The sequence below is a fragment of the Rattus rattus genome, chromosome 11 (genome assembly GCF_011064425.1).
Source record: "Rattus rattus isolate New Zealand chromosome 11, Rrattus_CSIRO_v1, whole genome shotgun sequence".
NCBI classification, from domain to species: domain Eukaryota; kingdom Metazoa; phylum Chordata; class Mammalia; order Rodentia; family Muridae; genus Rattus; species Rattus rattus.
The window spans coordinates 80,598,731-80,742,909 of NC_046164.1; the positions used below are offsets into that span (position 1 = coordinate 80,598,731).

Here is a 144,179-nt window from a genome sequence, read left to right on the forward strand (position 1 = left end):
GGCTGACAGCCCACTTCAGTCTCCTGTTAATGCTATTGCCAGACTCTAATCTCTACCTTCAGTGACAGTCTTCAATATGTGGCAGTCATAACTCATAATTTTTCATCTTTTAACGTTTTCTTTGTATTCAGTACTGTATTATATTTCCTTTTAAATTGTGTTATTTCTTCAATTTTTGCAGTCTCTTTTTCATCAATTTTAAGACACTTCATATATTAGGAAATGTAGTATTCTTTCCCATTTATTGCAGATATTATCTCAAAATAATATTTGTGTTTAAGTAGTATTTTTCTTCTCCTTATTGCACAAAACTTCTAATTGATGCATAAAAGTAGAGATAATTATATAATAAAACCACACAGAAATATCCCATCATCAAAAATTGCAAAGATTTTAGCAACTTGGCTTTATCTGTGAAGTGTTCTTTACCGTTGTTGTAAGCAAAGCTCATTTTACCTACAATCTATCATCTATAAATATATACATATACATTATGTGCATGTATATATCCCATAATAGTTATATACCCATAACTATAAGGATAATCTGACAACTAAATTCACATCCTTTCCCAACTTATTCACCTTTAATACCAAGAAATTACCGCCCACTCTTCTAACGCCCTGTGTATGACATCTGTCCCTTCCTAATTCCTTGCTAAGTCTTTCTACTAGAGAATGTTACTTCATTTGTTTTTCTAGGTTCTGGGACACGTTTCTACAATACCCATTATCAAAATCTATTATCACAAAGTTTTTATTCCTTCATTTAGCTGTTTTCCACAAAGTCTAGTGGCGAAAGGTTTTTGAACCTGAAGTCAGTTTTGTCTCCAACCTTCACTGCTTTCCTAGGAGCTCTGTGTTTCCAATGTAAATGACAGAAGGTGCTGAAAGCACCCGCTCTTCCTGCTAATTTTCCACGCTGTGGGCATTTACATAGGCATTTGGGGAAGTTATGGGTTTTCCCCAAAGCATTTCCCACTTACCACAAAGACCCAACTCACAGCCAACTTCAGGATTTCCCCCAAATCAATACACTTATTTGAGTGCAGTATTAGCTCATCCTCATTAAATCTCCCTTTGCCTATGCAGCAAGCAGTTTTCCCAGAACGCTGCCTTCACCAACTGTCTGTCTTCTTTTATTCAGGAGGACTTTCCCAGGAAAACCATGCCTCACAAGAGACATGTCCAGTTGTCTGTGAGGACTCTGCACAGACAGAGGTCAGGGAGGTCTTCATGTGCTTTACACATGCTGCAGGGTAGGAGATCTGTCCTCCCCAGGATCACTCACACACTACTGAACGGAAGCCATGTTCTCGCAACACTATGATCGCACCATCTGACAGAAATAATACACGAAGGAAAAGATTTCTTTTCGCTCATGACCTCAGAGGGTTTTCGCCCACCCTAGCGAAGAAGGCAGAGTGGAACAGTTAGTTCACGTGGCCAGACCATGTAAAAGAGGCTATCCACATTACAGCAGCCAGGGAACGGGAGTAGATAGAGGCTGGAACCAAGGGCCCAGCTATAACCTTTAAAGGCTCATCCCTAGTGACTTACACTCACCATCTACATCCCACTTCTTAATGCTGGCATACCAACCCAGAATAGCACCATCATCTGGGAAAATAAGCATCCAATATATGAGCCTGGAGGGGGAGGGCATTTCACATTTAAACCAAAATAGTGTTTATTCACAATCAGTTCATAAATGACAGACTTACTGATAGTAACTATGTCTTTTTGAGAGTACAACATATTTTGACTGATTGGGCATAGCTACCTCTCAAAGCTTAGAGCCTTCTGGAGTGGCCTAACAAAAAAAAAAAAGCAGTGTGTGTGGGAGGTGGTGGTGGTCAGGGGTGCACTAAGAGATAACATGGCAAATACTAGCAAGCTTTTCCCAGAAGCTGTTTCCAGTTCCATACCATCTTCATGGAAATGGAATGCCTAGGTCAAACGAACCCATGCAGGATGAGTTGAAGGAACTAATCGTCAATATCCCAGAATTAATGGACAATATCCCTCACAGAGACGTGACAGCTGAGAGAGGTGAACGGAATGATTTGATCAAGGTTGAAAATAAAGTCATTACCATGAGCCTGTCTCCTAACTCTTCCATCTACCCAACCAAGCCAGAACATCTGTGGTTAGTAGCACGCTATAACACCAAACCTTTTGCCCAAGCACGACAGGCCAGTATTGCCTCTTGAAGGCATCTCGCCTCATGGCAAAACCTAGAATCAACTCAGAGGTGTTGACTACAATTGTTACACTCATTTCCAAAGACTTCAATTATAACTTATTCAACATGAGGTCACATATGCTACGATTCTACACCAGGGACGCCAACAAGGCATGGCCCTGTTGAAAGTTAACATCTACCGAAATAAAAGTCAAATGTGAGCATAAGGCTCAGGTGAACAATGGATTTTAGAGGAGAATCAGGACCTCTAGCCCTGATGTCCTCAGAAGATCCTCAAACAGAGTATTGGTCACATCCCACCCTTGACCTACCTCAACCCATAAGAACTTGATCTTTTGTCTGCGAAAAGACAACAGGATTGGGTCTTTAAGTGAAGAAATAAATAGTAAGTAGTTTTCCAGGTTTTCTGCAGCTATGTCTCATATTTGACAATCTTACGCTCCCCGACTTGACAGTCTGCTTTCACTAATCCATATGCATATAAGGTGTATATTACCCCCATGTCTACGAGATTCTCACTTAGCCAACGACATCTGTCTTTGAACTGTCACGAAATGCTAGAATGATTCTTTTTCTTTTGTGGTGTCAATTCCTCTTTCTGTCATTATTAACCTTGTTAAATACCCTCTCCCCTCCCCTTCTGAAAGGCATGAACTGAGTGCTGAGTTTCAAACATACCCCCTTAACACATCCAGATGGTGGGGGGGAAGCATATCGAGCTATCTACTTAATCAAACATCTACTTTCCCTCCATCAACGGGGAGTAGGCCCTTTTGTACGTTTAACAAATTCAAGCAATTTAGCAACTGGGTTAAAGTCTATGTAAAGTACTTCAACAACATGGGAAATGAAGACACTGGTCTTCTGTCTGAGAATTGGTTAATGGAAGGCATGAAGTCTCAGAACGCGCACAACAGTGGGTTCTTACAGTGCTGCCTAATGCACTGCTGGGAAAACCTTGAGAAGTTTCCCATCGCGGGGGGAGGGGGGCGGGTTGACAGTCTTTGCCTTTGCTGTCAGTTCTACTGCGGGAGGCTCCTAAATTTATTATACCTAGGAAAGGATTCCAGCACACTCCCAGCTCACAAGAAGCGAAGAAGCAAGGCGTGCGGCGTAGCCTTCTTCAATGAGAACCGTTGCCTCCTACTATGATTGTACAGAGCCCAATTTATGCAAGCACATGGGCAGTGACCGTCGAGCTCTTAGTGCACGTTGATCAAGGAGCAACTGAGCACGAACTCGATCTCATCTGCCTTTGCCCATCAGTCCGTTTAACTTAACAAAAATGTATGTGTACACCACACACACACACACACACACACACACACACACACACGTGCATATACATAAATATTTGGATTAAAAAGCAGCATTGTAACAGTGGAGTGATAGCATTTCCCACTGGCAGGAGTCTCCCTATCTAATGCAGTTGTGTTTTTTTTTCCGGAGCTGGGGACCGAACCCAGGGCCTTGCGCTTGCTAGGCAAGCGCTCTACCCCTGAGCTAAATCCCCAACCCCTCTAATGCAGTTAGATTAGTTAGGTAATGAGTAAGATCATGCTTACTCTACCTGTTAGACAATCATCTGTGAAGCATTAGTTTGGGGTCATAAAGAAGTAAGTGTATTCATATTTTTTTTTTAAATCGTCATCACTAGGGAGGTTGCTGAACCTCAGTTTCCTCATCCACAAAATAAGAAGAGCGATGCAGTCCAACTTCCTGGGGAGGAGACTCACAAGGGCTTTCTGCTGATTAGTTCAAAAGCCCTGCAAGTATCAATCTCCCAGTGCTATGTAGGCTGCTGTATTCTACGGTAGGCGCTGGGAGCTTTCACTGACAGCAACAGGAGCTCCAGGAATGGAGAAGAAATATGTAGCCGGAGAGATGGTCCAGAGCGTTTCCATGGTGATTATGAAGTACACTGCAGTGCTAGAGGGCGGCAGCTAAGTGTGTGATTATCGACCGCTACATTTGGATTTGCTGTGAGAACTGCTGCATCAAGTGGTCCACTCAGATGACATCAATCATTAGGTGCAGTGCCGTGTCTTATGGGCTTAATGGCATTGGGATCTAAGGGGCCAAAAAAGCTGCCCTCGGAGGTGAGCAATGGGCTCTCCCAAGGCTGGAGCACTGCTGAAAAGTTAGAACTGCTTTTTGCTTAGCCGACAGCAGTCTATTAGAAAACTAGTTGAAGAAGTTCTGAGCACCACATGGTCATCACCACATCTTTGCCCCTCGGCTTCACCAATGGAACCAAATTCCCAATTCTACGCTAAAGTTACTCACTTGGTTTGCCGTCTTTGCATAGCCACAGAAAATATCCCCAACTGTAGTCAACTCTCCTTTGAATATTTACGAGTCTCTTTCAAACTGTGGCAGAATATGGGATCTTCGTTCTGTAAATCTCTTTTCAATAGTAGCCCTTTGCTGTCCCCCCTATAAATTAGAACTATTCCTTCTCCTGGACTTCAGGGTCATTTGTTACAACTTGAAACACTGTGCCTGGCAGAAAAAAAATGTTTATAAGATATAATCATAGAAAATAAGGGATATTCAAATGAGAAGTCAACCCTTCAGCTTAATTGCAAAACAGTGTGTAAGCTCAAGAAAATTGTGAATTTGAGCTCTGAAGTGGAAATAAAGTTGCTACTATCTGAGGAGTATATCATAGAAAATGAGTTCTTTTTTCTTCATTAGAACAACATGTCTGCAAGTAATAGGAATATTATGAGTACGTATTAATGGTGCACATTACCATTGGGCTGTGTGTAGCCACAGAATACATGATATTTGTAAAATCTTTTAAATCATCAAACTCAAACAAAGAAGACTTTACTCTTGGCCCTACTGTAGTATAATCTACAGTCATTCCTACAGAAATGAGAACTTATCAGTCCTTTTATGATACATCCCTAACACAACCAGAACATAGGTAAGAAAAGTCATCATGTTTTGCTTCCTCTCTTAAAAACAGGTGGAAAGTTAACAAGATACTGCACAGGTAAGAACTGGATGAAAAATTTGACTGTTCTGTGGTTCCAAGATGGAAAGAAATATTCTTTACTGAAACCTTTCCCTCTAGGAGAATTAAATAAGTCAGGAAGAAACTATTCCATCCAAACCTGAACTCGGAGGCCAGAGGGGACAGGACGGTGGGAAGAGAAGATGACCCTACTAGCTGCAAGGTTAGGAAAACACAGCAACCATGCACAAATATACTGAAGAACCAATATGCCCAGTCTGCTGTGCAAGCAAAATGTGGTTCCTGACTTGGGAGAGTCTTGTAAATCCTTCAAAACACAGCACCATTAAATGCAAACTTGCTCAGTGTCTGCTCGATGTTTAAGGCATTTAGGACACAACACACAGTCAGTCTCTCTCTCTCTCTCTCTCTCTCTCTCTCTCTCTCTCTCTCTCTGTGTGTGTGTGTGTGTGTGTGTGTGTGTGTGTGTGTGTGTGTATTTCTCCCTCTGCATTAAAGAAATGTGGTTTCTTTAATGTAATGAAATTACAAAGTAAATGTTAATTAGGATATTGGGAAATACTATGTGCTATAAAGAACAGAGAAAAGGGAAGGAGCAGGTGTGCTGTGCTGTCAGCGAGAACTAGTGACATTCTCTGTGTGACAGTAGCAACTGAGGAAGACTTAAGGCAGGAAATGGGGCAGGCAGATATCCACGATAACAGGCTAAGAGACCGAACTGTAAGTGCACGCAGTAACCAGTGGGGAGTATTTGAGGAGGACTAACCTGGGCCAAGTGGCAGGAAGTGGAGATAAAGAGGGGAATAGCTAAACAGAAGAGGTCGGGGAGAGAAGCCAAGAAGAGGAAGTGTCCTGGGTCTCCTAGAACCAGGCTTTGAGCTGGGAGAGCTGGCGTAGACTTCTTTAGAGAAGCATTTCAACCTGACACATCTTCCCAGGCATTTCTGACCTCTGTGAGGGGAGCAGAGTGACCACGGGGAGGATAGGAAATAGGGCTGCAAGTCCACACTGTGGGCACAGCCAATTGGAGCTTCTGACAGGCTGGATACCAGAGAAAGGAGACTGGTTGAGGAATGACTAAGCCATGTCTGGGTGCTGTTCACTGAGATGAGGAAGGCAAGACTTAAAGGGAAGGATAGGAAGGCATCCATCTGTGACACAGGAAACATGAGATGCACATTAGACTTCGGGGGAAGGTGTTAAGGGACAGGTAAAACATGCCAAGCTAGACGTCTGAAGGAGTTCTGAAGCATAGGTGCAAATATTATAATTACAGAGAATATAATGAACTCTGACACTGGAGAGGCCTTCAAGTCACTGACCACTAGGAGGAACCTGGGCAAGGCCTCATCTGAGTAATGCCAGTGTTTTTTGGAAGGAGGCTAAGTTGCCAATGACATAGGAGAAGTCGCCGGCAGACAGGGTCCTGAAATATTTTACTCACTGAAATAATCTGAAAAGTGTGTATAAGATTTTAGGGGGAGGGACTTTAAAATACCTAAAGAAATAAGAATTCTCTTGCTACCCTCAAGACAAGTCACACTTGCCCCCCCCATGACAGAATTTTTCCCCACCTCTCCTCAGGAAAAGAAAAGAAAAACAATGCTATGCTATGCTTACAACTTAGTCTAGGTTAGCCCCAGTGGAGAACCTGGGAGCATCTTCCAGACCGTCTACTTTAATTACCTTCTGTCTGGTAGGCTGACATCTTAAAAATCTTCAGAGGCTCCTCCAAGCAGAGGAAGTGTGAGGGCCACAGAGAAAGAGACAGCTGGAAGGGCTTTGGATGGGGAGGGACAAACTGGAAGGAACCAGAGAAGGGGCATCCTGGATTAAAAGGTGAATGGAAAGAGAAAGAGAAGACAGACTTGTGGTTGAAAACATTGACAAGATTTATATTCCAACCCCTTAAAAACTACATTCTAAAAACCACTAAGCACTTGCACATGCTTAGAAGCCACTGCAGGAAACATAGACCCCAAAACATTTCTGAGCAAGGGATTGTTGCTATTGTTACCATGATGGAGATATGGACATATATCAATATGTCCCTTGATTGATTGATTGATTGATTGATTGATGTTTTATTTCATTTTGGTTTTCCAGACAGGGTTTCTCTGTATAGCCTTGGTTGTCCTGGAACTCACTCTATAGACCAGGCTGTCCTTGACCTCAGAGATCTGCTTACCTCTGCCTCATGAGTGCTGGGATTAAAGGCGAGTGCCACCATCACCTGGCTATATTTCCCATTTTAGAAAGCTGAAACTACGGTGTAGAGAAGCCAAGGACTCATAGATCGCCCAAAAAGCTTGCTCGAGCTTCTGTCCCTCAGCTGAAGGTCTCTGCTTTTTCTCAAACCCAGGTGAGTGACCCTTTCTGACCTTCGATGTTATGTAAAATGAGATGACACTGTTGCATCAGAGATGGGCGTCAGTCCTGGGAAATCCCATCAGAGAGCTGAGTCAGGCTCAGAGAGGGCTTCAAAACCTACTACAATTTGGGGGTAGGTTTTGTTGTTGTTTCTGGTTTGTTTTGGTTTGTTGTTTGAGAGGGGGTTTTTTAAGGGGCCCTGCCTGGCTATGGGAAGAAAGCACCTCCTCTGGATCTGTGTCCTCTCCCCTTTTCCCCCCTCCCTGTGCCCACGAAGCTTCCCAAGCCCTAGTAACTGCCGAGTTCACTCTCTGTGTTCTAAGAGGATTTTATTCGGACACATCTTTGAGCTGAAATGAAATTATCTAACTGTTCCTCTGCTGCAGTAGATTTTGAGCCCTGTAAGGAACAAGACCACACATCTCCTTATGCCTAATTATGATGTCTGGAGTACCGAACACCACCTAAAATAATAAATAAATAATTTCCGAACAACTGAGTTGTCACGTGCTACCTGAGTATTTATATTTTCAAAAACAGCATTCCAAATCTTTCTTGTCTAATAAAGTCAACGGAGTTTCCCACAAGCCTGCTGTCTGGCTTTCTCAGGTCAGAGCAATGTCCATTTATCTGTACTCACTTGAACCATTTTCAGAATTTTTCATCAGAAAGCTTTTTATATAAACCTCTTGCTCCCAAATCACTGTTTCCAAGTTTAATTTTCAGTCTAAGCATATAATGCCGTTTTTTTTTAAAAAATTGGTTATTTTTGAACATCTGAGGACCAACTTTTATATATCCAAAAGTAATAAGGTAAAGAAATTTCTGAGAAGAAATGGAAGAAGGGTAAGGTTGTGAACTGTGGCACACTTTGACGGGAGCCTGGAAAGTGAATCTCTGTGTTTCAGGAGCAGAGGACAGACCTTTGCCTGGTTGCCAAGGGAGCTCACAAGAGGGGCTTCTTCTGGGCTCCCAGGGGCCTCCCAGCCAACCACTGCCAATGGGACCCTCACCCAACCCCTTGGTCCACTGTTCCTTGGTCCACTGTTCCTTCACTTCAGCAGTAGGTGGGAGCCTGCGGTCTGTGAATAAAAGGAAGGAAACCAAGATGGGAACCCAAACCCAGGATCCAGGACAGACGTCACACAGCCCAGCAGCCACCACTGGCGTTCAGAGATGAAGAAGCAGAAGCTGGAAGTCATGAAAACCGGGAAAAAGAAACCAAAGGATTGGGCGTTGTTAGCAACAGTGCACACGACTCCTCAGTTCCCGCCTCCTGCTCCTGTCCTTTCTCGAAGAGACTGGCCAAGTTCTCTTGAGCTAACTTTATAGAAAAACTATGTACCAAAGAATTCTTTTCCCGTTATTTAAAAAAAAAAATGGTGGTGCCTGGAGGAAAACAAGCACCCATTAGACTGATGCTAGCAGGTTCTTTAAAACTGAAGAAAACTACAGTTAACTGAACAATGGCGCGGGGAACATGGTAGCACACCTGTGATCCTGGGGACAGGCGGAGGCAGGAGGATGAGGATTTCAATGTCATCTCCTGTTACATAATGAGTTTGAGAGTAGCCTGGATGCATGCAACTTGGAAGGAAGGAAGGAAGGAAGGAAGGAAGGAAGGAAGGAAGGAAGGAAGGAAGGAAGGCAAGCAGGCAGATGAAAGGGCTTGTCCCATTTCATCAAGTTTCACCTAAGTATTAGCACCCCTGTGGAGAAGATCCACTAAACACGGGAGCCTCAAGCTGGGAAAGATTAGGCCACTTCAGAAAACTGATGACTTGTTAGCTGACTCACAGTATCCCAGACACTGTAAAATTCCCTTTCCTCAAACTGTCTTCCAGCCCTTGTGAGAACAAAGTCCCCAGCTGAGTCCTTACAGGACTAAGCTCTGCACAAGGAACCTGGGGTTAATTCCACAGGTGGTGTTTATTCTTTCAACAAAAACCTTGCTAAAGAACTGGTTATTCGGTGATTATTCCCGAACACATTAAGTGCTAACACTCCTAACACTTTGAAAGTGGCAATACAAGTTATTAATTCATAAACAAAGCAACCAGCATAAAATTTATCATTTTTTTTTTTACCTCTAAGGGCATCAATGTTTTAAGTGACCTCTTGGTATCTGTCCAGAGACACCCCAAATTACAACTTTAGCTCCACCTGCATGTGGGGGAGCGAGAGAAGGGACCCTAGAGCCTAACTCTGCAGTGCACCCCACCACAGAGAGATGTTGGTGATTAATGGGATAAATAATAAATACATTCACTGATACTTCTGCTCCTCCAGCATTAATGGCAGCATCCTCCATAGACCCTTTTTAACTCTCAAACCATCCCTTGGGGGAGACTTTGTTATTACCCTAAGTTATGACGTGGAAACAGGCCTGGAGGTTGTAAGCTGGTATCAGAAAGCACAGGTATCTGAACTTGTACACTTAGAAGAACACACCTTGCCGGATAACCAGGTCTGAATCCATTCCGTAGGACTAGGCAAGCATTTAAAGAGACACGTCTGACGTCTTAAGGGTGCTTGAACGTCTAAGAACTAGAGATATCCAAGACCCCTTACCACCAATCTAGCCTCAATCCCCTTTGCACCTTGCACTTTCTGGTTCTAGCGTCAGCAAATTCTTCTAGAAGCAACTCCTAGACACAAGGAAGACAGTCAGAGTTTGGAACACTCACAAAATATCACGAAGGGAAAGGGAGCAGGAGGAGTAAGACCGAAGAGCAGTTTACAAGTCCGGTCTCCCTGGGCTTGACCCGTGAGTTGACTTGGCTCAGGATCTCTCCAGTGGCACATGTTCAAAAACAAACTGGTAGATGTTGTCTAAGCTGTCCAAGAAAACTTGTCTATGTGTTGAAAGGACTTCTCTCCGGAACAGTAGAGCTGCATGGGTCTGCTACGGAAGCCAGATCACAACTATCTAGACAGCTGTGTTCCCGACCACACTCAACTGTCCACATTGTCTGCCTGTCCCTGTGGCTCGCTCCTCTTGCCACCTGGGAAGCCTGTGTCTTCCTTTCCACCTGCACAACCTATCTATCTATCCCTTTGAGGCCCAGAGCCTTCCTCCCAGCCACTAGAGCTGCCTGCTCTCCTCTCAAGGGTACGCCGGAGTTTAATTTTGTGCCTTACTAAGTGGTTTTGAAAAATGGTGAGGCAAGCCCACCCCCACCCAGGCAGGGACACTGCTGTGTCTATGGAATTCAAGATTCTCCCTCTGCGCTCAGGGTTACCGCCTGTCTGGCCCCCTTCGGGTGTGGCCCAGCTAATCAGAAGGATGATGGGCTCTTTGTAGAGTGAGCTCCAGTCCTGACTCTACGCAGGCACTCAGTGCCTGACATGCCTGGGAGAGGTCTGCGGAGCCGTGGAGCGTGGTGCAGGATTGCCTTGCTCCCACCTCTGCCCACAGACCCCTTACACGCTGGCGCGTGCACACAGGCCGGGATGTAAGGCGCCATCCTAACTTCTGCCGTAAGCAGGTGGGAGGGAAGAGACGCGAGAGGTATTCCATTGGTTGTCTGGGAAAATGAACTGCACCTTCTCCTCACTCGCACTGGATCAACTTTTCCCACCCCCTAGGGTGGGCATCAGTACCTTCGGGTCTGAGCCCCAACGCGGGAGCCCAGGGGTCCCAGTTTCAGGGACTCGGCTGTGCACACGCAGCGGTTGCTCTTAGACACCAGGGAAAGTGCCGTACAGTGTCCCGTGTCCCCCCGACTGGGCGAGTGAGCCTGTGTCACGACCGCCCGGCTGTCCCGCGCGTGGCGCTGCCGCCCGAGGCCCCTCCCCCTCCCGCGGGCCCCGCACGTGCCGCACCCTGCGGGTCGAGCGGGGGGTCCCGCGGTGGCGCGGCTGAGCCGGACCAGCCCGCGGGCAAGCGCGGGCCGCCGCATCCCGCGCGGGGCAGCGGCGCGATGCTCCCGCTGGAATGAGGAAGCTTGGCGCCGAGGGGAGGGCCAGGGCGCGCTGCGCGCGGGGTGGCGGCGGCGCGCCCGAGCGGCCCGGCGCGGGCGAGCGGGCTGCAGCCGCCGGCGGCGCCAGCAGGTACGGCCGGTGCCCGCCGTCGCCCGGCGACCCTCGGCGGCCGGGCCCGAGCCCCGTGCGGCTGCAAACTTTGTGTGCGCGGCCCGGAGGGTCGCAGAGTTGCGGTCTGCAAGCGGGACCCGGCGGCGGGCGCGGGGACGGGACGGTGTCTCCCTGTGCCCGGCTCCGCGTCGCCGCCGGGGTCCCGAAGCCGCGTGGCGTGAGCGCGGGCCGGGTGGACTGTGGGACAAGCCGAGCGGGAGGCGGATCGCGTGCGCCTGCCCAAAAGTTTGCTCGGTGCGGGGCGAGGGGCGCGCGCTCCGGGCGGCCGCAGGTGGTGGCGCGGTGAGCCCGGCCAGGTGCGCTGGCAGCGGGCGGCGCTGTCGTGCCGGGACGGCCGGGCGGCCGGGGCTCGGAGCCGGGTCGGAGCCCGCGGGGGGCGGGGAGTGTGGCGAGAAATGGGGAACAATGCGAGTGAGCAACTTGAGGAAGTCATTGTGAAAGAAAGCTGGGAATTGCTCCGCGGCCAACTTAGCAGGGCACTCTAACAAGTGCCTGTGCGGCCGCGCCCGGGCCGGCGACAGCAGCAGCCCGGCGCGGTGCAGCCCATCCCGGGACGCTAGACCGCGGCAGGCGGAGACCCGGTAGGTCCCGCGGGGTGCAGGAGTCCCCAGATCCCCGGCTGCTCTTCGCGCCCCAGGATCATTCTTGGCCCCCAAAGCGCGGCGCACAAATCCACGTGAGTGTTTTCGAATTAAATTTCAATAGGAAAACTTGGGGTAACTGGTGGATTTTTGTTTTTTCAAGTAAGAGTAGGAAAGAAAGGAAAAGTCATTCGAAATCCATAGTGTCCGTGTCGCTCACTTCTGTCTTTTCCTTTCTGAGGACTGTGAGAGCTTTGACTTAGGTCAAAGCCTCTGTCTTTTTAGGTTGGGGTTGCAGGTGCGAGACCAGGCCAGTTGAGGCACTTCTGAGTAGCCCGGGGTCCCAGGAAGAGCACGTTCTGCTTTTCTGTTTAGGCTTATATCGACATATCTAGCGAGATTACAGAAGCCAGCGTTTTCAAAGTCATGGGTAAAGACTTTCCTTATTTTTGATGCGACAGCTATTTGCTCTACTGATAAGATCCTGTCTGAGTTTGCTTTGTGCAAAACAGAAATGACCTGAGTATTGAAACGCGTACTTTTTCTCATCGCCCTGTCTGATCCCAGGTCATGAAACTGTCGCAGGGAGACCCTGTTATCAAATAAGCATCAGGACGCTTGCAAATTATTGGAAACATGCATTTTAAAATTGCCAAGCATCACTGGTGATTCCCAAGGAATCTTATGAGCCTTTGATTTCCTTCTAATTTGGGAGTACAGGATATGGCATCTGGTGACCCAAAGGGGTATCAATTCAGAAGGTCTGAGCCAGAAGCCGTTTCCATTTTCTTTCGGGCTGGAGCCCACCTAGAGTGAATTTTAAGGTGCGATTTTGCTCAAGTAACCCACGCATAATTTCTCTCCCTGCTGCAGACAACCTATTTCATCTTTGAGCTACCTTGTTTTAAACTTAAAAAACGAAAGTGGTGTTAGGGAAATAGCCCTTTACTGATATAACCTACCTGTAGAAGAATTTTTAAAACGTTGAAAATGTATAAAATACATAATATTTTTTCATAGACATTGAAAGGCTTTTAACGATTGGTTCGTTTGGGTTATGAATCGAGAGGGGGGTGAAGTCAGTAAGAAAATCCCAGAGCCTGCTTCAGGCTCTTTGTTTGAAGATATTTGTTCTATGAGACTGAATTCATTCTTTTTTGTGAGATTTTTCAAAGTAACAGTTTAAACGTTATTCATATTATGTTAGTACATGTCCAAATTGTTTCAGTGACAAATCAGATTACTTGGTATAAGACACAAAATTTAAACGGGGACAAATATCCAGGACAAAAGATTCGTCTGCTTACTTGGATCAGCACCCTATAATTTACAGAACATATATTGAGGACATAATGTAGGCACATCCATGTAAATGACAGTGGGGCACTTCGCTGATGATACAATTCATTTGGTAAAACATGAATAATTTCAACTTTCCCCGCAAACACACATGGCTGTTCCTTTTGTCGTAGAATAAAATATTCGTCCCAGACATGTAAGGCACTAGAGCTGATGGCCAAAATGTTTCGAGTCTGATGCTTTCGTGTTTTGTTTTGTTTTGTTTTTTTCTCTCATGGTGACCACTGAAACCTAGAGTTAAGAAATTCCAAAGAACCTGTTTGTTTAATTCATTGGTGGTTTAATTTAAGGGCCAAACCCCAAATTTAGAAGCCATCACAGCAATAATAGCCCACCATGGTGGCCTCACAAGCAGACAGGAGCTGCTAATAGTGTGGATGCGTGTGACGTTTGACTCTTTCGAGAAGTTTGTGTACTGTCTCCTAGAGAGAAAGCAAATGGTGGTTGTTCTTGTAGCATTACCATTGTTGAGAAATTAAGATCATGGTTAGTTTATTGCCCAAAAGAGCTAGAGCCCAGCAGAGCCGTATGCCCCTGACATTCTCTTTACTAAACTGGAGGCTGAGTATAAGAATGATGTTTCTTTGCCCTGAGGAAGTCTTCTCCTTGATTTGAATTTGTGTGTTTCATATTTGGTTAATGTAACAGCACATTGTTCAGGACAATGTGAGAACTTCTGAAATCTGACAGGATGGTAGATAGATAGATAGATAGATAGATAGATAGATAGATAGATAGATAGATAGATAGATCAGGATTACATATATTAATATATAGGAAATAAATTACATGTGTACATATGTGCACACACCTGCTTGCACATGCACAGAGCACACACACTCTGCGTGTTTTGAGAGAGCTTTGAAAGCAGCGATGAGAGAAGTTTTAACATTCAATACACCTAAGATGGGGAACTAATTTCCTTCATCTTGTTTACTTTTGACTCTTTTTTAACATATGAAATAAAATGGTCTCTCTGTAATGGCAAACTGGGGCATAGTGTTAATTGTATACTATTAGGTAATTTTGAGGGGTTACCAAATTTTGCCCATTCATGTGCTGTCACTGCAGTTAGTCGGGATTCATCAACGCTAGCGAGACGAGTATTATGTCCCCTGAAATATTTGACGTTTCAAAGCAGTGTAGGTTAAAGTAAGTGGCGCTTGCCGTGTGCTAAGGAAAGTGGGATGTGATTTCAGCACACTAAGAGCCTTTGAGTTCCTTGGGAGCCATTAGCTGCCGATGCCTGTTTTTAAGACAGACATATTTTGGGACACCGTGGTTCCTCTTAACGGCAGCTCCTTCTCTGGCTAGAAACCTGTGAGGGGGACCGCTTCCTCTCCTGGAGCTCTCCCAGCTCACTTCATTGCCTAGGTTTGCTGTGCAGTCCTTACATTTCACAGGAAAACACACGACCTGTGACTGCAACAAGTGATCCCTCCTGGGGATACAGAGAGAGAAGCAGAAATCCATTACACATCTTGAAAGAGATCTTGGGGTTTTTTTTGTTTTTTTGTTTTTTTACAAATAAACAGGAGGGGGCACTTTTTAAAAAAAAAAATCTAGATTTTAGGACGGATAACTGTAGGGCTAAGGAAATGCTCACACCGGTGTGCTTCATATAAACCACTGTTTCCTCGCATTCCTGTTCATTTAGTACAGGGCTTTAAACCCCAGGGTACTTTGTCCCATTGCTGGAATATTCTTGCTTCTGTTCTTAGGATTCCAGTATCCTCTCTTCAGTCGTGTTTGTGTGGTACAGCCCTTAGCAGCTGGATGATAATATAACAATTATTTTAAGATGCTTGTAAGCATTTTTGCACACAGTACTACTACGTGTTATAAATGAACCGTACCAGCCAACAAAAGTATGATTTGCAAAATATTTCTAAAGGGAGAAATGGGTATCTGCCCTGGTTTCGGGGGGGGGGGTATCCTATGAGTTCTTCATGGCAAAATCTCAAAGGGGCACAGCTGGCTGAGACACAATCTAAGGACAAGACTATAATAAACAAGTGGATGCCAGGGTGTCTTCAGCCAAACAGCTGGTGATAAGTGTTTAAAAAAGAAAAAGGTGAAAAAGCCCAAGTTTCAGGCATGGAGGCCATTGGTTTTCTTTGCAGGCCTGGGAGGGCTGCTTTTCCTGTGACCATGTCTTGCCAGGGGCAAGTCGTAATTCCTGTTGACGAAAAGAACACCCCTTCCCACCCTATGTCTGACAAATCAGACATCCGAATGATTTCTGAACTCATGGGTTAAGACAGGAAGCATAGGCTCCCTTCCTGTGTGAGTGCTTCCCTGAGAGAAAACTAGCTTCCCTCCTCCTTTGCATACTTGGCGACTGGTTCTACCTTTCTCTGAACCCCAGTGGTGTGTGAAGGCCAGACTGGGACCTTGGAGGAAGAGGAACAGGGATCTGAGGCTCATCCAGGGACCAGGGTCCTTCCCAAGTGGCTACTCTGAGGGGACTCAGACCAACTCTGGATTTGTGTGGCAGAGAGAGCCAGCTCTCGTGTGGCCCCGGGGAGGCACAATCCTGTTGGTGAGTGTCACATGGTTTGGCTTCTTGTTGTACTTGCTTGGCTTGAGTTAGCCTGCATGCGTGTGTTCCTTCCATCTCCTGCCGGAGGTTTTGGTGAGCAGCCATCATCCAGAGTGCCTCCCTGCCACCCCTGCCCAGCTCCCTGTCTGGTGGTGATGGAAAACATCATTAGGCACCGTCTGTGTGTTCTGCTCTCAAGTTAGACCCATGCTCCACCTCCTGATGGCTTGTGGCGCGGGGCCATGGCTTAACGAATTGCTTAAAATGGGCCCTAATTAGAGCAAAAGAGCTTTCTTCATCTTCGCTCAATCGAGTGAGCATTGGTTGGTTTTTTTCTTTTTTTTTTTTTTTTTTTTTTTTTTTTTTTTTTTTTTTTTTTTTGAGAGCAGCTCACCTCAGCAGCAAAATCTGACACTTGCCGCCATTTTCAAAAGCAAAGTTTAAGGTGATGGCTGGAGGGTTAGGTATAACGGACTACAGAGTCTGTTAAGAAACCTGACCCTGTCTCTCAAGCTGTCCTCCTTGCTGTCTCACAGACTCTTCCCTTCCCTTTCTTTCTGCTGTATGTGGTATTTTGACTAAATTGTTGAGACAACCAATTAATGAAGAGTGTTCTTCAAACTGCTTGTGTGTGTGTGTGTGTGTGTGTGTGTGTGTGCATGTGTGCGCGCGCTACGTTTTTGAGATTCCGCGCTCACTTACACTTTATGATATTTTCTGTCGCGCTCAGACTGTTAGAAGATGAACAGTGTGCTTTGGAGTAATCTTGTGCCAAAGCTGGGCCTTGCATGAGGACCAACTTAGCAAGCTCAGATCATTTTCAGTTGTATCACATTTTCACTGGCAAATTTGGAGCAAATAGAATTCCACAAGACCGTTCCTTTGACCTAATGGGGGAAAAAAATGTTTAATTTATCATCTTTAAGAGACTTGGAAATGAGGAGTTGACCTTTTGTAAGCTGACGTGAGAGACACTCTTAAAAAGTGCCCCAGCGTTCTTAATGGAAGCTTAGAGAAAGCCATCGACCCCCTAGCGCGAGCCCCACTTTCAGCCTGAAAAAAAAAAAGTGACCTTTTCTCCCTCGTTAGTGCTGAGTTTTGGGGTAGAGCAGAAAACTAAAGTAAAGGTAAATGGTGTCTCCCGCTTCATCGAATGAAAGCCAGCGCCTAAGTATGTCAGGTCCTTAAAGCCAAGGTTGGCAGTTTACTTTTTAAAACCCGGTTTGGAAAGTTCTAGTTCTTCCCCACCAAGAATGTGTTGGTGCTTTATCACGAGGTAATAGAGGTCCGATCGGATTTAAAGGACTTTCTCTCGAATTAAGAGCACACGGGACTTTTGTCGAAGTAATGAACTTTCCTGAAAAAGACTTGGAGCATTGAAAGCTCATCGCTGCTGTCCGTTGGGAGACTGCAGAACGACAACAGTCCAGGCAGGCATGAGAACCAAGCTTCCCTGTATTTGGCTTTCTAAAGAGCAGTTTCTGCCCGTTTATAAATAGACACGCCGATTTTTGTAAGTGCGCAAATGAGGAAGTTGTGAGGTTCCGTGAGGTTCAGCTGATGACCCTTGTTTCCTGGGTTTGCATGAGGGAGGACCTTGTAGGTTGAAGGTGAAGGATTCTAAAGCCCATCCAGATAACCTGGGTTGGGTGGACACTTGTTACACATAGGTCTCCATCTTGTCCATGATGTGTGGTGTTGGCATGACCATCTTGAAGATGCTTCCGGGTCTGGGTCAGGGGACACAGCTACTGAGCCCATATCATAGAATTCTCTTTCTTTCTTTCTTTCTTTCTTTCTTTCTTTTTTTTTTTTTTTTTGAAAATTTTTTAGTTAAATCCTTAGGATCTAACTGGAAGGTCAATGCAGACAACCAAGTGGCTTTTTTTTTTTTCTGTCATTGTTAAGTTTATTGCCCACAGTTGGCATCATATAACTGATTTCCCCTCTGTTGACACTACAAGCATCTTGCTTATCCCAGTAGAGATCGGGGGAGCAAGATAACTTCCCAAAGTACTGAAGTCCTTAAAAGACCATGATGTGATTTAGGGGACTCAGTATTTGGATCTAAATTACAGTACTGTGAACATAGTTTTGAAGAGAGACTACATTACGAATTAATATTTTAATAGTTTTTATTTTTATTAAAAAGTTATTTCATTTTAAGTGACGATAGTTGATTTTTGTAGTTGATTTTTATAATAGCACCAACATCAGTTCTAGTACATTCGGAAAAATGGCCACAGAGTGCATGTGGTCTGCTCTAACTGAGTGACAACAAGCAGGCCATCAGCAATTCTTACTCCTCTCTGGAGCAAAGGCTAGACGCTCCTTAATACGGCTGGGGTGTGCTAAACTGAGCTTTTATATTTAAAAAAAAGTAATAAAAGGCCAGTGTATGTCACAAGTTCGGTGATGGTAATGACCTGGAGTGTGAACAGTGTCCCGTCTCCTGAGACGATAAGGAACGTGAAAAGCAAGGTATGCTGGGACCTAGGAAGTCCTTCTTAATAGCACAGTGAACAGTCAAGTCAGAGCACCTTCTCAGTTACACTGGGTCAGTCTGCACGTGAGGACTTCCAAACCTCTATGAAGCTCTGCACGGCTTGACTTCTTTAGGCCCAAACCAAATAAAAGCCTTTGGCAAACCAACTGACCCAAGCCCTTTTAGCTGAAGTAGAATGGCATTGTAGAAACACGTGCATCAGAGGCGCAGTGGTTTCCCCCCCACCACATACATCTTGACGGTTGTATTTTTCAAGTATCCACGTGATGGAATTTACTTGCATTGTCTACATAATTTCACCGCCAAAAGTCACAGTGAGATATTGTAATTTTTGTGACACCGAATTCTCTTACTAATTTTTAAAAAATAAAATGTTGTAAGTTTGTACTTATCTTTGAAACTAGAACTAATAGGAACTTGGGAGAACCGGGTTCTGCTTTCTCTTCACAACAATTACAAATTACCAGCACTTCCTTCGGGAATTATCTGTGTGGATCAGTCTTGTGGAAGCCGTTGCTGTATTTTAAAGATAGAAATCTCGTCCACACTGCTGTATCTCCCTTCCATCACACTACGTCATACAGACAGAGTAGTCTTCCACAGTAAGAGTTCAGAAGGCAATGTTTCCCAGCTTGGACTTTCTTCCCCTAAACAGTTCTTCCCTTAAATGATGGAGTGTGAAAAGCCAGTTCTTTTTGAGGAAGCTACTTAAGCAGCACCCAGTGTTGATGGTCCAAATCAGAAAGCATCTTAATTGCAACTGTGTGCTTCTCCTCAGTCGGCGGGAGTGGGCGGCCAGTGTAGAGGATAGAGAGGAAACACGGCTTTGCTGGGTGGACACGGTTTACCTGAGGGAGGAGAGAGCCAAGGCACCACAGAGTGTCACATCGGCACACGTGTGAACCTCTCGCCTCCAATTCCATTGTCTACATTTTTAAAATAGCCTTCCTTGTATAAGATCCAGCATCTTTCCTTTTGTTGACTGTAGCCTGGGGATTCATTCCGATGCCCAGGCTGACCTGAAACTCATAAACTCACATGTAGCCTAGGTTGCTCTCAAATGTGTGCCTGGGATTACAAGAGTGAGCTACAGTGCCTGGTTCCACCATTTTCTATTACATGTCACAGAACAGGTCCTCGGTCATGCCTTCTTATTAGGAAGCAGTCTTTACTTTGTGCGCTCTCTCTCTCTCTCTCTCTCTCTCTCTCTCTCTCTCTCTCTCTCTCTCTCTCTCGATCTCTGCCCCTCCCTCGTGTGTGTGTGTGTGTGTGTGTGTGCACAAATGGTCATGTATATGTGCACCTGTGTGTGACAGTGTGCACTCACATGTGTAGAGGTTAGAGGTCAAAATGGAGAATCTCCCTCAATCTCTCCCATTATGGTTTCCAAACCAGAGCCTGCCCCTGACTGGCTCAATTGGCTGTCAATCTAGCCTCACAGATCTTTTGTCCCCACCTCCCCAGCACTGGAATTGCAGTTGTGTGCTAGGCTTTCTCTGAGGGTTCCTGGGATTAAACTCAGGTCCTCACGTTTGCCTGGCAAGCGCTTACTGACTGGGGTATTCCTGTAGCCCCTTGGCTGTATTTTTAACAGACTTCCTCATTTCCCTTTGACCCTTCTTCTTTTGCATAGCAGTCTCTGCCCACTGAGGGAAAAAGGTGAAGCCAGGGCTGCACATCTGAGTGATTTGCCCTGGAGACGAAGGTTCACAGAACTCCTGGAGTCTTCTGCAGCTTAGCCGACTGTGGGAGGAGGGACGCCGTGAACACTAAATTGGATTCCTGTGCTCCTGTTTAAATCGTGTTTTTCATTGTTAGTTGCGCCGGCAAAGCTCTGGGAAATAATCATGAAAGTGTGTAGATTGGCAGCTAATTTTTGAAAAATGAAAAGAATCAGGTGAAATAGGAGTGCTCAGGAGTTTTTATGTTCCCCCAACCTGTTTTGTCAAATCGTACACAAATCGAGAAGGTCTCTGATTAGATACAAAGATATCGCATATTGCTGCCCTTTCTCTTGGAGCATCCCTTTTGAAAAAAAAATACAGTGTAATCCACAGAGATATGATAAATTTGCAAAAAAAAAATGAAATGTTCAGTGTACAAATGAAGAGACATGTCTCTCACAGAATAGTGTGTTTTATTAAAGAGGTTTGTGACCTAGGCATGTTTAATAAGTGATAGTCTTGGACTCAACCCTGTCCGCCACATATGCATTTACTTCCTGCCTTCAGATAAGTACTGTTAAGTGGCTAGTCCCAAGTATCCCTGGGACAGCTTCACCGGCAGGAAAGAAAACCACCAGGCACATGGGTATAACTGTCTGACCAGAATGTAGTTTCTGCACAAGATCTGTTATGAAGAAGTTTGTCTAGGTTTCAGGCTCTTATAAAGAATGAGCTTATATTCTAGCCAATAGAAGGGGCACCTTTCTCTGTCTGTCAGACATTTGGATCTTGTCTCCACTAAATATGTGATGACATATTTATGGAGTTCTTAGAGCAGGAAGAAGAAGGCAGATACTATCATCCGATGACTGCAAGTTCGGAGCTCAGCTCTGCTGTTTGTTAACTGTAGCCTTGGGCGGCAGTTCTTGCTTTATGACCTTGCTCATAGCCTCTTCTGCAAAATGGAAGTGATAAAGCAGACCCCAGTGACAAATCAGCATTGGATACTGTGCTGGACTCTGAGCTAGGCTGCCCAAGAGAGTGTTGGGAAAAGCAGGCTGTTCATAGTCACAGGAAGCTCATTAACAGTTTATCTCTCAAATGCCTCACAGGTAACGGGCTGCCCCAGAGGTACCTGAACTCCTTTTCTTGCTATAGACAGGGTCCTCAAGGATCCTTATAGAGCGTCACTGCACAGAGAGATAACCAGGCAGTCTTGGGAGAAGGAAGGGCATTCGCCTTGAAAATAAACACAAAAGTTAATGTACACTATTTTTTTTTTTAAATCTCAGAGGATGTCTTTCAAAGCTTGTGAAGGTACAGTGCAGGCCAGGTAACAGACTAACATCTACTGACCTCCACTCCTGCCTGACAGCTTTGCATGTCATGTGCTTAGGTGACCTGCATGTCAGCTCTCTGTGTAGCCATACCGTTTGGGCAACTTGAAAAGAAAGACGTTTGTAGTTTCTGACTGGCATCTAGTTTTTTTGTTTTTTTTTTTTTTTTTTTTTTTTTTGTTTTTGTTGTTGTTTTTTTTTTTGATTTAATGAATCTAGGCTCAACTTGTGAGGATTCTGGAACAGGCACTGGGTTGTGACATAGGCACCACAGGGAGAGGTGCCAGCACCCCTTGAGGACTTGTGCAGTCCTGGGCTCTACTGAGCCCTCCTCTGGGCCTTACAAGTTAGAAATGGGCCAGCACTAAGGAAGACCTGGCCTGGCAGCTTACCTGGAGGCAGCAACTGCCCAGGGCTGTTGGATGCTTCTCCAGGAGCCAGCCAGGTGCCAGGCTGGTGGCAATGGCCTCTGCCTGTCAAGAGGAAAGGCTCCTGGCCTCCCAGGAAGACTCCCATGGTGTGTAGACATTCGAATCTGTGCTTCCTGCCCAGCCCCCAGGGCAGCGGGGGTCCTTCCTATGCAGTCTGAAACCCAAACCCGGCACCTACCCTCCTGCGTTTCACGCCTCTTCCCTAGTGTTGGTGATGTGTTGACTCCTTCTGTCTGAATCAAGGAAATGAAACCTGTGTGTCCCTGTTTAATCAGAAGAAAAGAGAAACAGACAGGAAGGGAGAGGGGGAGGTGGGGAGAGAGGGAGACGCAGAAAGAGAGAGTCAGATGAAGAAGACAGGAGATGCAAAGAGATCTGGAGGGACGGTGGGGTTATGAGGAAGGCCTCACTGCTCACTCTCCTAAAGAGCCAGCCTTGGGCAGCCTCGGTCATTCTGGCCTGTACTTATCTCTGCATCTCCTTCCCCTTGTGCAAGATTCAGAACTGCCTGCTCTGAAGGAACAATAAAAGCATTCATGTTTAGAAGAACTGCCCAGGCGAGCACTACTTTGCTGACACTGTGGCGTGCTCTCCCGTGGGTTGCCTCTTGCTCATCCCATGCAAAGTGGACCACCACAGCACCTTTCTGTGACAGGCTTATTCTTTCTGACACCCATGCCCAGACCCGAAGATGTTGATGATTGGCTTTGGTGAATGAAAGGTCCTTGTTTTGTTTAAAGCTGAGAGAGAGAGAACAGTGTGTGCAGGTGTGTCTGTGTGTGAGCGAATGTGCATGTGGAGGTCAGAGGATAGCTTGTGAGAATAAGTTCTCTTCTTCTCTTTCCATGTGGTTCCTGGGGATCAAACTCAGGTTGCCAGACTTGAGGGCATCACCACTATTCTTTTGAGACATCTCTCTGGGCCCTTTAAATCCTACCCTTCCCCCTCAAATGCCCTGTGTGGCTTCCACATGACAGAAGAGGTACTTTGTAGGTGTTTTGTGAGTGGTACCTGGTGGTCAGCATAGTACCCAGGATGGGTTAGAGTTCTTCACGACACTTAGGGATGTGCTTTACAAACTTTGCCTTGAAAGAGGCCAAATGCATTTCCCCTCACTCTGCATTGGTGGGTTTACTTCTTTAATCTTTACCCCAAAAGATGCAGATCTTTGGTTTGGGGACGTTTGAGGAGCTTATGAAGTCTCTGCAGAATTCCTAGGACACAGGATAGACTGACTCGAGCCCTTAGCTTAAACGTTGTCGGGGGTCTGAAAACGTTGTTGATGGTTGAACTTTAAATGAAGCAAGGGACCCTGCTGGCAACCATAGTAGTCACAAGTCCAGGGAGGGTGGGGTTGAACATGTGCATGCAAAACTAAGTGAGATACACTGTGTCAAGGGGTCCATGTGCTCTGGCTGGCAGGGAGTCTGTCATTAAGTGACCCCACAGAGCAGCCGTGTGCAGAGGTGAACTACTGGGATCCTGACATGCACTTATGTTACCACAGTGCCCACGGGGACTTGCTCCAAACACTGTCAGTGGCCTCACTTGCCTGTCCCCAGGATGCATGACAGCTGACTCCTTTGTCCATGAGATGACTTGTTTAGAGAAGGGCGGGTCCGCAAACTCACGGGCCTGATAAAACATCCGTTTTCATTTGACTTGAAAGTAACTTGGGTAGATTCTATCACTGCACTCTCATCGAGTGAACCAAGCCTTTAATGCACAGCCATTAAAATACAATGATGACACTGTACAGTAGCTAAATTAAATGGATATTAAAGAAAACACTTTAACACTACCTCTGGAATATGGTTAGTGTCTTATTTTATGAAAAGCATAGAAACACACACAGAGAAAAGCTGGTTGGTCCTAAGTGGTGGAATTTACATGAAAAAAAAGGAAAAGAAAGAAAGAAAGGAAGGAAGGAAGCAAGCTAGCTAGCTCGTTCACATCACAGTAAGTTCATTCACAACACTTTGTGTTGGAGTTAGTAAGTTCTACTTCACTAACCAACATTAGAGCACCTCGGAGCTTGTGATGAGCTTCACAAACGAGTGGGTTTGTTCAGAAAGCTACAGCAGTAAGACCTCAGCTCTCACTTGTGCAGCCCAGCCTCCCTCCCAGGCCTCTCCTCTAAGTCCTTCTTTATTGCTGTTTTTAACAGTTTCTTTTGGCACTGAAGGGCTGTGGGACTCTGAGCTCTAGTTACTCTTGTACAGGTTGGCCATCTCTGGGGCCAATGTGTCTCATTTCAGTGGTTGCGGGACCTTCCTTAGGGGTCTGAGCCCATGTGTACTGTGACAGAGTTTTTGTCTTCCTGTGGTCCTGGCTGCTCTCCTGAGTTCCTTATCTGCCTTGAAAATCCTCACAACCAAGACAAGTGACGCATGTGCCTTTCAGAAACAGATGAAGCCCTTCCCTATCCAGAAAGCAGGGCTGCTTCTTATGTCTTCCTCACGACTAACAGTATTCTTGGAAAAACAACTTATTCCATCCACATATATCATAAGATACATTAATGATAAAAAGATATATGGAGTTCTCACATAAATTACATATATAGCTATATGACATGTGTATGTATACATATATAAAATAAACAATACTTTAATATTGTTTAATATAAAATATATGCTACATGTATATATACCATGTCTTACATATGATTCTGTGTTATATAAAACTATGTACATATGTGTCCCTGCCTACACAGTTTCCCAAACAACTGGAATCCTTATCACTTTTCAGGTTTCTTCTAAAAGCAGGCCTCAGCCAATAGGCCCATAGCTGAACCAAAGAGATGGTGGTACCCAGGAAAAAAAACAAAGGGACCTGACTTAAATTCAGCAGATAACCCGAGTCTGCTGACAGCGATGGATGTCTAACAGTGCAGTGGGCAGATTCAATGAAGCCATCACAGTATTCTGCTGGACATAGATTTCTTAACATAACACCTAAGGGTACCTGAGGTGTGGCCCAGGAGCCAAGTCCACCACCGTCATTTCTCTTCCTCTGTGTCTGGGTCCCGCCCTGGTATCTGTGGTAGTCTGTGTAGTCTATGGAGCGCTCACCATGGCCTCTTCCCATGGGTGTTTTCAATTCACACCAAGATGAGGAGACAGCGTGTAAAGCAGGTGGTTTGAGCCCTCTCCTGGCTTGTTCTGTCATCTCTGTCTGTGAGGGAGCCCTGGTGGAGTCTGCAGCTAGAGCTGGGGAGTGGGGGACAAGGACAGAGCATGTATTGCCCATCTGCCAGGCTGGAGGTGTATTCATTATTGATGGAGGTAGTGCGTTGCTGTTCAGATATGCAGCCTGCCTGGGTAAATGAGACATTCTTCAGCAAATTGCTTCGTTTTTTGATTGCTGATTGTACGCGTGTCACCAAGCTGACTCAAGGTTCATCGATGCATGCTCAGTAAATTAGAAAGAACATAACTATGGATCAGCCAAGAGAATGAATTCTGTGCCTACAATGACCCAGGGCCATTTAATTTTCTGCTTAATTTTGTTGCAGTCAGTTTGCATTTTGGGTTATTATGCAGTAGGAAATTAACAATAAATAACAAATTTGGTCCTCCTGTGCTTGTAATGATATTTTTATAAATCTTTGTAATGCTGTTTTTTAAAGGATCAAGGTCTGTGCTAGTCTGATACTCCAGCAAGCATGTGAAGAGGAAAATGCATTATTCTTTCTAGATAGCCTTGTTGTTAAATAGCATAAGCGTTCTCTCTCTCTCTCTCTCTCTCTCTCTCTCTCTCTCTCTCTCTCTCTCTGTATTTTTGCTTTAAAGTAAAATCCGTTTCTCTCTTCTCTTTCTCAGATAATCTGAAGACAATGGATGTCGATGAGGGTCAAGACATGTCCCAAGTTTCAGGTGAGACCTTGGGTGATCGCTGTATGTCCAGAAGTTGTGCTAGCTGTGCCCGGGGAGAGCTAGCAAGGCTACCACAAAAGCCATGTGTGTCCGTGTTTAGAGAACTTGAACGTTAAAAACCTCCCAAATGAGATTAGCCAGTGTGAACTCTGGCAGCAATTCGAAAAGGATTAAGTAAATGCTGTACTTTAGGAGACAGTTATAATGGATTTGTCTACCAAACATACAAACCGCACGCCAAAGGTGGCATTTAAAAGATAAAAGATAAGAGGCGAAGAGGTGGCCACCGCATGCATTGAAAGGAGCCGGGTCCAGGTGAGGAGCACTTGCCTCGTGAGAACGGCAAATCCTAGCTTCCTAGGCTTTCTCTCTTACCAGACCTACAGAGTGAAACACTCAGAGAGTGGGAAGGTGAAGTTAGGCTCCAGGCTGTCCTGTGGGCAGCGCTAAGGATGGCTGTCCGGTAGATCCTGCCCTGCTCCCGCACGCATGAGTGTATGAGGTCCGGTACTGCCTGGCCCTGTATCTGGACAGTACCTGGAAGCAGACTTCCTGGATTTGGAGGCTTATTCAGTATTTCTGATTCAGAGCCTCCAGGCTATTCCCCAGTCCCAGAAGCCTGGCTTCTCTGTGGCACTGGCCAGCCGGTCATCTGTTTCTTGGCTACGCCGTCTCCTTGGGTTCTGAAGGGTTGTGGATTTGTTTGTACGTTTGCATTTCAGTCCAGGTGAGTTCTTCTGAGGGGACCTGCCCTTACCATGTGGTGCTGCCCAGCTCACTGGAGGACCTGAGTTTCCCCAGGTCTACCCCTCTGAAGATGGGCTTGCCGCAAGTCCCATGTGTTTCTCCCATGCTCCATCAGCTCTTTCTTTCCATTGTAAGGCTCCAGACTCAAATGTCCCACAGTGCAAAGAGTAATGAATGGCCACTTTTAAAAGGTGTCCATCTTATGCTTTCCTGGTTGAAAGTAATGAGTGTGGTCTCTCTCCTGTGCAAACAAACCTCGTTCGTGTTCTACAACCTACCCACTTCAGTTTAAGGAATTCATCTTAAAAATAAACTCTTACAAGTAGATAAAACACTTAAGCCCATGCTCACAGGGCTGTTGCCATTGACACTTAAAAACTGTGCTGTGTGCACAAACCTGCACCCTCAGCTCTTAAAAAGGAGGAGGATATGAATGTGCAGATATGGAAAGAAACCTGAAGCAAGCATATACAAAAGTGGAAAAGATACAAAGTATGGTTCCGTGTGGAAATAGACAATAAATTACACACGTGTGTGCGCACACATTCTGCACACTCGTGTGAACAGTCACTGTGATTCTACACTATTAGATTCTATATTAACCTGGACTTCTCTCCTGAAGCTGAGTGTTAGAAGAAAGTGGTGCGCTGAGGAGGAGAAAGAAGATGTTGCTCTTGTCTTGTACTCTGTAGAGTTTACTTAACTTCGCTTTTTTTTTTTTTATGCTTCCTAAGCAAATTGGCTACATGGAAAGATGCTGTTCGGCTTGTTGGAAGTTTTGTATTTAGCTTGCCACCCCCCAAAGCCCAGGAAAACCTAAAGTAGGATGACGGGCTCTGCTTTTGGAAGATTTCACCTACTGGGCTCACCCCTTAGAGCTGGATTGCTTTGAATGTCACAAAAAAAAAAACAAACAAACAAACAGGGATGTGGAGAAATCCCAAGGGCAAGAAGAATCCCATCTCTTCTTTGCTGCTTTGACCTGAGATGAGCTCTGAGCTTATATGTTGCAAGATGCACTCAGTGGTCCACACCCTTGGTCCACGTACCGCTTATGTCCTGCTGTCCTAATATCAAAACGCTAGGCTGGAGACGAAAGCAACCCAGATGCCCATCAGTGAATACATGGGGAAAGTGTGGTATGTGTATGTAATGGAATACTATTTAGTCATGAACATTGGCATCCTGTTGTTGAGGGCAACGTGGATAGACTAGAAGAACTTTGGGTTAAGAGAAAGAGCCCAGGATCTAAAAACCAAGGGCGGGCAGACATGCTCCTTTTTCTGAATTTGCTCCTATAAGTGAATAGTCTGGGTTGGTGGGCTTGCCACCCACACGTAGGCATTGGAAGGTTGTACACTACGTGACAAAAACCCCAAACATCACACTGTACCACATAAAACGTGAGCAATTATTGGGTGTCAGGAACAAATTTAAAACAATAGAGATACAACATCCCCTAGCCTTGAGAAAACCTCTAAAATGTTAACTGTGAGGAGTAGTCAATATTCTCATTTTTCTATTTCGATCCCAAGGCTTCCAAAAGCCTTAGTTTCTTAAACTTCCTTTTGTTGTCCTTAACGTTATGCTGAGTAGCGTACTGTAGGCTGCCCGGAAGGAGAGGACCGTTGGGGGCAGGAACAACAAAAGAGCCTGAAGACCCCCTTCACTCTCCTTTTTTTGTGTGAAAAGATTTAGTCTGAAATTTGCTCTGTGTGCCCACAGGAAAGGGGTGACCCCCTGACCAACCATGATGGAGCTGTTCATCTGTTCATCCTGAGCATCCTGAACAATAATTAGAGCAACCATACAGTGTGTCACACTTAGGAAAGACTTACACACTACCTTTGCACTTCTTTAAATTTGATAATCTCCCAATTCCAATGTTTCCTCCTTTGCTAAGACTGGAAAGAAAGTAGGAAGGAGTCACGTAGGAAGGTTGACTGGTTATTTTGTTTTTGTTTTTGTTTTTTTTCTTGTTTTGTTTCTCTTGCAGCCCTGGGGGTGGAACCCAGGACTTTATGCATGCAAGACAAGCCACTGAGCTATACTCCCAGCGTGTGCTTCATAAGAAATTGAGGACTACGATACTGAGTCATTTCTTCTTCATGAGATGCTCAGACCCAGCCGTTTCGTAGGGTTCCCCCTAACATGTGCAATACTTTAGAAGCATACTCCTCCCTAGACCCCGTCTTCCAGGCCCTTGGATTCCTCTTCCCCGGGGTGTACTCCAAACATGGGCTGTGCTCTAATTGGTGCCGCCTCCCTCATCAACCCTAGAGGTTGACGGTCATTGCAGATCATGCCCCCCTGACTTGAGTCCACTAACTGGGGAAAGCTTACGGATAGGTACGTCCAGCCTTATGACACTGTCATCTACAGAGATTACACGGAGGGACCGTGCAATAAAGTCATAAATTAATCACCAAGGAGCCCTCGATGCTTTAAGCTTTAAGCAGGGACTCCAGCCAGTGAATCTCTGAGGCCCCCCTGGCTCCCATCGCCTGAGCCATGGATTTGTTTCTTAATGCTGTTTGTAATGTGTTTGCTGGAACGTGCACACAAGGAGCACACCCCGTGCACATACACAATCTGTGTAGGGAAGAGGAGCCTCATATATATTAAAGAACAGAAGTATCCGACCTAGTTAATCACAGTAAATCACATTGATTGAGCACTTGGAACCACCCATGTAGCATCCTAAGCATTTTCTCCTTTTTACCTTATTAAAAACTCACTGAAGGAGGATGCCATTAGCTCCACGTTGCAGGAAGCTGAGACTCAGCCTAAAAGAAATTGACAGGAAGTCACCCAGGGAGCCAGACAGTCCGAGGCTACTTCAGCCCTAGGCTAGAAGTAACTCGCTCTCTCGAGTGGCGGTTCTGTGGTGGGTACATCTCTGACCCTCAGGTATTACGTTCCCTCAGGTCGCTCTGTGTATTAAAGGTGCATGCCTTTGGGAGAGAATCCTAGAGCTTTGCCAGGAAGCTGGGCAAGCTAAAATGTACTCGAGAACTCAGTTACTTTTAGTTTCAGATTAAAGGCACGATGTCTTTAATTCGACCACAGAAACTTCTCAAAGACATTCTTGACACACAGGCAACAGTCAAGTTAAGTATAAATTGGTGTGATTATAACTTCGCCAGTTTTGTTTTCTAAGTAAGTGAAATTTTACTTGCCTTTTCAGGGTCATTCCGTTTGACTCACTAAGCGCTCGCTGTCTTGCTTCCTCCTCCACCCCATTGCTTTTGCTACCTGGTAGATGTATCACACAGTCCTTCTGCGGTGAGCTACAGGGTACCAAGTGTTTACTTAACGAGTTAGTGTTCGTGACCTTGATTAATTTTATTTCCACCCTGGGCTGAATTATGCCCAAGTCTTGAATGTTAGCCTCTTGCTGCACCTAAGGAGAGAGTTCTAAAGCAGTGGCCATCTCTCCTTCCCACCAGCTCTCCAACTGCTTTAATCAGATCTGTAACCCAGATCAATTAGTGCATTCATAATTGGGGGTGTGTTGGCTTTGCCTAGCACTTGCTTTTCTAAAGTAATGATTCAAATGGTCAGTGGGGCAAAAGCCAGTATGCACAATGATTTTGCCTATCAGAAAGGTTTTCACGAAATGGTGGATTTTCCTCAGGAAGACCTCCTAGCAGTGAAAAAAAAAAATGCAAAGGTCCTTGGGCATCAAGCCCCCCAGAGTGATGAATGTCTCTGCAACAGAAGTCACACTGGGGAGCTTTTAGGCAAATCAGAGGGCCTCTTAAAAAACCACCAATGAGTTGAGGTGAGGCAAGGTTGAATTAATGCCACACTCTTGGCTACCACGTGAGTACATCCGGTTTTGCTCCTTCCAGTCTGGTTTTCGACTCCATACCCCTATACACATGGGGACTCATCTGCTGTTCTTCCTTCTCCCTGTGTGGTTTCTTCTGCTCTGAGAGTTCCTATTGATCTGTCTGGCCCATGGCATTTTAGAATCACGATCCCTACTGTTTTCATTCCACCTTGTCCTCCATGGAAGAAAAAAAAAAGGACCAAGGTATAAGATGGGGATGCTGGTGAGGTGGCCTTTTAGCCAGCCATGGGTCCTAAGAAGTCCAGCTATTACTATGAGCACTGTCCTTAAGACAGTTGATTCTGTCCTTTCCAAGATGGATCAGCCACACTTTTAAAACTGGGTAACCACGAATCTTTCTGCATGCAACTCAGCATGGATTGGACTGGAAAGTGCGGCATGCTTTTATTGGCTAAACTTAGAACTTTAGTACACATGCCCCCCCCCCCACCAGCTCTAGTGTGGCCTGGCATTGTCCATGGCCCAGAAGTATCATGGATGACACCAAAGTTATTATATGGAAGACTGTCACAGCAAAGCAAGTCAAAGCAATCCCATTTCTCCATCTCCCATTCCTACTCAATATTAATGCCAGCTGGTGAACCACAGGGCCCCAGGGCTCCATTCACTCTGTGCCGACTCATGTACCAGCCTCTTAGGCTATGGCTCTGTTGCCAGGGCCCCACTCCCAATCTCATGGAGGTTCCTTTTTCTAATTATTTCTTTTTATTTTTCGAAGTTATAGCTATCATTTTCCTCTTCCCTTTGCCCTTCGGAGGTTCTTTACTGGCCTTTCAGAAGGCAAGTGGTGTGCGTCTCTGCTCCCTCAGCCTTCCCCTTCCCCACTTCAATGTCTTTGTAAAGAAGATCTGTTTAATCAGATTTTCGTGTGGTTGTTATCTCCGAATGCCTCCCTAAAGTCCTTGAACTCTGAACATTCTGGGCCCTGGCTCTGTGTGAGAGTAAGAGCTGTCAAGTTGTTTGTGTAGCATCTGCATTCTCCTGGTTAGAGGCTCTCCTTGCTTACTGCAAAGAGGAGAAGCAGGACCGCACGTCCTGCCGCTGTTACTGTAAAGGTCTTCTATTTAGGGTGAGGGAGACAGGCTGACCTACTGCGCCAAGACTCTAGCACAATGTGAACACTTTCAATCAGCCTCTTGGGCTTTCTGTTTTTCTTTGGGAAATTATTATAATCTTACCCCATCTTTAACTATTTATCTTGTATCAGCTGTCCAAATATACCCAATAATGCTCTCTCTGAAAATATGCCAGTTGCTCTAATCACAGCTAACCTGGGATAGCACGTCGTGCTCTCTTTCTTAGCGATTGTAACACTATTCCCCAAAGCATGTCTTTGGGGCCTGTGCAGGCTCTATTTCAGAGATTCCAGTAAAGCTTGTCTCAGGTACTTATTTTACTGATCTTTTCTGGCTCCAAAAAACATTGGTGCCGTTCTTGTGAGTTGACCCAATCTTCACACCATGTCTGGTCGCGTTTTCAGAATATTTTACTCATTGACATGTCGTTCACATATGCTCCCAAAAGGCTGGGTTAGTGTCTGTTGGGAGGTCATTTCAGCTGTTGGGCCAAGTTGCCAAGTCAGCAGGGGCCACATCTGGTGAGCTGTGCTCTGATAGTCTACGTTCAGGATCTCCAGCCGGGCTTTCTTTTGGAAGTAGCTACGGTGGGTCAGGTAGCATAGATTTAGGCCCTCGCTCACTGTTTCTCCGACGTGGTTTGTGTCTATTCATCACTTTAAATCAGCTCCAGAAAGATGGATGCTTTCAGAGACCCAGCCTCAATGAGAGAAGAGCATTTTCTACTAGTGATGGCTTCACTGTGTTGATCTCAATTTCCCCACTCCCGGAGCTGGACAAACCTCGTTCTAATCCAGCCAACGATGGCTAGAGAGATGGGATTAGGAGGGGAGGGAGAGGGTAACTGGAAGTGAAAATGGCCAAAAAAACTGTATACCCATGTGTGAGGTTATCAAATAATATCAAAGAAGGGAGGGGAAAGGGAGTGAGGGAGAAAGAGAGGGATATATATATATATATACATATGATTATCAAATAATAATAAAGAAGGAAGAAAGGGAGAGGGAGTGGGTGGGAATCCTACATTTTTTGGCCCAGCACTTCCAGAGATGTAGATAATGGTGCTCTTTAAAGCTATGCCCAAAATTGGCTGGTAGGAGGTTCAGTGCAAAGTTGCTTAAAAGTGTAAGATATAAAAAAAAATACAAGAGTCCAAAGAAGCAAAACGATGGAAGTAATTCCTCATTAATCCTGTAAATAAAATTGTAGAAATAGGTCTGTATCATCAAAGTATATTGAGAATGTCTAAAAGCTGGTTTGCTCTGGAAAACAGCATCACCACATGGGCCCCATAATATATCAATATTTATGTAGTAATTTAGTGCCAGGAATAACTAAGGTCACAAATGTTGTTTTGCTTTTTGTTGTTGTTTTCCTTTTGTAAATTTTTGTCCTCTGGTGTTTATTTAGTGCTTGGCAGTGATATTCATTCCTAGAGAGAGAAATACGTATTTGCCTCAGCAGGGAAGCATTAATTCGGAACAGGTACCCCTTTGTGCTGCCCTAGCGTGCCATCAAGGTGAAGGCCAGCCACTGAGGTTTTCCCAGAAGCTGAAAACGCCTGCCAGAAACTCACGCTCTGATTTGTGTCTGCAGGAAAGGAGAGCCCTCCAGTCAGTGACACTCCGGATGAAGGGGATGAACCCATGCCTGTCCCCGAGGACCTGTCCACCTCTGGAGCACAGCAGAACTCCAAGAGTGATCGAGGCATGGGTAAGTGGATCACCCTGCTGTCCTGCAGGCTGCACCATGTATGCAGTTAGGAAATGGCTGCTATAGGGTAAGGTAGGTGGGCTCGTTCCCTCTTGTCCTCCGAGGGCAGTCACAGAACCGATTTCAGGGATTCCTCAAGTTGGGACTTGGGTAATCTGTTTTAATCGATGTGTTTACTTTTAAGGCTGTTTTCTGTTGACTGCAAGTGATCTTGGTGTTACTATGTGCTGAACTGCATGGAACTACATGAAACACATTTACCTTAATTTAAAGGTCTTTTTAAAACAAGGGATTCGGCCAGGGTTGGAGCATATAGATCTCCTTTGCTTAGGTCCTGAAAGCACCCAGTGTGATAGGGGTTGTTTTCAAAGCCTAAACAAACCTCCGTGTGGTTCTCATCACAGAGGCTCGTTCTGGGAAACTGAAGAAATTGTCCTTTTACCATGCCACACAGGGAGAGCCCCTATCTCAGAGTCAGGCTAATGACTTAGTTCCTGTGGAGAAAGAGGTGGGCTTGCCCTGAAATTCCGCAGCTGCCGTGGAGCCTCTGCGGAATCATCCCACTGTAGGTATGATTTCAGGAACTGAAAACGAGGCTGGTTCCTGGAGAGCAGGGAAGACGGGTGTAGTTCACGTGCTATAGATGAACAGGTCACGAGTGCCTGCAACATGCTGTTGGCACCGTGTCCCTTTGGCCATGTAGTGTGAGAGAGGAGCAGTCTTGGCTGGCACTGCTGGCTGGACCCTATGCATCTTGAGTCAAGTACTCAGTCTCAGGTGCTCTTGGTGTGGCCCTTCCACTGGACATGTCACTTCTAGAGTCTCCTCTCCCTGACTGTCACTGTGTACAATTTTCAGTTCAATTGCCTTTCATGATGAAGTTTAGAAAAGTAGTGATTCCAAACTTGAAAAATTAAAATGCCCTGGTAAACATTTCGCCTGGTTTGGCTGTAGCAGTTGACTTGGCCCTAAAGGTAGGGGGAGGTTAGTCGATAGGAGCCTCACAAACAAAGAGAGCAAAGTTTCTTGTGGACAACTAGAAGCCAAAAAAAGTCACTGGCTGGAAAAACTGAGAGCAAAAGCCCAGAGGACAGACATGGGAAAGGGGTGAGAGGACCCACCATAGAAATACCCCCAGCCACACTACATGGTGGTCTCCTTGTCCCGTGTGATTGTTGACGGAAACCCACCTGTTTCCACTTGCAGGCTACAGGCTGTGAGTTTCATAAAGTGTAAAATATAACATTAAGTAGAATGGTGTAGCATGTAAGGGGGTAGTCACGGATCAAAGGAAATAAAGTTGAAGTCATACTTCACCACACTGTCTTATGGAGTGGCTCGTGAGAATCACAGATTAAAAAGGACAGGGGACCAGGAGCCCGGAGAGTCTGGGGCAAGAGCAAATGGCAACAGGAGGAAACAAGAGTCACCAAGGAAATGGGGGGTCAGTAAGAGCGATGTGCTTGTGCAGGAGGGCAAGTCTCAGAAGAGGTGCATCCAAGCTTCTTGTCACTGGCTGTGGCCCTCAGGGCAGGACTTCTCATCTTCTCCAAGCCTCGGTTTTCCCCATGAAAGCAAGAGCAGCTGCTGCATTCCCAGAATGAACAAAGCAGGAGGCAGAGACCAAAAGGGAAAGCGCGTGTTGTGTATCGCAGTGTCTACAGTTCTAGAGAAAAGGGATCCGTGCTGCTTCAGTAGTGAGGCGAGGACAGACACCAGAGCATCAGAAAGAGATCAGTCCATCAACGAAAAACAGACCCGTAAAACAAGCAAATTGAAAACAGCCAAAAAAGGAGATAAATGGGTTAGGGTAGGACAGTGCCAAAGAGGAGGCTGACTTCAAGTTGAGAGAGCGAGTCTTGGAGTGAGCAGTCCAGGGATGCATGGTGAGAGTTGGACAGCAGGAGGATGCAACAACTTGGGTCACTCCATGGAGAGAGGTGGGCCTGCTGCTGACAGCTGTGACCCACACCAGGAGGCCCTTGCACCAGACCAGACCAGACTGAGTAAGAAAACCAGTGGTGGGAGACATTAGAAAGCAGCCCCTGACTGGTTAGTGGTCATTCCCAGGATTTGAGAGGTTAGGGTTTCACACACTGTTGCTTTCAATAACAATGCTGAAAGGGGACCGTAGATCTATGTATAAATATTGGGACAGTGACAGCCAGAGGCAGAGGAATCCAAGCACTGTTACTGGGCCTCCGTTTTCTTCAAATGGAGAATAAGAAGAAAGATAGGAAGTGCCCCTTGAAGAATTTGAGTCAGACCCGAAGGAGAACTTTCTGGAAAGCATGGATTTAGTCATCGGAATGGTCTACTCAATGGTAGAACTGTGGCTTGTTCTTCTGAAGTGGTCTCTTTAATAATGAGAAAACTCTTAGCTCTCTGAAGTGGTTGTGTCTGAAACCATTTGAAGCTGACGAAGCACTCATTGACCTCTTCTGGCAAACCTGAGTTTACCAAGCCTCAGTCGTTTGCTGGAGGGAGGGCAGAGTCGATTGCACTGACAGAGAACTCTAGGGCTTCGTAAAAGCCTTCCTGTGGGACAGTGTCCAGGTTGATGTCTAGAGAGTAAATGGGCAACTATAAATGAAAAGTGACGGCTCAATACTCTGTTCCTTTGCTCAGTAATACGTCTTCCTTCTTTCTGGAGAGTTTTCTCCTGGTTTGGGTTTGCTCTTGCCGCGTGTGGCCTAGAAGGGAACAGAGCTGTGCTGTCCTTCCCATCTGGCAAGCTGGGAATTGTGGCCAAACAGTGATAAAGTCCTGAGTGCCACTCCATGTTGAATGTGACCGTAGGGAAGCTGGAGCAGAGGGAGAAGGAAACCCAGAATGCAAGGTGAAATTCCAGGCTAAACGCATAGCACCCGGAGCTGGCCAAGCCATTGTGGGGCTTAGCAGATTCCAAGGGAGAAGCCAATAGAAGGATAGGCTGCCCAAGGCTGAGCTGAAAATGGGGTGTGGCTAAACAGGGGATACTAGACCCAGGGTTGAGCACAGGACAACCTGTGCAGAGCCCAGACAGAAGGAAATGGGATTGAACTCTGAGAGAATACATTTTGGGATATGCATCTTTCAGTCTCTCTTTGAGTGTCCGATATTCATCTGCCAGCTCTGAGAGAGAGACTGACCCTGTACAGCTTCTCAGTGGGTGCTTACACCAGAGATTTGCTCTCCTTAGCTTAGATGAAAGGAGAGAAAGATACGAAAAGAATGTCTACATTTTTCACTCTTCTAGGAATCCTGAAATAATGAAGTGTATAAAAATATTGATCTTGGTTTTTATTTTGTTTGACCCCTTCTTCTTCTTCTTCTTCTTCTTCTTCTTCTTCTTCTTCTTCTTCTTCTTCTTCTTCTTCTTCTTCTTCTTCTTCTTCTTCTTCTTCTTCTTCTTCTTCTTCTCCTCCTCTTCCTCCTCTTCCTCCTCCCCCTCCTCCTCCTCCTCCTCCTCCTCCTCCTCCTCCCTCCTCTCCTCCTCCTCCTCCCCCCTCCCCTCCCCCCCCTCCTCCTCCTCCTCCCCCCCTCCCCCTCCTCCCCCCCCCCCCCCCCCTCCTCCCCTCCTCCTCCTCCTCCCCTCCTCCTCCCCTCCTCCTCCTCCTTCTTCCCTCCTCCTCCTCCCTTCCTCTTCCCCCTCCTCCTCCTCCTCCTCCTCCTCCTCCTCCTCCCTTCTCCCTCCTCCTCCTCCTCCTCCCCCCTCCTCCTCCCCCCCCCCCTCCTCCTCCCTCCCCTCCTCCCCCTCCCCCCCTCCTCCTCCCCTCCCCCCCCTCCTCCCCCCCCCCCCCTCCTCCTCCCCCCCCCCCCCCCCCCTCCTCCCCCCCCCCCCCCCCCCCCCCCCCCCCCCCCCCCCCCCCCCCCCCCCCCCCCCCCCCCCCCCCCCCCCCCCCCCCCCCCCCCCCCCCCTCCCCTCCCCCCCCCTCCCCCCCCTCCCCCCCCCCCCCCCTCGCTCCTCCTCCTCCCCCCCCTCCCCTTCCTCCTCTCCTCCTCCTCCTCCCCTTCCTCCTCCCCCTCCTCCTCCTCCCTCCCCCTCCTCCTCCTCCCCCCTCCTCCTCCTCCCTCCTCCCCCTCCCCCCCCCCCTCCTCCCCTTCCCCCCCCCTCCCCCCCCCCCTCTTCCCCCCCCCCCCCCCCTCCCCCCCCCCCCCTCCCCCCCCCCCTCTCCTCCCCCCCCCCTCCTCCCCCTCTCCCTCTCCCCCCCCCCTCCTCCCCCTCCTCCCTCCTCCTCCTCCTCCCCCTCCTCCTCCCCCTCCCCCTCCTCCTCCTCCCCCTCCCCCCTCCTCCTCCCCCTCCTCCCCCCCCCCCCCCCCCCCCCCCCCCCCCCCCCCCCCCCCCTCCCCTCCCCCCCCCCCCCCCCCTCCCCCCCCCCCCCCCCCCCCCCCCCCCCCCCCCCTCCTCCCCCCCTCTCCCCCCTCCTCCTCCCCTCCTCCTCCTCCTTCTCCCCCCCCTCTTCCTCCCCCCCCCTCTTCTCCTCCTCCCTCCTCCTCCTCCCCCTCCCCCTCCTCCTCCTCCTCCTCTTCTCCTCCTCCCCCCCTCCCCCCCCCCCCTCCCCTCCCCTCCCCCCCCCCCCCCTTCCTCCCCCTCCTCCCCCCCCCCCCTCCTCCTCCTTGATTCATTACATTGACTCAGCCATGAGGGCAGGGCTGAAGCAGGAACTCTAAGCAATCTTTTCAAGTTCTCATTGCCTATAGGCAGTGTACATGTCACTGTGTCACATGAGAGCATTTAAAAGTATATTGTCACATACTTTGCAACGAATTGTCCTGTGCCAGTGTCCTTTCCTGTGTGTGCATGTGGGTAGCATTAAGTTTTGGTTGGAATACCAAATCCGGGATTCACCGTGGCGTTTTTAAACATACTGTGGCACCAGGCTTTTCACCCCATCACTACTGTCCTTGCCTGTCGCCTGTCTCCATGGTCAGCTGTAGGCAGGCAAGGATGGTCCCCGGGGCAGATGGCAGCCATGAGGATTCTTAGGCCTAGGAGAGAGAAGAGAGGCTGGAGGGAGTTGTTCGGGGCTGAGAGCGACAGCAAGCCTGGCTGGCGAGTGGGCAGCTGCTCGGAGTACGGATGTGAGCCCAGTTATCTAATCAGCATCCAGAGGAAGTTGTTCTTATCAGTGAAATGCATCTCTTCTGAAGTGATAGCCCCACTGCAGCCTGGAAGGAACATTATCTAGCAGCATCTGAGCAGCTGCAGCAAATGCAGGGACTGGAAGTCCAGCCTCAGGGGCTGCTGCCGTCACTGAGTTTCTCTGCTCTGGGGATGACTGAAGTATGCAGGTTGACTCCGTGTACACCTTGATTCCTCTTTCTCCCTTCCTTGCCCCTCTTCAGAGCAGAATGTAGCAGGGCAGATGTGTAAAATTCTATGCTGTTCATAATGTAACTCGCTCTCTCTACCCTGGAATGCTTGTAAAAAGCCACTCGTACGCCCCCATAGGCATATCGGAGCCAGCTACGAAGTCTCCCTTTCTCATGGACCGCTCAAAACACGAGGCAGTAAGCAGTGGTATAAAAGCTATTTTCCCGCCCACCTTCTCTTTCCATCAGGGGGATGAGAATTGCAGGCTCCCAACCAGGCCTTTGGGCTTCTGCATCTCCCTTAATCTGTCAGCCGGTAGGAACCACAATGATCTTCACAGAACTTCCTAACAGTTGGTTCTGCCTGAACTTTGAAGGGACTCTTCGTATCACCTGTCACTGTGGATTGGGATTGGGTGTACACAGGGAGACCAAGCAGCAGGAATTTAAAGCCGTTCCTTGGAGGAAACAGAAACTCGAATGTGTTAGTCAGCGCCTGTATATGCACGCTTGCTTCTGTGTATGTGGGGACTATGTGTTGTGTGTATGATGGATGGATGCGCTTATGTGAATGATAGATATGTGTGTACTAGTTTATGTGTTCCTGTGTGTAGAATGTGCGTATATATGCATATGTGTGCACACGTATAGTACATGTGCGTATAGATATATAATATTTTATGCACATGTGTTTGATACATAAATATGTATGGTATATCTATGGTATGAATGTGTGAGGTATATGAAGAAGGTACAGACATATATATGTGCTGTGTATTTATGGTGTGTTTGTATATGCTATGTATACATATGGTATATAGTGTATGTGTGTGTGTGTGATGTGCGGTATATATGTACATCTGTGTGGTATATGTATATGTGTATTTGTTGTGATATGTGTGTGGTATATGTGTGATATTGTATATATACACAGAGTGTATATGTATGGTATATTTATAGTGTGTATCTGTGATGAGTATGAGTATCTGTATGATCTGTATCAATGGGTAAGTAGTGTGTCTGGTATATATTTGGTATGTGTAACTTGTGTGGTATGTAGGTAGTATGTATGTTTGTGCCATGTGTGTGGTGGGTATTGTGTGGCTTGTGTGTGGTATGTGTGATTTGTGTAATAGACGTGTGAATTATACATGTCTGTGTCTTGTGTATAGTGTTTATGTGTGGGGTATATATGAGATATGTATGTGTGGCATGTGTTATTTGTTTATGGTGTGCAGGGAACTTGTGTGTGTGTGTGTGTGTGTGTGTGTCTGTGTGTGTGTGTATTCATGTGTGTAGCTTGTATAGTTTGTGTAGTATTATGATGTACACAGTGCGGCCTGTGTGCTTGTAGCATGTATGGTAATGTGCATGTGTGCTATGTGTCATGAGATAAACATGTGGCTGTTGCTTTTCTTACACTTACTGCAGTTATGTTAGGGCATGTGAGAGTATACTCTGCGTGTGTCATGGGAACATGTGTAGACATCAGAGGACAACTCACAAGAGTCAGTTCTCTTTGTCCACCAAGTGGGTCCCAGGGACTCAGTCTGATTATTAAGCCTGGCAGAAAGCACCTTTACCTACTGAGCTACGTCACTAGACTGTGGATCTTGACAGTTCGCCATGGCTGTTCTCTTGGAGAGTCTGACTTTCAGCTAGATGCTTTACAAAGAGTAAGTGGCCCTGGATCTGATGTGTCCTAAGCCCACCCGCCCTGCAGTGACCGCCATCTCTGCACCGAGGAGATGAGGGTTTACCTTGCCTAAGCAACGCATGCAAGTTCTACCCTGGCATGGCGCTCACCCCAGCCAACACTCATGATGTGGCTAATGACATAATGTTAATGTCAATAACTCATGTTGTGCCAGTGACAAAAATTACATGACGTCTCTATTGGGTAACCCTTTGCCTGAGATTTCATTAGCAAGTGACGTGGGGCCTTGACACTAAGCCTGACATGAAATAACACTCTAGGTCCCACAGAGCACAACCCAAGGTCTCTGAGAGAACTTCACTAGCTTCCTGTCTGAGGCATTAACTGGAACTCCTGGGCATAGGAGGCCTAAGCCAGCTCCGCCAGGCCCTGGTGAAGAGAGAATGGAGACAAATATGCTAATGGATGGTTGGGGAGAACATGGCCTCACACTGTGGGCTAGCCTCTTCCTGTACACAAAGGTCACCCTACAACCCACTCACTGCCTTGTATTTTTAGACTGCTGACCATGGAACCCTGAAATCCCTCTAGTATCTGACCCAAAACAGAGCTACTTACATGCAAAGCACAGCCCGGCCCCAACCCCTGCTGAATTCATTTTAGTATTTGTGTAGACGTTGTTTGGCTGGGCCCCCAGCTGTGTGTAGGTTGTCTGGACCTCAGAGATGGGGCAAACTCATCCCAGAACTGTTCCTAGGGCCCTGGAGTGGATAAGATGGGCTCGCCACTGCCTTGGAAACCTTGGCAGCTAAAGGAGAGCTGTGATGCCTGTGTGACAGTGACAAAACGATAAACTCACAAGAATGAGTTTTTCTCAGAGAATATATTCAAGGAACAGTTCTTCCTAACTGGGCTGAGGATTGGGGTTCACAGAGGGGTTCAGGGTCTTGGAGCAGCTGGTATATGCAGGCATATGAGAGGGAGCCGGCCCTACTTTGACTGTAGGAATTGTTGAGGAGAGAGGGAAGGATGCTGAGAAGCAAAAGGGTAGAGGCACGAGAGGACCGGCATCTTGGTCTCGGGTGCGAGCAGTGGTGCTGGCAAGGGGCCCCTCCCAGCATAGTGGCCCAGGTGACAGCTCCAGGTGCTCTCCACAGTAGAGTTCGTTCTCACGATAGCAGCTGTGGGAGTCTTGGTCTCACAGAAGGGCGTTTGAACCTGTGCCAGCAGGCAGTGCGGGTAAGGAGAAGGCAGGGGGAGATGGGGTTTGTCTACTGACTCGGTATAGGTCCACGGGTGTAGTGACCAGCTACAGTGACTGTGACAACAGCGGTGGTAATCCAGCTATCAAGATAGAACCCTGGTCACTCTGAGCCAGGGCTTAGTTGGAACATAGGGATAGAGGTTCCATCTGTGCATAGAGTCAGCTGAATAAGACGAGGGAGGGAACCTCGGGCACACACAGAGAAGACATGTGACAAAAGTGGCAAAGGTCAAAGAGAGCTTAGGAAGTGCCCTCCAAGGAGAATTTGAGCCAGTGGTGCATTTCCCCGAAGTAGCTCAAAAAGTCACAGGCAGAAACCAGACTGCCTAGGGAAGCCGGGCAGATGGATGGACAGGGAATGGGAGGGTAGCCACGGGGAAGGGCGGGCAGGTCAGATGGGGTGGGCGCATGAGCTGAGAGAGTTGCTGGCTGAAGGGGAGGATTCCTAGGCTGATGCTTTAGGACGAGAGGAGTTAAAGGCCAGGTGTGGTAACACAAGCCTTTAACTGCAGAAGCTGGAGGATCTCTCAGTTGGAGGCCAGCCTGGCCTGCAGAGTGATTTCCAGCACAGCCAGGGCTACACAGAGAAACCCTGTCAAAAAAGAAAGAAAGAAAGAAAGAAAGAAAGAAAGAAAGAAAGAAAGAAAGAAAGAAAGAAAGAAAGAAAGAAAGAGAGAGAGAGAGAGAGAGAGAGAGGGAGGGAGAGGGAGGGAGGGAGGGAGGGAGGGAGGAAGGAAGAGAGAGAGAAAGAAAAGAAAAAAGAAAGAAAAGAAAAATGCAGAAAGTAGGAAAGACTGGGAAAAGACAGACTGAGCTAAAAGACCCCCGGGAAGCAAGCAGGGTGTTTCCCGTGATGCACCTCTCCCTCTCTTTGGGTCTTGCTTCTGAAGATTGACCAAAAAGAGAGCTTCCTGGACCCTTTAGTTTTTAGTCCATCTTCACATCTCATCCCACAGATAGAATTGGCCTGGATTCTCTCCCTGAGGGATCCTCAGCACGTTTTCCCCTAGGGTAGAGCAATGTGGATAGAATGATGGTGTTGCCTTTCTGGGGATGGGAAAGGGAGAGGAGCAGTCAGGCAAGAGGATTCCAAGAGGAAACGTGGCGAGATCTGATGCTCAGTGCCTTCAGACGCTGATTCACAGCAGCACAGCTGCTGTTTGGGGCAGAGGGGACAGAGCCTTTGTGGGAGGCTGTCCCTGCCACATCGACCAGCGACCAGCGGTGCTACCCACCGAGGTCTCTGTGATACCCACACGTCCCCCAGGTGAGAAGCTGATTCAAATGTCATCCGCACTTCCCTCGGCGTCTCCCACACCCAAGAGCTTTCGAGTTCACACAGGACCTCTGCAGCTGGCTAAGACATTCTACTGTGATGGGTAACGTTCCCAAGCCCAACGCAGAAATTAAAAGCACCCACTATAGAGAATTTAAACCAAAACTGGTGCCCAAGCCCCACCCTCGAATGTGCGGCCTTCTTTTTTCCTTTGGGTCTCCGAAGATACAGGTTAACTGTGCAAAGCAGCTTGTTCCTATAGATAAAACCCAACATCAATCTTATCTTCACTGTACTCTGGCCGGTGAAATTCAAAAATTACCATCGTGCTCCCTTCATTTACTGAGAGTGATGAAGAAGAGTCCAAGATTAAAGGGCCCTGGAACGGAGAGACACACACTACTTTCTGTTTCTGGGGTTTGGTCTCAGTGTTATTTTCTGCTTTGTTCTCTGTGCACAGAGCAGTCAACTGACATTCCGTTAACTTTCCTTCTGCATAGGGTTTCGGAAAGAAATGGAAAAAAAAAAAAAACAGGTTTTGTGCTGTGGTTGCCAGTTGCCACCTGTCCTCCTATCTGGTTAGGACATTTTTTTTTTCTGATTTGGGAAGTATAAATATAACCCAGAAAAAAAAAAAAAGAGCTTCCCTTCCTTTTATGCAAAAGTAGAAAGGTTTGAGTAGAGACACAAGGCTGTACCCATCACCCTTCTCGTCCCACAGAAGCAGCAGTTGAGCTCCGTGCAGATGCCTGCTAGGGGAGGTGAAGGGAATGGAGGAGCTGGCCTCCTTGGGCCCTGAGAGTTCCAGTTTCTGACCTCTACCAGAGAGACTCAACAGATCACAGATTTGCTCAGAAATTAAACCTCTCTCTCTCTCTCTCTCTCTCTCTCTCTCTCTCTCTCTCTGATATGAAATAATTCAGAATGTATGCTCCAGTTAGCAGGGAGCCAGGTAGAGTCAGCTGACCTCAATAGATCCGCTCACCCTGCCAGAGTGCTAACGCACAGCTTGAAGTTCACCATGGCTAGGAGTATTACACCACAGACCCTTGGCCAATGCTACAAGTTAGGGCTCTTTTGTTTTGTTTTGTTTTAGTTCGGTTTGGGATTTGAGAGCTGGCTTGATAATGATTTTCATATCACAACACTGAAGTGTGGGGGGTATTTTTTGGATAGCTATTTGGGCAGTAAAGGCCAAATTTGACTCACAACAATTGGCTCCCGGCAGCTCTCTGCCACTGGCATCATAAATGGGGCCTCCTTCGGCAACGGCCCTCCGCCTTGTCATGCTGAGAGAGCACTTGTGTGGAATCCATCGGCTGTGTTCCACTGGGCTGTCAACAGGCAGATCAAGAGCTGATTTCCCTCACTGCTCCCTGCACCTGCGGTGGTTGTAAAGACACTTCCTCAGTCAGACTTAGCAGTATGCAAATGAGGAGGAGCATGATCAAAAGCTCATCTTAAGGTGGAGGGACCTGGGACTCTTGGGGACCCTGAAGCACCCCACTTGCTGGAACTCGCTTATGTGTTGGAAGCGCCATTCCCACCGCCTCTGTCAGGAGTAAGGTCAAGGCAGGCATCTCTGGCACAGGACTGGGGTGTGTCTTGGGAAGGCTAGCTGCCAGGAGAGCACTTCCCCTACAGGGGATGTGGCTGCAGGCTGTCGATTTCCACTGAAGTCACCAGGCCAGGATTCCAGCGAAGCACTGAACATCCAGCATCTTCCCCACCCAGCAGGGTATGAGGTGTGATCATGTGATCCATGGACGTTATCCAAGCTGACTCCTGCTGCCCCGGCAGGGCCCAGGCAATTGTGGACGTTGACTTTTTCCAAATGAGAGACCGTTACCCTAGAAGCGAAACCACCCTGCTGAAATGAGAAAAGGACTTTTATGACAGCCCCGCAGGCAGCCATATGATTATTGTTATTATTATTCTTAGAACCTGGCAAAATGCTGACTGCTTTCACCGTGTCTCTGCACTCCGCTTGAACTTGGTCGAAAGAAAAATAAGAACCAGCGGTGACACCCCCACCCCCCCCCCACCCCCACCCCGGACGCTTCTCTTGGCTTCTGTTGGCACCACAATGCGTAATGATGACAATTAACTATTGCCTGGTGTGGTGACCACTTGTTTGATCCCAGGATGACAGTTGGAACAGCCTTTAGTGACGTCAGTGTTGGGGAGAGAAAGCTGAGACTTAAGAGCGGGGCCTTTAATCCTAAGAGGCTGATGCTGGACTGCCGTAAAGCCAAGTGCGTTTACTTACAATTTTGGAGGAGTGTTACTTCTGTCAAGGGTTTGCGTTCCTCGGTGTATTTTTTTTTTCTTTTTTTGTAGTTCACACACTACTTTTGTTATTGGTGGAATGCCTCTGGAATATTCGCCCTTGCCCGTGCCTACATACCACATGCAAGCCCACACTTGCTGTCATCCCCCGGACAGACAGATGGGCTCACCTTTAGTTCAAGCCTTTGAAGCACCTCAACCAGGAGCAGTCCCTGTCTGGGTCAGGCGTCTGAGATGAGGGGGTAGCCGGTGTTTCTGGAATACATCTATGCCGTGCACGATTGCCTGTCTTAGTGGAGCACTGTCAGCTGGAAACGCAGTAACCTGGGTGCTAGCTGCTTCTGAATTCCCTAGAGAAAGGATTTTTTTTCCCTAAAAAGGAAAACGATCACACAGGCAAAATTAATGTTACTATATTTTATTTAGTCAGTATACCCAAATAGTATTACAAATATGTACCCCCTTTTGTTTTGTTTTATTTGTTTTGTGTTTTGAAAACTTGTACTTTTCCCTTGGACTGAGTGTTTGAGCCCAGCGTGTATTTGATGCTTATATCATAATCCGTTTGGGTTGAAGCCAGCTATTTGAAGGGGGCTGCCTTTTTTTTTCCCAGTGCTTCACTCAAGCACTGAGATGTAGCCTCAGCCCTAAGGCAGGTGGATCTTGATGGTTCCTGAGAAAAACATATAATTACATTGTAGGGAAATACAGTGTGAATGCTTGCTGAGTATTACTGTCTAGTTCTTCCATATTTCCCTCAGTGTCGGTCCTGCCCATTTGTGCTGTCGAGTTCTGCTCAGCATCAGCATTTTAGCAGTGGCCCCCGTAGGCGTTTGCTTCCACCCAAAGAGCAGGAACCTGGAAAGCCCATCCACTTCCCTGAGCCCGGCTGACACCCATGTGACAGACAGGGAAAACGTCTGGCTTTTGTTTGTATCACTTCACTGTACCCCTGTGTTCTCCTGTTGTGAGCCTGTTCATTTGATGAAATATCTTCAAACCACGGCAGCTGATTCATAAACAAGGCACATCCCAGAAGAATACCATAGGCATCAGCTCCCACCAAACCTAGCCTCAGAGATACACTGTGACTGCTGTGAAAATGGCGGCCACTGAATCCTCTTGCTACTTCCTAAGAGGAATAACACTGCTGCAACCTGAGGAGGCAACAGGGAGGAAAGGGTGTGTTGGGGAGGATTTTTAAGGGAGAGATAGAGGCCAGCTTCCTTCCTGCAAGCTGAAAATAAAGACTGGGATTTGCCTCAGCACCCACTGCGGTTCTGAAGGCCCAGACATGGGTGTCTCTGGCATTTCCACCCCTCGGGCTTCACTCCCACACCTGGGCCTAGCCGATGCCCCCAGCCTTCACAGATGTCTGCACGGCACTGCCCACTGCACTTCCTACCGTTCAGGAGACAGGGTGTGTCTCTGTGCATGTGACTGCTGGGTTTCCTGAGCTCGCCAGGATCCAGAGCGCAGAGATAGGATCTGTCGTTGTGGCTTTGTATTGTTGTCTTATGATTCTCCCTCCCTACCTCTCCCCCGCACTTCCCACCCTTCCACCCGTCTTTCCTCTTTCTCTCCCTCCCTCCCCTTCATTCTTTCTCCCTTCCCTCCCTTATGCCCACCCTTTTGCCTCTCATTATTTCCCTCCTTTTCTTCTACCCTCGCCCCCTCCCTCTTTCTACTTCCAATTTCCTTCCTTTATTCTTTCATTCTTTCTTTTCTCCCCCCTCTTCTTCCAGCTCTTCCTCCCCCTCCTCTTCTTCCTCTTCTTCTCGCCATTCTTCAAACATTTGATCATAGATACATTATCATCAAAATTTGGTTGTTTGCATGGCTGGAAGAACCAATCAGTGGGTCCTGAGTAACCCTGGAGGGTTAGGAGAGTCACAGGTGGACACGAACCATTCCTTTAAAGAGTTAAGTGTACACCATGCCTTGCCTTTGGATGCTCTTCAGACTCGGAGCTAAAGGGGGGATGTGTTTAAGTGGCTTGAGCATTCTAGACAACTCAAGAGACAACTGAAGGCAGACACTTGTCCAGGTACCCTGTTAGGCAGAAGCCAAGTAAGAAGAGATCTCAGAATTTACCCTTTGATACAAAAGAGGAAAGGTGCAGGGATAGAGAGTTGAGTGAGAAATAAAATATGGAAAAATATAGTTTGTGCTGCAAACTGTTCTATCGGTTTTAGACACTTAGAATTCAGTTAAATAGTTATGACATAGTTAGCTAGGTGTAGTGAAGTTCATAGCTGCTTTTATTGACTTCTCTGATAGTAGTATGACTATTCTCCTTTGGAAAGGCAAAAATGTGTCATGGCTTAGAAAATGACATTTGAGTCACCAGTGAACCAACCACATGTGTGACAGTCCCATTGATGGTCATAGCCGTCTGTGTCTGTACTTAACACACTGGATGACCATGTGGGGATGAAACCAACTCAGGATGAATTTCTACTTCAGGAATATCCATGTTATTAAGCAATACATTGACGTAATAGCCTCTGTCCAAACATGGATGAAACAGACAGTGAATGTACACCATTAGCTTTGATGTTAATGCTTTTCTCCCATGCACTGTACCCACAGCGCAAAGCAAACATAACCACAGCTTGTGAGCAATATCGTGTTGCTTCTGGGCCAAAAGGTCCCTATTCCCGTGAAACACACTGCATAAAAGGCCACCCAGACCCCATGTGAACTCAGACATCCATTTAAATCCATCAATAGGCAGGTCACTCACTGTAGGTGCTGGCAGCATGGGGGACGAGACATCAAGCATCGAGCTAAGTCTATGCATCTGGAGTCCATTGCTTCTGTCTGCATCATCTCACCGTTCTCATTTTTTAGAGGGCGCTTGCCCGTGTGCACTTCTCTTACATCAATGTGGTGGCATGCCATAGCTAGCGTGAATCCAAAGGGTTCGTGGATAATGATCCGTGGACTTGTGGCTTCTTAAGCACATGCTCGTTGTTTGTAAACTTTTACAGTTCTGAGGATAGAAGGCTGAGTAGGAAGGCTATCTCCTCACCCTCTAAGAAGTGTGTGTGTGGGGTGGGGGAGTGTTGCAGCCACATCCCTTGTCACTTGTTGATCTGCAGCTCAGAAGCAGTTTCCCCAGCAGAAGTCTGAAGACACATGAAGATCTTTTGCATTCTGGAACCTTTGATACTTAGCTGGACAGTGGGATCTTCTTGTCTTCGTCTGGCTTAGTTTAAGGTGTCGCAGCTCAGTCTTTGGGGGTCTTTTGCAATTGTCAGACACATGGGTACTGTAGAATAACACAGGGCCCCTGTCCTTAAGAGGTTCTTAGTCCCTACTTCTGAAGATGGCCGGAATATCCCTTTCCGCTGTTTTGATAGTGTGATAATCTGTGGATAAAATGTGGGAATGATGAAGTTAGCATTGCTGAACTGCTAAGGATTCCGCATTGGTCCCTGCTCCCTCAGACAACACAGACACCTGCAGAGGAAAAGGCTCATGGGCCAAGCTTACTGCCAAAGCCATGCTTTCTAACCTGACACACTTCAGTTAAAGGAGTGGAAACAGCCAACTGCCCTCGAGCTTTTCGGTTCTCTCATTCCAGTGAAGTCTCTTTTGCAAGGAGATTTCTCCATCCAGTCTTCAATTGAGTTTTACTTTCAACTTTAGCAAATTGATTTTCTCCTGAAATCCATGTTTTCTGGGAATCCGTTGAGAGGTTTGGTTCCGTGCCACACATGTGTCAGATCATCCAAGAGCAGATGGTTTCCTATCAACGCACAAAGAGGTTTTAGAAAGGTTAAGGGAAAGGGGAACCGGGTAGAAAGACAGCTTGGTAATAATGGTGAGTGGAGAGGTGGCTGTGGCTCTTGGTACAGCCCTCCTGGTTTTTGTTCAGTGTTGTTCCCTTGGTGCTGATGGAGCTCCTCACCCATTCTTCAGGCCAGGGAAGCTCTCTTGAAAGAAATAGGAGCTGGCCAGGAAAGCAGAATGTTTCCTATAATCAAGATTTCAATATTTGGCTTTGGGTTTAGAAAGAGTCTCATAAATCCCAGGATTCTCTGCCAGGAGCATCTCCAAGACAGTAATGCCCTTGCCCTACTTTCCCATCTGTCGCTCACACCTCCACACTGGTAAATTCTGGGAGAAAATTGCTTGAGTTTGTCAGAAAAGTTAAGGTCCCAAACTGTTGCACCCAGAGGTGCCACACAGTCTCTTCAGATGCACATGTGTCCCAACCAGGATAGGAGGAGGTTTGCTGCACAGAGATGCCCCATAATTGGGCTGTTAGTGAAATTCTCATTTCAGGAAAGAAAGCTGGAACGGGGTAGGCATGCTCAGAAAGCTATCTGGGATATATTCTTTGAGGTAATGCACCTTTAAAAGGTGCTGCTTCCCCAACCACTATGGCATGAAGACTTGTAGAATGAAGTGGTTTTTAACAGTGTGGATATCACCCACAGAAAGCAGGGGGGGCCCCGTTCACTGAAACAATAAACTGGGCCACCATTTTGTTTCAAGAACAAACCAACCAGACCACTATACCAGATACGGTTGCAGTCAACAATGTATCTGTGGGTAGATCCTTAGTAAACTAAACGAGATAGGATGGGGCAGCTTCAACGAGCTTCAACCTTTAGTAGATGTCCAGTCTCTCAGTAAAATGTCTCAGTAAAATGTCTCACAGAAGCTAGGGATAGCACTCTGAACAATGTACAGCTAACTACAGGGAAAGGTAGCACATGGGGTATGTGGGATACGGCTGCCGTAGGAAACCTTGCCTCTGTGCTGTAGACAGGCAGATTCCAAGCACTGGGCACAGACTGAAAGAATGTTCACAGGATAGAGGTGCCAGTCGCCATGCTTGCTTACTTGGTTACTAAGGGCTTAGTTTTCTGATCGTTGGATTTCACAGGACAATAAAGCCACGTTGTCTAATTCTTTAGGCTGTTACTGACTTTTCCTTTAAGTCTAGTTCATAATCTTCCTTGCTATCCAAAGAACAAATATTTGTCAAATGCTATTCTGAGGCCAGGTGTCTGCCATCTAGTTTTGTTGGGGACACACTTGCCAGGCATATAATGAGGAAGATGGGGGTGAATGAGGTAAACCTGAGCTTTTCCAAGGGGGCAGGATATTAGGGAAAAAAAACACACACACAATGCACACAACAAGCAAGGAGAGAAATCAGTTTTGATGAGACAGATGTAGGGTCTCTAGATGATAATGCCATATTATGTATCTTCATATGTGGTAGAGACTGGCTTGCCGGTTTTGGCTTCAGGGTGACTTAAAGCCCCTGAAGGAAGGCTTGAGCCAGGGATTGTCTTCCACGGGTATGAATAGGCACCCAGAATACATACTGTTGAGAGTGATTTGGATAGCTTTCTCATGATCGGATGGTCCCTAGTTTAAGGCACTTGTTCTGTCACAGACTTTTCCCAGAAATCCTAGAGCATGACTCATCCTTATTAAAACCACTCGTAGCTGAGGCAGGAGGATTGTGATTTCAGAGCCAGCCAGGGCTACCTAGCAAGACCCTGTCTTGCAAAGGAGTAGAGAAACCGTCACACTGAAAGTCCTGATTCTGACATTTTAACAGCTTTGAGTGGCTAGGTCTGACTCAGCGATAGAGCACCTGTCTAGCTTGTGCAAGGCCCTGGGTTCAATCCCCACTACTGTGAAAACATGAAGAGTGGGTATGTTATGCATATGCAGTTGGTTGAAAATAAGCACGGGACACTTGAGGACCACCCAGGTACAATGGGAGTCAAGGCTCTCAAAATGAGAGGGCTTGTGTGTGTTTCGTTTTATAAAGGCATTCAGAGAGCCGTAGGGCTGAAGGAATCAATGTGAAATAAAAGAAGCCAATTTGAAGAGGCAAAAAAGATTCCCCCAATGAGAAGAACTTCATCAGCTATGGGGAGCATGAGCAGTGCAAGTTATGTAAAGAGTGCCCTGGGGTCGACTTGGGGGGTAACTCTGAGTAACTGGGCTGTCTCTTCAGTCTCAGAACTCAGGTCTGAAACACTTGGATACTTGACCAGGTGAAGCCATGATGTATTCCGTACTTTGTCCCGTGAGCTTCGAGTCTGGTCCCTGATACCATGCAAAGACCTATGAACCTTCCTCCTCACCACCGGCCCAGACCCTTTGGCTGCTGCAGTAGCTTTGCAAGCTTTGGTTTGCACCCTTCCAGAAATCTAGTGCGCCAAAGCAAAAGCGCCTCCTACCTCTCTGCCATGTTCTTTAAAGAGCATCTGCTGTGAGGGGCCCTGCAGCCGTACTCCAGACCCTCAGGAACTCAGTGCTGCTCACCGTTGCCCTGAGGTGCTAACCTTGCCCACAGAGAGCTCTGCTCATTCCTGACCTTAAGAAATGTGTCACTTAAGTGTGAAAAATATTTGTGCTGTTAGACTTCCCATCATTTCTAGCCTTTCCATCCCTCTCATTTGCACAGGTTACTCATACATGTAGATCTTTGGTACAATTTGTACAACTGCCCTGTTGTCCGTCTGTAGGAAAGCCTTGCTGGGTGGGTTGGTCTCTGGTCTTCATCTACCGTGCTGGGTGCAAGTGAGTCACGGGTGGTGCCATGGGCAGCTAGCCTGGAGCCAGGGTTAGAAAACACGGAGTGTGCATTCACTTGACACAATTGCAGGTCTCAAACCTGCTTCGTAAACGTCAACGCTGCTTCTGGACCAAGGCGTTCTCTCTCAGATTCCCAGTTGTTCAATTAATCTGTGTGATGTGTCAAATGTCTCTGGATAACATCGTAGTCACTGACTATTAATGAACTCGCAGAGTTCAGGCTGAGGAACCCTGAACGATCCACCATTCTGCAGCTGTTCAGGAGTTGAACCCTTTTTAGGTAGTTTTTGTGATGTGGTGAATACTTGTGTGTATTCTCGTGGTACTGGAGGAGTGGGTTGAACCATAGTAACAATAAGGGTTTTGCGTTTAAAAGGATGCCCTGGCACACAGCTTAGCAACCTTGATTGAACCCAGCCTTTCATGGTTACACATTAAGGTTGAAACCCATTTCATTTCATCATTTCCCAGAAGGGGCACTCGGTTCACCCATTTCCTGTTTTTAATCTCAGGTTGCTCTATGCTTGCTCCACATCTACTCTCCCGGTAGCATGGCTCTGGAAGTCAGCGTCACACTCTTGTCCCGCCTGGGACTCGTGCGTTTTGCACGTAGCTGCCGTCCACTCAAAGCTATCTTTGCACAGATCTGTGGACAGGGTTGGCTATTCCCCTAGTATCTGATGCCATAGCCACTCATCGAGCTCCTCATCGCCTCAGCACTCTGGTGCCATGTCTGACACACAAGCTCTCGTGTTCCCTATATACCACAGAGTCTCTTTAGTCTGTATGGAGGTGGGCATGGTATTCCAGACAAAACCTTCTCAAGTATGCAATCTTGCTCCATTCTGTTTCCGGTGGACTTGAACCACTGTGCATAAAGAATTTCATTTCAAATGCTGGATACCTCCGGCCCCAACAGTCTTTAAAGTCATATATAGTTATTGATAATGATGTTGATTAAGACCAGCACTTGTGCATGCTTGGCACGAGGTATACAACTGAGCCCTGCTCCCACAACTCCATTCATTTATCCACTCCTTCAGCAAGCATTTCCCTTGCCTCCCACATACCAGGGGTATTGGCCTGAACTTTTCACTTCTGTTCAAGTTTGAGATGGTTAGGACCCTGGCCCCACAGGTCCTGCACTCCACCAAAGATAAGTTACCTCGCCTGAGTAATCCTGGCTCTGAATTGTCTTCTCCGTTCTCATGTGGAGTTCTGTCTGTTAAGCTGCTGAAGATTAGATAAGAAACTGTCTTTTCCCCCCACTACGGTGTGTCAAGCAGGGTCCTCATTCTCAGAGTGGGCGTCTCAGGGATTTGGCAGGAAACGCATGAGTTTCAGTTTGGAACTTCACTTGTCCTGGTTTTTGACTGTCATCTCTTTCCCATCCCGGGGCTCTTTTCACGGCAAGGTGCAGATGGATGTGAATTACTGAGTGAGCAGAGGGGTGGGGCCGGGCCATCTGCAGATCCGCTGCCCTTCTCAAGAGTGTGCCTGTTAACTTAGCAGCACTAGGCCGTGCCACCTTCAGCCTCCGCTGTCTTTGGATTCTTCCTGGCTAAACAGAAAAGTGGCAGACGCCTCCAAGTTGACACGAAACTCAAGCACCCCCTTAGGTGATGTACAGATATGTTTCTGTGTTTGTTAAGAGCTTGTTTTGCCTGGAACCCTTCCTTGACCTTGCAGCATCCGTAACATGGACATGAATGTTTGTTCACTGCAGAGTGTAACTTTGCACACTCCATACAGTGCCCGTTCCCCTCAACCGTTTCAGGTTGTTTGATCTTTGTTGCTGGAGAATGAAATGGTGCTTGCAGGTGATGTGTGGCCTTGCCCTGCTTCCACTGTCAGATTGTTTCATAAGATTACGAGACAAGAAAAGGGTGAGAATCCCAGAGGCCGCCGCGGGACAGGCTCGCTGGCTGGGAGAGTGTGCAATCCTGCACCAGCAGGAATTTGCAGCTTTTTCCTTCAAGATTTCCCAGGTAGTTGGATCAGATAGGCCTGATCTTCTGATCTCAGCACTGGCAATGACAAGCTTCGCCACCTCTCCCAGGCCACTGTGCATGTCACCTCGTAGCATGGCTGACTATCTAGTGCAGTCTCTGGTGACACAGGTTAAGTGACCATGGGACACAAGCGATGATGTCCTGGCTCGAGTGGTTAAGCTACCTGCGTGACATGACACAAGTAGGACATCAACATGGCACATGATTACACCCGGTGACACAAGTTAAGGCATCTGCATGACAGTTAGGGCATTCTGGTCACAAATGGCACAGATAAGCCCAGGCAGCTAAGCTCAGGTGATCAGTGGGGTCCCAGGGATTGTGGGGACAGAGTGATGACCAAGGACATGGTTGATGTGGCTTTGCCCCAATATGAGTTTTCAACTGTATTGCTTTTATTATTTTTTGTGTTTATTTACATAAATATCTAAATTATTAGTGAGATGCTAACATTTCAACAATTCTCATAGTATTTCTCCCCCAAGACATTCCATGTTCCACAGCTTTGGCCTGACTTCTTTGAGAGCACAGTCTCCCAATAACCCTTATACCCAGAACCTTCTACCCTGAGACCCAGCCTGGAACTGAGCTAGGGTGTGCGGAGGATACCGAGAAAGAATTCCTAGCATCTGTCTGAAGGGCACTGTTTCCTGGGCTCTGCTGAGTCCCTCTGCCACAGAAGAGTTAGAGGGTTAGAGTTAGAGTTTGTGTGTTTGAATACATATTCATCAGATCTCCTGTGCTACGAGCAGCTGGTTGGTGGGCCTGGGGACTGAGGGAAGAGAACAGAGAGGGAAACAGTGGTGAGGTTGCCTTCCATTTGCACCAGACCGCTTGCTTTCTCACCTCCTCAGTGGGGCCCGCTGGCTCTGCTACTAGCCTGTGGACATGTGAGATAAGGACTTTGTTTTTGGTGATGTCCACACTCTGCCGGTGGGCTGCCTTTGACTCAACTCTGTGCTCGCCGATTATCTCCACAAGCGGAATGCCACAGACAAACAAGTTGATCTGGAATGTTTCTCATTCTTTTAGGATATTCTCTTTCATCTGTTCTCTCCATTCAAAACCTAAGTCGTAGAGGTTTCTAAATGTGCCCTTTCTAAATATACTTACATTCTCTGTTTCAGTGGTGTATTTTTGATGCTATTTGTTTGCTTGATTTTTTTTTTTTGTCTCAGTCCTGACACTGGATTTGTATTATAATGTAAGGAGATCTTATTGTGGTTTTTACTCTGGCTATTTAAATTCAAGAGAAAAAAAAATACCTGAGTGGCCTACCAGAAGTATCAAGAGTTCTAGATTTTAGGATTAAATAGCAGATAGAGGCCGATGTGCAGGGCACAGTTGAGTGGTCCCTCTCAGCCCGCGAGACTAAGGTGGTCATTATACTCTACTGTGGAGAGTAGGAATGCAGAGCTCAAACTCTCATTTTAAGTTCAAGAAAGGCTGTGTGTATAGATACATGTGCACATGCCTGTGTGTGAGAAGATATATGTGTGCATGTGTCTCTTGTACTTTTGCATCTGTGTAAGTCTAATGGCATGTTTGCTGTTGTATAATCTTTTGTGCGCATGTGTATTATGTGTATGTGTGTGTGTGGTGTGTATATGTGCTTGTATGTATGTTGGGTATATATATTTTCCTGTGCCTCTGACTGTACCTATGTCTGCATCTCCTTGTATCTGAGTGTGTAAGGCACATGTGCCAGGATCTGTGCACGGACCTGTATTTGCGTGTCTGTGTGCATGCGTGTGTTGTGTGTGACACAAGCTCTCTGCTAAGCCCCCGGCATGATTCCCTATTCTTACTTCCCTTTCTGTCAGTTCTCCACAGTTCTTTGATTTCAGTTGGGCTGCTTCTTGAGCGGCTTCCTCTTTTCCTGCAATTCCTATATTTCAGTGTTCACCCTCGTTCCTCTTCACGGGCTCTTACCATACAGCCAGGAGGATGTGGAAACCCAGTTACAATATGACACACAGCACAGTGTCACAATCACCTCCTGGGGACGGTGATCAGGATGGGGTAGGAGAAGCAGGGAGGGACAAGGACAGAATAGAGAAGTTGGGCTCTGGGAGCCCAGGACTCCCTGCTGCCCGGCTGCTATTCCAGAAGTGTGGTGAGCAAAGTATACCATTCCATTGTTTTCTACAATGGTAGCTGGGGCTCACACATCTGCCTTGGGGCTAGGGCCTCTCGGTCATTGCCTCATAATCCTGCTTTTCCTCCAAAATGCCTGTTCTGTTGGCCTCCAAACTTCCCTATTTCTGACTATGGGTTATTATGGTCTCCTCCCCTCCTTGGAAGCTTCTCCTTCCCAAAGCCAGTTCCTACCATGTGACCAGCTGAACAAGCACCTCAGACAGTTCCTCTTGTCTTGGAACTCCAGCTTCCAGAGGGCCCTAGGATGGCTCCCAGCCTACCATCCCCGCCCCCTAGATTTCAGAACACTGTCTCCGTTGTAGCTCGGAACAGGCAGAGGATCACCTACATTTCTACTACAGGTCTCTTCCTAGCTAGACTCACCTACATGACTTCTAATAAGGCCCCCTAGGAACCCAGGGCCCATGGTCCATTTCTGCTGCTACTCCATGATGGCTTTTGGACAGTGGGTGTGGTGTGCTATGTTCTTATCGTACTGCCAAGCTAAAGACTCCTGAGCCATAGACACATCTTTCTCCTACAATGTTTTTAAGTGACCCTCTGGGGGTTACAAACCTATTTTTGGAATGGCTGCATCCCTCCAATGATGTTTGGCTTGTTGGAAAGGCCTAGTTTCATATGTTACTTGAAGCAGAAAGTTTATTTAAAACAAAAACATGTCAGGACTTAGAGTGTTACCTGGGAGATTGGCTATGAGGTTCCATGAACTTGGGCTGCATCCACAGCTTGTTAAGTCTCACTGGTAACCTTGGGCAGTCGGTTGTCTGTGAGTCTTACTTCTGTCTCTGGTAAAATGGTGGAGGGAAGTATTTATCTAAGGGTCGCTCCAGGAATTAAAGAAGTAAATGTATGGAAGGTACTCAACACAGCTCCTTCACCTAGAGAAAGCTCTAAGGCTGCTACGGGGACGGTGGGGGAACCAGTGGCCTTGACCTAGATGTTAAATGCTTGACACATCTGATTTTTAACTGGGAAGGGCACAACGACTTAAACTACTCATTTCTATACGTTTCCCAATAAAGAGCTCCTGAATCATACAATGAGAAAAACAGAAAAAGAAGAAATTAATTCTCTCATTTCAAAGAAATGCTAATGATAAGGACAGGACTTTCTGAGATGGCCTGCTGGTAAGAAATGGCTGGTCCCTACTAGGAAAAGCATGTGGTATTTGAAGGTTCTTCCCAAGAGATCTGACATTTTGATGACAGTACCAGTAAGCCAGGGGTTTCTGAGTAATGAGCTGAGCTCAGAGAAAGGTAATGGCACCTGAACAAAGGGTAGCCAGCACTTCCGGAGGGCTGAGTGTCTTCCCTGGTCACTCAGACCATGTGGAGCCAAGAGACAGGCATTTTTCTAGATTTCCTTGTGAGGAAGCTGAAGCCTAGTGATGTTGTGTAGCTGACTCTTCGGTCCCTCAGAACTGATAATGTAAGATAGGGCCTGAATAGAGCTTGCTTCCACGGGCCCATTTTTCATGGCAGTTTCCAAAGCTTGGAGGCCAGCTGTTAGGACCGAGGTCGTTGCTAACCCATGAGAACCTCGCTCTGAGGGCCACACAAGATAGAATGTAGTCAGCATTTGTAATGCTTAGTTCTTGTTGTAATGGGAGTCTAGACAGAAAGGAAGAGAGGAGAGGGAGGAGAATAATAAAGGGGAGAAGGAGCCTTGGAGACCTCCCTACAAAAAGAAACATCCAATGCAAAGGCTTTGTGTGCTGTTCCTTGGCCGGACCCTCTTAACAGTGGTTCTCAACCTTCCTAAGGCGGCAACCCTTTACTATACAGTTCTTCATGGTGTGGTGACCCCCAACCATGAAATCATTTGTATTACTGCTTCATAACTGTAATTTTGCTACTGTTATGGATCACAATATAAATATCTGTATTTTCAATGGTCTTAGGCGACCCACATAAAAAGGGTTATTGGACCCCCCACAAGGGGTCCATAGGGCAAGTTGAGAACCACTGCTCTATAGAGGATCAGATATAGAGGGAGCTCATGCATGCCACATGTGACTTTTAATTAGTTGTATCTTCCACCGTAAACATACTTGCCCTAAGTATAAAAAGTAGTTGATACTTTATGCTAATAAAGCTTCTTCGGGCAGTTTATTAGGTGTGTAACAGCTTCGTGTGCATCTCAAGTCTTACTTTTGGAGATGTGGATGTGTCTTACTATAATAAGAAAGCATGCTTGTGAACCAGGGTTTCACGGCCTCGTGCAGTATGTGAAGTTGTCAAAAGCCTGCTGACCACCCTAACCCCGATTTCTCAGCCTGAGTGTACGTCAGTGCTTCCCCTCAGACAAGGGCACACATGGTGAGCCAGTGCCTGGGCTCGTGGCGGGGAGAGCAGCAGAAAGACAGACAGACGTCCTTCCCATCGCTCCCCCTTCTTTGCTGAGTCACTCTTTGCTTGGAATTCTGACAGGAGCCCGTTGGGCTTCTGGAAGGGAGGGACAGAAAAGGATCCACCCTCTGTGTGTGTCCCGGGAGAGATTACATTATCTTCAGCCACCCTGAGGCTCGACCTAGGCTTCTGGAATCTTTGGGGCTGACACAAAGCCAGTTCTGGCGATGGGAGGGAATGGTCATGAGTGTACAAGGAGCTAAGTCATTGAGCGTTCTCTTCACCTGAGCCCTCTGGGACTTAGAGTGCTTGGCTCCACTTTGCACGTGTCCCCTCATTTCAAGGGACCAGCATACCCTACATCTCACCTATGTGAGAGCTGCACGCTTCTGAACTATATATAGGAACCAGGTCAACAACTTGGTTGTCTACAACTGCTGGTTGGTTTTAGCAAACAGCTCAACGTGTTGCTCTTGGAAGCATGTTCCTGGAAAGGCTGGTCTGCCACCCATGTGTAACCTCTTCACTCAATCCATGCCTAGCAGTGGATGGAAACTCATTAGCTGGACCATACCTCTCTACTCCGAGAATGGCTAAGCTTGCCATGGAACCTTCCAGACTTCCCTCCTCCCTCCCATACCTCTGCCCTTCTCTGGTGAACACAGACACCTCTTCACTTTGCGGTGGGTACCTCTGGCTATGCCTGCCCAGCCATTCTAGGGCCTGGGTTTTGGAAGCCAACCCCAGAAGCCTCCTTGTGTCTCTCCTGCCACCTGCAGTTAGTGCTCTGACGCATGGCCTAGTTATCCAGCAAGATTCCAATGCCTACTCTATCCTCAGTATACTGGCTTGTGCAGTCCAGTAAAGATGTCTCTCACTGGCACAGAACTTCAAATGAAACGGGAAATAAATATCTCAACTTTTAGCTCAGATCCAAGTCCTCAAATGATGTCACCCTACTAGGAGACACTTAGCAAGCACCTTTCTTATAGTGATCCCCCTCCTGCCCACACCGTGTTCACCTTACTCATCAAGACACTCCTTTTTTCTGTCTTTAAAGCTCTCATTGTTCTACTTTCCTCCTGCTCACATGGTTCTTCTTGAATCACAGGTCTTACGGGTGATGTTTAGAAACTTCTCGTGGCAATTCTGCATACTTTGTACCACACAAGTGAAGAAGTAATGTTTTGATGAAACTGTAGCGCTTCTTTTTAAAAAAAAAAAATCAAAAAGACAAGAAAATTAAAACATTCATAAAATATCTCTAAGCTTCCCCCCCTCACCCCCAGACAACCAGATTTAACCTTCCAAACTGTGGGTCTGTAACACCCAGAACCCTGACCTAGCTGACATGAACTGTGTGTAAGTGGGCTGGGAGAGAACATCTCAGTGTCAGGACCTGGGGGAATTACAAATGGCACCATGGCGATGACTTGTGGCTTCCCTTGCAAATACGACCGTAACCATCATTGCTACTCTCGGCTCTGAGGAAATTCTGAATCCATCTCTGTCTTTCTAAGTCCTATGTTGCCTTTTCTAACCTCATTTGCTCTCTGTGACTTTTTAGTATTATGTTGGTAAAATATAGACAAAAGCAGGAAGGACGGGTTGGCAGTGTGATCGCTGGGAGAGCACAGCCCTGAACTCTGCCCTCAGTACTGAAGGTAAAACCCAGGGGTGCTACAACCAGAAAAAGGGACACACTGCCCTCTTCTCCACTGTCTGCTAGGAAGCAAATCCAACGTGTGGAACCAGGATGTTGGGAACAGCCCCAATGTTCATCTCCCCCAACAGCCTAAAGCACAGGGAAGATCACCTCAAGCACACCACAGATAAGAGTCCCTGTCAGAATATTAGAACAGAAGAACACTGTTAGGATTTTCAGTGCTGGAACACACAAATGGTCCTTGCCCGACATCCTCTACCCTGGCTCCGTTGTCCTGGGTTGGTTGCCATACTGTCTTCCTGCCGCTGTTCCCACTCGGGGAAGGTGACAAACGGTAGTTGGGTGTAGCCAATGTCATAGGCCCATAGGATTCTTTGTGGACAAGAAGATAAGGAGTTATCTTCCCGGCCTGTGGTTTTGTGCTGAGCACGAAGCTAACTGCTTGTCCTCTCGGTGTGGTAGCCAGGCCCGTGGGGTATTATCGCGACTCGGCACTCAAACCTGGCAGAACAGATGGGATTATTCCCACTTAGTGGATGAGGAAAGCGAGCTCAGACAGTCAGTGCAGGATACATTTTCCAGCCGGGAGGGAAAGCCCATCTTCAGAGGCCCCCCTGACCCAGACATAGTCAGCTACCTCTTCCTTCCATGAGATCATAGCCACCTTTGTTTCCTCTAGACTTACAAATGTTCAAGAACATCCAGAACCATTGGAAGCCACAGGGGTCATTTGATTGGAGATCCAGTAGACACAGACTGTATTAATGTTTGACACTGAATGAAATGAATGTCAAAAACTACTTTCCCCCTTGTTGACTTTGCTCTAAATATGCATGCATCCTGGAACTGCATGTGAAAGCCACCGTGTTCTGCAATGTGCTCTCTGACACTTCTCAATTGCTGGACGTGGATTTCCGAAACTATCCAACTATTGTAGTTATTAAGTAGAGCACTTTCTAGCTGAACTGTGTCACAGATACCCTGTACTTCCTGTGCATGTTACCAAAGGAACACTGAGTGCTTGTCAGTCATGGCCTCGTTCTGAGCATGGCCGTGGTCAGACCACATGAGCTCTCAGAGCTGGGCATTTACCTGGACGTAGGTTCACGTGAAGACCAGGATGGGGGCTTCTCAAAAGCATCTCCAGGCTGGGATCATTGAGCAGGCCCTGTAGACCCCATAATACTGTGAGAGCCAAACACAAGGAGTCCAGAGAGTAGAGAGTCTGGTTCTAGGGAAGAGATGATCTGGGTGACTCCATCCAGGACCCAGAAAGTCACCTAAGCCAGGAAAGCACGTGCAAATGGTGGCTGGGGGATTTTAACAACATTTGTTAACATTTGCAAACATGGATAACTTGTGAGCTTTGGTCGTTACTTGTTTTAGCCTTTCCTGAAGGACCATCCCTTTATTTATTGAACAGTGTGATCTGCCAAGAGATCACTGATAGCAGTTTCCAGAAGTAGAGGGATTTTGATACAAGATTGGCAGTTCTCCTCTCACAGAACCCTGTAGACTGTAGACTGGCGGGGCATGTGGAAGTCAGATGTGATCGTGGAGAATCAAGGAAGGCAACAGCCTCAGTCTGGTGGATAGAATGATGGGAGCCCAAAGGCCACAGCCCACAATGCACACACAACCTGGGCAGGTACGTGATAGTGATCAGGAAGCAAAGGCAGGAAGTGGCACAGAGTGGCAGGGGTAGGATTGGAGCACAATAGGGAAACTGAGGCGCCTCGAAGAAACTGGGATGATCATTGGACTGTGCGGGTGGCCGTAGAGGAGCTCTGGTGGATTCGTTGACTAGATCCTTGTTTACTGACACACATGGAGATACAGGAAGGAAGCTAGGCCTTGGGGAGAGAGTGGGTTTGGAGGTGAGCAACTGTCTTGTGCCTGGAGGGCACAGGAGTAGCAGGCAGGAGGAAGCCCGGGTGCATCCTGTTCTCTGGGCCCTAGCATAGTTCTGCTGCCTGCTCCTTCTATACTTGCAATCTTAGAGTCATGCAGGGCCCTGTAGCCTACACAGAAGGACCCTTAGTGTCCCAACAGGAGGAGATGGTTAGCAGTTGAAAGAGGTGGGATAGCCTCACGGCTCTTCTGATTCTGCCTCTGGGAGAGAGGTGTAAGACCGCATGCACACCAACACACCTCTCCACAATGGCCCACTGGTGGGACATGGAACTTCTTTGTCAATTAGCTGTCTCTTTGCAAGGCTGGAACCACAACATCATCTATCAGTGATGACATCTAGCTAGTGTCCTCTTCCCATGAGAAAACCCTGAGCTGCCCAGCCAACAGGGAGGCTTAAGAAAAATGTATCTGTCTATAAAGTATACTGGTTCTCAGAGAGGACCTGCCTCTGGCTTCACCCTACACTCCTGTAGAGTACACCTATGGTGTCTATGGGGACCTGGTCCTCTTCTCTGCCTGTTCTCTGCAGTCCTATCCCTGTCACTGTCGCTGATACCATCGCCCCTTCTTTAGATCTGTAAGGACTGCCAAGGTTGCTGTGAACGGTAGACATGTTACTAATGGACTAATGACTTTCCTGTGACTGAAGAGTTAGCATGACCTAAAGCATTGGATGTGAAATCAAGCTACAATGTATTTCCGAATTCTTGTGAAGACAAGAATTCCCTCCCATGGAAGATCGTCATTGACCCTCTTAGACCTGAGAGTGGAGCAGAGCTGCTCTCATTCAGAAAATCTTAAACACTTCTCAGCCTCTCCCTTGGGTGCAGCATCAGGAGCCACTCCTGAGATCCACAGCTAATGCAGGCCAAAGAGTGTGGATTCTGTCATGTCAACCTGTTCTCCAGAATGAGCACAGAATTGGCAGTTCAAACAGGCTTCAGAATCTGAGGGGATTACAGCATGCTGTACGATAGTGATCACAAGAATTTGGGAATCAGAAGTCCCTAGCAGAGAAGCTTGATAAAGATGTATTTCTGAGATTCTTAAAAGACTTGTACAAATTCTCAGTGCAGCCAAGAGCAATGGCAGACGCCATTAATGCCGGCACTCGAGAGGCAGATGGATCTCTGTGTGTTCAAAGCCTTTCCCAGTCTCCATAGCAAGTTCCAAGACAGGTAGAGCGTCAGAGTGTGATCCTGTCTCAAAAAAAGGGTTCTTTTTTTTTATCTATGCCATTTCATAAAACAGTGGCTTAAAGCGGAGGGCAGACTGAGACATGAAGACAAAGTCAAACAAGTAAGTCACTGCCCAGGTCCCACAGTGGGGTGAGCTGCTTCTGATGGGACAGATCAATAACTTTACCCGGTTTCACAGGACAGGGTGAGCTTACACCTGAGGTCTGCTGCAAATGAGCAGGCAGCCAGGAACTGTCCTGATTCAGAACTGCTGGAAGCAATGTGGGGATGTTATCCCAGGCCCTCTCCCTGACCCCTGAGCTTCCCTCCTCTGTGTGTACATGAAGAATGCCAGCCTTAGCTGTGAGGACCACGGAGTGGGCACAGCTAGACAACCGTATTTGCAACACCCTGCAAGTTATTAGCTAGACACTCGTTTGCCATTTGGGAAACCCTGTTGTAACTGTCACCCAATGTGAGTGACCGTGTACAGGCAAGTAAATACATGTGCACGGGGGTGCACACTTAAGTGTGAATGTGTGTGCAGCTGCAAAACCTACACATTTCCCAGTGCCTTACAGCCACCCAAAAGAAGGCTGCTTGCAAAACTGTGTCTTTTGAATTATGAGTATCATATAACAAGCTATGACCTTAGATGTTTATATGTCTATGCTAAACACCAAGACGTTAACTTGTCACATTTACATACTAAACACTCTGCTAAATGCAAAGCGTAGAACTTCCTTTGAGCCCAAGATCCCTTACTACCAAAACAGTGGTGGTGTCTACCTCAAAGGCCCACAGTGAGGCTTGGAGGCTGTCTGTGGAAAATGGTTTGTGTGCACCTGACATTTATAAAGACCCACTGGGTTGCTGCTATAAGAGACTGGATTTTAGCATAGATCAGAGGTTGGCTGTTTGCTGCATTTCCTACTCACTTAGAACACCACGGGTTGCTTTTCCTAAGTTGGGGCTGTTGGATGAACAGTGTATCTGCATCAGTTCCCCTTTGCTCTGCTAGACAGAACCTAGTAACTACAGCTATATTTTGCTTTTAAGCTTCTGATAGTTTTTCGGTTAAGGATAAAAATTAGCAGACTGACTTGAATTACCGTAGACAAAGTATTTATTCTTTTGGAAGGCGCCCAACATTTCATGGCATGTCATCATGGTCTTTGCATTAAATAGTAAAAAAAAAAAAAAAAAAACGTTAAATCCAGGCACGGCGATGTACCTGTAATCTCTAAGGTGGCCGAGGGGGTACCAGGTGGATCCGTGAGCTTCTGGCTAGCCAGTCCAGTTGGATTAGCAATCTACAAATTCAGTGAGAAGCCCTGTCTCAAAAAGGGGCTGGAGAGATGGCTCAGTGGTTAAGAGCACTGACTGCTCTTCCAGAGGTCCTGAGTTCAATTCCCAGTAACCACATGGTAGCTCACAACCATCTGTAATGAGATCCGATGCCTCCTTCTGGTGTGTCTGAAGACAGCTACAGTATATTCACATATATAAAATAAATGAATCTTAAAAGAAAAACAGGATGATGGTGATTATGGTGGTGTCGATGATGGTGGTGGTGATGTTGAAAACAATTAAAGAAACATCAGACACTGATGTGTCCACATACATACTCACACAGCTGCACATGGGCTACCACGTATGTTTCATGAAGGAAAAAGGAAAGAAAAAAGTTTTGCTTGCAAAAAATGTGAGAAACAATGATTTAAGCAAAGTTTGGTAAATATGTCCGTCAGCCTTTATTTCCTGCTGAGTCAGAAGTTTGATTTAGCCGACTACTTTGTGTGTATGGTTCTTGTTGACGCTTCCTGAAAGACACCATGTGCGTGTGCACCCGGTGTGCATGCATGTACATACACACGTACAGACACGTGAGCACAGTATACCAAGTCTTAGGAATTGGGACGCACTAGGAACTGCCATCGGAAGAGGCTGGGGACCTGGTAGCACTTATAAGGGCAACTGCTAAGCGATACCTACGGAACCTGGCAGCTCCTTTTGGAGCAGCAGTCGCCTATCCAACACGCTGATTGGGAACGTTTTCATTGTCTCTGGATACTTTCTAAGACCAAAAGGGGGGGGCAGTCTACCTATGAGGAAGCACACCGATCTATGGAGATGTGTGTTATCCCGTGTGATACTGTGATGTAGCTAAGACCACACTTAGCCAGTACTACTGAATGGTATCCACTGGTTCTAGAATGTTCTAAGCTGTTGAGCCCACCGGAGCTTGCTCGCCGTTCAAAGGTCCTGCTCTGAGGACTGACTTCTCCGTAGCCTATATGAAGACAACAATAACAAATTAGCAGCTAAGCTAGTGGTTTTACCGAGTACCATGCCTTTTTAAAGCTGTGCTGTGCTGTCGTCTACACTCTTACTGTGTCTGTGATGATTTTACAACCTGGCTTTCTTTTCGCCTTCTTTATTGCAGTTGCCTATGGGGCTGATGGCTTTAGGGATTTTCATGCAATAATTCCCAAATCTTTCTCTCGTAAGTATATGCCTTGCTTCTAGAAAATAGATGCTCATTTCATGGTCATTGCCATCACACAGACACCACAGCTTGCATGTTCTCTCATCAACACCTTCCTTTATATCTTGAAAAAAAAAAAGTGATGAACTAAATGTTTGCCATTCTATCATCAAGCACCCATCATCCGGTGTGTCACTGATATAATAAAGTGCAGAGGTACAGGGTGGGGTTTTGTTTGTGAGGCATGGTCTCCCTATTAGCCCTGGCTGGCCTAGACTGCTCTGGGATGCCCAGACATTTGCAATGATCTTCCTGCCTCTACCTCTCCCCCTGCCTCTCCCCTTGCCTCTGCCTCTGCCTTCCCTTCTGCCTCTGCCTCTCCCTCTGCCTCTCCCTCTGCCTCTGCCTCTCCCCCTGCCTCTCCCCCTGCCTCTGCCTCTCCCTCTGCCTCTCCCTCTCCCCCTGCCTCTTCCTCTGCCTCTGCCTCTCCCCTGCCTCTCCCTCTACCCCTGCCTCTCCCTCTGCCTCTGCCTCTGCTCTGCCTCTGCCTCTGCCCCTGCCTCTGCCTCTGCCTCTGCCTCTGCCTCTCCCTCTGCCTCTGCCTCTCCCCCTGCCTCTGCCTCTGCCTCTGCCTCTCTGCTCTGCCTCTGCCTCTCCCTCTGCCTCTGCCTCTGCCTCTCCCTCTGCCTCTGCCTCTCCCTCTGCCTCTCCCTCTGCCTCTCTGCCTCTGCCTCTGCCTCTCCCTCTGCCTCTCCCTCTGCCCTCTCCTCTCCCTCTGCCTCTCTGCCTCTGCCTCTGCCTCTCCCTCTGCCTCTGCCTCTCCCTCTGCCTCTGCCTCTGCCTCTGCCTCTCCCTCTCTCTGCCTCTGCCTCTCCCTCTGCCTCTGCCTCTGCCTCTGCCTCTGCCTCTCCCTCTGCCTCTGCCTCTGCCTCTGCCTCTCCCCCTGCCTCTGCCTCTGCCCCTGTAGAAGTGAATCGTGGAATAGAGGCATGCTCAGCTCACCGGTAAGGATCTGATAGTGAGAGGAGTACAAAGCAGAAAAGTGAGGCATCTGGTGAGAAAGAACTAATGTAGCCACAGTGGGTGTCTCACTGAGAGGCCGCTCAGCAGGGTCCCGATTAAAACTGCAATCAACAACTTTGTGGTCCATGCTTCCTGTCAGCATCAAACAAACCAACATCTTTTCAGATAACTTGTGCAATTTTGTGTGACAGGAAAAAAAGAAGGTGCGCCCTCTTTCCCTTGCTCTGGAGTGCTAACCTCAGAGCAGAGAAGAAAAACTCATGGGTTTCCAGCACATTCTTCTGTGGTGGCTCGTCACGTCACGTAAGCATGCACCGTGTTAGTGTGCATGCAGGCTGGCTGGCTCTCTTCTGAGCCGCTGTGCCCAAAACTATGTAGTAATTTAATCCGTTAATGTATATATTGAAAGTTGGAAATGATAACTATATTTGGGCAACTGTAAGTATTTTCAAGAATAGAGAAGGCTTTTTTAAAAAAAATGCAAGTAGAATTAATACAAAAGTGTTACAGGTTGTTAAACCCCCTAGGTTTTCAGCCTTCAGACCTTGTGTCAATAAAATGTTTCATGTTGTGAAGCAGCAGCAGAAAGCAGACTGTGTTGCCGTCCCTTTGAGGAGAGGTTCAACAGCGTGTAGTGCTTCAGGTCAAACCGAATTACACCCTAAGACCGGCTTGCTGACATCTTACAACTCTAGCTTTAATATTGAGGTGTCAGCAACAGTAACGTTAGGTTTATGGTGTCCTGTTATCAGGATTTAGCAGTATCCATCTAGGTATGCTTCTGGTCAAAGACCTGATAGACTTCTCTTTCCAGAATACAAGAAGTTTATTAAAATGTTCCTCTTATTAGTTATTCCTTTCCTTCAGTTCAATGTGAAGGTAAGAATTTGAGGTTTATTTCTTCATATAGGCATATATGCACACATACACATTTTTATGTGTAAGCTGGAAATGTGCCAGGGCAGGAAATCAGGCTCATTTTGAGCCGACCAGTTACACCTTTGGAATGCTTTGGTAAGTCAGGTGCACATAAGGGTAAGACAGCACATTCTAGGACATACTTTCATTAGGCCTGAGGAGTGGGCAAAGTCCAGCATCACCTAATGTCTAAGCAGATGGGTGAGGTTTTCAGGATGGGAAAAATGACAGTGGGAGATGTTCTGAGACATGATAAATGTCTTCATGTGTTTCATGCCTATCTGCTTATAAAGATGAGTTCATAGTAATACTATCTCTATTTCTTTCCCTCTTCCCCTCAGTTTTAAGTATCTTTCTGGAACAAATGGTTGGTTGAGCCGCAAGTCTCCGCCCAACAGCAACCAAACTGTTCTGGGCCAATATCGCCACCTTGTGGTCGTCCCAGAGAACTGATTTACAGGCTCCTTTCTTGAAGTTAAAATAAACTTTTGGTCTCCTCTATCATCTTTATCCCATTTTGAGTCCCTAGATACATGAGAAAAATTTAAATATGCCTTAAACTTCCTTTTTAATGATTTTACATTTTCTGATATATTTTTATCTCTGACTTCATTGTATTGAAGGCCAAACATCAAATAAGTTTATTTCTAAAAATATGCTTGATTAGGTAGAAACCCTATTATTTTAACTATTTTTAAGTGCTATTAAGTTATACAAATTGTTCTAACTAATGCTTACAATTCATTCTGTTTTTTGAGATATGGTGTCATGTAGCTCAGGCTAGCCTCAAGTTCCCCTGGTAGTTAATGGAGGATAACCTGGTTACTCCTAACCCCCTGCCTTTGCCTCCCAGTTGCTAACATTACAGGTATGCGCCACACTGCTGGCTCCATAAATCCTTAGAGGAAGCATAAACTGTAGACCCATCTGCACGCGCATGTGTGTCTCAGATCTTCAGACCACAATAAATCAAAATATGCCTTATGTATCTTATTCCATTTTACCTATGAGCTCCAGTTATTGTAAAGATACATCTTTACCTTTACATCGCCCATTTCCCATTTAAAATATTTTACATTTCCTTTGCCTGGTCTAAACCCATGCTAGAATGACAGCTTCAGATTTTTTTTTTCCCAATGGAAAAAAATCACATTGTACGTTCTGAAAATCTACTTTTAAACATTAAGATGCATTCTGGAAGGAAACTGACGGTGTAGACATCACATCTGTAAGCCAGAGCCTGCCCGTGCGCATTACACTTCTGCATTAAAAAATGTTCAGCTATTCATGAGGGCACGGCAGCCAAGCCTCTGGTCTCCTGCTGGCCTGAGTTCCTACACTTCTCCAGATTCTTTAATTTGACCTTGTTCTAGAAGCTAGAGGCCTTGCCACACTCGGGGAATGGGGCGGGGGGGGGTGGCATTCTCTTAGGACAACAGGGTTACTATGCTGGTGGCATAGCTCTAAAATACATAGTGAGGTTTTTGTTTTTCTCTATTTTAAGTAGAAACTGAGAAGTAAGGTAGCTTTCATATCCATGTTAACAAAAGCCACACTTTGTAAACACTCAAATCTGCCTCGTCCATGATCTGTCAGTTGCTGGGAGGGCAGGTTGAACCCAGAGCCTCCGGTAGGCATAGGGGGCACTCACAAGACTCCATTTGTGTTGTATATTTAATCAGTTCAATGAAGCACTTCGTCAAGCTCCTTCTTGTTCTAAGTAGTACAGTAGGGATAGAGTTTACAAAATGTGTTTAATATATTCCTTATATGAAGGAATACCACAGCTAAATAGTTCTAGATGGAGTCCCTTATTTTCATGGACAACTTTTTGGTTGAATAGAAATCTGCCAGATTTCTTCTACTTAGCAAGCACCCACTTTGCATTTATCCCCAGAGATATGAGGTCTTCCCTTTGCATAGCAGCCTCCACGTGACAGGAATCCTAAATTCATCATGCTGACAATGTAACCTGCTTCTCGCCCAAATCCTCCTCTCTCTGGTCACTCAGTCTCCGTTAGACATCATAGACCTCCCAACTCAAAACATGGCTGGGAACGTCTGCATCACACCAGCAGCTCCCAGCTCAGCCGTTCCCTCAAACTGTCAATATATATATATATATATATATATATATATATATATATATATATATATATTCTTTCTTTCTCAGAAGCATTAATTTTCAGTCTTTAACTTTCTGATTCCTGATCATCCTTCCCATACTGTGCTCTCTCTCTCTCTCTCTCTCTCTCTCTCTCTCTCCCTCCTCCTCCTCCTCCTCCTTTTTCCCTCCCTCTCTTCTTCCCTCCTCCTACACATACACACACAATTATATATAATTCAAACTGCAGTATAAATCAGGTCAAGTACTTTGAAACTAATGCTGTATGTCCTTAGCAGTCATCCACCTATTTTCCCCCATTTCTTCCCTCCACTGCATCTGGTACCCACACTGACCCGGGATGACTTATGAACCCTCATGCCTCCTGAGCTACCTTTCTATTAATGCTGTCACAGCTGGTAGCAGCACCATCTTGTAAGGCAGAAATGCCAAAGCCCTGCCTTCAGCTGCCCTAGTCCCACTAGTAGTGGGCCCTCGGTGGCCTTCAGGAAGCCAACACCCTATAAAGCAGCACCCATCACGTGATTCGTAACCTGTTTCCTCTTGACTCTTCACTCGCCCTCATTTAGCAAGCAGCCTGCTAGAGTAGAGCTGCTCCTGGTTTGAGAAGTCTAAAAGTTACACCTGTGCACCCTGCTGTCCTGGCCTTCTCTGGGAAGCACCCACTCAGGCATTAGTGACATATGCCAAGAAATCTCCCAGAGGATGTCGCATGAACTCTGCTGTGTTTATTCATGCAGAAAAAAATGCTTATTATTTGCCTCTTCTCTGCCCTGCATGCAGCCTCCTTTACCTCAGTAGAGTCAGGAGTGTGCTAAGGTGATCATACCAACACATGTTCTTCCACAAGGTGGCTTTTACCACACCAGTTATGATTTTTCTCAATGGAATCTTTGACTACCTAGTTTCACTTGAGGGGGGGAGGGAGAGAGAGAGAGAGAGAATCGAAAAATAACCAGAGGTTGAGGGTTTTTGGTTTTTTTTTTTTTTTTTTTTTTTTTTTTTTTTTTGGAGTTTTACTGTGCTTCCAAGAGAACAAGTTGCTATAACAAAAATCCCACAGGCTACTTAACATATAAACAATGTGAGTTCACTTAGCTTGTAATTGTGGAGGATAAGAAGTTGAGTGTGGTGTCTACATCTGGTAAGGGCCTTATGTGGCTTGACAGAGCACTGCTCGAGCCCCGGCCTGCCTTCCTCTTCTTGAAAAGCACTTTGTAGTCAGATTTGTGTTGCTAAGTGAAAACCCAAAGCATGAGTTTACAGTAGAGAAATGCGTATTCAGTTTGGCTCTGAGGATTCCAGGCAAAGAGCAGGGAGGGTGTCGGTGAGACCGGCCAATTATAGTGATGGGGAACATCACACAATCACACGTCAAACGCTGGGAGAATAGAGTCCCAGTCTTTTCTGAGGGGACACCACTAGCCATCTAAGGGCTTCCCACTAGGTCCTACCCCAGAACAGGTTCTCTCCCTGAATGAGCCTCTGGGAAGCATTTATCCAAACCACAGCCATGTGAGTGCAGATACTGGAGAGTTTGACTCTAACTCACCAAAGAGACTTAAGAATTCTGTGGTATCTCCAGAGTCCAGTACCATTAAACACCACTGTGTGAACAGGAGACCGTTCCTCTCTTGCCACATGGATAGGATCTGGCCTCTGAGGGAAGTAAGGACTGCTAATTTGCAAAGTCTCAGATCGGAACCCTGTAGGGAAAGATAGCTTTCTGAGAATTCCCCCTTACAGAATTTCTCAGTGTTGTCCTGCACGTGTGCTGAATTCAGCCTCAGAGTCCAGTCTCACTTCCTGGACCTCAGAGCCCATATTCCGGTTTGTACATCTCATCCTATTACTTGCCAGTGAGTCTTTTCTGCAAAGAGCAAACAGGATAATGTTGGCAGAAAGTGGGCACTGGAGACCTCTGTGCTGCGGTTGCCTCCCAGATCTGCCAGTTGCTAGCTGTGTGACCACAGCAAGTTTTCTGACTGAACTGTACTTCTACCACTACAAAATGATAATGGCATGCCCCTTTTGAGTTCTTATGAGGTCAAATGGCAAGTGCCACTAAAGTACCAGAGGTCTAGTACAAGGTAAGTACAGTAAACATTTTAGGTCAGGCAGAGCCTTGTGTGGATGTCACTTGCTGGGCCCCAGTCCCATCCCCAGTCACCTGCTCCTTTCCTCAGTTCTCTTAGCTGCCCCAGGGTGACCAGGACTATGAAAGTCCCTGTACTTACAGATGAGGAATGAAGGCATAGAGAAGTCAGATGACCTGCCTAAGATCACTGCACCTTTAAATAAAAGTGCCAAGCCTCCATGCCAGCCATTTTTCTCTTGGTGTCTGGACCTCAAATATCCTAGTCAAGAGAAATTTAATAAATAAGATCATCTCTCAGACTGTGAAGCCGGCGGGCTACTTTAACTGGATATTCACCACTGTAAAGAAACCTTGGACACCCCCCAAGAGTCTATTCAAACACACAGCTGAATTCACCCCATAATTTGGGAACCAGCAGGGTTTGGAAAACCCAGGAGTACACACTTCAGACATCCTCTTGGGTCATGTCCTGGCTGCTGCTCTGGGGTCCAAACTTTGAGAATCCTTGGCCAAAAAAATGCTCCTCAGAAGTTATGTCCAATAGGGGCTGGAGGTACGGATCAATGGTTAATAGTAACTGGCCATCTTGTAGAGGACCCAGATTTAGTTCTGAGCACCCACATTTGGTGGTTCACAAAAGCCTGTGGCTCTAGTCCCACAAAGCTGCACACAGTGGGCATACAGACGAGCAGACGCTCCCACAAACACACAGAGGGAAAGCAAAGAACTGCCTCTTCGTTATGTCACATTGTCACCACACTGATTATCTTACTTAGAAAAAAACATACCCTCCTAACTCTTATGAGCCTATAGAACACTGTGAGAAATTATGACTACAGTTTCTACTGGCCATTGAACGCGGGCTTCATCACTGTCCCACTAGTGTTTCAGGAGCGAGTTTATGCAATGTGTTGTATTTTCTTTTAAAATAAATAGGCAGATAATAAAACTGCATGAGTTGCGCTGGGATCGCAGAGTCAATAGGGGCGTTTATCTTTGTACAAACCTTTCTGTTTGAAAGATTCTTACCTGTTGCATTCATAAACTATTCCAGCTAACCCCTTAGCAAATGAAGGAGATGTGAGGGGGACACCTTAACCCTAAGGCACAGGCAGAGGTGGGAGGACATCTTTACCCTAAGGCACAGGCTGAGGTATGCTGAAATAAGGTAAAAAAAAGAAAGCCAGCTGCTAAGAAGATAGGACTTGGACAAGGGAGTTGGAATCAGAGCTCCAAACAGCAAAAGAGCTGTTGCGAATTCGTTGTGTTAATGTGTAAGAAAATACTTATGGTTTGTGTTGCTGTTCACCAGTCCTAGGGAGGTTGACCAGATATCCAGTCACTACCTACTGCCAGGTGTAGGATTCAGTTCTAGGTCCCCTGCCACCTTCCCAGGTACCAAAAGCCCCCCATTACGGTATGATCTCTATAAACAGCCCATTCCTGCTTTACCGGAAGCTCCCTGTTCAGACCCTCAGCGTACCCCATAGGACGGTGCCACCCACGCTCTCTGGAAGCTCGGTGCACGCACCGCTCAGACTCAGAACTGCTCAGAAGCTCCAATTGTCAATGTGATGCCTTGTTGCTGCTGTGTTGCTCTCTTGTGACTTATTTTTGCAGTGACACTAAGTGGCCTCCTGTGTTGTCTCTTTCAGCCAGTAATGTTAAAGTAGAGACTCAGAGTGATGAAGAGAATGGGCGTGCCTGTGAAATGAATGGGGAATGTGCAGAGGATTTACGAATGCTTGATGCCTCAGGAGAGAAAATGAATGGCTCCCACAGGGACCAAGGCAGCACGGCTTTGTCAGGAGTTGGAGGCATTCGACTTCCTAACGGAAAACTAAAGTGTGATATCTGTGGGATCGTTTGCATCGGGCCCAATGTGCTCATGGTTCACAAAAGAAGTCATACTGGTAAGGCCTGGCGTAGTTTTTTCTTCAGTGTCTCCTAAGGTCCTGTGGGGGCTGAAGGAGCAAACTGTCCTGTCAAGGGCTGGGGTTGCAGCTTAGTAGTAGAGCACCTGCCTAAGCTCACACACACACACAAGTCCCTAAGTTCAAAGTGCAGAAGGAGGGTGGGACCAGGAATGTGGTCTTGGAGCATGTTTCCAGTTGACTAGAAGGGTGGCGGTTGCATATAAATAGCCCCCAAGTTGTACTGAGGCACAACATTTTTATCCTGGGGCAGTACTTGAAAGGTCTTCTCAGCATGTACCTAACCAACCCTTTGAACAAAAGAGACGGCCAACAGCATACGTGTGTCAGCTTCTGAGACCCCCCCCAATAGTAAATTTACTAAAACATAAAAAAATAAATAAATGAAAATAAATAAATACAATAAAAAATTCCAGCCACAGTGGCTGACCCTCACGTACGAAGCGTCCATCCTTCGCAAGATGCGATCAAAAGCTAGAGAGACACCAAAACGGACTTCACAGATTTCCCGTGAAAAAACTATACATAATATACTTGTTTTTAATCTTGTTGACACTCAGGACTCTCTGTTCAGAGGCATTAGTGAGTAGTGGCCCTAGCAGCAAAACGCCCCCCACCCTGGAAAGGGTTCGGGTCAGCATAAAGTGGTTCACCCTACATTCTGAGTCTCTGGGTCAGCTGGCCATATTGCCACAGGTTTTCACCCCAGAGCGGTAGGGAACTTTCTGCCAAACTCCTGTTACAGTAGAAGGTTTGCCCAAGGCTTTAAGACAATAATAAAATGCAACAGTCTGTCCAAAACTAAGTAAGTGTTCGGTGCCACTGGCACTGTGGGAAGCCTGTCCAGCTTCAGTTGGCCGTATTACCTCTGTTCCACATGTGTATGGACAGTTCAACATAACTGTCACTCCGCCATCATTAAGGACACTAAAGAGGCTTCCTATAAACACCACTGGTGCTCAGTACAATTGTTTGCATGGCATAAGGTTTCTTTGGAACTAAAGAGAAACACTGCCCTTCCTTTCATAGAAGTTTCTTGAAAGGTAGGTATTATAACCTGGCGGGTTCACCCAACTCTCGTGGCCACCGAAAGCTTACATGTAAAACTTAGAGACCCTGAGCTATCTCTGCCCATACCCTGGCTTCTTTGTGGCGTGAGAAGGCTGCTACTGCAGTATCCACGAGAGAGAAGAAGCACCACTGAATGATAGCATGGTTTATTAGACATCCCAGGAAGGCGAGGAAGATTGGCTTGAAGAAATGACAGCCGTGTCTGTTCCTTACACGGGACCCATCGAGTATGTGTTATCCAAAACGTAATCAGGAGCTACAACATGTATGAGGCAGTAATGCCGTGATCAAGGTTGTGGTTTTATATATGAACAGAAACGGTTTCCCAAATTATATATTCCATAGACAGTATATGTGGAGATGATTTATAAGACGGTATTTTAATAAACGTTTCTCTTCAACAGAAGTTTAGCTTTAAAATTAGGCAAATTTTGGCTTTTCCAAGGGGGCCCTTTAGTCCTCAAGTTACCCGCTAAAATAGACCTGGCACGCCCAGCCCCGAGAAAACCAAATGTGAGGGTAAACTTGCTCTTGTCTTCTATGACGAGGTGAAAATCAACACAGATGCTCAAGGGTCTTGGGCTTGTAGCAAACCAGCGCTGATGGGGAGCAAACCTCTCACCGACAGTAAAAATCCCCTCAGATAGATATTTGACAAACGAATCAAAATCTGGAGTACTAAATTGCCAAAATACGACCGCCTGCCTTGATTTTTAGAAAAAAGAAGAAGAATTACATGTAATGATTAAACTTGCCATCAACCGATCCGGGAGGGTGCCTGACATTTGCTACATACTTTCCAGAACAAATAGTGACTAAGTATCATGTCTACGCCAATATGCTAAGCTTTTCAGTTATGAACAGATAACTTACAGAAAGAGGAGCATAGGACCCATTGCATCAGTCCTCCCTAGTCCTTCACTGAACAACATACACACACACACACACACACACACACACACACACACACACACACACACACACACACACACACACACACGGTTGCTTATGGCCGACTCCATAGTACATATTTGTCTATGTGAATACATGAATCCCCAACTAGGTTTGAATAAGTAGACAGGACAGACAGGTTTGATCTTCCAGGTCTGGGTGGGATGTGTCCACAAAGTTTTGGGCTCTGCGTCGCTACACTGACAGCAGGTAGTGAGACTACTGCCCTCTGCTCACCCCATGAAAGGAGTTGTGGACCACTTGGAATCTTGAGAAAACACAGGTCCTAAGTCAGACCCTGGGAGAATCTGAAGAGCCAGCATTCCTAAGAAGTCCCCAAGAGCACCGGGCATGGAACCTAGAGCACAATAAGCCTCTGGGAACGTGCTGTTGAGGAAGGGACAATAAACAGAGCCATCTCTGCGGCCTCTGAGGAGCTGATGTAGGATGTGTTGCCCCAGTGGACAAGCTAGGACGTACAGCAGAGCCTCTCTTCTTCCTGCTGCCCGTGACCCAATCAGCCAGGCTCATGGCTTCATAGTCCCTTTCCCAGTAAACAGAGATCTCAAGGGCATAGCCCAGCTTCTGCTCCTCTCCCCGGGTGACATTCCACTCCTGCCATTTTCTAAGTGGCTTGTGGGCACCAGAGTGTCACTTCCCCTTGGGTGCTCGGTTGGTTTCGTGTTCGATTCAAGTGTCACAACCCCATCGTGCCCACCAACATCTCAGGATGAGTATGAGGATCACCCTGGGGTAGTAGGAAAGAGGCAGGAAGTGCAGCAGGCAGGGCCCCACCTGTAACATCGCTGTTCTGAATAGTAAAGACCAGGAAGTGGCCTGGGCAGAACAAAAGGGCTGGCTTCCTGTGGGCTCCTGCCTAGCAGGTGCTGCACATCTAGTCTTGTGTGCCTTGCTTCTTTAAAAACCTACCTTCTGCAGACAGGCCCTCAGATGTTCTTTATTTCCCAAGTGAATGGTCGAAAACACTGTGACAGAATAAAAAAGTGTAGAGTGCCTGGGTCGGAAATTCAATTTAGAATTCGCAATATCTAATGTCTTGTCCCAGTTAAATGTAGGCAGATACAAGCTTAGAGAGCCTTAACTTACTACAAGCTATTGTTCTTCAGGAAACAGGTCATGGCCACTGGCAACAGACACAGCTGTGGGCTGTGTCCTACGACCCAGCTCTTCGAGCATACCCCTTATGTGTAACACCTGCATTGAGTAGAATAGCCTAGGGTCCATTTTAGAAATGTGGTCTTCAAGACTACCAACCATGGGCTGTGCATTCGTGCCCACACAATCAATTGGAAATCGGTAGATTTGCAGTAACTCTGCCTTACCTTGCTTTGTGGCAAAGATTGAGACGACAGGCAGGCAGGTCTCAGTCCCCAAAGAATGCCTACCTTCCCTTCCTGAGGAAGAGCAATGGGCTTTGAATTATCAGCCCTGTCTGCCTCCCGATAACTGGAACACTAGCTCGGGTCACATCAGGGAGACACAGCCCTGCAGCACCTCCCCAGCTCACAGAGGGGTCTTCCAGCTGCTAAGCAAGTGACTTGGCCCACGTGGATCACCAGGACTTCCCGTGCAGCCTGAGGGCTCAGCCTCTCTGACTGAGAGCTACAGTCTTAGGCATGTTCCGGTTCCCAGCTGGATCTTCCTGCACTCACTGCTCACTTGTCTTTCCTCCACCCATCCAATCGGAGCTGAACACTTTGTGAACACAGTGTCAGTGGAGTGTGCACTCGGGTCTCACAGACGTGGCAACGGTTAAGTTAGTGAGGCTACTCCAGTGACCGGTCCCCGTCCTCCTTGACTTTAGACGGTGTCTTCACAGTCAGCTAATGCAGACAGGAATTTTGGGAGACGCTGAATACTTACTAGGTAGTATCCGACCGGCCATTAAATGTCATCGTAAATTAGTTCTAACTTTTGGGTTTGCATTGCCCAGGGAAAAAGACTTAGGGGTAATTAGGAAACTCAGGCACCACATTAAAGCTTAACCTGCGTGGGTTTTAGCACCTCCTGAGCCCCTATCAGTAACTATGATAACAGCCCTCTGCTTCTCCTCCATTGCCCAGCTGGAGAAGTGGTAATTGGGTATTCTTAACACATTGTTTATCCTTAAGAGAAACATGTCTCAGGACATGGGTTTTCACACAGAATGGTCTTTTAAAGAGGCATTTGTTCTTCAAAAGTGGCTTTTATAAGGAACCTGATGGGCACATCATCCAGAGAGTTACAGGCACAGTTAGTGTCCACCCAGGAGAACAGTCACATACCCCTTATTCCCAGGGAGCTCCTGCCCTTTCTCCAAATCCAGGGTGTAAGCCGAAACTCTTGGGCACACATTGCAGGAACCCTGGGCTGTCTCAGTCACAAACAGAGTAATCTCCTTGGTAATGCCTTCAAGGGCAGCAGGATCTGGATCTGTCCCTGGGACAGGACTTGTCCACTGAGGACACAAAAACGGATCTGAAGGCTCTCCGGGTTGTGAGGAGAGAGAAAGGCGGGAAGTCGCAGGCAACTGGCTGTGCTGCCAAGTGCGGGAGGGAGTCAGGGGTTCCCTCTGGAGGACAGGCTGCGGCCATCCTGTCCCCGAACTTCTCATTTTACTCAGTCTTTCCCCAGCCTCTCCCTCTCACGCTCACACTTTCTCTGTCTGTCTCTCTCCTGATTTGCCTGCTTAGGGACAGACAGGTAATGGAGAAGAAATTGAAAGGGAAAATACAGGGAAAATGTAAATGAATAGAAGTTATTATAACTGTTATAATGAAGTGCCTTTCATTTAAATATAAGAATGTAACGCTGAAATGAACTTGTGATCCTGAAATGCATTTTTAATGAGTTTCCTTTTTATTTTGCTGCTTCAGTGGCATATTTTAAAGACCCTTTGAAAAAAGCCACATTAAAAAACCCCACCAAATGCCACAACACGCAAAATTGGATATTGGTTTATTCCAAAACTGCTGATCAGGAAGAGTGACTCTTCATCACAAAATGTTGCAGTCACTTTATTTAAATGAGTTTGAATTTGCATTGTGATGTGCCATTCTGATTTAGGGGAAAAAAATTAGATTTTCAGATCAAATTGACCCAGCCGCTGAAGCGTTAAGCAGCTGGCAGGTTTAGTCTAAAGCCTCCTGTTCTATCAAACCTGCAGCTGGTGGGAGTCACCGAGCCCATGGGAAACAACTTTCTTGCGGCCGTCCTCCTCCGCAGCTCTTGCACAGAACTTACCCTCTTCCCTTCTCGCCCAGGTGAACGGCCTTTCCAGTGCAACCAGTGTGGGGCCTCCTTTACCCAGAAAGGCAACCTACTGCGGCACATCAAGCTGCACTCGGGCGAGAAGCCCTTCAAATGCCATCTCTGCAACTATGCCTGCCGCCGGAGGGACGCCCTCACCGGCCACCTGAGGACGCACTCCGGTAGGTTCCCTGGGCACGGCAGAGATGCCAGGCCCCGACCATCTCTGTGTAGGGGCCCCAGATCGTGTGTCCCACGTTCCCAGCCACTGCCCTTCCAATCCACCCAGTCCACAGCCCTCTGGGAGGGTTGGCCTCCTATGTGGTGATCAGCTGTTCCTACTGAACTAGGGGAGATGGGTGAGGGTGCACACAGGAGAAAACCCTGCCTCCCTTATGTGGTGTAGAAGAGTTTCCCTTCCCAGCACGTCAGGTAAGTGGGGTTTCTCTGAAGTACACTGCTCAAGCCCTTAGCTTTGCCTTTACATCTATGGCTGGGCCACACATGTCACTGGCTTGGGTGGGATATACTGAATAGCAGTGATAAACATCATTGTCCTTACAGAGAGGACACGGGTAGGTTGCTAACACTATAACCCTGCCAGCCCAGGGCACACTGCCCCAGCCAGAGAGTAACTTCCAGGCCAGAAACGAACAGAGGCTTTGATGGGACTGATCTGTCTAGAGTTGTCAGCAGACAAACTGCAGACAGCAAAATTTCCCTGTGAGGATGTCCTGGTTACTCTACAACCTCAGAACACAATCTACATAAATGCTGCACAGATGTCAAAATGTCCCCAACCTGACACACAGACTCCTCTTCTGCCTCCTGGGTGGTTTTCTTACCCAGTAACCCCACAAGCCTCCAGGTCTGAGATACAGGGATATTTTTGTCCAGCAACTATGGGTTATGTTTGCTTGCACACATGCTAGTCAGCATGTGTAACAACATATGTTGCTTCCCTCCTGTGCTGGCCTGTGGTGTCATGGGCTACACTGGCTCTAGGAGCACGAGGTTGATGGGCCTTGCCCCTGCCCTCTAAGAGTGCATAGCCAGCCCTGTGATAGCCAGCCATCACTCTGTCATTGCTAAGTGACAGGAGGAAGGTCCTCAGCTCATCTCCTTCCCAAACAGATCAGATGCATCTCATGGTACAACTCATCCATGTCTTTGCCCCATATTTCCTGAGCCCCCCAACAGCATCCTATGTGAGTGTGGCACTGTAGGGTGCTGAGGTCCTGCAGGAGCAGAAAGAAAGGACAGTCTGTCCTGTTTGGAGGATCAGGAGGTTCCCACAGCAGGAGGACACGGTCAAGCCCAAGCCGAGTTTGCTTTAGGGGAACTCTAAACCAATGGGAGTGGAGCACATTTTAACAGGTGTTTATCCAGAGCTGGTTTTTCTGGTTAGTGGTCACCTTCAGATGGGCAGCTGTAGAGAAGGAAAGGCTATGAGTCATCTCCCCTGTACTCTACTCCCCTACCTGACTGACAGTGACTCACGAAACCGTACAGCAGAAAGCCGTGAGTTTCTTGGCACTGCCGAGAAAGGTGTTCCTCTGTCGAGGAAACAGAGGAACTGACCTCCTAGGCAGCATGTGAGTCAGAGGTGTCAGGGGACAGACACCTCCCTGTCCTAGGTGGGACACTAGCTCAGACCGGGGAGACATTTTCTACAAGGAATGAGCAGCATCGAAGGCTTCCTGAGACGGAGGTAACACTGAGTGTATTTGCTCCACAAGGCGAAGGCGATGCAAGGCAGGGAGTGCCACACAGACCCGTGTAGGTGGCAGGCGAATCAGGAGAAAGGCACCTAAACACAAGTGGCAGGCGCTATGCACTCAGGTTGGCAGTCAGTGGAGCTTCCCGACCAGTGGGAAATCCCAAGACCAGCGTCTAGGCTGATACCAGTCACAGTCATAGTTAGCTCCCTTCAGTTACTGGTCTGCAGTGTAAATTTTTCCTGCATGGCCAAACTTCAGCTGTGAGACAGCAAGACGTATTGTGAAATCGGTGCCGGGCTTTGCGTTTTGCCTCCATGCTTAGTCCTTGCGTTTAAGGCGCGGTGGTATCCTCCTCTTGATGGGGCTGATGACTTGAGTGGCTGTCTAAAACAGGCAGAGGGCTCCCGACCGTTATCTCTGCCAGAGTCACCAGTGACCTGTAATCGTAGACCTGGGGTGTTGGTGACTCTGTCATCTGAAAATGCCCTCAACAAACAGAGCTCTGGGAGAAAAGGAACACTGTTTCCTTCTTCAAAGCAATTTGACCAGAATGGCAGGACTGTGGTCTTGGTCTGCAAAGTCCAGGGTAGCCGACTTTCTTACTGCATGAATGACCATGCCTACTTCCGCTAAAAGCTGGGGTCAACCATAGCTTTCCTTGGTATCTGGTTGTGGTCTGAGACTGTAGACTCCACTGTGGTGATGGAACTTGGTGCTGTTATCAGGGTTGGTATCCTTTTTGGGAAATACAAACTTTGTTAGAGACACTTCGGTTCTTGTGTTCCAGGATTAGAGTCATTCCTATACTGAGAAAAATCAGGCACCATACCACTTACACAGGGAGGCCGTTGGATCCACTAAATCACTAAAATTAAAACATTTTCAGGAAAGGACATATGGTATGTCTTTATGCTGTGTTAATTTCTATGACAGTAGAATATAAATGTGCAACCGTATGCAACGTTCGTTCCACATTTCATCATTTGTGGTACATCACTGTCTCTACACAAAAAAAAATGTGTAAGGAGTGGAGAGGTGGCTCGGCAGTTAGAGCACTGACTGCTCTTTCAGAGGATCCACATTTGATTCCCAGCAGCCACCTGTAACTCCACTTCTAGGGGATCCAACTCCCTCTTTCAGCCTGTGCAGGCAGGCACCAAGAAGCATGTGACGCACAGACATACATACAGGGTAATCACCCAGCCCATGAAACTAAGTAAGGTAGAAATCTACTTCAGATTCTGTAGAGGAAGCTTTGGTTTCCATGAAAGCATCCAGTCACTTAAGGAGAGCATTTAAATAACACTGCATTAGATCAGGTACCAAGCGCCCCTGGATGGATGGCTTTCACCATACTTAGCATGAGAAAACAATATTATGTTGAGGTGAACATCTATATTCATCATAAAGTGGTTGGAGAACTTCTCTAAAAGGGGGTCTTTATTGAAGTATGCAAAAACTGCCATCAAATGGACCCTTTGCTATTTTCCTCATAAAATACCTCTCAAGGAACCCAGGAAGGACTAAACTCATGTAGAACAACACTGCCCACACGAAAGCCACCAGCCATGTGTGGCACTGAAGTTTTAGTAAATTAAAATTAAACAAAACTAAAATGTCAGTCCTCTAGCCAAACTCAGAAACTCCATGGGGCTGGTGGCTACCATATTGAACAATACCGTGAATACCACACTGAACAGACAGGTGAAGAACGCTTAGAGTGTTGGAGTGAGCTCTCATGGGCAAGGCCTATCAGGAGGTTCCATCCTCTCCTATTCTTTGGGGATAAAAAAGTGGGCTTTCCATAAGCTCTTCCGATGCAAGACACATTGCATATTCTCCATGATAAATGAGTTTGGCTTATCCATATCCCTTTTCATTCTCTGCTTTTATATTGTATATTCTTAAGCGAGAGAGTATATACTACAAGTGTAAAATACTTTTGTATTGTATAGAAAGATACAATTTAGAAATATCCATTCCATTAAAGCCTTTTCCTCCCATGGTTTCTTAGAGACCTTGAGCAGCCTGGTTTGGCCCCCTGGAGTTTTCCCCTTATTCATTAGAGGGGCCAGCCTGGGGAGAGCCCACCTTCACAGTGAATCTGCACTCTCCTCATGTTTCTGTCCACACTGGAGCTTGGCAGTTGTTGACTTTTCCCCCATTAAAGGACACACTTCAGTGATTTAGAGAGGAGCTCGATAGTCAGTGCCATAGGTTAAGATGGAAAAAAAAAAGTCACGGATTCTTGGAACAATCAGTGAGTCACCTGGGCATTCACATTTTTAAAATCTGTTAATCTTGACTAAGTCCATAATAGTCATAGCTCTGGAGAGAGTACATTTTTTTTATTTTTTTATTTTTTTGTTATAAATGTATTGCTTGCATCCCCATTACCCAGAAGGCCGATGTTTAATCGGAGTCTTAAACTCGATTGTGTTTTCTGCAGTTGGTAAGCCTCACAAATGTGGATATTGTGGCCGGAGCTATAAACAGCGAAGCTCTTTAGAGGAACATAAAGAGCGATGCCACAACTACTTGGAAAGCATGGGCCTCCCGGGCATGTACCCAGGTAAGCGCTGAGGCTCCCTGCTGAGCTGGACCCCTCCCCCTCCTAGCTCCTGGGTCAGGAGGGGGCTCTGTGGCCTCTTTCAGCCACAGGGGGAACTTTTTATCCAATAGCATGGGGCAATGACACTGTGGACAGATGCTTCTCTCCTCTCCAAGTTCTCGATTGACCAGTCATAACCTGTCTTAAGACCTCCCTTCACAGTAGTGAGCCTTTTAAGATCCTGTGTGGTGGGGTATTCTGTCGTTGTTGTTTAGGGTTTTTTTAGTGGTGGGGTGGGGGGACTGAAACCAAGAAGAATTGGCTGAAGCTGTAAGTGATGACAGAGCTTGCCTGGTGTACAAGAGGACCTGAGTTTGATCTCATCCAGTACCACGAGTGAAACAGTAAAATAGCCAAGCTAGGGTAGTGTCGTTTGTGATTGCTTCTTTGTATTTGAAAGTCCAAATAAAATATGAGTCTTTAAAAAAAAAATCTAATTACTCCTAAAAGTCTTTGAAGAAGGACTGCTGGGCTGGGACTAAACCTTAGTTTAGACTAGGCTTTGAGAAGCCCCACTTGGGGAGAGGGCAGAACTTGTTGGAAGACCTGGCAGGCACTGGTTCTGAGCCTGAAGAAGAGTGTTGGTGTGTATACTGAGCACTTACCTTGTAGTGAGAATCAGTTTCTAATTTGTCCTGCCTGGTGTCAGTGATTCAGAACACTACAGTTGATGGCTTCATGCTCCAGTTCTTTCTCAAGAAGTGAGAATTTACTCTCGCAGGAAGTAGCAACCTGACCTCAGCATGGCCAAAGAGCCAGGCACCCGAATTTAATGACATTGGGTTCTTCCTGCCTCTGACTCATAGCACATAGAGATACGCGAGATGATCATAGACGCCCCCAAGCCAATGTCAGCCAACTTCCATCGCTGTAATGGGTGTCCGAGGCAGCCAGGAATAATAGGAAGGCGATTCTGTTTGGGAACTTCAGAGATTTCAGCCCATGGTTGGCCAGGCCATGCCGAGAGCATAGGTACACTGAAATCTCCTGCCAGAGGGATCCGCACAAGGCGTACACACACACACACACACACACACACACACACACACACACACACACACACACACACACACACAGGCTAGGGACCTATGCTCCTTATTGAAAGCATATCCCAATGATTTAAGGACTTACCCCCAAGACCCCACCCCTCACGGTTTCCAGCAACTTTTACCTGGATCATCCTAGAGCCAAGGCGTCCAACATATAGGCCTGTGGGGGCCACTCCGGTTGCAAACCGTAACTGCCCAGGTCGTGTCTCATTTCACTGTTTCACCCCTGCAACACTTGCCTTGTAAATACACAATGAGTGCTGGGTTAGGGGACATGGCATTGAGGCTCCAGAAATGAACTTCGGTGTCCAGCCTGCCAACCAACATATCCATTCTCGTTCATCTCCCTCAGGCCACCTCACTACTCCGCACACCTATTTAGGTTGGGTGCATTAGTTAAAACTGCCCAACTCAAGAGATGTAAGCCCAAGAGACATAAGGGAAGGTTTGTTTTCCTGAACATAGCTCTCTTTACTGAAAAGGTTGGGGACGCCTGTTACACTTCGCTGGTGTCTTTATAGGAACTGTCCTGGACCTCACATGCACCAAGGACAGAGAAAAAGTACTGGGCTCAGAGGCGTGGTACGGTGTCACCTGAGAGATGGGGCACCGGGGCCAGTGACTGAACCTAGTTCACAGAGAAGGGGAGATATGTAAATGAACATATCAGCTTGAAAAAAATCACATGTATGAGTTACTTCTAGAATTAGATTTTCTGACTTTCTGTATTTCCTTCTATTAATCAGAGTGGGGCTGAGTGTTGAGCCAGTTAACAGGACACCCTCATAATTTACTGTTGAAAGGAGTAGTTTACCAGGGGTAGCATGTGACTAGAAATGCAGGTTATTATGGTGAAGCTATAAGATGCATAAGGATTCTGTTGGCGCGCACGGTACAGATTAAGGGGCAGGAAGCTACCAGGCCACCCAGGGCAGGGGGAGGGGGGAAATGTAGAAGATGATGGCGGGAATGAAGGCTGGCCATTGTCAACGTCCACCCAAATCTAAGCATGGTTTTAACACAAAAATGTCTGTACCTCTTGTTAACATTTGATAACCATTTCTTATAAAAAAAAAAACTGTCAGAAGAAAATTAAAATATTGGCAAGGCTAGGGGCTACATGAAGATGTAGCCATGGCTCAAGGAACTCTTTGGGTAGCATGAAGATAAACCAGATAGAACCATAAAAAAAAAACCTGTGGTAAATCAATGGCCTGTCTGAGAAGGGAAACACGCATGGCAGAAACAGTGCGGGGACCGCTGGTTAAAAAGGAGCAGCTGATCACTTTACACTCTCAGCTCCCAGGGAGTGAAGGAATTATATATTTTAGAGACCCCTGCCTTGCAAACTAGATGTCAGGATAGAGGAGACTCTGCAGGAGGCAGGCTTGTACCCTCACTTATGAGCAGGGAGGGTTGGTACAGGAAAGGAGATGGGGTTGAACTAACCCGAGTGTCTGCAGTTCCCTTAACGAATGCTCGGCTTTCTACCCTGTGCGACTGCTTCGTGGTCACTAGGCATTTGCTGTGTGGCTGGGGACCATTCCCTAGACAGCGGTCACTTCAGACCCTTTGTTTATTTCTGGGCCTGATGATACTTTCGTTCTCGTGGTGGTCGTTAAAGTGGATTAAGGCAGTCTTGACAAAGGACCCGCCAAAGTAACACAGTTAATTCACTGCAGTCCAGCCTTGGGGGGTAGACAAACAGGTTGTTATTTTGGTCTTAGGGATGATGTGGGTTGGACAGGTGGAGGATGGGTTGCTAGCAGGTGGCTAGTCCTTGGCATTGCTGTAGCTGGTTCTGCCAGGGGCTGGAGGATGAGAAGACAGCTCTTGTTGGCACCCTTCCAATGTGCGGCTAACACTAGATACAGCAGTGTCTCGAAGTGCAAACATTTCTAAACTAGCCTCTCTAACTGTCTTTGACTTTAGTCATTAAGGAAGAAACTAACCACAGCGAGATGGCAGAGGACCTGTGCAAGATAGGAGCAGAGAGGTCCCTTGTTCTGGACAGGCTGGCCAGCAACGTCGCCAAACGTAAGAGCTCTATGCCTCAGAAATTTCTTGGTAAGAGTCAAATGTTTGCTGTCTCTTAACATAGAACTATGTGGGTGTTCTGGACTCCAATAAAAATTATTTGAAAGTAGTGGAAAAGGAAAAAAAAATAAACCTCCCTTTTTGGAAAAGGAAGTGGTAAGCTTAATATTTCTTAAACACTATAGAATTTTTTTTCTAGTAATTTTCTTCAAACTGACAAACCTTTTCCCAGGAATTAGATAGAGGGTCATAACATTTGGAGCCTTTCGTAGGATGCTTCTGTGGCCACTCTGACAATGGTTAGATCAATTCTTTCTGAGTTTCAGATCATATTTTCCCCAGAAGCTCATTTACTGCTCCCCTCAAGTATAGTGAGGGCTAATAGGAACCCATAGAGACTAGCCCCTCAGAGAACAGTGAGGGGGAAGCTAGACTTGCTCTCACGATCTGTCCTTGATACTATGCGGAATAATGCAGAGGGAACGAGTTGTTCCTTGAGGTACTATTGCCTATAGCAGATCATAGACAAGAACCTTGTGCCTGCTAGCTATCGTAGACACTTCGAGGACAAGGAAAGTTGAGACAGACACCTGAATGGCATCACTAGCCCCAGGGGCAGGCTTTAGGTCAAAGCAGAGACACTCGTTAACTCAATGGAGACAACATGGGGGAAATGACCCACCCTCCCAAGCCTAGGTTCCATTCTTTATGTGTATCATAAAGTAATTGGGGGCATAAAATACCCCCACAGATGTAAAGAATTTTAGAAACCATCAGTATGAAGGTCAGCTACTATCATTGTCAAGAAAGGAAACCTTATGTCCAAGAAAGAAAAGGTAAAGTGTTTGAGAAGCTGAGGTGGACTTTGGGAAAGGGACAGGCCTTCCAAACCATGCCATACAGGCAATGAAGGAGTCATTGAGTCTAAGCATTCAAGGAGAAATAACTATGCTGGTGTTGGGGTCTGGAACGGGACTAGTGGGATATGATGAAGGGGCTTGTATTTTCCCAGCTTTGCCCAACTATCCACTGGAAAGCAGTGAGTAAAGTTGTCCCTTGATGCTCTGACTGTAACAGTAATGGTCATTGAGGGCCAAACTGGGGCATGCGGTCTGACTTAGAATCACAGAAAGCAGAGGTATGTTCCCAACGGGAGCAGAAGCTTAACACATGAAAACAACATGGGTCAAAATTACCCAGAAATGGGAGATGGCAGGATATGAGTAGTAATCAAAAGAGAATGCTTTGGTGAAAAAGAAATGGAGGTCAGGGTTGGTGAAGGAAACCATGGCTTCCCTTGCTTACTGTGCTGTTTGTAGGAAGGGCGAAGCCAAGTCTGGCAAATAAGAGTTCAGAGTTTGAGGTAATTTTTTTTCAAGAATGCCATCCTGGTAAGGCTAGCCCATGGAAGCTGTGCTACAGAGGACGTGCAAATAAAAAATTGGTGGCACACACACCTTTACACCAGTGCACCTACATTGAGGCAGAAAGACAAAGGTCAGGTTCTAGGAGTTGGGAAGAAGGAGGGAACAAAAAACCATTAGAAAACAAAACAGAGGGCTGGAGAGATGGCTCAGTGGTTAAGAGCACTGACTGCTCTTCCAGAGGTCCTGAGTTCAAATCCCAGCAACCACGTGGTGGCTCACAACCATCTCTAATGGGATCTGATGCCCTCTTCTGGTGTGTCTGAAGATAGTGACAGTGTAGTTACATAAAATAAATAAATCTTCAAAAAAAGAGGAGGCGGAGGAGGAGGAGGAGGAGGAGGAGGAGGAGGAGGAGGAGGAGGAAAGAAAACAAAACAGAAACCACTTATTAGAAATTTTGTTCATAGACTTGTCTCTGTGTATGTGAGCCTTTGAACCAAAAGAATGAAGAATATTTCATTTCCTGAACAAAGATAGAGGGAATCTTGGTCAAGGAGCCAGCTGTTGGGTGGCTGGGGCTTTAGAAAGTATGAGGTTCCGGGCTCCTATCATCTCCCTGACCGGTGCAGAGGACAGGAACCATGGAGAGAGCCTGGTAGGCTATCTGGGAGATTGGCAGAGATGAAGCAGCAAATGTGTTCAAGGGTTGTGAAGAGTAACTGACCTCAGGAGGCAGGGTGTGACTTCCTCTTTCTGATTAGGAACCTGAAGAGTGCCACATGCTTTAGTAATGAGCATCTGCGGTGCCCTTAAGCTTCAGGAGACTTCCAGCCAAATAGAGGCTCTGAAATTTTTACCATGGCTCTCCTGAGTGAATGGGCATCATATTGATTCACACGCTCTGTGTGAAAGGGACTCACAGAGCGGGTGAAGCAACACGGAGAGTGGAGAGCAGTCTCCAGGGGAGAGGTTAAACACAGGGGGAAGTGGCACTGTGGGAACAGGAGGACCAGGATAGCAGAAGTGAATGTGCGAGGAAGGGCTCCCAGCAGCTGTGCTCCGCTGGTGTTCCCCAGAGGTGACTGGCAGTTCACGGACTAACTAGGGCCTCTTCCTACTCTCGAGTCTGCCTTCCTTTAGGTGCTATGTGATGACATTCCTGTCCACCCTTCCTACTGTGTCATAGTTTCTCTCTATGAAGAGAGATGGACCTCAAAGGCTACTCTCTACATTTAGTGCAATATACTATCGTGTACCTGAGATGATAGGTAGCTAGTAAGAGTTTTGATAGAAGTATCTGATGTTTTTCAGATAAGCAAATCCAACATCCAGAAATTACCAGTATTAAATTAGAAGAACATCATCGTAAATATATATACAATGACATGTATATTTCAGTGGACAGGTTTAGTAATAGGTGGATTACAATGTAGAGATGTGAAGCAAGTGCCTTTTAAGTTCCTGAATGTGCCACCTCAGAAAGATTACAACTGCTTTCCCTTCTGCCCATGTATTGCTAGAAAATAAGTTCACAGTGACCACGGCATATTCAACAGGTCTTAAACTTTAAGAGATAATGGAGCGTCAAGTAAATATTCACTCCCAAAGGGGATTCTACATTTTAGAAAGAATAACTGTCAGGAAAAAATATTTAAAAAATGATTTCTATTGCTTTTATTTTTTACATTGTACCTCTCTGTCCACAGTCTATTCAGAAATCATTATTCTTTTGTTAATTTAGATATTCAGCACTGTACATTTTAACAGGTGAAAGAATCAGACCCAGGCCTCTTAGGACCCTTTCCGTATATTTTGATTAATCCCCTCAATGAATAGACTTTCAGTAGACGTTCAAGCACCCGTGTAGACATCCCATCCCCATCACTGCTTTAACTGAGGATGTCCGCCTGTCACTTCTGTATAATAACCCCAGAAGTGTGTGGCCTCAGACCAGTCTTCCTTCTGACATTGACAGATCTCTCCCTGTCGCCTGATGGCAGAGCTCGCTGAACGGTGTAGGGGCCAAGTTCAACTGATAGTCTTTTCTTTAATGGCTTTACTTTTCTCCCGAAATATGTAGTGTTCTTTCCTTGAACCTAAGTCAACCATTCTCGGTAGAAAGCACTTTGGTGTTTTATGGTCTAGATGAGACGAAGCCTTTAAAAGTGGGAGGTTCCTTTCTTCTTCCTTGTCTTCGGGAAGCATTCCTTTTCATAAACACCAACTGTTCTATCCATTGTGACTTCTATCCAAGAGTGCCGGTCTCCCGTGTCTGCTGGCATTTTGCTATTTTAATTTCTTTGTCTTTTTTAGTTTATTTACTGTTATATTTTCTCTGCTTTGAGTTCCTAGCAATTTTTATTCTAGTGTTTGCTATTTCTAACTCACGTATTAAGTGTGTATTGAATTGGGGTTCATTTTAATGCTTGGGGTCTAAAATCTTCTCTATTTTGGTTTTTGGGTTGTTTTTTTTTAAATATTGCCTATGAGTAGCTTCAAAATTTGACTGCTTGCATATACTAAAAATTAAAATAGTTAGAACTTAATTTTTTTTTTACTCCGAGTCATGAAGTCATGAAGTAATTAGGCCTCATTTCTCCTCTTCCTGGAATTAAGTTTCTTTTTCCCCTAGGATGGACTTATGGGTTTGTTTTACTTCCTTTCTTGCCAAAAAAATATTTTCCCTGTAACCATGGCATTTCTTTTGATCCTGCTTGTTCGACTTGATCTAATGTGACTTGACTGACATTTCTTCCCATTGTATCTGAGACTTTTCCTATGAACTATGATTTTTTTTTAAATCCTGAAAGAATGCCAATGATGGTATTGGGAGAGTTCAGGTGAGGCCAAGTATGGCTTTTGTTTAAAATATTCCCCTTTGAGAGTTCTCTCACAGTTTTCAGATTTGGTTAAAGCTTTAAACCAGCAAATGATGCCTTCTGTCTCCACAAGGAACACCTCAGGGCTTCACTTCCCCTTCAAGGCCTTTGCTTCTGTGCAGGGGAGCCGGCCCCCATGCTAAGATCTCTAATGTCATGTGCAGGGGAGCCAGCCCACATGCTAAGATCTCTGATGTCATGTGCAGGGGAGCCAGCCCACATGCTAAGATCTCTGATGTCATGTGCAGGGGAGCCGGCCCTCATGCTAAGATCTCTGATGTCATGTGCAGGGGAACCAGCCCTCATGCTAAGATCTCTGATGTCATGTGCAGGGGAGCCGGCCCGCATGCTAAGGTCTCCGATGCCATGTGCTGCCTGCAGGTAGAACTTTCGCTTCATGATCAAAAAAGAGGGGGCCAGAAATTTCAGCCCGTTTGAACTCTTTCTATCAGTGTGATGGTTGGGAGGGAACGCTGAGAATGTTGTTGATCTCACCTGTTTCTAGAAGTGACATTACCCAAGGCTTTGTCTTGAGTCTCAGGCAAGAATTTTCTGCTCTTTTCCTTGGTTATAGATAGATGAATGTAAAGTAGAAATAAATAGGAGAGAGAGAGAGAGAGAGAGAGAGAGAGAGACAGAGAGAGAGAGAGAGAGAGAGAGAGAGAGAGACAGAGAGAGAGAGAGAGAGAGAGACAGAGAGACAGAGACAGACAGAGACAGAGAGAGATTTTGGATGGATGGATGGACGGATGGATGGATGGATGGATAGGTAGATGGATGGATGGATGGATGGATGGATGGATGGATGGATGGATGGATTGATGGATGGATGGGAGGATGGGTGGGTGGATAGGTAGATGGATGGATGGATGGGTAGGTAGATGGATGGATGGGTAGGTGGATGGATGGGTGGACGGATGGGTGGAAGGGTGGGTGGGTGAGTGGGCAGATAGATGGGAGGGATAGATGGATGGATTAAATTAGATAGGTAGGTAGGTGGGTGAGTAGGTAGGTAATAGATTTCACTGGAGCACTGGGAACTTTTGTAGCTTTTAATTTTTCACATATGGGTAGAGAAATTTTACGGGTAGATTTGTAACACCATACTCATCTGGAATGTATATTGCTTTCTTTTCAACACCCACTTGTTAAAACTACATTCTTGAAACAGCAGGCTTCAATGGTTGCTTAGAAAACCACAGAACCACAACTCTGGGGAGAAACAGCAAAGTAGCACCTTTGGTGAGAGATCACACACTCATACAGCTAACATAACTAGGCCACACCCTCCTCCATTGCTAGGGTTTGGTAGCAAAGGAGATGCAAATACAAGAATGGGTTCCTTGTGCCCACGTAATGAGATAGGTTATAACCTTGATTTAAAAAACAAAAACCCTTCTCCCTTGAGTGGACAGAGATCCCTTCTTTGTTTCTATTACCCACTACATGTGGCTTTTGCTCTGTCCAGACTATGTAAATGGACATTAACAAGTTTTCTTTCTATAGTCTGAGGATCACCGCATGCCATTATCAGCGTATGTGCTGCTCCTGACACGAGGAGATGAAAGTAAATGAAACCAAGCCGTTGTGTGGTGCACACCCAGGGAGATGAAGAAATGCAATGCAAAGAAAGACACTGAGTCAGGAGGACTGTGTTCCAGGGCTACTACCAATAGTCGCTGATTTGCTTTTTTCAAGGACTATGGGTACATTTATGAATTGTAGGATACTTTCCCCCCTGTAGATAAAGAGTTTGGAGGAACTGATGACCTCAGTGCTGGCATGAAAGACACTGGGGTCATCTTCTGCCACCATCCTATTAGCTGCCTTCAGATCCCACCTGTGGGCGTCACCCTTGTAGCTCAGTCCGTTGTCTCACTGTGGCTGGACAGTTCGCTTTCTTCAGACCCTTCACCGGTGCCCCTTTTTTATTTGAATAGAATCAATGTAGTCTAATGTTCCAATCATATAGATTCCAGTTGCACTTGGACATTGCCTGTGCCCCAAGAGCTCTGTCCCATGGACCTTCACATGGGATTTCACAGGTGGGAATGGAGTCTGAGGTCACCATTCAGCATATATCTCCCCGGCTAGCTGTGTGTATCCACGGATTCATCCCAAGGATACGTATCCATTCTCACTGTCTTTCCCTTTAGTCCCACTGTTGATGTATTGAAAAGAGGAAAAAGGCATTGTGGGAGGTGAGGTGTAAAAATGCATCTGAAACTGTAGGCTTCCGTGTGCCTTCTTATCACCACTAAGGGGGTACGCAGTGACTGCCCCTGCCAACAGGAATATAGACTGTCGATTTACTGAATGAGCTTCCTGTCTGGGTCATGACTTCATATTATACTTCACACCAATGTATTTAGAAGATAAATCTTCAAAGAAATTCATTTAAGCTTCATTATAAAACATTTTATTGGGGGATTTGGCTCAGTGGTAACTTGCCTCGAGCGCAAGGCCTGGGTTTCCCCAGCTCGAAAAAAAAAAAAAAGGAAAAAAAAAAAAACAAACAAATAAAACATTTTACTCCCAAAACTAATTATCTGAAGGCAAATCTAGTCTCATCTCCTACCAGTGCCAGGGAAGGTTTGTGTTAGCCATTACGATAGGGGGAAATCCAAGATGTTCAACCTGTAAAAACAGAGGAGGCTTGACTTACAGCCTGGAGGATGCTCACCAGCATTGGCTGGCCCTGCTGTGCGACTCTGTAGCAAGGCAGCACAAGAAGCTTGTAGAGTCGAAATGTTTGTCTTGTGTCTGTGAAGCAAAAGGGGAATATATGAGGGTCAGAGTTCCATGGTTCCCTTTGCGAATATAGTCCCCAGAATCCAAGGTCTTCCTATTAGGCCCTTCTTCACTAAAGAGTCCAGAATCCCCCCGCAGCATGTCCCTGGGTAGACGCTGAGCTTCTTTGACATTTGATGGGACATTGTTGTCTAAAAATGGGCTCAGCCATAGTCATAGCTATCCTGGGGTGCATCCAGCTTACGAGCCACAGGTTGGACAATACCTGAAAACATGGGCCCTTAGGGACGTCGAAGGTCCAGACAGTAGCAGAGCTCATAGAATCCTACAAGCTAAGCAGGAGACCATAGTCTTCTTGAAGCCCAGGTCTGGGCACTACTGATTTCTCAGTTCTGTTCATCTTTAGTATTAGAAGTGTTTGTAAACAGTAAGTGGATTGTGCCCACCTCCCAGCCTGCTCAAATAGATTTTCTCTGTTTCCTGCTTCCTGTTTCTGCTAATTCTGAAGAAAGGATACATACAAGTATGTTTACGTATCCCTTCTACTTCATCATGCACTGGAACCCATCTACTTTTGAAATATTTATAAGAAATACATCAGTTATTGTAAATAATATGTAACCATGTTTTGAGTACATTTTTAAGATTATTAAAATGATAAATGTAATATAGTATCATTAAACAGTATACATTTAGAACCCTTTTAAAATATTTAAATTAAATATAGTACTATTAACTTTGTCATACTTAATGAAAGATGGGGTTTACCCCTGTGAAATATGCCCTGTTTAAGCTGACATGGATAATCTTTAGTTTCTTATTCATTAATGGGCAAATAGGTTTTCTTGAAGAACTTAGCCTAGTAAGTCCCTGGGCAAGATGGCTCCTTCTCCCTCTTGAGCCCTGGCAGGTGTGCCCTGTCTGCTGTAACACTAAAACACCTTCCTGGGTGTAGATTTCACTCATGGCGTCTACTTCCCACAGGAGACAAGTGCCTGTCAGACATGCCCTACGACAGTGCCAACTATGAGAAGGATGAGATGATGACATCCCACGTGATGGACCAGGCCATCAACAATGCCATCAACTACCTGGGGGCTGAGTCCCTGCGCCCGTTGGTGCAGACACCCCCTGGTAGCTCCGAGGTGGTGCCGGTCATCAGTTCCATGTACCAGCTGCACAAGCCCCCCTCAGACGGCCCACCACGGTCCAACCACTCAGCACAGGACAGCGCCGTGGAGAACTTGCTGCTGCTGTCCAAGGCCAAGTCCGTGTCATCAGAGCGGGAGGCCTCCCCCAGCAACAGCTGCCAAGACTCCACGGATACAGAGAGCAACGCGGAGGAACAGCGCAGCGGTCTCATCTACCTAACCAACCACATCACCCCGCATGCGCGCAACGGGCTGGCTCTCAAGGAGGAGCAGCGCGCCTACGAGGTGCTGAGGGCAGCCTCAGAGAACTCGCAGGACGCCTTCCGTGTGGTCAGCACGAGTGGTGAGCAGCTGAAGGTGTACAAGTGCGAACACTGCCGTGTGCTCTTCCTGGATCATGTCATGTACACCATCCACATGGGCTGCCATGGCTTCCGGGATCCCTTTGAGTGTAACATGTGTGGTTATCACAGCCAGGACAGGTACGAGTTCTCTTCCCACATCACGCGGGGGGAGCATCGCTACCACCTGAGCTAAACCCAGCCAGGCCCCACTGAAGCACAAAGATAGCTGGGCATGCCTCCTTCCCAGCAGCTGGACCCACGGCGGACAATGTTGGGAGTGGATTTGCAGGCAGCATTTGTTCTTTTACGTTGGTTGTTTGAGATTTGATTTGCGTTTAGAAGACAAGTTTTTAATGTTAGAGACAGGATTCCATTGCATCAGTAACGTTCAGAACACCCATCCTTCTAGACGGTTTTGTTGACTACTAGCTGAGATTTCCCTGATATGTGGCTTCCTAATGCTCTCCCTACCCGCCCCACCCCCAAAACAGAGCCCAAATCTTCAGAGAAATTAATTAAACAATTACCCAAGTAGGAGCAAGGTGGATTTTGCCCTAAGCAGAGTTTATACCACAAAGATTCTCCAAGTCCTCCAAAACAGCACAGCCACTGGGACTGAGCCGTCCCAGGGAGCTCTGCAGTGAGCCAGAGGACCGGCTATAAGGCTGCTGGGGAGAAGCAGGGACATCAGCCTGTGCAGAGAACAGGGCCGAAGGCTGAACTTGGAAACCTACTATTAGGTCACATATTGCACGGCAATGCGGTGTCTGAACAAGTTGTTTGAGGTGCTGAGGGGAAGGGATTGGAGAGCCATGCGGCTCTTCTTCATTTGCCTGATCACACTCAGCCTCCTGAGGGCTTGTTGCCCAGTAAGATGAGCTCACTGCTCTTGTGATCGTTTTTTCTCCTATCGTTTCCATGCCGTTAATGGCCCCAAAGCCCATCAGTGCATTTTAGAACCCAATCCTGAAACGGAGACCTTGTTTTAAACTTCTGATACTGTAAAACTTCTTGGAAGCCAAAGCTTTCTTCCAAGCCCCATCCCCAGTTATCTTGGCTCCTGTTCTTCCCCGGGCTCATAGTTCCGGGACCTGCTATCCCATGAAAACAAGCACAACCCACCCTTCGCTTCAACTGAACCCCTGTTCTGATTATGGCTATGGACTCGGCTGTCTTGATAAATGTCTTTCCCTACTCTGGATGTATGTTATTTTCTTTGAAAACCTGTGACACCATTATCCAGAATGACCCTTTTTAGATGGAAGAAATATGTGAGCCCAGCATCTCAGTGGCTAAAACACAAAATATCCATGCTTTCAAACAAAACTTTTAAATATTCCAAAGCTCTCTTCTATAGACACCCAGTAGCACGTGTTTTCACATAAATAGGATACGGGACCATGCAACCTTTGTCAAGTAGAGGTATTAGAATGGTGTGACGTTTGGAGGCAGAGTGTGACCAGTACAGGTTCCCAGAGAACCTGTATAGCCAGACCAAGACAGAGATCTCACGCTGAAGACAAGTCAATTAGCTAGAGGTTCTCAGCAGAAAGGCCTCTCTCAAGAGTCAGTATTAGGGTTGCTACCCTCTATCAGCTCAACAGAAATAATTGTAAATGTTTGCAGCACTGTCTTCACAGAAACTTGTTGCTGTAAAATTATAAAAAATGCTGTCTTCTCCCCTGCACTAGGTCCAGCACCGCAGTGCCCCAAGATAGCTGGTAGATACTTCATCTCAGTCAGCAAAGCGTCTCACCCGCTCTGCTCCATCCCATATCACACTGACGATGGCGACTCTCTGAGCCTGGCAACAATCTCTCTGCCCATCTAGTTGTCAAGGCAGGTTGGCACCATGTCAGACATACACATGCCAATTCCATGGTGGCCCAGTGTCTCCACCACCACAAACTCTCTTTAACTTAAATCGCCCTATGAAAGAACACACAACACAATAACCTCTGATCCAATTGATGAGATATAATTTACTCATCTAGACACAAAAAACCCTGTACACATCCACCCCTTAAGAATATTCTGTAAATGTGCAGAGAGGAATCTTAACATAAGCCTCCATGTTCTCTCTGCTTCTTCTGCCTCCTCCAGTCCCCTCCTCTCTCTAAAATTTTTCTCCTGCCCGTCCTTCCTTCTCATCCAATGACAGGCCTCATTCTATCTAGTACTTGCCTTCACCTGAATGACATCCTACAGAAACTTTCTGAGGTGATTCCACAGAACTGGAGGAGAGATTGTCTATAACAGCTTTTGAGCTAATGACGTTCTTAGTCACAGCTCTCCTGTTATACAGGGCATGATCATCACTGGTGGGGGTCGTTCTGTGAAATGCAGCTTGCTTAGTACTACCCCTGGTCACTCCCCACTAGATGCCAGGAGCACCCTAGCTGATACCCAAAACTGTCTTCCCGGGTGCTCCATGGGCGGAAACTACTGATCTAAACTCTAAACCAGTGCAAAGTACGGAAGTTTTCCAAAAAGTAAAAAGCACTTGAAGCCTTTCCCCGTCAGCAGCCTCAAGCTGTACTTGTGTCTTTGCAGTGCTGATGAATTCTATAGATCAGCATTGGCAAATACACTTCAAATACTTCTGAGTTCAAGTGAAGGGACAGAGTTCACAAAGGTATCCCTCTTAAGTCTGTGTTTCTTTGTTTCCAGAACAATATGGCATTTCGAAAGCGAAAGTAAAATTACAAATATAACGACGTACACTGAATAAAGGGAGAGAATTTGAGGAACTAGAACTGTGGACAGTTTTTGTTCAATATGCAATTATAGGACTGGCCTTACACAAATTCATATATTCCAGGTGACAACCTTCCAAGCCTACAATTTGCTGGCAGCTTTTGCTCACTCTTGTTTTTAGCAATGAGAGCCATTAAGTATGGTCCAAGGAAGATGGCTCCAAACCCCGCCCCCACCCCTGACACTGGTAATCAAAGGTTAAAGCGGAATTGTAAATAGTGGCTTCAGGAGCTGTTTTTAGAATGCTTTGCCCTTTCCTCTCACTGCCTTTTTTAGCCAATATAAATGTCTATTTGCACACCTTTTGTTGTGGTTTTATATTGTAACAGCATTTTTTTGAAACTATTGTATTTAAGATAAGGTTTCATATTATGCCCACAAGTAATTAAATTATGTTTGAAGGTGGCTATATTCTGTATCAAAAGTTGATAATGTTTTTCTTTAGCTGGTAAAGTAGGGTTTTGCATGAGCTCACTTTTTGTTCTGTGGTTTGTTCTGTTACATGGCGTGTGTCTTGAGTACTGCTGTGTAATACAGCCTGCTGAGATCCCACTGCCCTCTAGCTGTGTTTTAAGTAGCTATCAGAGGCAAGAGGTTCCTAAGAGCAGGCTGACCTGTTGGTGACAGCTGGCAGTCACCATGTCCCATCCCTTCTCCTCGCTGACACTCCAGCTTCCTCTCCCAGGTTCCTTCTGTGATTCATACCTTAGTGTGCGTGTGTGTCTGTCCTGGAGAGTCAGGAACATCATGATGTCACCATTGCATTCTGGCCAAGAGCATGGCCCAGCACCAGTTGCTTCAGACACCAGCACACTGTTTCCAATTTAGAAACAACCACATAATAAAATGTTAGAGTCTTCAATGAGAAGCAGCGATGCTTGTCATAAAGATGGGGGTTTGTTTGTGCTTTTGTTACACTTTGTGCCCTTTTCTTCTTTTGTTTGGTTTTGACTGAATTGTGGCCTTTGTAACATCATCTTGCCAAAAAAAAAATGAACTGAATTTATATAGACATATTATGGCATACCATCTATTTCTCCATCAGTTACAGCAATAAGAGTGGATAAACTCTAAACTCCAGGTCTCCCACATTGAACGTCTATGTTCTTTCTGTGGTTTTTCTTTCTTTACGGTGAGCCACAATTAGGCTTGAGATGTACGGCCATCCAAACCCAGGAAGCTCTGTGCATCTGGTGCTACAGCACTCCCTGTGAGTAAGCGTGGCCAGATATTAATATGCAATATTGTTTCCAGTCCTTTCTAATACACTTTTTTATGATGTTGTGTGTGGTGGCTAAATCTTCCTGTATCACTACCGCTTCAGATCTTCACCTCCTCGCTGACAGGTACATGGAAGTGAGAGTAAGAGAATGCAGTCATCCCTGCAGCCCTGACTCCAGCCTGATGGTAACTGATCTCTGTTTAGCTGGGAGCAAGTGATTTCCACTGGGAGCGTAGAGTATCCTTTTGTGCATATTTTGCCTTAGATCACTACAGAAGATCATAACAGAATAAATAAATTCTACAAATACTCTGTCTGCCCCACCCAGTGAAGTCCACACGCAAGCATAAAACAAGGCCCAGCCATTGTAGGAGTCTGCTGTAGCCCCTCAGAGACAGGAGATAAGGAGCTCAGGCCTTGAAACAAGAAGTGTGAGCAGATACGCAGGGAGAGGCGCAGCCAGTTAGCTTAGCTGGCCAACTAGGGAGTCCCTGGTAAGCCTCTGGACTTTAGCATCGCACGGAAGTGTTAGCAGACGAGGAGCATCCAAGACAGAACGACGGACGGAATGGCAGCTTTCATGCCCTGCCTTTTATTCCTCTCCATTTTAAACAAGCACAAGAATCATTCTCAGAATGACTTTCTGACACCTTGGAGCAAGGCTTTCTCTTTCATTTACCTGCCTCACTTTGGAAGAGATCGCCAGAAAACTGCTCCAGACTTCACTTCTAAGGAGTGTGTAAATGTGAACACTGGGCTCTTTTCTCTGTGGGAGCCTGGAATGAGCTCTGAGGGATAGGAGGAGGTCCAAGACCCCTGGCCCTATTTCCAGTACTTCTCAGGCATATTTTGATCAGCAGAATTCAGATTTCTATCAGCAGAAAAATGATGTGGAAGTTCTGTGACTCCTCGGCTAAACGTCCTTGCCTTCTTTGAAACCGTTTTGATTCTCAGGAAACAACGCCTTGGGCACTAGGGATATGGCTCAGCTGGTAGATTGCTCATCTCAAATGCCCAAGGCCCTGGGGTTCAATCCCCACACACTGGGTGTGGTGGGAAACACTTGTAATCCCAGTGTTCTGAGGAAGGGGCAGGAGTTGAAGGAGGACTTTGGCTCCTTAGGGAGTTCAAGGGCAGCCTTGAATACCTAACACCCTGTCTCATAAAAAGGAAGAAACAAAACTCTGGCTGTTTCTGAAAGTTGCCTTTTGTCATGGCTTCAGCTAAGACACAGAGCTAGGAGCAAAAGAGATAGAAAATTGAGCAATTAGTGAAAGGCTTGGAGGAAGTTCTCAGATGACCAAAGTGGGAACTCCGTGTTCCTCCATCATTCTGGAAACTTCTGGCTCTTTCTCTGCACCAGTACCCGAAGCAGCAACCAACTGGCATGGCCCCCATGCAGAGGTGAGGTCAAATGCTGCTGTTGCCACACAGCATCCGCCTCGTGTCTTTTCCCAGGCTACTCCCTCCCCAGCACACATACCACCTCCCAGGAAACCCAAAGGGATTTCCATGGCCCCTAGAGTAACACTGCTTTTAGCAGCCCCGTACCCTTTGGCTTCTCTATTCTACCATTAACCTCCACCCTGGGCAAACCCACTCTCAGATTAGCACACAAGAGGCCCAGCCTTCAGTTTGTCGACTACAGCCCTTCCGAGTTTGGGGATGGTGCCCCAGAACTAGTATCTCAGAAGCACCTCAAACCCTACCCTATCTCACCCCTATTGCTCAGTTGCAGCTTCCAGAGGTCACTTACTGAATATTCTGGAGAGGAAAGGATTCATGGGACAACCCCCAGCCCCAGCCGTGAGGTGTGTGTGCAGCCAGCCCTCCAGTACATGAAGCAAATAATCAGTCAATGCTGGTTCACTGAGGGCCAGTTAGAGCTGTGACTCTCTCCTGAGCCTGGGGTCGCAGTTGTCTGGATAGAGGAACAATGTCTTCCCACAAATAGTCTGAAACGGCTTAGACGAAGACAAAGGAATCAGGTGAGAGGTCAAGACGTTCATTTTGCTGCTCTCAAAAGCCCAGCTTCCAAGGGTGACCACCCTGCCAGAGCGACCACAGTAGCAGATGCACATAGCCTAACCCTCACGGCCTCAGCCGTTCCCTGCTGGACAGCTCTGACATTCTACCTGGCTTGTTGTGTACATTACAAAGACAGAAGGCCACATGCCAACTACAGTGGGTTTCCCTAGAGACTCCATCCTATGATGCGATTTTCTGTGACTACCTTTGAGGGCCTCCTGTCCCCTGAGTCCTGTTACTGCAGTCTAACCATTTTGGGGGTTCAAAAGTGATTTGTGAACATGGGGACCTGATCAAGTTACTGTCTCTACCCACAGATCACCATCAGTGGTTGCACTGCAGTTTCAAAGCAGAGTACAGATTCCTCAGTTGGGAACATGGGGGTTGGGTGTGCTTTGCCTTTAGAAAGTGTTCCTCTGGCATGCTCCTAAGAGTATCGTCTGGTTCTTAAGAACAGGATTCTGGAGACCACCATGTCTGTGTTTGAATGTCTGCACTGCAGGTTAAACAAAGGTATGCAACAGTGGACACATGACCTAACCTTTCCTCATCACCAATGGCTGGAGAGCTGGAGGCTAAAGCTAGTAACCTCTGACAAAATGTGAACACTGCGGCTGGGTCACTCAAATATGCCGTTCTCTCTGAGGTTTTTATATACTATCCTCTCCCTCTTATTTTATCTCTATGACAACCAGGCAAGCCAGCAGTCCATCTGCACTCCCATCTCAGATAGCTAAGCAGATAGCTGGAGTGGGCAAGCAGCAAGCCTCTCCTCTCTTGTAACACCAGCCACACCGATAAATCCTCAAACTTTGCAATTTCCTGGCAGTTGCAGGGTCAAGCCCCATTGGACACATGAAAGGCAGCAGCTGGGAGGCCAAGTCTCATAAAAAGATGGTGCTGGGCAGCGGTAGATATGGCTATCGGTCCTGGCTCAAGCCCCTTCTCCTTTTAAGGAAAAGTGGATCTGATCTGATCCTCTTGAGCTACAGTGTCACTCTCAGGGAGGAAAATACCTGCCTTCAAAGCAGTCCTCAGTCTGGTCTTCACCGTATTGATCCATAGGTTGCGTGTCACATCAGTTTCTCACTCACAAAGAATCACTACCCCCAAGACTTGCCCCAGAGCAACAAGGCAAGTGGCATAGGGCCAGGATCCAGAGCCAAATAGGAAAGAAGGACATGGTTGAGCCAAGTGTAGGGAGCTGGATCTTTTTAAGTATGACAAGTGTGGAACATCTCTAGAGCCCAGTGCGTGGTCGGTGGACTTGGGCAGCACTGTCCACCCAAGGCTGCAATGGAAGCTATGACCTGCCCTGCAGCTGCTCTGTAGGGTAGAAAAGACAGCTCTAGGAGAGGGGAAGGGAACATGAAGAGCTGGCAAAGGAAATGAAAATAGTTGTGCATGAAGGAAGAAAGCCTGTTCAGCAGGCATTCTCAAATTTCATCCTCAAAATAAGAGACCAATTACAAGCCCAAAAGAGTCCAAATGAGGAAGGCAACTGAGGAAGACCTCTGAGCAAATGACCCTGAAGGTCGATCATGAGTAGGAAGAGGTCATACAGCAGAGGTAGTCTCTGACCTCAGACCTACCTAACAGAGGAGACACAGGCTTCAGCAACACAGTGCCAAAGTTCAGCTGGTCTCAAGTTCTTAGCCAGATTTTACAAAAAAGGAAAAAGAAAGAAGACCCTCACTGGTATGTCTTCCTGGCTTCTTTTGACAAGGCTAAGTGCAGGAGCAATTAAGTGGATATCCTTTGACCCCTGACCCCTCCCCAAGTGACTACAGACTCTGCGTGTCTGTTTATGGCAGGATGTCTTAAGCTCCAGCTCAAAGAACAAGTCTGGTGGGTCCATGTACAGCATTGAGCCTCTGGCCCAACTCCCTTTAGTCATAGGCACTTGACCTGGGGCAGAGCAGATGAGCCCTGGGGACTTAGTGAATCGGCACTAAGGGAAGCAGATGTGCTCACCATGGTCCCCAGGCACAACCAGGAACCAGCCACTAGGGGAGGAAATTTGCATAATAGGGATAATTTGGTACCAAAACTGTCCCCTAAAGTGAACTGCATGGATCTCGGAATAGTTCAACAAATTTCACTTCTTCTTTCCCATGTTTTCTCAAGCCAACTAGATATGAGGTAGCATATCTGACTTGTCCAAAGGTTTGGGGGTGTTATTTTATTGTTATTGTTGTCTTCCTTCATGAATCAGTCCCAATTCTTTTCTCTCTTCAACCCGCTACTCCCTTGTGCCCAAAGTGAGCTTCTGAGCTCCCTCAGAGACCTCTCCTAGGCACATGCCATGCGGGATCATCCACATGCTCTGACCCAGCACACAATCACGTGGTATTCCAGACTCACAAACAGCGGTGGTCATCTGCCTCTCTGCTAGTGTACTTGGCCAACACTGCCTCACTCTGCTGCTTCCCTAGAACCTGCCTGAGCTTCCTCATTGCCATTATCCCTGTGGCTTTCTGTGGGCAGTGGGTGGACCAGTCCCAGAGTGAAAAGGGTGTGTGGTTTCAGGGCTCCCCAGTTTCACTCCCCTTCCAGGCCTCCTCCTTTCGTGGTACCACCCTGATTCCTACCCACAGAGGCACAGCCCTTCTCTAACCCTTCCAGGGACTCCCAATTGCCCCCACAAATTCCCACTTCTGCAAGCATCAGGAGCTATTTTTAATATTAGTTTTATAACACCTCACAGGAAGGCCATTGTACATTTATATCCACTGAGACTGTTACCAAATTTTGGGGCGACAAATACTCTAAAATAAACCATTAGTCGATCTATACAGATGCTAGCCAAAGAAAGACTAGCTGGAAACAAATTCCTAAGCCACCAGCAACATGGCCAGATTGCTGTTAAAACACACACACACACACACACACACACACACAAACCTACACTTTCTAAAGGGACAGGACAATATGAGGTAGGCATAGCCTGCGACAGGAGGTTAGGCCTAGAGCAAGCTTCCTCCTCTTCCTGGTTGGTTGGTCCCAGAGTGTGAAAGGGCCTTGAAGCCTGATCAGCACATACAGATGCTTCTGTTCGAAACTGGAGCCTTTCTTCTTGTTGCAGCTGCTGACTTTAGTTGTGGATTCAAACAAGTGAAAACAGGTTTCTTTTCTTTCCTCACTCCATTTTTAAACATTTAATTTAATTTAGTATATCTCAGAACACAAAAGTAAAGCAGACTTTCTTAAGAGTTCAACCTCATGGCCTCAGGGATGATGAAGTGCAGGTGGCTTGTCTACAGGTAAAAGTCGTTCTCTCCATCATGACTGTCCTGTTCCCAACCCTTCCAAATCACATCTAATCCCCACGCCATCCTACTTGCCCTCAAAGTCTTCCCACACTGCACTGGCTGGCAAAACAGAATTCATGGCACTCAGTGTTTGGTGCTTCTTCCAAACCAGATCTGTTCCTAAAGTAAGCTTGTGGTGATCAATCCTGGTACTGGCTGTTAAGTGGTAGGCTGCTCTCCACAGACTGGGAGCTTGGAGGGAGGGAGCTGAGCTGGTTCCAGGCTTCCCAGACCCACCATAATAACAGTCTCCCTGTGTCCTGGGCTCCCTGGTTCCCTGGTCCTGTTGGAGGTGACGATCTGGACCCTCACCCTGTCTTTTGTTTCAGAGCCCCTTCCCATCACTGCACTTGCTTCAGTCTTCCCCTTGGGAGAGGGGAATGCAGCAGCTCTCACCTTGGGATCACCAGGAGGGGCCACTCCTTGTCCTGGTACTGAGGACAAAGTCTCATCCTGGAACAGGCAGTGGCCCTGGTGTGAGAAAAGCAGAGAAAAGAGCTATGCACCAGAGAAGGTGGGAGCCACCCCTTGAAAACAGAGAAACTAGCTATTTCGGCAGCAAGTATAGGGCAGAGGGCATCTTCCATAGATTGGGACTTTTCTAACTTAAGCAATTGTTGTTCCTATTAGAATATATTGGCATAATCCAGTCCTATAAGCATGGTCAAGTTCCATCCCACTGACACTAATCAGGCCAGAAGTTGACCTGTTAGGTTCCGAGGCCAGTAACTGAGATATGAGAGGACAAGAGTTCACTGTTAAGGGGACCCCAAAGTCTTGCCAATGACTGCAAGGTTGTTAGGTGTTCAGAGTCAAGTCTAGCACTGAACAGACAGGACCTAGCAACCAGTCAGGATCCACAGACCAAGGGCATCGCGACCAACTGTTGAAAAACAGATAGCGGGTAGAATGAGTAATGGACACATGGAAGATACCTAAAACCAGAGGTGCCAAGTAGAGAGGGAAACAAAAAGAAACAAAAGGAGCAGGACAGCAAATCAATTCAAAAACAGTGACACATGTCACTATCAACATCAAACTATATCAACAGTTCCATTAAGTGTCAGTGAGCAAATCACACCAATTACAAGACAGACACTAGCAGAATGAACCCCAGCTAAGACTTGTCTACAGGTTGTAGGCTGCTGGGTGAGCACTGCTCCAAAGTTCAGGGAACGCCCTAGAAGCAGGAGCACAAAGAGAGCCCAAGAATGGAGAGGAGTGCTGAGAAACTCTCTTCTGGAATGACAGCGCTATTGAAGCAGTGTTCAACCTGCACAGGATCTGCAGCTGATGCGGAGTGAGTCCTGCCTCTTCTGTCCTTGAGGAGCCATAGGCAATTAATGATTACCAGGAGACATGGAGTCGTGTTTCTCAATGGTGTACCCCTTGCTCAAGCTAACACTCGCCAACTATGTCTGTGTAACCCTAATGAAATGCAGGGGTCATGCATGCACAAAAAGACATGAAAATAGGAGGACTTGTTAGGGACAAAGGGGTTGGGGAAGTGAGGGGGTAAGAAGGGAACTAGGGAAATATCATCAAACTGCAAATTTGAACACACTACACAGAATTGTGAATGAATAAATAGTAAAAAGGGAAATATTTAAAAAGTTTAAAAGAAAATTGTTGACCTTCAGCTAATAAAAGCCTATACATTAGAACATCAAAAGACAGACCATCACAGGAATGTATGGGACCTTTAAGGAAAGAGTTAATTCAGCTCAATCATGTTGGCACGCTCATTTTTGATGCACCCTCTACTTGTTATCAAAAACACGGGCTCTCAAAAAATAGAGAATGAAGATGTTAATTTGAAAACATAAATGAAAAGCAGGAGTAACTATATTAATGTCATACAGGGCTGACTTCAGAGTCAGGCAAATTATTGGGAGTTAGGAGGGGCATTATGTAATGAACAGGTACTGAACACTCCTAGAAAATGTAACAGTCCTGAACATGTAGATACCTAGCAACAGAGCCTCAAAATACAAAGTAGAAAACAAAAATACATAAACTATTTCTCATACCTTCTTTGAGCAGTATAGGTCAGCAAGATGGCTCAGCCCCCAGCTGCTAAGCCTGAGGGTCTATCTGGAAGTGGGCGACCCACTTAATAGAAGAGAACATACACACACACACACACACACACACACACACACACACACACACACACACACACACACCAGAAACAAAGAAAAAGAAAGGAAATGCTTTAATGCTTTTGTGGGGTGAGTATTGTTTGGACTTGTTTGATTTGTTGTTTTGTTTTGAAACCGTTTCTTTGTGTAGCCTTGGCTGTCCTGGTCCTAGCTCCTTGGACCAGGCTGGCCTTGAACTCACAGAGATATGCCTGACTCTACCACCCTGGTGCTGGGAGTAAAGGTGTGGGCCACCACCACCCAACTCGAATCTTTTGTTTATAAAGTAATGGATTAAGAAGCCAGGAGGTCACTAAGGATGTAGTTTACCTGAAAAACAAGAATAACTTGGGCAAAGAAAGACAGTGAGGAAATTTTAGACGCACGGGCCAGCAGGAACCTGGACCTCTCAGCTTGAACCTAGACTACTGCGCTGCAGTACACCAGGTAGTAGGGTTGGAGCAGGTTTGCATCACAGGCCCGCTGACCTTGCTTGTGGTACTGATCAAGACAGAGGAGGTAGCCACCACTCGGCTACAGCAGTGCCTCTTAGCATCCCAGACAAAGATGGGCCCCCCGCAAGCCCCAGCCTATACTACAGTTGCTATGCTGCTGTGGGTGGCACAGCCCGGGGAGTAAGGGTGGAAATGGGTGTGGTCTCTGATTTCAGGTAGTGAAACTAAGGCCAAGGAAGAAGAGAGCCTTGGTCAAGGTCACAGGGAGTCACCCTTAAGCCACATTTCCTAAAGCTCATTATGCACAATACAAAAGAGGAATGAGGCCAAAAGTCTCAGGAAAAGTCATACATCTTGTCCCCCCATGGAGCTCCACATGTCTCTGTGAAAAGCTGAGGAGAATGGGCTGACATATTTAATGCAGTCTTCCACAAGCATACGAAACCTGAAAAGTCCCTAAAACTGTTTTTAAATTGTTTTCAGCATGCATGTCACTATAGGCAGGGAACAACTGAGGTAAATGGGGCCCAAGAGGAAGAGCCCTGATCAACAGCAGCCTGACCCTATCTTTCCTGAGGCTGGCATAGTCCTAAACTACTGCCCTCAGGACATAGATATCCCCCCTCCCCACCCTCCACCCCACGCTGCTGTTCCCTTTCTAGAGCACCGGGCCTTAAATCATGAATGAAGATAGGTTCTGTTAAAGAATGACTTAGCCAATGGTGGGGTAAGGCCAAATTACCTTTGACCTACTCTATCTGTAGGCACCTTGACATCTCTGTTCTCAAGTGGTTCAAAAGGTAACGGTCTCCTGCTTTCTGGGGTCCATTTGCCAGCCCATAGTCGGAAAGCTAGGATAGTTCAAAGCTGAGACTACAGCCACTGGGGTAGCTCCTAAGGTTTGTCCTCCTTAGGCAGGAAACAAGAGATGGATCTGCCTGTATCTGGGCTTGGCATTGAAACTGAAGACCTGACCCAGGGATTGACTAGCTCAAACCAGATCTAAGTTTTAATATCTGTGCTGGCCACCGGAGCTGGCACCAACATACCATCTCTCCAGATATCTTCTAGCCTACACTTAGTGAGACCTATCATTAGACATGCTTGGAGATTAGAATAAAAAGAAAGAGCTGCACCAAGCTGGAACCTGTCTATCCATAAGGATTTATTTTACCCACTTACAAATGTGGACTTCTAAGGCTCAGACAGGACAAGCTATTTCCCCAAAAGAGACATCCTTGATGGTCAAAGTAATACCGTTTACAATAACCAAAAACAAAACAAAACAACAAACAAAAACCCAGTATATCACCCCTGAGATGTATAAGAAATTAATAGTATCTCTAAAGTTACATTTAGATAAGAAACATTATGATCTGAGCCAATCACTTTCCTGTTTTCAAGTTATATCCCTTATAACGTGACGCCTCTAGTGAGTGTCTGGGTTTAGTTGAGGCAGTAGAGTTAATGTAGAGTTGATGGCTTCAAATCATGAAGATGAATACTCAAAACCATGTCACTTGGGTGGAACCAAGCCCTGCTTACAATACTGTGTGTGAGGAAGTTGCAGCAGGTGAGCACAGAATGGTCTGGGAAACAGGGACATGGTAAAGAGCTGTGACTGTGTTTCTACATGAGAGGTGTCCCAGAGTACCTGTGACTCATGACTGGTTGGGCAATGTGCGTAAATGGTGTGCGTCTGAGCTTAAACAGATGAAGAAGGAAAGCTCTCAGAGGTAAGAATGGGTGGGCTGGCTAGTTTTTAGCCAACTTGACACAAACTGGAGTCATCTGGGAAGAGGGAACCTCAATAAGAAAATGCCACATCTGCACAATGGAGTACTACTCAGCTGTCAAAAACAAAGACGTCATGAAATTCATAGGCAAAAATACACACATGGTGTGCTCTCACTGATAAGTGGATATTAACCCAAAAGCTGGCATTACCCAAGATACAATCCACAGACCACACGAAGCTCAAGAAAGATGACCAAAGTGCAGATGCTTCATTCCTTCTTAAAAGGGGGAACAAAAATATCCACAGGAGGGGATATGGAGGCAGAGTTTGGAGCAGAGACTGAAGGAATAGCCATTCAGAGCCTGCCCCACAGGTGACCCTGTATATATACAGTCACCAACACTAAATAAGATGAAGCTAAGAAGTGCATGCTGGCAGTCTCCTGAGAGACACAGCCAGAGCATGTCAAATACAGAGGTCAATGCTAGCAGCAAACCACTGAACTGAGAACAGGACCCCCTTGGGGGAATCAGAGAAAGGACTGAAAGAGCTGAAGGAGCTTGCAACCCCATAAGAACAACAATGCCAACCAACCAGAGCTCCCAGGGACTAAACCACTACCCAGAGACTACACATGGACTGACCCACGGCTCCAGCTGCATATGTAGCAGAGGAGGCCTTGTTGGGCACCAAAGGAAGGAGAAGCCCTTGGTCCTGTCAAGGTTGGACCCCCAGTGTCAAGTAATGTCGGTTGGGGAGTTTGGTAAGGGAGGTGGATGGGGGTTGGGAACACCCTTATAGAAGAAGGGGAGAGGGATGGAATAGGGAGCTTATGTCCGGGGAAACTGGGAAAGGGAATAACATTTGAAATGTAAATTTTAAAAAATCCAATAAAAGGGAAAAGAAAAGAAAGAGAGAGAGAAAGAAAGGAGGGGAGGGAGGGGAGGAGGAGGAAGAAAGGAAAGAAAGAAAGAGAGAGAGAGAGAGAGAGAAAAGAAAGAAAGAAAATGCCTACGCCAGAGTGGCCTGTAAACAAGTCTGTGGACATTTCCTTGATTAGTGATTGATATGAGAGGGCCCAACCCACTATGGTTGCCGCAAACCCTGGGCAAGTGGTCCTAGGTTATCTAAAAAAAGCTAACTGGGTAAGCCACAGAGGCAGCCAGTAAGCAGTGCTCCTCATGGCCACCACTTTGGTCCCTGCCTCCAGATTGCTGCCTTGAGCTCCTGCCCTGTCTTCCCTTCACAATTGCCTGTGGTAAGGATGTGGAAACTGGATCAGCTCTCTCCGCACTCGAGTTGAGTTTGTCCTGACGTTTGTCGTAACAACGGAAAGCAAACTGACGCTGATCACTCAGATGGGACACCAGGTGTAGGAGAAGCCGTGTTTTGGGTGGGAAAGCAATACAGAAAAGCTCCAGCACTGCCGTATTTATTAGACTACTGTGACTAGTTCTGAAGTCTCGGCCAAGTGTCAAATGATACACAGCTCAAGATGTCAAGAATTCATCTTCCCAGTTGAAGAAAGGTTCAGAAACGGAAGGAGAAATTTCAGCCCAGAGAGGGCCTGCATTAGATTAAATAAAACCGTTTACCTAACCTTAGAATAAAGTTAGTTCTCTCCTGCTCACGACAACATCCACAATGTGACAAGCATACAAATGCGACCATTTCAAAATAGCCAGGAAAGAGCAGTTTGAATGGTCCCAGCCCAGATGTGACAAATGTCTGAGACGTAATCTGATCCTTATACATGTTATACCTGCACTAGAATGTCACGCTGTGTCCCATCAACAGGTACCAAACCTATGTGTCAATCACAAGTCAAAACAGACTTCAGCTTTCAAACTTGCAACGGGACCACAAAGCCCTCCAGAATTCTCCCCTGTGTCCTGTAAGCCATCACACCTGACTTCAGTTTCACACAGAATAAAGTTGTTATTCGTGTTTCCTAAATCGTATCCTAGAATTGGTTTTTCTGTTAGTCTCAATATTGTGTAATAAGAACTGTGGCTGCAAACAAAGTCATACTGAGGACGAGGCAGATTTTGCCAGAATATCCACAATGGCCTGACCTCTGCCCCAGCTGATCACTCAGCCTTTCTCACTGCCCTGCCTCCCTTACAGAGCCTCACCCAGGGATCAACCAGCTCTCTTATCATCTGAAGGATCAGAACACCTCCCTGTGGACACTGATATGCAGTCATCGGAGGAGCACCTGCACGGGACAAGTACAGAGAAAAATGCAATGCTTTTGTGGCAGCAATGACAATAACACGTGACAAAGGAGTTTATTACCCTTGCTCCTGAGAGAAAAGAGATCACCCATCTAGTGGAAGCTGCAAGGACCCAGTGGGCAGCCTGACACATGATAATGTCAGCAGGATTCTACTGAGCATTAAAAGTCTCACCATAACGATTAGTCACTAGTACATACAACGTACACACATGCCCCTTGGGATATTCTGAGGCCATGGGAAAATAAAATACAGAGAGCTTGGAAAGTCACACCTGGCAGAAGCAAACAGCAATCCTATTTTTTTTTTTTTACTTCATGCTGGGAAACAGGAATATTATGTCCAATCATTGTAACATGGGATGCCAGAAGGACAGGGAAGTACATTTATTTTATTCCCCACATAGAATTTTATTATAACAATGCTGTGCCATGGGCATGAACTAAGAGTAGCTATTTAAACATAATTAAAATTAATTAGAATGGGAAATTCAACCTCTTGGTTGCAAACAATCTGGACATTCAATAATCTGGATTTGGCTCTGGCTCTGGCTGCTGCCCACATTGGATCCCACAAACAAGGAGAGTTCCCATCCTTGTAGCAAGTTCTGCGAGGTAGAGCTGATAGGGAGCTGTTTGCCTGGCTCCCTGGGACTCCTCGGTGTCTAGCACAGTACATAGCACAGATGGTGGATACCGGCCGAGCCCAAATTTCCTGCCAAAGTAAACCATGCCCTCTCAATAAGATTCCCAGAAAACCATCCTAGACGACTGTATCCTAATGGGTGCACTGTTAAAAAGATTGCAGCAACATTCACTTCTGTTTGTGAAGAGACCTTTTACTCTGCCTGGGAGGAAAGTGGCATTTGTTTAAGGTCTTCTGCTTCTGCCCGAGTGTTCACCCTGATCCCACTCAAAGCGTTGATGATGGAGGTGACCCTGAGCTCAGAGAGATGCATCTCCCGGTCTGAGACCTGGTGGGCTCCTGTGAACTCCAGCCCTTCCCACCAGCTAGCAACCTGCCAAACAGAAACTCTAGTGGACAGCGGGCGGAGGGTGGGATCTCTAGAAATAGGGAAGGACAAGCAACGCCCTCTTAGCCAGTTCTTGCAGGATCATCCTCCTCCCGGGAGAGAAAGAGGAAAGTAAGGCAAATCACTTTCCACTTGCTTCTGCTTCTCCTGAAGAAACTGCTTGCCTAATTTCCTCTGCTGCTAGAGAAATGTTCCTTGTGAAAGCCACTATTTCCACACATTCAAACTCTGGACTCCACCGGGCCTCCCAGAGGTATTTGCATTGCCACTCTCCTTCTGTCCCAGCAACTTCAGCTATCCCCATCCCCGGCAGCTCTGCTTGAAGACAAAACCCGAGAGCAACACACACTGACTGCAGTCAGCAGGTCCTTCCACAGAGCATCCTGGCTCCACTGACTGCAGAGGTGGGCAGGAAGGAACTCTGGAAGCTTCCCTCCTAAGACCTAAGCCCTCCTAGTATGGCCATCCTGCACAACCCCCTGAATGACACTGGTTTCTCAGGGTCCTGAAGCAGACTCTTAAACGTTCACCAGAATGAAGGATGAACATAAAAGCCATATGGAAATCTGTGACTTTATGAGTCAAGTACAAAACTACCACTAAGCCCAGTGCGGTGGCCCATACCTTTAATCTAGCCCTTGGGAGGCAAAGACAGGAGGATCTGTTTGAGCTTGTGGCCAGCCTGGTCTATAGAACAAGTTCCAGCCCAGCTAGGGCTCCTTAATGAGATCCTGTTTCAAAAAGAAAAATTTAAATATAATCAGGGAGATAATGGGCCTTGGATAACATAAAAGAACAGGGAGACTGTCCAGGCTACAGTTTTAAGTGAGGATGGGAACGGGGGGATGGGAGAACAGGGAGAGAAGGAGGCTAGGAGAAGCCTTGTGGAAGTCCACTAGTTTGTAAGCTAATTAAAGAATATAAAATATTTTCTAAAACTTTCTATGATAAAAAACATATTAAAGGAAGACATGAGCACAAAGCCAGCTCTGCAGAGGATACGGAAGGAATACTGCAGTCCAATAAACACACCTTACCATCAAGTAAAAACAGTATCAAAAAAAAAAAAAAACAAAAAACAAAAACAGTATCAAGCTGGGTGTGGGGGCACACACCTTTAATTGCAGCGCTCGGGAGGCAAAAGGTGGAAGATATCTCAGTTGGAGGCCAGCCTGGTCTACAAAGAGAGTTTCAGGACAGCCAGGGCTCCACAGAACACTCAGAACACTCGGTCAAGTAGGTGGTAGGAGGGACAACAGTACCACAGGATAAAGGAATGCATTCATGAAAAAGGGAACGCCAAGGAAATGGAACTAAGAAACATAAACGTGCGGCTATTCTAATATTTGACAAAACGACATCACACCAAATCTAGGCAGCTGAGATAAGGAGGGCCAGTCCACACTCATTAAAGAAAAAAGTCAGCCAAGAGGATACAATCCCAAACCACAGATCTGCGCTGCTCTCCACTGGGCTTCCTTTCTGCAGTGAGTAGTGGTAAATGGAGGCGCTCTGTCCACCAAGTGCCAAGGATGATGCAGTCTTAGACTCAGCTGTGGGTGAATGGTTTATCTTAGCCTCCTCCGTCCAGGGCTAGGGGACCAGCACAGAAGAGCGAACAGATAAGGTAAGGGTTGCCAGGAGAGCTGGGAGATGTTGGTTTCTGGACATGCCATGGCAGCCAAGCACGTCAGCTCACAGCAGCTGTGGGATGATACTGTGCAAGAGCTGCACAAGATTAAGCCAGTAAAAGTTCCAGCATGAATCAGGGAGACACCCCCGAGTCCCACATCGGCGAGGGAGTTAACAGCGGCTGATGGCTACTAAGGTAGGAACCCTCTTCAGACCCACACCCATTGCATATGGACAGAGTAAGCTCAGGGAGAGGAGTAGGGTGATAGGGTGAAAGCCACTAGGGAGAGTTGGAGAGAAATAATGGTAGATAGATATGATAAAAGTGCATTATTTAAACGTATGAAATTTTGAAAGGATAAAATTAATCATTTTCAAAAAGCTGTTATGAGAGTTTTAAAGCACCTAAAATCAGTTAAAATACAAAATCCCAAGACCAAAGCTTTTTAGCAAATCAATAGACTGAAAATATCTAACATCTGGGTTGGAATTCCTTGCAAGGGTACCAAAACTCAAACTTCTTTCCACAGAAAGATCGAGTCACTCCAGGGCCTTGGCCGAGTCCCGAGGAAAATCTGAGAGGCGCTCGCCCCCTAGTGGCAACGGAAGGCAAGATAGGGAAGCCGATTCCACTGGTCTCAAAGAGAGGTTGGGAAAGCAGCCGGCCGGTTAAAGGCTGGCACAGGCTTACCACCTACTTAAATATGCTTTGTCAGTGTCCTTTACTTGTGGGTTGGTTTTGAAATTAAAACCTTGATTTTGAAACTGACTTTAAGAACTCAACAACTGTGCCTACTGAAACCAATTTTGTATAAACATTGTTAATGCTAGGCCCACAAGGACTATGGGAACACACTCACTCTGAAACCCAGAACCCCCTAGCTGTTTCTATGGACACCCCTGTCCTCTAACGCCAGTCTGAGCAGGTGGAGCCTGCCTAACGCAAAAACTTAGCTCAGAATGAAGCCTGAAGATTCTAAGAGCTGGAGGCTCACCACATTGGCGCCACTGACCAGCGACACAGACCAACCCATGAGTGAGAATGACAGAAAACGACGAGATGCTAACAGACCTGGGCTCAAACTGCAAGCGAGCAAATACTAGCTTAGGTGAGCCGTCGGAGGGCTTCATTACTCCTCTATGGCTGTAGCAGAAGAGCATCGCCTGTCTCCAGGGTGGCCATAGGGGAAGATGGAATGCAATGGTGTAGTAAATCACAGGACTACCTTCCAGAAGTACTGAGGTCCCATCTTCCCCCAACACCCTCAGCAGTGTTTAGACTCTGCCATCTAGTTACCGAGATTACGTCACTGTGAGACAGAACCAGAGAGTGATGGGGAAGATGAACACCCACTTGGAGTACATAGGACCGACCCATGTGCTATGAACATGCTCATGTCATGTCTCTGTGAAACAAAATTTTACCCCATCGTAGGTTTTGTGCATTTTTTGAATGGGCACCTAAATTAACACTAATCATTCAGCTCTGTATTTACCAGTTATGCTTATAAGCTAGAAAACCCCAAACATCCTTCAAATGTGGATGCATTAAAAAAGAACAGCCACGAAGCTACCGTGTTGTAACCATATCATGGATCCTAAAAGAGAAAAAAGACCATACTATATTTGTACCAACATAGTAATTACATTCCCTTGATAAACTCAACCAAGAGATTGCAATGTGTGATTTATGAAAATTCTAGCAAATGCAAACTAATATTTACTTTAAAAGCAACTCAGTACTTACCTGGTGTTGCTTGGGGATCATGTGCAACACCCACTGATCCACCCCTAGGAGACCATGTAGCCAAAAATAAAACTGACTCCTACAAGTAGTCCTTTCATCACCATAGATAGATAGATAGATAGATAGATAGATAGATAGATAGATAGATAGATAGATGGACATATATTATATAGCGTATACCATAGCATACTCTTCTGATTGGGTAGCAGTATCAGATGTGCCTGTTTAGTCTAATATAGTTTTTAAATGAAATTATTGAGTTTACAATGAAAGGAGATGGTTCATTTAAAAGGGAATTGTGAACTGCGTCCAGTGGTGAGCACTGAATTACCTAGGTAACGCCTAACAGTAGTGCAGATAAGATTATGTGGTGCAACTGAAGGAATACAACAGAGCCTTTGAAATCGGTTACACGTAGGACTAAGTTTTTCCAAGGTACAAACATGGCTAGGAAAACAATTTTTTCACTTCTTTGTATACAGTGTTAGGGTAGATAGTGTGCATTTTTCCACTCTAATTTTGGCAAGTTGAAAGGAATAAATAATGAAGCACTGACATACTTATTTTGCATCTACTAAGCTTATCCATTAAAATAGATTTATCTGCATCATTTCCTTTAAATTGTAATAATGCCCTCGTTTTATAGCAATTTTTGATATCCTGTGAAATTATGTACACAGATACTTATCATGCATTGGGGGTTGTGTTGTTGCTCTGGGTCAGAAGCGTGTCTACAGCCAAGACATTTTTTACAGGCGTGAGAGCTCACAGAAATCTGTACCCAAACTTGGATGAAATAGAATTTATCCACTTCTGTAGTCACAGATGTAATGTTATGCATATATGTTGCTTGCTCAAAGATTCCTTTGTAAAATGGGTTTCTGAACATTCAATTTCTTAAAATGCAGATGAAATCCATATTTGCCTCACAGCTACTTTTTAAAGCAGGTTTGATTGCTTTGCTCAATTTGGAATTGGATGAGTGATTTTTTGCTATGGATTCTGATTCTGATGTTTACTGTGAAACACAGTATTATATACGTGCAAAACATGGAGACTTCTAACCTGTTTTTAACAAAGATTCATCTTGAGTTTAGTCATCATTCTTTCAGACATTTTCTATATGTAATGTGAAAGGTTTGCTAAGAGGAATTTCTGAAAGGGACCCTCACTTCCAACCCCCACTTTCCCCTTGTATATCAACATCCAATGCGGCTAATTTTAAAAATTAATTATTCATGTCCAATGGCTTAAAATAACCTTGTGCTGTTTTCTTTTTAAATTAAATGGAGTGCATTGCCATTGTGAACAATGACTACACTGTGTAAACCCAAAAACTGACTCCCTAGTGCTGGGACTCAAGGCCTGCACCACACCTGCTGCCTCATGATCTCAGTCTAGGATAAAATACACCTAGGCTGCAGCACAGTGCGTAATGATGGTGGCTGAGTTTGAAATACCAAGATGAGGAGCCTTCTTACCTGAGGTAGCTATGCGGAAGCCAGCCCGTTCCCACGAAGCTCAGTTCTAGAGCGAGCGTATCCCAACTTGCACTTCAAAGGTCTAGCAATGATTTCCTGGTTGAATGTAATGGGTGGGTGATAGAGATCGCCTAGGAATCCCCAAGCTCAGTTTCTGGGATGGACAAATAACTGAACAAATGAACAAATGATTGTCTGGTAAAAACAAGAGACTGAATACTAGATAAAGTCAAAGCTTTTTCTCGTCTATGAGGGTGGGGCCTTCAGACTTCAAGTTCAGTAAACTGACTCTGGGTTGGATGGTTTGGGGGAGAAGGGGGTGTTTGTTTGGTTTGGCTTTGGTTGGTTTTGGTTTTTGTTTGTTTTGAGACAGTGTTTTTTTGTTTTGTTTTGTTTTGTTTTTTGTTAACTGCCCTGGTCTCAAACTGAGATCTACCTGCCTGTGGCCTCTGAGATTAAAGATGTGTAGTGCACCGCCACACCCAGCTGGGTTGGATGGTTTATAGAACCCTTGGATTCTCCCCTTTCCTCTGCTGGTCCTATTTGGATTCCTACCTCCAGCCCATGCCTTCTCACCATTTTTCTTTGCAATGCCCTATGGGAATAAACAGTGGCCAGCTCACTTTCTCTGTCTACCTATGCCCCTCTACTTTTCCTCAAAAAGTTTGCCTCATTGTAAATGAGCCAACAGGAAACCACCTTGCTTCATTTATAAATACTGATCTTGGGTTTTTGTGGGGTTTTGCTTTATGAAGATGGGTGTTTTACCTTCATGTATGCCTGTGTACCACTTGCCTGCCTAGTACTGTCAAGAGGGCAGGGTTCCCCTGGAATTGGAACTGCAGATGGTTATTAGCAGTCATGTGGCTGCAAGGGTCCAACCTGAGCACTCTGAATTGCCAGCCAGTACCCTTACCCAGTAAGCCAGCTCTCCAGCTCCTGCTGTTAAGGTTTTGGCAACCCTAGCCAAAATGTACATGAAGGAATGCCTGAAACAGAGTGGCTTACGAGAGATTCAGTACTGTGTAAGTTGTTTTTATATTCACTATCTGCTGAAATCATGGGCATGTAAATTTTACCTTTCTTTTTACTTGTTCCTATGGATCCTAGAAATTTTAAATTTACATATGTATTTCTCACTATATACGTTAAATGTCTCCTCAATGGCCCTGGCCTCACAAAATTAAAGGGTGGTGAAATGTTAACTACAAAGGCAGTTTCCAAGATCTGCTAATGGCAGGATTCCCAGCAATCAATCATTCAACACACACACACACACACACACACACACATATGCATGCACGCACACACACGCACACATACACACACATACACACACACACACACACACACACACACACACACACACACACACACACACATTATAAACGGTTCTGACCCTCCTTTGATTCTGTGCTCAGAGTTGGTACTTGTTGGTTGTCGTTCCTGCAGTTACAAGTATTATGTTTTTGTTGCTGTGATAAAATAGAATGATCAAGGCAAGTAAAGAGTTTATTCTGGATTATGGTTCCAAAGGGATAAGAATTCATGATAGCAGCGCAGAAGCAAGTAAGATTAGAGCAATAGCTAAGAGCTCGTGTCTATAAATTACAAGAGAAAGGAATACAATATAGAATATTTAAACTCTCAAATCTCACCTTCGATGACATAATTCCTTCAACAGGGCAGTACCTCCTAAGTCTCCCCAAACAGCACCAACCAGGGACCAAGAGTTCAAACATCTTACCCTGTGGGGGACATTTTCATTCACACTACTCTGTCTAAGAAGCTACCACAAGTCTAGTGTACTACACAGCACAATGCTGTCTCAGTTCTGTGAAACACAAGACTGGTAGCTCTGTTGACTTCTCCTGTAAACCAGTCTACAGTTACTGGAGGCAGTTGAAAGAATTGCCTTACGCATCACGTTGTAGGCTTGAGGTGTTGTTTTGAGTGTGGGACCTGTGGTCAGTTCTGAGGCTTCCCTCACACCCTGGCTTTACCCTGTGGAGTGAGCTTAGAATCTGATTACCTCTTTTCCCACCAGCTAGGAAGCATCTGCTTTAAGAATTCATGCAACTAAATTGGGTTTACATAAATAATTCAGGATAATTTTTCTATCTTTAGGCCCACTAAACTATCTGTAAAGCCCTTTGCAGCAGTACCTAAATCAGTGTTGGAATTAGGGGTCAGGATCTTGGTACTTTCAGAATTCTGCCCATTGTTCTTCCTACATTGGAAGCATCTTTTTTGAGACACTATTTAGCTCTAGCCAGCTGGGAACTCACTATGTAAATCAGGATAGCACCTGAGTCATGGAGATCTGCTTACCTTTGCCTCCAGGGAAATGCTAGGATGAAAGGCATGTGACATCACATCTGGACAAAGGGTTAACATTGCTTACAGTGTCTTTCATTTGCTCAGCAGTGAATGTATGTTAACTCTGAGGTGAACATGATCTCCTCTGTAGGTCCAAGTGATTGGCCCTATGTGCTAGTGAGAGGTATGTGGAGAAAAAAACTTCTCTTCATAGACTGTAGGGAGTTTTGGTCTTGAAAAATGAGTTAGTAAACAAGCTTCAAAGAAAACCAGAACTAAACTCTTAAGTATCCTGAAACTTACTGCTTTGTCAAATAAGAAATAAGGTGGCTGCATGAACTCACTTTTTAGGTCACAAGCTCACAAAACCCAGACTATTGTAAACCACTGTGACGTAGGGAGCTCCACTTCCCATTGAGTCTTGCGGACCATGAACTCTGCAGGACCGGTCTCTGAAACTTCTTCATTGAAGACTGCTGCTGACCCACAGCCTGCTCTGCTGCCTGACGGTTAAAGACTGGACCCCATGAGACCAATCTCAGCTGGCCTTTGCACAGGCAGACTACAAGTGGAGTCTAGAAAATCCACAACAATCTGTAACAATAGAAAAGGTCATAGCCAGTTCCTGAGTGTACCCTGGCAGTCTCACTCTCGCTGGTTCCAGCTCCCGAGGGCCATTGGAACTAGCACTAATTTATCTCAGCGGCTCCACGCTGCCCCCAAAGTACTCTCTGACCCAGGCGGGCCACACCAGTTTCATACAGAGACCACCTATCTCACAGCTTTCTTACTGTGGACTCTGTTCACATTTCTAGCATCATCCGCCCCCTGGACCCAGCAGCGGCTACCCTCTCGCAACTCTCTACCACTGCTCTGTTTACATTCCCAACATCTGCCCCCTAGTAGTTATGTTATAAACGCCCAACCACCTGTTAATATCAAGACTCGAAAAACTGTAATCCAACAATCAGACTTATATGTCACATTCTCAATCCACAATACATCCACGCAATAAACTCACAACCAACTGATAAGGATATAAACCGCCTACCTAGATAAGATAAATTTGCCCACAGAAATCCATCCCAGCTACCTTGGCCACTCAAGACCACACGGATCTGGGTCATCCTTCCCCTTCTCTCCCACGTTACAAAAGCTTTGTCCCCACCTTATTTTTTCACTGTCCAAACATGGCCTTGACTTAACTGGTGCCAGCCCTCAGCTGCATATTGACATCCACCTACAACAATCCAATACAGAAACACCTAAAACACACTATTTTGGAAAGACCAATCTTTCACCCCCTTTCTAAAATTGCAACAAATTTACATTCATCTTTCCATTCTGTGGACTACTGATACACAGTTTCTTCTCTACTGTACAGAAGCCTTTGATTCATTAAATCCCATGTATTGATTGTTAAACCTTATTTCCTGTGCTACTGGAAATCTCACTCAGAAAGTCTTTACTTGTGCTTATAAACTGAAGCATATACATTTTTTAAGCAGTTTTGGGGGCTCAGGTCTTATGTTGCCCTTGATCCACTTAGTTTTGTGCAGAATGAGAAGAGCATCTCTACATGTGGATATATCAGTTCTCACAGCAGTCTTTGAAGATGCTGGGTTCTTTTTCCTCCAGTGTATATTTTTGACATACTTGAACAATATTTCTCACAGATACAAACTAAACTAAGCGCCACAGAGGGGAAAGGCCTCTGGTTGGTGACTAATAGTAAAGTCAGTTTTGACAGGTGTTGTTGATGGGGAAGAAGGGAATAAAAAATGATAAAATTAAGACTAAGTTACAGAGTTAAATGAAATCAGCTGGGCAATGGTGGCACATTCCCTTAATCCCAGCACTTGGGAGGCAGAGGCAAGCATATCTCTGAGTTCAAGGCCACCCTAGTCTAGAGAGTAAATTTCTAGATAGCCAGGGCTACGCGGAGAAATCTTGCCTTGAAAAAACCGAAAAACAAAAATATCAAAACACCAATGGGCAGTTGGTAATTGTCTATAACACCATGGTAACTTTTAAGAGCCAAGACTGTTGAAATGGTCTCTAAAGAAAATAAGCTCCAGATAAGACTGTATTTAATTCCCTCATATTAATATCTAAGGATCCAAGGTCCCAGCATCTTTGGTTGTGAACCTAGCCTTTAATGGCTGAGCCATCTCTCCAGCCCAGGTCCCAGCATCTTTATACAGAAATCATAAAGGGCTCAGTTATTTCTAACTGTAACTAATTCTGATAGAAGCTTCACAGAAGAAAGATTCTTTTGGGTTGTTTCAGAAGGTTCTGCTCAAGGTGATTTGGCAACAGAGCCTGTGGCAGGGGAATCTTCACACAAAGAACACAGAAAGAATCCAAGAGCCTGGGGCAAGCCACCAAGGATAGAACCCCAATGACCTATTTATTATAAATAAGTCTTATCTCTTAAAGTTTCTGGAACCTTCCAAAATAGTATCACTATAATTGAACACATGAGCCTGTGAAGCACACTTCATATTCAAGTCCTAACAAGGAGAAAGTATTGGGTATTAGGAAATATTTTAAGATGTTAGAGCAAAAGAAATGGCTCATCCATTAAGAGGCTCTTGTAGAAGACGTTCGTTTAGAAGCCCTTTGGTTCTGCCAAGGTTGGACCCCCACTGTAGGTGAATGTTGGGGTGGGGTAGGGGGAAGTGGGGGTGGATGGGGAGGGGAACACCCTTGTAGAAGAAGGGGAGGGGACAGGGGGCTTATGGACAGAAAACCAGGAAAGGGAATAACATTTAAAATGTAAATAAAAAAATATATCAAATAAAATTAAAAAAAAAAAAAGACCTTCATTTGATTCCTAGCACCCACATGACAGCTCTTAACTGTGACACTAGTCCCAAGAGATATGACACCTTCTTCTGGCCTCTGTGATCACTACATGCAAATGGTGCCCAGACATACACACAGGCAAAGCACCCATATGCATCAAGTAAAGGTTAAAAGAGTTGCTAGTGGTAGTTGCCAAAACCTTTAATCCCAGCATTTGGCAGACGGATCTTGAGATCAGCCTGATCTACAGAGTAAGTTCCAGGATAGCCAGGGCTACACAGAGAAACCCTGTCTCAAAAATAAAAAACAAACAAAAACCAAAAATCAGAAAGTGAAAACAGGGGCTGGAGAGATGGCTCAGTGGTTAAGAGCACTGACTGCTCTTCCAGAGGTCCTGAGTTCAAATCCCAGCAACCACATGGTGGCTCACAACCATCTGTAATGCTATCTGATGCCCTCTTCTGGTTTCTGAAGACAGCTACAGTGTACTTAAATATAATAAATAAATCTTTAAAAAAAAAAAAAGTGAAAACAGTAGCTTAATATTTCAAAAGGGGAAATTTGCAAAAGGTTTTAAAGCAACAATACATAAATAAAAAGATGAAAAATAACAATATGCACTATACCAAAACACAAACTTTAGAAAAAACTTGGATTTTATGTGTAAGTAAAGTGTACTGATCTTTTTCTCTGAATGTATACATGTGTACCAATGCACCTGATGCCTGATGAAGTCAAGGGGGCACTGGATCTGCAGAAACTGAAGTGATAGGTGGCTGTGAGCCGCCACGAAGTACAAACGTTCTAAGTTCACTAATTAAAAGTGTTTCAAATTCCAGGGCTGGAGAGATGGCTCAGCAGTTAAGAGCATTGTGTGCTCTTCCAGAGGTCCTGAGTTCAAGTCCCAGAAACTACATGGCAACATGGCTGCATACCAGTTGGAGGAAGAAACAAGCAGAATACAAAAGCATAGTAAAAGCCTAGAAAAATCATATACATATATGATATATAAAGGACTTTTGAAAACAAAAATATGAAAGAAGTTATAGCAAAATTAAATATCTCCATCAAAGTGGTAATAAACTAACAATTTTTATTCTCTTTGCTTCTGTCTTAAGTTTCTACAACGAACAGATTTTACAAAACAAAATAATACAACAATTAAAAAACATTTAGTTTTGGAAAAGGGTGAGATAATAGGCTTTAAAAGTATTATTAGATAAAATAGTAACACAAAACTTTCCAGATCCCTTGAAAAAAACACACTTAATTGTCTTTTGTTAGAGGCAAACCACATCCCTGATACAAAATTATATCTTGCTATTTCTAACCATGTTTTTATTAATTTTGATAGGAAAAAAGCCCACAAAACAAGTTACAAACCGGAACGGGTTAATGTAGTTTACTTTCTGTTGCTTTCATTCTAACCAAGTACACAATGCTCTTTCAAATGTAAGCCATATTAATACTACACTGACAAAATTTATTATTACCAGACTAAAGTTCTAATTTGAATTCACTTAGAAACAAAAGGTCATTGTATTTAAATGGGATGAACTTATATATCATATAACTGGAAGACAAATACAACATACTAATATATCAATCCGTAGTCAAGCTTTTATCATTCTAATCTGCAGCACAGAATTCAGGATATACTTCAATACAAGAAGCACAACCCAAGCTTCCTATGCTAAGGGTAAGAAAACTGTTAGATGGCAGCTTCTGCCTTCAATCGATGTATTCACTTTCCACAACCAAATGTTTTATTCCAGTTTTCATAAAGCTCTAAGTCTTTTGGAGACACAGTAGGTCGCACAGTTCTAAAAGCATTTTCAAAATCAATATAAGCTATTGGTCGAACTTGATCTGGACTTATGGTAGCGATGTCAGCAGTGTGCAAACTGCGAATAGGACCAAGAGAAGCCTCTCTGCAAAGCTGTGTCATATCTGCTCCTGAAAACCCGTCAGACTGCTGCACTACCAGTTCTGTTTCTTCATCAGTGAGGCAACACTGCTCCTTAGACATGAGATTAACTACTATCTGTTTCCTGGCTGAAGCTTCTGGGAGAGGAATATAAAGTCTTTTTACCAATCTTCTCCGGGCAGCTTCATCAATCTCTTGGGGCCGATTTGTGGCTCCCACCACGAGAATACGGTCTTCAGAAGATGTGGTTGCTCCATCTAACTGAACTAAAAATTCCGTTTTTATCCTTCTTGAAGATTCATGTTCACCATCTCCTCGTTGAGACAATAAAGAATCAATTTCATCAATAAATATCACAGCTGGCTGCTGACACCTTGCAACAGCAAACAATGCCCGGACCATTTTTTCTCCCTCACCTACCCACTTAGAAGTCAGTGAAGAAGCAGAAATGCTGAAGAATGTTGCTCCAGACTGACTAGCAATGCACTTGCCAATCAGAGTTTTACCAGTTCCTGGAGGGCCAAAGAGCAGAATTCCTTTAGGGGGCCCTCGCAATCCAGTAAAGATATCTGGTCTCATCATGGGCCACACAACGATTTCCTTTATTGTAGCTTTGGCAAATTCTACTCCAGCAATATCTTCCCAATGTACTGGAGGCCCATGGTCCATAATTTCATTCATAATAAGTTCAACCATTCTTGGTTCCACGTTCTTCAGGCGATCATCAGTGAGGTGAGCTGGTTCTGCAGACCCTGCCCTACTAGACTTAGGCTTCACATTTCCATTCTGCTCACTTCCATCTTGCTTATTAGATACAGGAGGAACAAACTTTCCAAATATCCCTCTCGATCTCCCGGCTCCCAGAGACTTTTTTATAGCACCGTTAAAAGATTTAGATGTGTGCTGGGATTGATGGCCCCTTTTTTTCTGATCTGCCCATAATTGTTCTTTTGCAGTTTTAAAGGTAGGCAAGCTATTATCTTCCCTTTGGCCACTGTCTTCTGTTTTACTAGGAGCTTTATTCAGTGTTGGATTGGAAAGCATGTTAATGGTGTCAGAGTCATTAAAAGCCTTCCTTTCTCGAGGATTTTCACAGCCAGAAGGAACACAAGATGGATTAGATAAGAATATATTTAGTCCTGTGCTGGTTTTCGGAAAGCTTTGAGGTTCCTTTTTAGTGTTTCCAAATAATGGTGTCCTGTTTAATGTGGCAGTGGTTGACTCACCTGAAGGTGCTGAGGAGGTGAGACATGTTTTAGTATTGGTTGCCATAGGCAGCAGAGCGCTCTGAAATGGAGAACATCTCAGACTGTTCCCTGGAATGGCTTGGGTCTTTTCTGTGCCATGAACTGAACTGGATAACAAGTCAGCTTCTCCAGAACCTCCACAAACACTAAGTTGAGGAACCTCAAAGATGGCAGGCTCTTTACACATGACTACTGATGCATCAGCAGGTTCCAACAGAGACTCTTTAAATTTCTGGCCAGCTTGCATCATCTCCTGTACAGTATTCATTTTGAAAACATTATTTATTGACAAACCAGATTGCCACTTGTCACTGTCAGCCTGTTGAGATCCTGCCAAAGCAAAAATGCTCTCTGCATAGTTATTCAAGCCAGTTACAACATTGTCAGAATCAATAATTGCAGAGTATTTCTCTGTATACCTCTTGAACAGGTTGGTAGCAAAGACCTGAGAGATCTCGGAGTTGGCATATGCATCCTGAATATGCAGTAGCAGTGCACGGTATGCATCGGCCTTCTGCTTTGGTGTACATATGCTGGATGCAACCACAGAGTAATTCTTCTGCCAGTCGTCCACCTGCACAGACCTGGAGCTGGATGTCTCCATGTCAAAGGCTCTATAACACAAGACAAAACTGAAGGCAAATCAGTATCAGGAAGAAAACAAAAGTATAAAACTCTCTGCTAAAATAAATGAACAACAGATTTATAAGGCTCATTTATAGACAGATTATTCATTTGTAAAAGAAACATCTAGTTAATCACATATTTCAAGTACTCGTGACACAAAGATACATTGATACAGTTTTCAAGATTAAGGACAACCAAATGATGATTTCATAGATGTTAAACTGTTTTACATATGAAGTTATTTTCTACAGAAAAAAAAAAAGCCATGGGTTTAAACAGAAAGGACTTAAAGGTAAGCAAAGAAAGGGCTTGGGAAATGTGACACAGTTGGTAGAGTGCTCACTAACCTGCCCGCATCCTTGTGTTTGATCCCCAGCACACAGACACTGGGTATAATTATGCATAGGTCACCACCTTCAGCTACATGGTAAGTTTAAAGCCAATCTGTCACATGGGACTCTGTCCCAAAAGCTTTCATAAACAACTTAAAAGAGGGAAGGATTTATTAAGTGACAGGAGATATTCAATATTGATACATGGCTTCCATACACAGGTGTACGTACAAGAATATGCACAAAGACTTAACAGTAATTAATGGTTCAATTTCCCATTCTCATGAGATAGGTTACCCAAACAAATCAACAAAGAAAGTTCAGCCTTAACCTACACCAGAGATAAAATGGACTCAACAAATATATACAGGCTACTGTATCTAACAGGAAAAAAATTCTTTTCAGCAGCCAATGGAATTTCCTGTAAACTATATCACTTTCAGGGCCATTTATCAAGTCTGACTAAATACAAAACAAACAAAACAAAACAAAACAAAAAATTCTCTTGTGGGGTGGAGAAGATGATTCCTCAAGCACTGCCCACTTTGTTTTTGGAGACAGGTCTCCCCCCCGGATGGGAGCTCACCAAGTAGGTTATAGGCTGACTGGACAGTAAACCCCAAGGACCAGCCTGTCCTCCCCAGCATGATTACAAGTACCTGCCACCAGATATCTTGACCAGATTTTTCACATAGGCTCTGGGGATCAATTTTGCATTTTCATGCTTGTACAGCATGCACTTCACTGAGACTATTACCCCAGACCATTACAAGATTCTACAAACATGTGAAGGCAGCTGGAGAGATGGCTCAGCAGCTAAGAGCACTTGCTGCTGTCTAGAAGACAGGGCAACCACACGGCTACTCACAACCACCGTGACTCCAGCTCCAGCGGATCTGACACCTTCTTTTGGCCACAACGTACACACTCATATGCACACACACACACAACAAACACACACACACACACACACTCCTTCTGAACATATAAAGAACTGAAAAAACTACCCCTCAATCTTCCAATCAAAAAAACATGTGCTAATGAACTGAACGAACAGTTCTCAAAAGTAATACAGCCAATAAATACTTGCACAAGTGTTCAACATTCCTAGTCATCAGGGAAATGCAAATTAGAACTGTCTTGAGATTCTATCTCCCAGTCAGAATGGCTGCCATCAACAAAACAAATGACAACAAATGCTGTCAAGGATGTAGGGAAAGAGAAACCCTTATTCCCTGGTGGTAGAAATGCTAATTTGGAGCTGGAGAGAAAACTCAGAGGTTAAGAGCACTGTCTGCTCTTCCAGATGTCCTGAGTTCAATCAACCACACGGTGGCTCACAACCATCTATGATGAAGTCTGGTGCCCTCCTCTGGCCTGCAGGCATACATGCAGGTGGAACTCTGAAGACACCATAAATCTTTAAAAAAAAAAAAAAAAAAGAAAGAAAGAAATGCTAATTTGTGCTGCTACTAGAAAAATCAACACAAATGCCTCTTTAAAAAAAAAAAAAACTGAATATTACTCTTGGGTATGTACTCCAAGAATTGAAGTTCACACACCATAGAAATGCTAGTGCATCCATGTTTATGCTACACTATTTACAGCAGCCATAAAACAAAACTTTAATGTCCATCAATACATGATGTATAAATACACACTAGAGTTCTATGTAGTCATAAAGAAAAATGAAATCCTTACATTTGCAGTAAGTCAATGCAACTGAAAATCTTGTGCTATGCAAAATAAGACAGAGTCAGAAAGATAAATACCTCATTCTCTCACATGCAGAATCTAGATTTAGAAATTGTATGTGACCTACAAAGGTCAGAACTAGAAGGGGATCATGAGAAGAGGTTGTGATCTTTAGGGAGTTGAGAAATAAAGCAATGAACCCTGTAATGGGAAAGTAGAAAGAGTCAGAAAGTGTGTGTGTGTGTGTGGGTGTGGGTGTGTGTGTGTGCGCGCGTGCGCGTGCATTTACCTATATATTTGTAGCCCACAGAAATAGAAGGTGATCATGAGAGGAGGTGGTCATCTTTAGGGAGGTGGGAAATAGGGCAATGGGATAAGTAATGAGAAGGCAGGAGGGATCCAATGAGAAGGAAGGGAACAAGGGGAAGGGTGGGAGGGCAGACGGCAGCACTAAGGGAAACAAATTAAAACCAAGTATGAGGATGCCATGATGAAGCTTTAAATCTTAAGCCTGCTTTCTAAGGGAAGACCAGGTAATACTAAGCAAGCCATTTAGAATTTTTGGATGTTCAGATGTTTCTGAAGGAACCATTGTGAAAATCAAATCAGGTGATTATGAAAATGACTTGAAGACTTGTACCCCTGCTGTACAAATGTAGAAACTGAACTGAGAGAGTTAAAGAACTGACTTACTAGAGAGAACTCTGCTGATTATGACCAATGGCAGAAATCAAGGCCAAGTTCCACGCGAAGCACCATGTACTTTACCAGGTACTGAATCCTTCCCGATGTGATCAGCACAGGTTGAGCTGCACAGAACATAAAGATGAATGGTGACATGTTTAATATTTTAATGATTTATCATGAATAAACACTTGAAACGTGATGCCACAAGTCTTCCAAATTTTCCCCATTGTTCAGTTTTAAAAATTAAAACCTATAACAAATGAACTCCAAGAATAAGCCAAATAGTCTATTAGAAAGGATTTTTACTTCAGAGTTTTCCTGAGATATTCTCTTAAGCCCTTTCACATTGTTATAAAGAATCTTAGGAAAATATACAATTGGGCCAGAGAGATGTTTTAGCACAAGGCACCAGCTCTCAAGCCTGTCAATTTACATTCTCAGGACCTACAAGGTTCCTCAAAGTAGTCCCCCACCATCCACATGCACGGCTTGGCACAAATGTGCTCCACTTACCACTCAATAATATAAAAACTATTTTTGTAATGTAGAATTTGCCTGGATACTAAGATGAAAAAATTTTAAGAAAACCGAAAACCTTTTGGTTTCCAAAGTATTTCAATAAAGCAAAAGAATGTCTACTTTTTAAATTTAATTCCAATTTATCTGGAAGTATAGCTAAATAACCAATAGTTTTTATGTGAGCTATATTTAATATAGCTTTGGTGGTGGTGGTTTTTGAGAAAGGGTTTCTCTGTGTAGCCCTGGCTGTGTAGCCCTGGCTGTGTAGCCCTGGCTGCCCTGGAACTCACTCTGTAGACCAGGCTGGCCTCAATCTCAAAGATTCACCTGTCTCTGCCTCCAGAGCACTGGGAATAAAGGGGGCACACCACTACCGCCTGGCTGAATATAGCTTTTATCTCTGACAATGCTGTGGAAAGAATTTACCACATTATAGGTAGGTGTGCATACATCTTTGTTTATAGTAGGAAACAACATCCGGTGAAAATGTGACTTAAGTAGAAACTGGATCCACAGTTCTGAGGCGAGTAACCCCGCTTTCACCTGCTTTACTCTTACTTTACTCTCCATTATACAACACCAGAACCTGAAGGAGAGGTGTAACTTGGAAAATACCAACCACAAAGGTTCACAATTATCTTTACTGCTTAGTTTCAGTCTATCAACTAAAATCACCAATTCTAGTCATTCTCAAAAAAAAAAAAAATTGTCCTCTTCCATATCTTTTTATTCAGTAGTCATCTCTCAAGTTTTACTTCCTTTCCAGTCAGTCATATCCTACAACTGCAGATAAATACAACCAAAAACAGTCTGTCGGCACAGCGCAATGACACAGGTACTGACCTGTCTAACAATTCTACATCATTTCAACCTTTGTGCTCTTGACAGTCTATAAAGTATGGGCGTCAGAGTTACAGTTCAGTTTTCTTTGTAAATTTTCTGATTAAGAATGTTATTGGTCGCTCAAACTAGACAGGTGGCTTCTGCAAACTAGAACTACTTTTCATCGAATTTAGATTCTCTTCAGTACCTAGTCCATGGTATCCACTAAAATAATGATTAAAACCTGGAGTGCCTGCTACATGCCAGACATCATTTTTGAATTTTACAGAACTCTAATTTACTAGTGGCAAAGTAGCACGGGAATTTTGAGTATAGGACCTGAAGCCTGTACTACCTACCTACCTACCTGTACAGGACCGATCTTTAGACACTGGACATAAACGTTTTAATGAATTATTATCTCTTGGGGAGGGGTGCAGGTTTATGTCCGAGGGGCAACTTGTAGGAAATTGCATTTTCGCTTTTTTCCATATCGGTTCCTAGGGATCCCAGGTTTCAGGTCCTCAGGCTCGACAGCTTTTACCCACTAAGCCATTTCCCAGGCCCTGAAATCTGAACGCATAATCTGTTCTTTAGCAGGGACTGAGTATTTCTCTTAAGCTATGTCTTTTTTTTTTTTTTTTCTTCACCTGGGGGGTGGGGGCAGGTGAGCAGTGAGCACCATTATTTAGCTGACAGGTTTTAGTAACTCTTGAAAGCATTCTAGAGTCTCCAGAACTTAGAAATATAAGAGATTATGAATTATTTCTTCCCTTTTGGAAGGTCCCCCTCAGGCCATAGCGACTGTGCATGGCTTGGAACCAGTTATTACAACTACAAAGTATCCTTATCCCAAATGCCTGGGGTCAGAAGTGTGTCTGATTTCTAGAAATTAACACATACATCAGGTGGGGGGGGCTCCGTTCTAAATACGACTCGCGTATACTTAATATATACATAAGCTACATAAGCAGAAGGTTAACTGTAGATAATATTTTCTCAACAGGAATGATTTTTTTTTTTAAAGTTTCATGAGGAGGATGTTATGTTGGGCATCAAGTTCAGATGCTGGAACACTTCTGATTTTCGGAGAAATTCACCTGCTAGTTTTGCCGAAAGCACGATACTCAAAATGCGAACATTTAGGTGGCAAACCGGCTCCAGCCTTCCCAACACTCCTAGCGGGAGGTAAGCTGCGGCTGACTGACCGTCACGCCCAAAGGCCGTCCCTCAACCCCAGCCGCCGCCGAGAGGCAGAGCCTCACCACGGGCTTCCCAAAGCCACCCTCTCGGACAACCCGAGTCTAAGAACGGACAGAACAAAACAAAACCAAAGAAAACGCCCGGCGTGGCGACCACAGCCTAGACCCGCCGGCCTAGCGGAGAAAAGCAGCCTACCGGCGCCCACCTGCGCTCCCTGCCGGGACAGCAGCCACCGAAAAGCGCGCCCTTCCAAGTGCGCCTGCGCGCGGCGACGCGCTCGGCCCGCGTTGCGCACGCGCGTCTGAGAGTAAGGGCCGGAGGGCGCGCGGCACGCAGCGTGAGGGCGGGGCTAAAGGAGGCCTGGGGTCACCGCCCAGGCCCTAACGCGGGAATTCGGCTTTCCCGCCGGCGCGCTATGAGGGAGATGCATCCCGCGCTGCGGCGATAGTTTTACCTAAGCAGTCCCTAGGCGTCCGGTTCACTTCAGGCATGATCTGTCCTTCCTGCCGAATTAGGTGCTGTGAAATAGAGGCAGTGGGCGAGGAATGAAAGCGCAGGATGGCAGAGAGCAGGAGTCCCCTGGGAGGGCGAAACCGACCCGGGGTAGGGGAAGAAGTGATGCCTCCCGGCCGCCGAGCCTGCCCGCTCCGGCGCTCTCCAGCCCTAACCAGTTCGTCAGCAGCTATCAAATGGGAGTAAGACTAGAATTCGGGAAGATTCGGTAAAGGCTACACAGCCAGCATTAGACGGAACAGCAAGGTTACCGGAGCAGTAGCTGGCAGGGATCCAGGAAGAATTGAAAAGCTTTATTATTTTATTTTATTTTATTTTATTTTAAACTAATCGTAGGTGGCTAAGCATGTGGACGAGCTTGGAGTCTCCGATGGAACTTTCCCCTCATAGCTTGGGGCCCCACCTCACCCCACCCCCACCTCTCTATTACCAGCCACGACAGCTTGCAATTTGGGGAGAGGTCACCAAGGGTTAGGTTCTTAATTGTTTGTATAGGCATAACAAGCCACTGGGTCAGGCTCCAAGCAGTCAGGGAGCTGATTGTCAGAGAGGGAGGGAGGGAGGGGAGAGCGCTTTTTTTTTTTTTTTTTTTTTTTTTTGGTTTGGTTTCTTTGTCTACAACCCTCATTGCTAAGCCTGCCTGTTTTCACTGGGAAAAAAACTTAACTTTTCTTTTCTTCGTCCTATCTCCTTCAGATACTAATCAACACTCCTAACCCTGCTTGCTCTACGGTTCTGGGCATTTTCAATCACTCTGAAGACCTTCCTTACCCCATGCAGCCATTCCCAGGCCTGCTTTGTTCAGCCTGCCTGCTTTTCTGACCTTTAACTCCAAAAGCATGGTCTTCTCTTCGGCTCTTACCCGTCTCCCTCCTCCAGAGGCTGCTGAGATGTCTTGCTTGTCTTATTTTTCCCCTAAATTCAAAATTGCCTTTCGGTTTCCTACTGAGTCTCGGTTTTGTTTCTTTAAAAAAAAAAAAATTTTTTTTTTTGTAAGACCAGGAATCCTGCAAAAAAGTAACCTGATTCCCTGGCGTTCGTCTTTTTTTTTTTTAAATTGGCTTTGTTAGGATCACAACCCAGTGTGTACTGTGGAAGAGTTTTAGGTTTAAGCTATGCAAGTAGTAAACTTGCTCACGGAGAACACAAACTGCTTGCTAGATTCTTCTTTTCATGGGCCGAAGTTTTCGGACCCGCAAGAAAGAAATTGCCACCTAAGCAGACAGATCCCATCCTTGGTGGGAGAGTTTATTGTTTATGTGTCCATGAGTTTCTAAACGTAATCTCAGACAATGCCTGTGTACAGTTCAGTTGGCTAATTTGTTTTGATCGGAGAAACAAAATGATCCCAAGTAATAGGCATCCTCTTCCAGAAAAAAAAAATGTATTTGGGGGGCTAGAAAGATGTCTCAGGTAAAGATATTTACTGTGCAAACCCGGTGACCTTAGTTTGATTTTCAGAACCCACGAAGAAGTGGAAGGAGAAAAAAAAAACAAAACGATTCCACACAGTTGTCCTTTGACCTCTTGGCGTGTGTGCTTTTTTCCACCCATCATACAAACACACAATAATAATGTTTTGTTGGTTTTTTTTTTTTCTAAAATATGTTTGTAGGTAGTGTGAGAAGTAGACTGTTGTAGAGATAGGAAAGAAGATGGGACAAAATTGAATCTGGCTCTTTTCTCTGAGATTCCCTGAATATGGATGGCTGGAATTCTCCTGACTGCTGCAGCTTTCCACTGCAGACCTGCCTTGGTGAAAGAGACCCAGTGAAGATTGGAGATCCAGCCATCCCTTGGATACAGGGTAGCCTAACGTGAATGGAACGTACAGTCGTGATGGAAAGTTTTCATTAGCTGGTGCTCTCCCCTACAACCAGAGGCAGAATTTTAACAAGTCTGACAAAGTTCTCATCAGCCTTTATATTCATGAACGAAGCAACCCTCTTCACTCTACAGAATAGAATGAGAACTTGTACTGGGCAGGAATAGAAGGGCCAGCTCCGTAAAGCAGGGAGCCGAGACTGTTGGAAAGGACCTAACAGGTTGATATCAGCTTACTTCAGCCCACTTTTCTTACGAGGTTAGAGCAGAGGGACTTAATCAAGCTGAGGTATTTTGGCCTCTGGCTGCTGTGAATTTCCTGTGTTTAGGAAAAACTGGTCCATGTGTGGATCCTTCTGCTTCTGGTTTGAGCAGGCGATGGGGGCATACCATAATTCTTCCTGCAACTGTATATTGCATGTCTGCTTTTGAGAACCACACGAGTTTCTTTAAAAAAACCTTTTCAAATATTACCAGTTTATGTGAGCAACTTACGCTGCTAGTGATTCTGTATTATTTTTCCCACTACTTTTTACAAGGGTATGTTATGGCACGCCTAGAGAGGTGCTCGGGAAACAGATTTTGATACCAAAGGAGTGAAAATTATTAATATTTGGGAGTTTATATTATTATGAAAAAACAATAAAGAAATCCTTTCGGCCAAAACGCTATAGGGTAAGCACCACGTTTCCTCAACTGTAGAATACCAATAAGACCATTTTTCAGTTTATACCATCGATTGGATTCCCTAGTTCAAAGTTCAGCCCTGCCTTCCCTTGGGGTCTTCTCCTATATCCTTTTCCCTAGTTGTCCTCAAGATGATGATGAGGCCACAAGGTGGCAGCTCCTTGTCCTAGCTCTGGCTTTTCCGTATGCTGACTGGTAGGTATATAGCCTGACTTGGGTCTCCAGTTCCAGGAAGACTGCTCTTTGCTACATTGTAGACAAGAGATGTTCCAGGATAAGTCTTTTGTTGGCTTTCTGCTGTGTCCCGATAAGTCTAGGTCTTTCTCAACTCCCCGTAGAAGTGTCTGTAATCTGCAAACACCTGAGGTCACACAGGCAGCATCTAGCATCATTGCCACCAGAGGTCACTGTACTCCAGTGAGCAACTGCACTAAGCACAGATTTAAATGCACGTGCTACACGTCCAGGCATTCTCAATTCTCTTTTGTTTGGTTGGTTTTGATTTTCCAAGACAAGGTTTCTCTGTGTAGCCTTGACTGTCCTGCAACTCACTTTATAGACCAGGGTGGCCTCGAACTCAAGAGATCAGCCTGCCTGCTTCTGGCTCCTTAAGCGCTGGGACTAAAGGGGTGCAGCACCTGGCTTTGAAATACTGAGTTCTATGTGGATAATGTATAGCTGGAATAAAAGGCAAGATTTACCCAGGCAGATAAAATGGACCTTGTCCCATAAGCACCAAATGTCCCCCACTGTCACCTATCCTGAGAAGACTCTCTCCTAGTCTGCTTTTTGTTGTGATAAATACCATGATCAGAGGCAACTTGGGGAGAAAAGAGTTTATTTCCTCTTACAGCTTACGGTCCATTATCAAGGAAAGTCTAGTCAGGAATTCAAAGCAAGAATATGGAGGCATGGTCTGAAGCAGAGGGACGGAGGAACACTGCTCACTGACTTCCTTTCATGGCTTCCTCAGATTGCACAAGTGTGGAACCATCAGTTCCTGTTGAATTACTTCCTTGACTTCTTTCATTGATGGGCTGTGAGGTGGAAGTGTGAATCAAATCAACCCTTTCCTTCCCTAGTTGCTTTTGCTCACGGTGTTTTATCATAGCAGTAGAAGCTCTTAGTAAGACTAAAAATAAGCCACGGTTAGACGAGATTGTATTCTTCCTGGGTTTGGACATAAGCTGAGATCTAAGACTCTATTCCCTAAAGATTCAGACAACTTTAAAACGAAATACTCCAGCCTTTTAGATAACCCCTACGTCCCATTTGTACAGTCTAGGACCCAAGCCCCAGGAACGATGCCACCCACACTAGGGGTGTTTTTCACCACCTCAAGTAACATAATCAATATAATCATAGGCAACCTAAATTCGAGATTCCCTGGGGGCGTGTCTCCTGGATGATTCTAGATCCTGTCAAGGGACACTTAAAACCACCACACCTGCTAATAACACAAGGACCACACGTGAATGCCATCGGCAATTCTAAAGTCTTCAAAGGGCAAAAATACACATACGTTGGGACTGGGGAGATGGCTAAGTAGCTAGGAGTGCACACTGCTCTTCTAGAAAACCTACTTGGTTTTTAGCACCTACAATTAGATGGGTTATAACTACCTATAACCCTAGCTCCAGAGGATCTGATGGCCTCTCCTGAGCAACACACACACACACACACACACACACACACACACTTAAAAATAAACCTACCAAAAATAACATTCCTCTAAAACCGGAATGATTTTATAAATTGAATTCATGAACTCTAAGCAGAACGTGCTGTGTTGTTAATGATTCTGAATGGTGACTGACATATACCAGACTCTCACTAAACCCATGGTGACAAAATGTCTGAAAGAGTTAGTCAGGTTCACGAGAATGAGTCTAATACAGTGTAAAACTGACTCAACGCGGTTAGTATTGCACACGGGTTGTTTATTAAGTATTTAGCCACACAGAGGACAAGTTAACAGCCAGAGATATCCAGCAAGAAAGGCAAAGACCAAAGACCGCCCTAGAAAATATTTCTATAAGCCTTTTCTACCACCTACGACTTTATGAACACAGAGACATCTTATTATCAACAGAAATCACGGCCACACAAAGAACAGAAGCTAGAGCCACTGGTGTTAATTTCCACACAGAGAATACTTTCCCTGGATAATGCAGAAAGTATTTCTTCGTTGAGAAGTCACTGAAAAGTCAATCAGCAGTTTCTGGTTAATTTTGGAGACACACATGACGCCACATACAAGCATGATTTCACGAAGACGGAGGGGTGGTTATTTTTCTCTTCCCAGTTTTCGGAAAAACTTTTTTTCAACTTTGGGTCTCTGTGTGGGGGAAAAAAATAGCATGAGCTTAGAGGCTAAACTTAGAAATAGAGAGACAAATAAAAATAAAGAGATAAATTTAAAAAAAAATAGCATGAGCTTAGAGACGAACTTAGAAATAAAGAGAGCTGGCAATGTAGCTCAGTGGCGGGGCACAGGCCTAGAGGGCTAAGATCCTTGTTCCTTTCCTGACACCACAGAAACAAAATATAAAATAATAAAAATTAGAATTCTCTGTACTTCTAAATTGACTTTGGAGAAGGAACACACTGTTTCTGCAGTGACCCAATACAATAAATCATTTTAACTGAAGAGTTCATGTTACCAATCTGACATCTCTTATGATAAATTTTATAAATTACTCTGGCCGAGCTTCTTCCCCCTCTGATAAAGCAGCATGGAAGCCTGCCCTTTCTTAACCATCACAGTTTTGGTCTTTCCTGGCGGTCACATGAAAGTCCCATTTACCGTTTTCATGTAGATAAAGCTCACTTGGAGAGTTGCTTTAGTCGGTGCTGTTTGGGGAACTCGGAAGGGAAAGCATACAGCAAGCTCTTTGTGCGTCTCCTGACTGACTCTGCTACAGTTTTTCCCTTTCTCACCGCACAGCCCCTGAGCACCAAATGGCCGTGCTGGGACTGAGCTGGAATCCTGCTGCTGCACAGGGAAGGCAGGATGCTCCTGGCGCGGCTAGCTTACCTGAAGCGGCTCTGCTTTCACTCTTTCTCTGCCCTCAGCACACTGCTCGCTAGATCTCGGATGTGCTCCCAGGCCAGCTGCACGTGGGCAGACTCCACAGTGCGGGAGCACACGGCAAAGCGCAGCACAAACTTGTCTCGGAGACGACACGGAACCAAGTGGATTTTTTTGGCGCTGTTTATTCTTTGTAAGAGAGTTTCGTTCAACTGGTTGGAGCCCTGGGGATGGGGGGGTGGGGGATTAAAAAGCGGATCCATCATCGTATAACACAAAATCTAGTAACACCTAGAGATGGTAGGCAGCGAAGAAACCACCTTTACTTTTTTTTTAATATGTAAGATCGCAGAAAGTTTGATGAGATGACTAACGCGGGCTTACAAGACTTGGGAGATCACGTCTCCCTGCGATGGCATTTCTCGTGATCTGTATTATCAGAAGTTGACCTTCTTATCCTCCAAGTTTGTTTAAGAGAGATGAAGGTCCCTGGAGGCACTGTCAACAAATAGATAAAGATAAACTCTGTGACCCCCTTCTCTGGTACCCCAGAGCAGGTTTAGATATATTGGAACCCACCGGAGGTCCCAACATGGAGACAATGGGACACCCCAGGCGAGGCCCATTTCCCAGAAGAGTTGCAAAAGGGCATTTGTAAGTGCGGGAATGGGGGGATTAGGGATAATCTTCTCTAGAAAGAGAAGAGTCAACAAGCTGGAGACAGAGAGGCCAGAGCCCTCCACTCCCAAGGACTGACCAGAGATAAGACGACCTTATCAAACAACACACAGCAAGCCTCCACTTTCCAGCTGGGCCCCAAGTAGACTGGCTGGTAGCTGTTCTCTGCCTACTCCTTTGTGTAAACGATCATGAAATGGCTTCCCAGCTGCTAAGCCTTTCAGTCTAGCAGAATGTACAAGGGCTGGTTTCCGGCATTGCTCCCTCATCAGAAGACCCTTGCTAGGCGTCTATTTATTCTGGATCTTAAGGGTCAAGAGGTAGGAGGATGCATGGGAAGTGTCACCTCTGCCTGGACCGTGGTAGTTGAACACTTACGGATCCTGAAAACTGTTCTTGGCCTTGGACAGATTCACATGCCTCTAGCTTTGGGTCTGAGGGTGACATCTAAGGAAATCTTAAGGGCACAGTGAAGGAACTACAGGCTATTCACATTGTTGTTTTAAATGCTACACTGGAGAATAAGGTCCTATTTAAGGAAGATGGAGACATGAACCATGATACTAAGAGGGCGAGCTTTATTGAAAAAACAAAAAACAAAAAAACCCTCAGTGTGAGAGCACACACTTGAAATTCATATAACACAGAAAACAGAAACCAAGTGTTGAGGAAAAAGTCGTGTGCTGTTTTCAACTGTTTTAAGTTAGAAAGGATTTCCATGAAGTGGGACCAGAAACATCAGAAATGATCAGAGATGCAATAAGGAAAAGGCAAAATCAGGGACGGAGACGTGGCTCAGTGGTTAAGAGCACTTGATTGTTCTTCCAGAGGTCTTGAGTTCAATTCCCAGCAACCACATGGTGGCTCACAGCCATCTGTAATGGGATCTGATTCCCTCTTCTGGTGTGTCTGAAGATAGCAACCATGTACTCACATAAAATAAATAAATACAATATTTTAAAAGGCAAAAGTAAGATAAGTAAGCTAAAAGGAGTCTGACCAGGAAGGGAGGCATAACTATGCCATTGTAATGTCTTATACTTTTTGTCTAATAATGGGCCACAAGGGCCAGAAAGTATAGCTTGTTGGTACAGCAGTTGCCAACCCCTTGTGACACTCTAGTTTTATTTCCCAGTGCCACAAAAATGAATTTGTAAAATAGATGCTACTTTAAGCCAGCAGAGCCGTGCATAGCTGTATTCTCAAATTTTGAGAGATAAAGAGGAGGAAATCCTTTCAAGATAGTCTTAGGCTCTATAGCCAGTTTGAGGGTAGCCTGGGCTCCATGAGATTCTATCTCAATAAGTAAGCAGCCACACTATATGCTTGTTGAACTCATTCAGGATGGAGAGGATTGCAAAATCAGGTTCGAAAAGACAAGGATAAGGGGGAAAATCATATAGTATAGTTATACAGGTGAAAAATTAAGGGGTAGCATTTGACTAATGTGTTTCCTTAAGAAAAAAAGACATAATTGTGGCAAGGAGATAACAAAGGTTCACAGAAGAGGAGGTTTCTTAGGTAAAGAGTCTAGAGGGTCTTGTGTGTGAGAGCCGTGCACACTACCAGGCACGTGAGAAGGAGCAGAAACCGAGGCAAAGTGTATTTGGTATAATCTTAAATTATACAAACCCACCAATAGTCTTAGCCTTGACAACAACATCATGTCAAGAGTGAGGCAGACAATCACAAGGGCAATATTATATAGAGGCCTTTAATGAAGACAAACATGTCCTAAAATTATATTTTGGTGACGGCCTCACAACCCTATAGCTATACCAGAATCACTTAAATGGACAAGCTAAAGGCCAACATGAATTACATCTCAATAAAACTATTAAAATTAAAATATAAGCAACTTACAAAACTGAAAATATCTTACAGCGGCCTCCTAGAGCAATGAAAACAAATACTTGGGGAACAGAGAAGTCAACACAGTACCAATGCCAATGTTGGTAGGTCTGCTACACCCTGCGCTCACACACCACACTCCAGGGACATGTACACTTGAGGCATCCCACACAGGCTACCTACGGCCCACTTTCTTGGTCGTTCTATACATGTTCCTTAGACATTACGTTTTATGCTCCCAGGAAGCATGAGGCTCCTCTCTAGCATTCACGTCACAACGCTAGTCCTCGAGCCTTCTAGAATCTCCCATGCTCAGATCTCATCTCAAAGCTCTAAGAATCAAGACCAGGGAAAGGAGATGGTACATGGAGGGCAGTACCATGAAAATGATGTGTCCCAGGTTGCTCCCTCTTGTGATTGCTGTTTAAGCTTGGACAAGAGAGTCTCCTAGCCAGACCTTGAGAACGGATCCAGTCAAGTATAGTACCATGTGTCTGCAGACCCAGCTACTTGAGAAGACTGCAAGTTTCAGGTCAGCCTAGGTAACATCTTGGGGCCCTTGCCTCTTACTTTTTAAAAAGGGAGAAACGGGAGGCAAGTTCTGGGGATGTAGCATGGTGTGGACTCATCCAGCATCTGTAAAGCTCTGGGTTCCATCCCAGTACTGTAAAAAGGAGGAGAGGAAGGCGAGGAGGAAGAAAACAAAACATAAAACTATTGGCCTATTAAAAGCCATCTTTGTAATGGCCAGAGCATCTGGTTTTGTTTATACGCCAGTGATGAGCAGGGCCTTTTGAGTAACATGGTTGTGTAAGTCTCTGCAAAGATAGCTTACTCCCATGCCGATCTGGGCAGACTTCCCTCACAAAGAGAACACAGAGCCCAGGTACCCCCTCTGTGTAGGAATCTTGTGGAGGTATATATAGCCAGATGACTGGGACAGTGGAGTTTGTTTATCAACCCCGTTCCCAGATGTGCTGATGCTGTGTGTCCACAGGTGACCTGGTTACTGAGGCCACAGACAACTCAGCAGAGGATTACAGTTCCAGAGGTATTGGATGGACTCTTGGCATTGGGTCAAGAGGAAAGCATCCAATCACATCAGAGGAAACTGGGCAGCAAGTCCATGGAGGAGAGTCTACTGGGCCAGTCAGCCAGCCAGCATGGCCTGCTAAGCACCACAGGTCATGTTCTGTAGCCCTTGGCAACTGGTACACAACGTTGCTTGTGGATGTCATGAATAACACTTTATCTCGTTCAACAAAAACAAAGATGGCTGACATTGACATAACATACCTTTAGCCGGAAGCAGACCAACCCGAGGATGACTTCCGTGCAAATTTCAAAGCGAGGGTCCTGGCGTACCAGGGACTCAAACTCATGAGACAGCTTCACGTGCTGGAAAAAGGGAAGGGAAAGTTGCTGTCTTTCTCATCATGACTTAAGCCTAACCCTGGCCACCCAGTACCTTGTAGGACTGTACACCCATTAGTCATTCACAAGTGCTGAGCCCTGCATCCTCACCAGCACCTCCCACACAGGTTGAGAAGAAACTCATCTGCCCTATACCACAAGGATTCGAGTTTCCTCCAAAAACAAAAACAAAAAAACTCATTTTCTTCCATTGTAGATCTATGTTTTAACCCCTCCTCCTTGATAATTTTATAATAGGCATTATAAAGAACTAGTTGAACGATTCTAAAAGAAAGGAAGGCTACCTTGGCCTCGTGATAGCTTAAAAACATTGTAACAGAGCCTTACTAATTTGTAGATAGGAAAGAACCCAGTGAGAGCAAGTGTCATAGAGAGGGCCTTAGTCATACCTGGGCTCAGCTGAGAGTCACATCAGCTGTATCTGATGTGGACACTGGGGTAACGCTTCTGCAGGAAGTGGAGCAGTGGTCCCAGCCTGATTCCAACTTATAGGAAGGAATCGCCCTTACCCGCCACATTCGAGAACTGTGCACCCCTCCCTCTGGTTGTGATGGTGCGTGCCCGTGATCACAGCACCTGGAAGACCCTGTGAGTCTGAGGCCAGCCTGGTCCACACGCTGAGCCCCATAGGCCAACATACGAAGACCCCTATCTCCAAAATAATTAAATAATTAAAAAAAAAAAAAAGCTACGTGATCACACCGAATGCACCAACTTATCTAATCTCTAGATGTTTATAGAATTTAAAAACTGATTAAAACCACCTATGGACATTCGATCACTGTCCAAGGGCACACTTAGCTAATTGGAACCTCCTGGCACCCCCCCTTAGCTTCCACAAGGCCCTCTTTGAGGAGCTGAAGCACACGCACAAAGCTCCCTCCGTCCTACATAAATGCCACAGAAGCAGCAATTTCCCCAACTCATCCCACCAGGGGGCACCAAAGATTCAGGACTAAAATGATCTTCGCCGAGCTCAAGCCTAGGAACACCATCTTTGCTCTTTCCTATAGTGTCCTGTGAAGGCTGGATTGGGGCCTTTCCAGAGAGAGGTGTGGTGTGTCTGTAACCTGGCACGGGCTAATCACAGTGAGCTGTCCCGAACTGAGAGTCATCGCCACCTTTGACTGATAAAACCACTCAGGGTTTCTTTCTTACTACACAAAGTTGACTCACCCTCCTTATCCCTTTTGCAATTGGATCGGGGACTCTCTAGAAATCGACACACACACTCTAGGTTTCTAGTAGCTTCTCACAGTGCGTGATGTTTGGGTACATTTCCTCACGACGGTTTTGTGATCTGGACCGATGCCAGTTCACGGCATGTGACAGGTACTCTGCGAACAAATGCTTTTCCGCGTCCTGTCATAGAAGAGGGGCCTGGGACATTCGGCCCCTGCCTTTGGCTGCACATCTGGTAATGCAGTGGGACTTGAGGGGAAAGCTGTCACCACCACAGGCTGGAAACCACAAGCATGCTTGCCTCATCAAGATGATGTTGTGGCTTAGAAAGGACTCAGCTGAAGTCATTGGGCCTCTGCGTCTCACTAAATGGGTAGACAAGGCCTGGCTCCTAGTCAGGCCTTAGCTTCCCCAGCTGTTGAAAAACTTAAAAAGTAGGGTAGTAGGGCTTAGAACCAATCGGTGGTTCCTCAACGTAGTTTAATGCATATCATAGTGGCCTGAATGGCTTCTTGGAACAGAAGTTCCATACTGCCCAGGAAGGGTCCTTGAGACAAAAGAACTAGATGTTATCTATCCCAGCCAACTCCAAGGCTTTCTTAGTTTGGGAGCTTTGGGTTTCTGTTGTGTTTGCTGTTTGTTTGTTGGCTTGTTTTGTTTCATTTTGTTCGGTGGTTAGCGGGGGGAGAAAACCTTACGCTCTCACTATCAGTATGGCTCAGTTAAAACCGCTATTGAATGCATATGTGGAAAGCATTAGATTTACACAATGCCTTTAGTTAACTTCCTGGAGCTGGTAGCCTATATTCTAATGAAGGTGTCTTAGAAGATACACAGGACCAGTTTGTGAGTGCCCTAATCCTAAAGACCCAAAACTACAGCCCGATTCCAACACTAGGATTGAAACGCGGTTTCAGACAACAGCAGACCATGGTTGCCCTCGCTCTCTTTCCAGCCTGAACTTTACAGCCCAGGGGCTGGGCTTCCCCTCCCCCAGAAGCTCTTTCCTATGTAATCCAGACATTTTGGCCTCTTGCTCCCCCCTCCCCCCCTCTGCATTCTCTCTCGCCCCTGCATGCATGCGCATGCTCTTTCTCTCCTTCTCTTCCCCCTCCCCTCTGTCTCCCCGCCTCATGGCGACTTCCCTGGCCTCGTTCCTTGGGACCAGTGAACCCGCCCCAGAGCTGCTTCCCAAGAAACCTGACTTTATTCAAACCTGGTTTGAATTGACTGGTTTCCCTGGCGGACAATAACTTATCACATCCATTCCTCTGTCCCCAACGGCCTGTCCCTTTTATGAAACTGTCTATCTCGGCTTGTATGTGAAAATTCTGATGTCCTCATGTCTATGAAAGGGCCTCATGGCGTACTTTTCAGAGCTGATCCCTGTTTTTAGGCAATGCATGGTGGTGTTTGCTTACAAAGACACCCGAATTCACGTTTGAGTTTCCTTTGACCGTTAGAACGTTACTCAGATAAACAAAGAAGGCGGTCACCTTTCGAATGTAAGCCTGCAGCCCCTTGACTCCGTACATTCTAAAAACAAACCACATTTTCAGGGAGCGAAATCTTCGCCCCAGTGGGATTTGCCAGTGCTGAAACAAAATATAAAGAACCAGTTAGCGAGAAGCACGGAAACAGTCAGGGTCCTTTTCAGCCTCTCAGTCGGCTGGTTTCTTCTGGAAGCAGCCAGTTTTCCTATAGAACGCCCGTTTCTTGGCCGGGATGGCGGACGACTTGATGTGTGAGCTGGGGAGAGGAGAGGAGAGCAGAGGAGAGGGAGAAGCTGGTCTTCACAGCCTGTGGACATGAGGAGAGAAGAGGCACTGAACTTTACTTTTCAGTGCACAGATGTCCGCTGAGTACACCCCAGAGGAGGCACTCCAGAAAGAAATGGGAAAGATGTGGTCCTGCCCTAGGCAGCTTCAGTGGGGGCAGGAGGTCATGCAGGCAGAGGGTGCTGAACTCCTTGTGTGTCTGCCTTTCTCTGCCTGGACGCACTGAAACTGCACTCTGAAACAGTATCAGCCCCTTTGTCTCGCTGACCTCTGGGGAGTGACCCCTAATACCCTTTTACCAAAGAAGCCTGCCTCTGCTTCTCCTAGCTTTTCCAGACGGTCAGCTGACAGGCTGTTCACACTGCCTCCTCACATTCTTCTTGATGGTGATGGATGATGGTTGGAAATGCAATAAAAGCACGTAGGAAAGGGCAGGCAGGAGACACAGGCCTGCCGGGGAGGATGGCCTTGCACTACTTCCTGGCTTT

At 45.9% G+C, this 144,179-nt stretch overlaps 3 protein-coding genes across 7 annotated transcripts in view; 1 reads left to right on the forward strand and 2 right to left on the reverse strand.

Moving 5' to 3' along the window:
* The first annotated feature begins 11,601 nt into the window (after positions 1-11,601).
* Ikzf1 (IKAROS family zinc finger 1) lies at positions 11,602-95,345 on the forward strand. 3 transcript variants are annotated; one of them, XM_032916715.1, is made up of 8 exons: positions 11,602-11,611; positions 25,898-25,951; positions 33,227-33,343; positions 73,286-73,543; positions 78,850-79,017; positions 83,006-83,128; positions 86,149-86,283; positions 94,235-95,345. In XM_032916715.1, the coding sequence occupies exons 2-8, from the start codon at positions 25,912-25,914 to the stop codon at positions 94,936-94,938; spliced, it is 1,545 nt and encodes a 514-aa protein (XP_032772606.1). In that variant the 5' UTR covers positions 11,602-11,611; positions 25,898-25,911; the 3' UTR covers positions 94,939-95,345. The 3 variants fall into 3 exon arrangements, with proteins under 3 accessions (XP_032772606.1, XP_032772605.1, XP_032772607.1); XM_032916714.1 differs by lacking the exon at positions 11,602-11,611 and adding an exon at positions 12,048-12,329; XM_032916716.1 differs by lacking the exons at positions 11,602-11,611; positions 73,286-73,543 and adding an exon at positions 12,048-12,329.
* A 27,382-nt stretch (positions 95,346-122,727) lies between these two features.
* Positions 122,728-125,537, reverse strand: Fignl1 (fidgetin like 1). Its single transcript, XM_032916915.1, has one exon. The coding sequence runs from the start codon at positions 125,430-125,432 to the stop codon at positions 123,399-123,401; it is 2,034 nt and encodes a 677-aa protein (XP_032772806.1). The 5' UTR covers positions 125,433-125,537; the 3' UTR covers positions 122,728-123,398.
* Positions 125,538-132,458: 6,921 nt separating this feature from the next.
* The window catches only part of Ddc (dopa decarboxylase), a 116,261-nt gene continuing 104,540 nt past the window's right edge, over positions 132,459-144,179 (reverse strand). For 2 of the 3 annotated variants that reach the window (XM_032916495.1, XM_032916497.1), the window contains 4 exons: positions 143,410-143,508; positions 140,594-140,695; positions 136,775-136,992; positions 133,657-136,075 (listed from right to left, as the gene is read on the reverse strand). In XM_032916495.1, the coding sequence (XP_032772386.1) occupies positions 136,792-136,992; positions 140,594-140,695; positions 143,410-143,508 (402 nt within the window). In that variant the 3' untranslated portion in view covers positions 133,657-136,075; positions 136,775-136,791. Of the gene's footprint in view, positions 136,076-136,774; positions 136,993-140,593; positions 140,696-143,409; positions 143,509-144,179 lie in introns of all 3 variants that reach the window. The other variant, XM_032916496.1, reaches the window with a different exon arrangement.

Excerpts from the sequence above, each read along its gene's own strand:
- Ikzf1 (XM_032916715.1), top strand. The coding sequence starts at position 25,912 with ATGGATGTCGATGAGGGTCAAGACATGTCCCAAGTTTCAG. Across the intron at positions 33,344-73,285 it reads CAAGAGTGATCGAGGCATGG|CCAGTAATGTTAAAGTAGAG; the intron begins GTAAGTGGATCA and ends TGTCTCTTTCAG. Across the intron at positions 86,284-94,234 it reads TATGCCTCAGAAATTTCTTG|GAGACAAGTGCCTGTCAGAC; the intron begins GTAAGAGTCAAA and ends TACTTCCCACAG.
- Fignl1 (XM_032916915.1), bottom strand. The coding sequence starts at position 125,432 with ATGGAGACATCCAGCTCCAGGTCTGTGCAGGTGGACGACTGGCAGAAG.